Here is a 127,508-nt window from a genome sequence, read left to right as displayed (position 1 = left end):
GTTTTATTGTCAGGAGACCCGTATCTCCGGTACACAACTACAGAATTTTCAAGTCTGACACTACCATAGAACCTAAACTGAAGAATGCTAGTACAAAGTAAATAGAAATACATGTAAATAGAAATAAATATGAATGCATAAGCATCGCTTGTTGATTAAGAGAGTCATCAATTAGGAGATGCATTTGATTGCTGAGGAGTGTTCATAACACTCAGGTTAAAATTGATTTAACCTTTAAAATTTTTCTTACAGGTTATGTTAGAGTCCGGTTCTACAGAGTCATGAATGATCAAGATAGTGTATCAGACTAGAGCTACTTCAAGTACTCTAGGCGATGCACTTTATGAATACGTAGTCATAAAAACGAATGCGCGATTTTGCACGGTTTAAACAGTAGGCCTATTCATGTATCATCATTATAAAAATATTGAATAATATTGAATAGAGAATAACACACCAAAAAAAGTTAAAACAATATTGCAGTTGCCTTCATTGCTTAGACTGTGCCAGGAACTCTTGAATTAAGATAATTGTCACTAACTTCCATATTCAGAAATTAAAAAAGCAGAATGCTCAGGTTAGTATCTCAAACAATATTTGAAGTTTTTACCCTTGTATCCATATACTTTACAAACTTCAATAAAAGTACAAGATAGAGATGGTGAACATGAGGTATATGATAAAGATGGTGAACATGAGGTATATAATAAAAATGGTGAACATGAGGTATATGATAAAGATGGTGAACATGAGGTATATGATAGAGATGGTGAACATGAGGTATATGATAAAGATGGTGAACATGAGGTATATGATAAAGATGGTGAACATGAGGTATATGATAAAGATGGTGAACATGAGGTATATGATAGAGATGGTGAACATGAGGTATATGATAAAGATGGTGAACATGAGGTATATGATAGAGATGGTGAACATGAGGTATATAATAAAGATGGTGAACATGAGGTATATAATAAAGATGGTGAACATGAGGTATATAATAAAGATGGTGAACATGAGATGAATTTGGAAGGAAAAACAGGGGCTGATCATAATAACCAAATACAGAGATAAATGGTGTCAGGTGTAAACTGGCACCCAACATACTAGCCCAGGTAATGGGAAAGATTTAGCAAAAGGTTATAAGCTAGTAATTATGTTTCAATATGCTAGAAAGATATATGGATTGAGAGAAAAAGTTGCGCAGCCAAAAAACTGAGGTAGGCCTAAGCTAGAAAATGTTGCTTTACTTTTCGGGTTTTGCTTTTTCAAAGGTTTTTTCTGTTAGCAAAAGCAGAAAAGTCTAAAACATGCTACCTCTGTGTTTAACGTGTGACCTTTTGACCTTCTTGGCAGAAAGATGATTTTAAGCTTTCTTAAAACTTTAGCTTGCAAGAAAATAATTAATAAGAGTTATAATGACCAGATTATTTGATATATTATATATATTAATATATATAATTATATTATTTGTATATTTTACAAGTATTTGGCGTTTCCAAACTTTTAAATGAACTTTTAATAGAGATGCATATAGGTTGATCGTTTGCAAACTATTTCATGAAATTCTAGACTCCTAGAGACTATAAAAAGTAATATAGAACAGGCAGCAGTGCTAGTAGACATCAACAGACAGCAGTGCTAGTAGGCATCAACCCCTAAAAATCACAAACACTTCTGACTCGTAGCAACAAGTTAGAAGCAGCCTTCAAGTCCTATTTCCTTGAAATGCAAGGCCTACACTGTACCAACACAGGCCTACACTGTACTAACACAGGCCTACACTGTACCAACACAGGCCTACACTGTACCAACACAGGCCTACACTGTACTAACACAGGCTACTATTTATTACATAATTACTGCTTTAGAAACATAGGTTTTTAAAGGGTTTTTTAAATGTATTCAATCTTATAGTGGTTAAGGAAAACTATATTCATATAAGGGTATGAAAGCTCCACTTGTAAATAAAATGTCACATTATTAATTTATAAGCAGAGATAAGTTGTATTGTTATCTACTTTTTTCGGTTCAGTAGTAGTTACATTACTCATTATATGTCTATTAGTAGTAGTTACATTACTCATTATATGTCTATTAGTAGTAGTTACATTACTCATTATATGTCTATTAGTAGTAGTTACATTACTCATTATATGTCTATTAGTAGTAGTTACATTACTCATTATATGTCTATTTTTTTTAAATTCACAAAAGATTTTTGGAAACAAAAGATTACGTACTATGCTAGCAATAAGACTGTTAAAATAAATTACCTACATTTGCAGCCAAACTGTAGTTAGAAATCATCTGGTAAGTAATTCAAAGGTCAGTGACTTTTGCAATATTCCTCTGGTAATAACATGTCTGGCCGGATAAATTATAATTAAATTAATCACTTTTTTTCTTCTAGAAAGGAAGAGATGCAAAAAATATTGGTCTATTTTATAGCCAACCAGTGATTTATGGTACAGATTGATTGCGCAGAACATATGAGCTTCATGGGGTGCTTTATTGTGACTTGACTCTGAGCGTGTATACTAAGCCTGCCTTTCATTGGGTTGAATATAAAGACAACGGTTTGTCCCAACTGATTTTACGCAACAACGCGCTTTTTTATAATCAAGTGTTATTTTAAACACATGAAACCATATTCAATCTACATAATCATAAATTATACATGTATACACATTATTTTAGTAAGTTTGTTAATGTTTGTATTAACTGATTGACTTGTCTTCTTTGCTTACGAAAGACTAACGACTTAGCACTCGTTTTAAGAACTTCGCACTTTTTCTCACCACAAATCAACAGTTCTCCTTCCAAGTACAGACCTTCTCACTCTTTTTGCCACCAACTAATGATTCTCTTTCAAGTAAAGCACCTTAAAAGAAGGTAATTATGGGCCGCTCCACAAGGGCTTTAGAAGAGGAGCTGGCTGCACTACCTTGCGCAACATCTCACATAAATTTATTCCATTACAAGTTTGCTAGTTGTTATTATCAAGTAAAGATTTTTCACAACTCTTGTTTTTCTGATCCATTTAGTGTTTTAGTTATAACTATTATTACCGTTGCTATTATTCTTTTTATTATTATCATGAGAATGAGTTGATTCTCAGCTCTTCCGTGGTTTTCATTGGTGTCCAGTTAGAACTCCTCCCCTGAGGTGTTCTACACCTTTTTCAGTATTGTTGCTGATCCTAGTAGGACAGAGAACTGAACTTACTCTTCCTCCTTCTTGATGTCCAATATGCTTAAGTATTGTTCCAGTTTGAGTACAGCTCCCAGTGCTCCTACCGCCAAAGGTATCACCACTGCGGTTGTTCTTCACAGCTTTCTTACTTCTCTTGTGAGCTCTTGGTTTATCTCCATACTCTCTTTCTTTGTTTCTTTGGTTTTATTGTCACCAGTTATTTCACCGCTTATGATACATGTCTGGTTATTCCCATGTCTTACAACACTACGCCTGATCTGCAGGCATGAATCCAATGGTTCGTTTGAAATGACAATTCCAAAACCTTCTTTGCTGTATGCACATACTACCTGTTAGCATGTTCTAATTCGTGCATCTTGCATGAGTTCCAATAGACTAATGGGGTAGGTTTGTCATGCCGCTTTTTATACTCACTATTGTGCCAATTTTGGCAATCGCTGAGTATATGAAAAATTGCTGTCTCTGTGGTTGCACATCACGCATAGCAATGTTCCTCTTTTTCTTTCTATATGGGCCTTTCCTCATCATGTTAGTAATTATGTTAGTAGTACCTAGTTCTGTGCTGCTTTAACGAGTCCTTATTTTTTCTTTCTAATATATTCTTTCTTCAAGCCATACATCTCAGAGCAGGGCCTTGTATGTTCAGTGGTTTTCTTTACTCTCAATGTTTATGCCATTTTATTCCTTCTTCTATTGGTATTATTATAATTCTCATTACTATCCTTATTATCAATAATATTGTGACATACATGTATATGTAGCTCATTAAGACTATATCCCTAGTGTGCCACCAAACCTTGCTACCATCTACATATCTCCTTTGTGGGCTAGGATGATGATTGACAGCACCTCCTCACTCTCTACTCATTCAGTTTTCAGCATTTCTCTCCATGTCGTACCTACTTGCTGCTCATCAGCACTCAGTATTTTCTTCATCTGTTCCTTCAGCTTGAATGCTGCTACGGCCTCGCATCTTACGACCACTAGGATGATTTTTACCTTGAAGCCTAGCCTTCGTTCCTGAGTTTTGTAAGCCAGTAGCTAGTATTTCTGCTGTTTTGCTTTGATCTTTTCATCTTCTGTATGTTTTCTCACTAGGGCATTCCATGTCTATTATTCCATGTCTATTATCTGAATCAGCTTCTAGTTCTTGTCCTCGGTAGTCAAGTCTGGAGGTTGTTTCCTTTTTATCTGGTATTCAAAGTACCAACACAACTTTGCCTCTTTTCAGCCCAGTGTCTTTTACCCATTTCAACTTATACCAGCAATGGTCATGACACAGAAGATTATTCACTTTGACACAGGCATCAGAATTTTTTGCACATTGCGTCTTGTCACATACTCATATTTTGCAAGTGTCTGGCATGCTGATGTTAAATGCAACACTCTTTCAGACAATGTAAAACGCGGTCTATCTAGACCTGATTCAATGTCAAGGCCTCTATTCTGTTTTCATGCTCTCGTCTCAACCATCTCTTTTTAAATATTGATAATCGCTGTCACTTTCGTTGCACCTATATTGCATTTCATCCACTCGTGTCTCCCTTCTTTCAAATGTTCGTAGAAATTACTCCGCATTCTTTTCATCCTGCACCTTTTTACTTTACTCACTGCGCTTGTCTTTAGTTTAAACTTCAACCTCTGCCAGACATCATCAGACCTCTCTCCCGACAGCACTCCCGACAGCCAGACATCCCGACAGCCAGACATCCCGACAGCCAGACATCCCGACAGCCAGACATCCCGACAGCCAGACATCCCGACAGCATGTCCCAATTATTCTCTTACCATCCAAGTAAACTATTTATATAAAAAACAGCATTGATACCATAGACAGCAGGCGCCTACGTTACTGCTTTGCCTTAAGGATTTTCATTCTTTTGCCTCCATCTTCCAAGACACTATTATATAATGACCATCACCATGGTGTGCCATGTAACAAATGAGTGTCACCTTATTGTCTTCATACACATCTTTTATACTCTTTACTTTCCTTTTGTCATTCTCCCTTCTCAAGTATTCATTAACTGTTATTATTATTTGATGATTTAGTTTACACATTTGTTTGACTAGTTACATAGTGAGCCCAGGTCCTACCCAGGAACCAAAGGGTTGTCACATAATCGAATAATACTAGAGCTCTTTTCTGACAAGTTGTGCTGTCCCTAAGTTGGTGATTGGTTGGCTCAATGGGTTTCAAAGGATATGAGATATGTCAGCCCATATCTCAGTGAGGTATGAGGTCAGCCTGCAGTTTATGGCTCACGAGGCTCCTACAAGTACTGGTAGCACTTTTGGTCTTACACCCTAGTCTTTCCAGTTCAAATGCCAAATCTTTGTAATATATTTTTCATTATTATTATCATAATTATGATTAGGAGTTAGCACAGCATGATATTAAGCTAGTGTTTGTATATTTGAAACTCGGGTCAAAACAACTAACCCGAGAAATCAAAATAAAACCTTTCTTAGTATTCTAGCCGATCCCAGCAGTGCTAAAAATTGTAGGCCTACTTTTGGGATTTCCTTCTTGTCAACATTCAGTTTGATCAGCTCCCCATAAAGATTGTAGTCTGCATCTTCTAGTCTAGTCTTCAACCACAATAGGGGTGGGGCACCTAACGCTCCAACCACAATGAGACAATTATTACAGATGTCTTGCAGACCTTCTTCAACTCTCTTGCCAAACCCTGATACTTCTCAACCTTTTTCTGTTCTTTGTCTTTCACTCTCTCATCTCCTGCTACAGCATATCAATAAGTTATGTGTGATCTATTTCCTTGTCCCTCAATACTATATCTAGTTATCTAGCCTGTATCACATGACCTGTATACAGGCTAGAGAATAATGATAATAATGATACAAGCTCATAATAATATTGCTAATATTATCATTTTTATTCATTGACATATAGCTGTCTTAAAACTCCACAAATAGGAGTTTAGATGGTCAATAATCAATTAATAATCAATCAATACTAATCAATAATACTAGTTATCAATCAGAATCAAAGATGTTTAATGGCAGAAGCAAAACCATCAATTATTGATTATACTTATATGTATGTTTAAAGAAATCACCTTGCACATTCTGGTGTCTCCTAGAGAACAGCTACCCAGCCAACAGACTACAGGGTTAACTAATGTAAATTATTACATTCATGAATACAGATTTTTAATTAAATAATCCCACGCACAGCAGTTCAGGCCTCGAGAAAGTATATCTTGACCCAATCCCTGAATTCCTAGTCTCAGGAGCCAACTTAACCTGCTGATAAACTTAATCACTGTTTTTTTATAGGATAAGACCCTGGAGCACAGTTAAGACCCTAGAGCACAGTTAAGACCCTGGAGCACAGTTAAGACCCTAGAGCACAGTTAAGACCCTGGAGCACAGTTGAGACCCTGGAGCACAGTTAAGACCCTGGAGCACAGTTAAGAACCTGGAGCACAGTTAAGACCTTAGAGAACAGTTAAGACCCTGGAGCACAGTTAAGACCCTAGAGCACAGTTAAGACCCTGAAGCACAGTTAAAACCCTGGAGCACAGTTAAAACCCTGGAGCACAGTTAAGACCCTGGAGCACAGTTAAGACCCTGGAGCACAGTTAAGACCCTGGAGCACAGTTAAGACCTTAGAGCACAGTTAAGACCCTGGAGCACAGTTAAGACCCTGAAGCACAGTTGAAACCCTGGAGCACAGTTAAAACCCTGGAGCACAGTTAAGACCCTGGAGCACAGTTAAGATCAGGTAAACAATATTTTAACAAAACATTTTAAGTTGAATACAAGCTATCTAGAATTTTCCTAACATATTTGTTTTTCTAGAGTATTACGCTTCGAATAATGCTTGTAGTTAACATTTTCATCCTGGTTGGTTTAGAGACGATAGCTAAATTGCTAAAGCGCATCAATTATATCAGTACTGTTTCAGCTTATTCAGGTTCTCCAATATCTTGGCTTTCAAATGAGCCATTGTTTGACATGGTGAGACACACACTGGCTGGTGTTTATAGGATGTTCCCAGAGCTCTACCACAAAAATGTTCAATGGTATAGGCTCGCAAATTACGACGTCACAATTTTCATATTCAGTGTTGTGTGCTCTTACCGCTTATTTTTATCGCTTGCCGCTTATATTTATCAACTACGATAATGATGCTAGTGGCAGGCGAAGGTAGAACAACTCCAGAGAATCAATGAAGATGACAAAGAAATCAGTGTCATTAGCTCTTCATGCACAGATGATTTCTATGATAAATAGCTCAGATTCAAAGCACCATACTATATTTTCCTGATGATATCATGCACTAGCCCTCTTTTTTATTGTGATGTTGAGGGGTACGACTGAGGCTAATTAATTTCAAGCATTGTGTGATCTCGCGAGAGTGCAATTTACATATAGTCCTAGGGTCACACCACTGCAGGTCGCAATTTAATCGATGTGATTTCATTACCTTTATCAGCAACAGTATATTTATTGAAGCATAATCATATTTAGAGAGCGACGTGGAAAAAGATACGAATTCTTCAGATAATAATACTACTACAACTAAGGATGAAAAAGCAAACTCTAACAATCACCCGAAATCTATTAATCCAGAACATGTGTTTGTATTAGTCTGGCGTTAGCACGATCCCCGGGCATTGTTGATTATCTAGAATCCTAGTTTATTACTGGCACTCTCTAGGTTTAAGAGCACCGATTGTCACAGAAAAGCACAGCCTCAATTGCTACGAAAGGGATCGACGACCTAAGGCTAAATGCTAATTATGACATCACATTGTGGAAACCACGACCAAGTGTTTTTTATTGCAGGACATACTTTTGACACCCTGTTTTTCATAGTTCTATTATTCTTTGTGTATTGAATATAGGCTCATTTGAAAGCCACGACTCTGAAGTGTAAATGTACCGATATAATTGATGTGCTTTAAATATGATATGGCTTGTATCATCAACTGGCTTGATTTAACATATTTGCCACCATGTTAGAATCAGTTGGAAACATCATTTTGTTACAGGTAAAACCAGCCAAAACATTTAATTATTTGTTATGTAAAATTAAAATCAATTGCAATAAATATATAAACTCGTATTCATTATATAAACTATGTCAAAACAAATGAGTACATTAGCCTATCGTAGAAATCAAATTCTAATATATGTTTCTCATCAATCTATCCAACAAGATCCATCGCTTCACCATAGAACAGAACTAACTGGGGAAGATTTGTTGCAGTCTAAGCTGTTACCAAGTAGTCTCCAAGAGAGTAAAGAATGCCAAGCTTTTCAGAATTTGCTCCATTTTTCTATATCTTTAAATTAAAAAGAAGAAAGAAATATAATTCTTTCTTTTTAAGCTTTAGCCCCTTGATATTTCTAACGGAAGCGCTGCAAGATTTACACACTAATCCAAGGCTATAGCGAGTTATGAGAGTTATGACGTAATACCTTAATAAAGGCTAAGACTTAAGGCTAAGACTTAAGGCTAAGCTACCTGACAGCTCGTACTGCTTGGTGCAAGTTTTATAGTCTAATCATCTATAATTGACAGCATAAATTAATGAGCGCTTTTTATGTTTTGCCATGAGAGTTGGGATACCCCTCCCTACTTTATCACTCACCAATAAAGTTTTCACACTTAGGCTTCATATAAGGAGGGCTTCATATAAGGAGCTTACAATGTCGTTCCGGTATAAAAAGGAACAGCTTTAGGGTTTTAATATGATAAAAAAATTTGTGTTTGGGACAGAAACCTGGGACAGAAACCTGTGACAGAAACCTGTGACAGAAACCTGTGACAGAAACCTGGGATAGAAACCTGGGACAGAAACCTGGAACAGAAACCTGGTACAGAAACCTGGAACAGAAACCTGGAACAGAAACCTGGGACAGAAACCGGGGACAGAACCTGGGACAGAAACTTGGGACAGAAACCTGGGACAGAAACCTGGGACAGAAACCTGGGACAGAAACCTGTCATTGCTGTGTGTTCATGTAGGTAATAACAGTTTGAGGTGCTGCCACAGTAATTATCGAAACAGGTATTATATACATATTGTTTTATTGATAATAGATAATTTTATTTTAATCAGAAATGTTTTCCAAATCATGCCTTCCAAAAATCACAAAACAAAAAACAAACAGGTGACAGCCAATAAAATGAAATAAATGGCTTGAAACAGATGCATTGGACTCGTCGAGAAACAATTACACTTGATTGACTCATCTAAAAGCACCATCTAAAAATGGAAAAATTTGCAGATGCCATAAACTTCTAATTCTCCAAAACAATATTTACGATTACAAGCTAAATTGCTAGATCTGTAAAACACAAATTTCTTTCCTGAATGGTGCTTCCAGTATATGGAAGACTATTTTTACAAATTTGCTAGTTCCTTTCTAAGCTGGTATTACCTACTGCTGCAGTATCAGATCTCAGATATATGTTGCCAGAGCTGACTCATTGTGACTAATGAACCGACAACAGCACATTCAATGACGGTTTAACTTTGTCTCTTCAGATACAGTTGAAATGACGGGAAGATACTTGCATCATTCTCCATACTTTGGTACCCAACAATTTGTTGGCTAATGTCAACCCATTCACAGAAGACATGATACTGATGTCGACTCAATCACAGAAGACGTGATACTGATGTCGACTCAATCACAGAAGACATGATACTAATGTCGACTCACTCACAGAAGACATGATACTGATGTCAACCCATTCACAGAAGACATGATACTGATGTCGACTCACTCACAGAAGACATGATACTGATGTCGACTCAATCACAGAAGACATGATACTAATGTCGACCCATTCACAGAAGACATGATACTGATGTCAACCCATTCACAGAAGACATGATACTGATGTCGACTCACTCACAGAAGACATGATACTGATGTCGACTCAATCACAGAAGACATGATACTGATGTCAACTCACTCACAGAAGACATGATACTGATGTCGACTCACTCACAGAAGACATGATACTGATGTCGACTCACTCACAGAAGACATGATACTGATGTCAATGCACAGAAGATGATATAAACTGGCCCAATAAGTCACTCTTCACATCATAGCCCTCTGTCAGCCTTTTATGCTCTGCAGTCTTAGTGTCATCTATGCCTCATTGCATATTTTATTTCATGGCATTATCAATGCCTCCTAGTATTACTTACACTCTGGTACTTACTCTACTTATAGTCTAATACTTACTCAGACATGCAGTTTAGCTCATGCAAGAAACATTGTTTCATATTACATTATCAACTAGTCTAGTTGAAGGTTTATCATTTTTTACGGTTCTAGATACGTAAAATATTTAGATACATGACTATCTTAAATCCTTCTAGAATGTCTTGACTATGTACCAGCTAATATTTGCCTACCAGAAACAGTTAAAAGCAAGTAGCTCTACTTCGCCTTTAAAATGTAAAGCCATTTTGTTGGTGCATGTTAGCTAGTTTCTACTTATCCATATTATTATCACTAAGTTTACTGGTCTAAAAACATAAATACTACTTTGTTAATAAATACACTACTTTGTTGACGACATGGAAAGAGCTACCATAACTTACTGCGTGTAATTTTCCCAAGTAGTCGCTCAGCCTGCAACCTGCTCCTCCCTTCTCACAGACAAAGTTTCAGCTGCAATGACTTCGCATTAACTCTAGCTATGGCAGGTTCTAAAAGAAGCTTCCTTTACAGATTTAAACTAGTTGTGAGTGTTTTACCAAGTTGGACTCAAAGCAAACCAAAAATATGGGCTTTGAAAAATTTTTTTCTTTCCATTAATAACAAATGGTAAAGAACTTGAAAACTTAAATGAAGATATAAAAATATTATTATGCTAGTCAGAGATGGTGGGGAGGATTTCATCTAATTAAATCAATATTGATGATTGACGAACACAAAGCTGTGTATTAGGTATGCCTAAACGGGTGATCATGATAATTTGCGCAAGTCATACTTGTAGACAAAGACATGAGCAAGCATTTTCCATGTATCCAATAAACAAAAACTATTTATAGTTGAAGAGGTAAAAACTCATATTTAAAAGCGTATGCTTGTGCATCACAAGTGTTAGGCAGTTGTATATTATTTTTACCACATACCTATTCAACCATAAAAATTAGTTCATCAATGTTTGTGATGTCATCATCTTGTGCAATTCAATGTCATTCGAAAATTTTATTGTTAGAGTAATGGAACACAGGCTAGGCCTTCTTCAAGTAGATCCTGCTTGTGAAGGATTCATTTACCTTTATATTAGTTTATAGCCGTGAAAGCTTTCAGGCAATTGGCTGGTTTTGTAACCTTGTTGAAAAAAAACAATGTCTGCAGGAAAAAGTAACCTTTTGTCTCTTTGCAGAGATGATGAATAATAATTGAACATTGTAGTAATAACGACACAGATCATACATACATGCATGTGTCAAAAAAAGAAAATTTTTGCCTCCACATTGGTGGCCATTAACAGTTGACCAATTAAAAACTTTGGATATTTTCAAATGACTGAATTCGTTCAGCAAATCTACTAAAACTCTCTAAACTTCAAGCAATAATCTAAAGTATTTCTGTAAGCTTACCCTTTGGCTACGTTTGAGGAAATATGACTCAAACACAAGTATATTTGTCAAACTCCCTTTTATCAGCGTGGGCACGTTATTTACTAAGGACAGAAATAGATTTATTGGCTCCAGTCACTACAAAGGTAACCGCTACTGCGGAGAGGGGCTTATTGCAGACTGACAGATCAGAACACTGAGCGGTGTAAAAGTCCCTGAAGGCCTGAGTCTTGCAGCTGCTCTACTGAAGTAGTGATGGTATATGCATATGTCTTGTCTTTTTAATGTTCTTCGAGCTATTTTGAAGTCAGGTCTATATAGTAAAAACAACCTTTGTGTACCTACTTGAGAGCTCACAATCTAGGACTATGTTAGGGTGCAGCGAAGCCTGATCGGAATAACTGGAAACTAAAATAAGACAAACAAAATTGGTAAGACACAGTGATGGTCATTTTATTATCCTAACAACAAAATGGAGGCCAACGAAGGCCAATGAGAAGCTTCCAATTAATTACCTACAAACGATGGTGGGAGAAGTTAGTCGTTTACGTTTGCTTTATTTGTTTGATAAGCAAATGTATTAAGAGTGATAGTAGTAGTGAAGATAACTCCACGGCTTCAATAAGATATATATGTAGCCTATTACCTTTTACTTCTGAACAAGCCATAACTATTTAACCAAATGCCATATCTTCTGAAGAGAATGCATGACATACATAACTTTGAGGGAGACAGTTGCCAGTTTTCTCTTTCATATCACACAGCTGTTAGGCTTGCGTAAGCTATTATTGTGAGGTTGCCATACAAAACTGCGTCTGCTAATACACTCTACCTAACAATGCGTTACGCAGGCTTCTATTATTCACCTTGTGGCTCTCGTCAGCCCTATACAAATGTATGTATTAGATTAACCATGCTGCCAGCATACGTGCTGCTACCATACGAGCTGCCACCATACGTGCTGCTACCATACGTGCTGCTATCATACGAGCTGCCACCATACATGCTGCTACCATACGAGCTGCCACCATACGAGCTGCTATCATACGTGCTGCATCGTTGTGTGACAATGAGACGAGGCTTCTGACTGGTCAGATCTGTTTTGAACATGCTCAATTTTGATTAGTCACTCTGAATTTTGGGTTACGAACAACTCGATGTTAGCTAACATAAGAATTACTATATTTCGATTACTCTTCTGTCATCGAAATAGAATCACAAAAAAAGAAAACACAAAATGCATTTCTTTAAATGGCAACACTTCGATGAATATGATTGAACGATTTATTGTCAAATGCAAAATTTCCTTTGCTTTCCGCCATATTGGAGTATTCCTATAGCGGATGCCATTATGTTTCACGCTAAGATTGTGATCAAGGATGTGATGCATCAAGGAAAATTATGTTCAGAGACGAAAAACTTAAAAAATTGGAGGCACTAACAATTATTTTGGTGAAGTTTTATGCTGCATTTCAAAGCGCATGGAGAACAGCACTACGAGCAATGGAAATATATTTAAACAATAAATATAACAATAAAAACAAGAGACCGTCATCAAATGGTTTTATGATTAGACTCGAACGAGCAATAAATACATTTACATGTACGTATAAAATAAAAGCCTGAGGGAAATGGTGTATGATTGTTGGGACGGATGGATGACTAGCCTTCCTATAGTTAATAATAATAATAAGAGGTTTAAGAATGCAAAGTAATGTAATATTCTATGAATGCTACTCTTTAGCTGCTCTATTAATGTTGGACTGCATATGCTGAGCTCAGACTACCCATGCTTGGCTACAACTGTTGAGCTAAGGCTAGTGTGATAAACTACAACGTTTGAACAGAGGCTGCGTGTAACTGGGTTGTCTATCTGCGACTGCCCCTCTTCAGCGCCGTAGGTTTAGCCTTAATATCTTTGCATTTAGGAATATGTCTCTCCGCTGCCGTCTCATTGAACCTTCTACTACAATGGGGGCACTGCACGTAGTCTGGATTTTCTGCCTTAGGAGGAGGTGGTAGCAGTTCAGCGACATTGCCTCCTTGAGCCTCAATAGCCGCTGCCTTCTTAGCATATCTGATGGCACTAATGAACTCTTCCCTCTGAGCTCTCCAGTCTTTTTTAGGGATCTGCAGATAGAAAGCAGTTAGCTTGGAGTCTTCAACGCCAATAAAGACAATTGATCCATTTAAAAAGTTTCCCATTCTTTAACCTCATTGAACATTACGATATGCGTAACTGAAATGTAGGCTAATTTGCTGTCGGTGCTTTTAGAATGCCTATAATAGTATCTATAGCTGAATGGGGGTATTTGATGGGTAACAGTAGAGATGAACACATATTCTTAGACTGAGAGTTGCCATCTGCATACCACCTTCAATGAACTGAGGTGGATGAAAGGGTAACCATGAACTAATCCAATAAAAACTTTCAGTATTCACCGAGCACATTTTTTGTATGTTGCGGGGTGGTTGTCATAATCTACTACCAACATTACAAAACCCATGCCAATATTTTAATAATGCTTACCAAAGTTTATGACTCAGCTAATTTGTAGCTTCCAGTAAAATCACAAAAAAATGATACAAATCTAATCACAATAACAAACAACGGTTTTCCAATAGGATCTATAATTTTCCGTGTAATACAGAGGCTACAGCGGCGACATGATGGGCGGTCCTACGATGTGATGCTGCAAAGACAGTTCTATGCAATCACTAAGAGACAGCCTACGTACTTGTAAAAGAGTTGAAGTGAATATATCAGAGGATTTATGTACTTACTATCCAAAACTTATGTTATGATGTAAAGCAGAGGTTATCTTGTTTTCAATTGTAAAATTACCAAATGGCCTTCTATATCTCTTTAGAGCTGTAATCATCTTCGTTCAGTGAAAAAAGTAAAATTTTTCTACAACCTATCAACTCTCTGCGATGGTGCAGCATCTCCTAAGATGGTGCAGCCTCTCTAAGGTGGTGCAGCCTCCCCTAAGATGGTGCGGCATCCCCTAAGATGGTGTGACATCCCCTAAGATGGTGCAGCACCCCCTAAGATGGTGTGACATCCCCTAAGATGGTGCGGGATTTCCTAAGATGGTTCAGCCTTCCCTAAAATGATGCAGCCTCCTCTAAGATGGTGCAGCATCCCCTAAGATGGTGCAGCATCCCCTAAGATGATGCATCATCCCCTAAGATGGTGCAGCTTCCCCTAAGATAGTGTGGCATCCCATGAGATGGTACAGCCTCCCTTAAGATGGTGCAGTCTCCCCTAAGATAGTGCCGCCTCTCCTAAGATGGTGCAGCATCCCCTAAGACTGTGCAGCATCCCCTAAGATGGTGCAGCCTCCCCTAAGACGGTGTCGGCATCCCCCCAAGATGGTTTAGTATTCCCTAAGATGGTGCAGCCTTTCCTAAGATGGTTTGATACCCCCTAAGATGGAACAGCCTCTCCTAAGATGGTGTCAGCATCCCGTAAGATGGTTTGGTATCCCCTAAGACGGTGCAGCCTCTCTGAAGATGGTGCGGCATCCCTTAAGATGGTGTCAGCATCCCCCTAAGATGGTTTGGTATCCCCTAAGATGGTGCAGCATCCCCTAAGATGGTGTGGCATCCCCTATATGGTTTGGCATCAAGAAAACTGCTGTGCTAACAAGAAACCGAGGGAACATGAAAAGGCATTTATGGCCATAAAAAATTGAGAGGAGGCCTTAAAGAGTAAACTACCAACTGATTTATGAGATGAAGTGGCAAACACATAGACTACGCATGTCAGTTAACGCTCAAGATAATTTTGTTATAAGTAGCAATAAGAGCACATGTCCATGGAAATAAAACATATTCCAGGCAATGGATGGACAAATCAGTATTGGCCTAGGGTTTGAGAAGGGCATAACAAGTAGTGTTCCAATACAGTGGACCCTCGTCATACAGCTATAGTTCATTTCAGTGTTGGCATTGTATAGAGGGTATAGAACATAAAAACTTTCTATACCCTCTAAACGACATTTTCGTTCCATGGGAAATGTCGTGTAGAGTGGTATAGAACCTCATAGTAATTATCTAATGCAAACACCCCTTTAGTGTATTTAGTGGTTATGATCTGTTTACGATTATAGTTATAATTCTTACTTCTTCCTTTAATGTTACCTGACTAATAAATTAAAGTTTATATGTATTTATATATGTAGTTAATGAATTAAAGTTATATATGTATTTATATATGTAGTTAATGAATTAAAGTTTCTAATAAATATTATATTAAACAATACAATGCACAATAAATTTCTGCTTACTTTTCACAAATTTTCATTTCACTCAATATCAAGCATTTACGAAACGCGAAGAATGCTGAACTAAAAGGGAGAGAGAGGGAAAGAGAGAGGGAGAGAAAGAGAGCGAGCATCGTATCTCTTTTAGGCATTGTGGGAGAAACTCCAGCAAATAGCATATCGACATCTTCATTATTTCTGCGTATTCAGCTTACCGACCGTCAAATTTGAATTTCGAGGGACATTTTTGTTGATGCCGTATAACGAAAAAATGCCGTATCTAGTGGATGGAAAACATCGTGTTCCACATCGTGAGGCAAAAAAACTGTACAACAGAGACGTCGTAACTCGGGGTGCACTGTACTGTTCTTGATGTATCGTCAGCATATTTATATACCAATGAAAAACAACTTGTGTCAGCAATAATAACAATAATAATAACACTCAGCTATTATCTTTACTATAGTTTGGTCTAAAGAAAAGTATTACAAGCAAACAGTGTAAACAATGTAAACAAGTAAACAGTGTAAACAAGTAAACAGTGTAAACAAGTAAGCAGTGTAAACAAGTAAACAGTGTAAACAAGTAAACAGTGTAAACAAGTAAACAATGTAAACAAGTAAACAGTGTAAACAAGTAAACAGTGTAAACAAGTAAACAGTGTAAACAAGTAAGCAGTGTAAACAAGTAAACAGTGTAAACAAGTAAACAGTGTAAACAAGTAAACAGTGTAAACAAGTAAACAGTGTAAACAAGTAAACAATGTAAACAAGTAAACAGTGTAAACAAGTAAACAGTGTAAACAAGTAAACAGTGTAAACAAGTAAGCAGTGTAAACAAGTAAACAGTGTAAACAATGTAAACAAGTAAACAGTGTAAACAAGTAAACAGTGTAAACAAGTAAACAGTGTAAACAAGTAAACAATGTAAACAAGTAAACAGTGTAAACAAGTAAACAGTGTAAACAAGTAAACAGTGTAAACAAGTAAGCAGTGTAAACAAGTAAACAGTGTAAACAAGTAAACAGTGTAAACAAGTAAACAGTGTAAACAAGTAAACAGTGTAAACAAGTAAACAATGTAAACAAGTAAACAGTGTAAACAAGTAAACAGTGTAAACAAGTAAACAGTGTAAACAAGTAAGCAGTGTAAACAAGTAAACAGTGTAAACAATGTAAACAAGTAAACAGTGTAAACAAGTAAACAATGTAAACAAGTAAACAGTGTAAACAAGTAAACAATGTAAACAAGTAAACAATGTAAACAAGTAAACAGTGTAAACAAGTAAACAGTGTAAACAAGTAAACAGTTTAAAAGCTTTCAATTAAAAGCGAATTTCAGATGAAATGAGATGATGTTGAAAATAATGAAAATGAAATTGAGATTATATTTATTATAATAAAAGTTTTCAGCCAATCGTAGGCGTATCAGTTTTATTTCTACCGATGAATACCGATATTTGATAAATTATATACAATTATAATAATAATAATATAATTATTATTATATATTTGATAAAATATATAAATTTGATGCAACACATTAAATTTTGACGCACTACCAGGGCTACGCAAAAGACACAATTTGTTGGTCTGAGTAGACAGGCCCATGTAGCCACCAAAGAATTGGCACGACACCCTTTAACAAACTTTTATGCCGTGAAGGCCTGAGTAAGTTTGTTGACAATGTTTAATAGTGGAAGACAGAGACCAGGTGATAAGAGCAAAAGACAGCTGACCTATTTATAACCATCAGAAATGTGCTACCGACTATTTATTATTCAACTAGTCTTGAGCACTTTCCTTTCCTCATGTTTCTAGAAACTTCCATAGCAAGGCGGCCACAAACAAAAGTCGACTCCTTTGTGAGAAAGCATGTTTAGTGGTCAAAGAAACCATGAGCTCTTTATCATGACTTAGACTGTTACATCATTAGGTCAAAGGGATCATTGGGTGTTCGAAAAGGGAAACAACCACCATAATCTTTGTTAAAATTAAACAGGCTTATAGTAAAACTGAGTGTTTAAAATGAGAAAAGTGTATTCGTTTTAACAGACTTTACCGATGACATAAGTGATTTGAAAGCGTTCCCAACACACAGCATGTTGAGACTCTGTTGAAACTGATGCTATCTGATGATTATCTACACTGTGTAGCTGAGCCTGCTTCACAGACCCAACAAAACTTATTACACTAACTGACCATCAATCATCTCTGTTTATTGATTATATGACTCGACTCAGTTAGTATCTTACGTGTACCCTAAGACACTTATATTTCGCTAGTATTTAGTTTCGTGAGTAGCTCACAGAGTAAAATTTCGCAGCAACTTAATTTCGCAGCTCTGATGAGTGTGAAAATATAGTGATGTGAAAATAAATGCAGTGGAACAAACATAATTAGATTCCTCAGGTTCAGTTCACCGATAAAAATCTTTTTCAATTTGCGACTAGTTTGTAATCGTGAACCGCAGGTAGAATGGTGTGGGCAAGGTCGATAATGCAATTTGATCGCTTGCTGCCATTTGTTTCTTGGACTATCAACAGGCCCGTTTTCACTGGGGCGGCTGGCCGGCCCTAACTTTTTGGGAATTTTTTACGGTAAGTACAGTCCAACTCGGATAACTCGCCCTCAGATAAAATGTAACATTTCATCTCAAACACAAGGTTAACTCAAACGGATTTGTTTGGTCAGTTCCAACGCAATGATAAATTGCTTCAGATAACTCGACCTCAACATCATTTATTCGAAAAGTTATTTGCCCAACGGCCATGGACGCGGTTTTTATCGCTGTAGAATATCACTTCATTCCAAGCCATAGAGACAAACATCAACTTCTAGTAGTTCTTAGGCATCATTATTATCATCATCAGAGGCAAAATATTTTTGTTAACGACTTTTATAAAGGTTTGCAAACGATTATCAAGCGTATCAAGGGGCCGGGTCTTTATATGAACACCCGAACTTAATTTACAGTATGGGCTACCTCCGGAACCCGTGAGAGACATTTTGGTGTATTCTAGACACCCTGGTTATTCTTGGCCAAAAACCGCAGGCAGGCATATTTCCAGAGAAAAAGTGGGTATTAACTATTATTTAACTTGGTTGGCTTATTTTATATGAGGTATTCGGATACATTAATAGGTTGCTCATCTATAGTAGGTTGTGTTTGGCCAATAGAATTGACATCTGTTAGTATTTTTGAATATTCGTGCGGAAGACCGCGAGAAGTGTGTCTACCCTGTTGTTTTTATTTTGTATGTGCGTGGCGAAAATCCTTGAGTGCGTGACCCGGCTAGCCCGTGCTCCGAATGAACTTAAAATAAAATCGGCAAAATTGATCTTTGTTAAAACGCTCAAAAGAAAAAGATGTCTTTTTTCTGAGCGTTTTAACTGCGGTCAAGTTTTGCCTATTTTAATTTAAAAACGTCTCATCAGTCACATCACTTAAAACAAAACAAATCTCAAAAAATTACAAGTTATTGAAGAGGTGTCAGTGGTGAATCCAAACCTTTCCAGAGCCATGCTGCTTGTGTAGTACTGCGAGTGTCAGTGTGTCTTATTTTCTTTCAACACACGGTTCTCACTGCATTGATTGATGTCCCCAACAAACCATAACGCTACTAATGTGTGTGCATTGACATCAAATTCCTATCATTATAAATCATTCTTAATGGGAAAATAATCATAATTAATTGCAAAATAATAACATAATAAATTTTGACAGTCAAATTATTTTGTTGGTTTATATTTTAATGATGCTATCTATAGTGGTCGTTAAAAGCGTTAAAATAAATGTCGTTATAAAATTCCATTCTACAGTATCAATGAACAAAGCTATTTAGTTTCGCTTTTTCGCTCGTTTGTTATGATAGTTTAGTTTCGCACATGAAACTTTCGCGAGAGGATGACACCGCGAAAACGCGAAAGTTAGATGCCGCGAATACATAAGTGTCCTAGGGTAATTTAATTTTCAACTTGATTTTTACACAAGTTTATAGAATGCATTTGTTTTAATGTTGTGCGTAACTATTACCCTGGCAGTCCGGTGCACCGCGAGAGATCACCAGAAGTAATAACTATGTGCACATTTAATCCCAACTACAACAAGGTGGTCAAATGCAACAAGGTAGTAGAGTATTCATCTATCTAGTCGATATTTGCGGGTTTGAATCCCGCTGAAAGCAATCTTTTTTCCTCTTATTATGGCTTCAGACAGCTCTATAGATCGAGGTTAGACTGTAACAATATTCCTACCTTTTTAGTCTCAGCCCGTTTCCTCTTGTACTGAAACTGCTCGGCACCGGAGCCAGCAATTCTGTGAGCAGCAGCGTTGAACTGTTTCCTTGTCTTGTGCGACTTTTTACACGCTTTTTGATGCGTAGTTAGCCTGTCCTCTGCGAACCTTCTTCCACACACAGAGCACTCGGCGAGAACGACATCCAACCCTACACACAAAATCTACTCCTTTAATATTTACAGTGATTCCTTATTTCAAAACCACTTCTTCCCTCAAAGGATGCTAGTTGGACCAAAATCACTTGAACCAAATTATGTTACGATTTACAAATTAAATTTGAAAATATAAAAACATGTTTTATGAAAAAAGACAAGCTCCACAGCCACAACCTAATAGTTCCCATTTAAGTATTTAAAAGGTTACCCAAGTTACTCACGCAAGTTTTAAAGATTTTATCGCCAAGCATATTTTTTGTAACAAAGAAGATTTTTTTGTCTCGGGTGATCTGGCTGCAAGAAAATTTCAAGATTAAAATCAATGAAATTCGATCGCAGTTACAGTTACAATGCTCAGAAAGAACATACTTCCCATAAATGATGTCAATAGTCATGTTTTAGTTTGTGCCTCTCGTTATTGACATCCACTTTTGCGTTCAAGTTACAGTGTTACACGTTTCTATTAACATATATTTTATTTTGTATTTGCTCATGATTGTTGGAATAAAAATTCAAATATAGCCTCAGGTACATGTATATCGCTATAGCTGTTTCGAATGATTTAAAGATAGATTGGTTAAAATTTATCCCATTGTTTTTCTCTAAATTCTGTAGAAAACATATGAGTACCGCATGCTGATGAAACCGTGTATTTATTACTTATAAACAGTATGAACTGAAATTGACGTCATTTTTGGGGATATCTAAGATTGGCTTTCTTTTCTGTGTGTTTTTTACCTCAACCATTTTTTGTTGATTTAATCTTGAAATGCCTGGCAGTCACATCGCCTAAAAACATCTCTCTAAAAACAAAATCTCAAATGATAAAAAAATATCTATACTTTTTGATAAAATATTTTCAAATATGATGAGAGTGATCTCATAACAAGACTTATGTTTGTCCAGTTATAAGTATAATCACTTAACTTGACTTGTCTAACAAGTCTCTTGTTCTTGCATCACAGGCTAAGGTATACCTCAGACTAGTCGCACGCAGGTAAATAACTCCTCATGGTATACCTCAGACTAGTCGCATGAAGGTAAATAACTCCTCAAGGTATACCTCAGACTAGTCACACGAAGGTAAATAACTCCTCAAGGTATACCTCAGACTAGTCACACGCAGGTAAATAACTCCTCAAGGTATACCTCAGACCAGTCACACGCAGGCAAATAACTCCTCAAGGTATACCTCAGACTAGTCACACACAGGTAAATAACTCCTCTTAGTATACCTCAGACCAGTCACACGCAGGTAAATAACTCCTCAAGGTATACCTCAAACTAGTCACACGCAGGTAAATAACTCCTCAAGGTATACCTCAGACTAGTCACACGCAGGTAAATAACTCCTCTCATAGCACCAACACATGTTGTAAAGATTATCCCTTAGATCAAGTACACTCTAATTTTGTACATCAGCTCTCTAGATTTGAGTGAAATAAAAAAATGTAGCTTCTAATTTGGAACTAACACCGAACTATCTAATATATCAAAGCTACAGCTTTAGTTATGCTGTCTTCTAACGCCTCTAAGGAAGACCCTCACAAGGACTCCTGCAGCCCAATATATTCTTACACTGTGTGTTATAATCTGCAGTACTTGGATAATAACATTTCATTTGTAGCTTTCATTACTTTTCACCTGTAGATTATATAATAACTAATACATTGACATTAAACGAACAAGAACTATAAGTGTAATGCTATACATTTACGCTTAATAATATAATACATAGTAATGCATATTATAAAGTAGTATAGCATCCCTTTAAAACAATATAATTATAAGAAGTTACGTACAAACAAAAACTCAAAGGATTCACAGACTGTGCCTACATGACCTGATTTAGTCTAAAGCCGCAAGACCCAAGGCTAAGTATAGTTCGAATTACTTGAAAAAGATTTCAACACCTGAAGGTATAGGAGAAGTCAGAATCTACCCACAGGCTATGGAAACTAGCAACCCTGTAGTAACTAGTGACTGTAATAACTAGCAACCCTGTAGTAACTAGTGACTGTAATAACTAGTGACCCTGTAGTAACTAGTGACCCTGTAATAACTAGTGACTCTGTAATAACTAGTGACTCTGTAATAACTAGTGACTCTGTAATAACTTGTGACCCTGTAATAACTAGTGACTCTGTAATAACTAGTGACTCTGTAATAACTAGTGACTCTGTAATAACTAGTGACCCTGTAATAACTAGTGACTCTGTAATAACTAGTGACTCTGTAATAACTAGTGACTCTGTAATAACTAGTGACTCTGTAATAACTAGTGACCCTGTAATAACTAGTGACTCTGTAATCCCACGACCAAACAAGAGCGAAGCGATTGGTTGGGAGATTTATGATAAATGCACATGTGCACACAACTCCCGAAAATTATTCATCAACAATGAGACGAACCCTTGTATCAAAATTTCATCAACAAATTTAACCATCGTTTTGTAGAGTCGTTAAAGTATAATAACGATACAAAACACATACAAACCTATTTAAATATGTTACCAAGTCTTTGTAAACTGTCGGCATTATCTTAAAACTTACCCATCTGATCGGATTATACACAAATAGACAGATTTATTTGGACGAAAATCGTTATTAAAACTTGCTAAGCCTCACTTTTATCAAAGTTAAGACCCGAAATTGAAACGCTGAGCGACAGGGAATAGAACGATTAAGTCGTGTGCATTTCACGAAAAAAACGTGCACATTTCACCAGTCTATAGCATTGTCGAATTGCCGAAGGTTTCTGTAATTAATGTAGGAGTACTGAAATCGTTTCATTTTTGCCGATTTCAAAGTATGACATTTTAGACACATTTGAGTACTTTGGTATTCTAACTGATGTCCAACGCAGTGTAAGTAAAGGAAATGACAATGATATTTTTTTCTAACGATTCTTATGAGATTACGATAGTTAATTATAAGTTTGGATATTCTTCTTGATATTGTTAGCTATGATGTTTTGAAATGTTAACAAAATTGTGCATTGGTTTTATATTATTACTATATTAATAATATTGGTTATTCTAATAATATCAGTGCATTTTACTTCTAATATTGGCCAATATTGCATTTCTCCTGTTGCAGGGGGAGAGATAAACATATAATCTTTTCCTTTCATTATTGCTGTTTGTTGTATATAATAACACCCACACCCAGTACATTACAGCTACCATTGCAGTTATCCTATTGCACTGCAGTGCCATTTGACTGCTAATATTGCATTTCTCAACCATCAGTACCCTTTCTTTTTTCCAATATCACTTTGGTCGTGGGCTGCATGACAGTGGAATTCCTAGTAACTAGTGACTCTGTAATAACTAGTGACTGTAATAACTAGCGACTCTGTAATAACTAGTGACTCTGTAATAACTAGTGACTCTGTAATAACTAGTGACTCTGTAATAACTAGTGACTCTGTAATAACTAGTGACTCTGTAATAACTAGTGACTCTGTAATAACTAGTGACTCTGTAATAACTAGTGACTCTGTAATAACTAGTGACTCTGTAATAACTAGTGACTCTGTAATAACTAGTGACTCTGTAATAACTAGTGACTCTGTAATAACTAGTGACTCTGTAATAACTAGTGACTCTGTAATAACTAGTGATTTTATAGAAATTTCCATGCAGACTGAAGACCTCTCATACCATCACTATTCTCAATTATTTGAAACCTTAACAATTTTAATATATTATGAACATATTATGAATAATATTTTTCTTACAAATTAAGCAGTCAGTATAGTATACTGTACAGAAATGAATGTATGTTATCAGTATTATAGTTATATGTGTACAAATGAACTGATTTAAAATAGCCATTGTGATGTCACAGAACTAATTGATGGGGTTCAGTGAGTACACGAGACAAGGTGAGCTTTAGCTCATGCATCAACTGAAATGATGAAGGAAGCCTCTAGAGAACTGCCTGCAATGCCTACAGAAATGGAATCATAAATGCCTGCAAATACAATTGCTACACAAAATGTGACATTCACATTAATTTCCATGCAACTATAAACTTTTGAAAAAGCAAAACATGAAAAATCGAAGCAAATCCTTAATACAATAAAATATATAGAATATATTGCTCTGAAACTTCCACAATTAGTCTAACTGCCTACCAGCTACTATAGTCATGCTGGAGCAACCAGCAAAACAATAAGTAATATAAATCAATCAATTTAATCAATCATTCATCAATCAAATTAATCATTTAAATGACTGGTCACAATAGCCGCATAGCATAACGGGACGTCACGTTACCATCAAATGACCCCCTTAACTACTATAATAGATGAGATATCAAACTTTTCCATTCACAGATATACTGTGTAACACCTTCTCACCATAATCTATGTAACTATGTTTTAATAAGGAATCACATAAACGTGTTTATGCTTGATCCCTGACCGCTGAATAATCAAAAAACGGTGTTGGCTCTCACCTTCTCCATCAACTACGAAAGGAGGCAACTCCTCAGTCTGCGCTGCTATGGGAATGCTCTTTTCCCTTGACACTCTATAAGTGCTGTTAAGTTCATGCTGTTTAACCTTAGCTCCCAACTTATGGGGTAAGTTCTGGACTTGAGTGGGCTGAGAGGAAACATCAACCGCAGGCTGAGTTGATCTTGACTTGCCATCTTTTCTCGTTACCTAAACAAAACAACACGTGTTAATGACTTTGAAACAAACATATTATATATAACACTATTCATAGTGAGAGAGACTCAAAATAAATTTAAAACTTAATTTGCGAAATATCTTAACCATTACTACCAAATACATAGAAATATCCAACCAAATAATAAAATGAACTACAACATATTAGATAGTATATTAGATAGTATTTGAAAAGGCTTGTAAATCTATAAAACTTTTTGTCTGAACGGCAACTAGCTTAAAAGTAAATGGAACATTTTGTTTGACCAAAAGTAGAAAACGTGCTATCTTTTCTCTCAACACAATCAAAGCTTGTAAAATACAGAAAAAAACGACTGAATCAGATAATATAACATAACATACATAAATTAATGATTCTGAGGTGGCTCTATAGCGAGATAGCGCATTAGAAAAAACATTCAGATGACAAACAAGGAACGGTTGCTGGCATCCCTTGGAGCATACGATCCACTTCCGAAGTGAATAAATAAAGGTACTTGTAGATTAACAAGTCCCATCAAATACATTTTCATGTTCACAAGAAAAAAGTCCAGTTTTATTATGGAATTAGAGCCTTAAGTAGCCATCATACTGTGAGTACACCACATTTATTATGCAGTAGGTACTGGCCTAAAGTAAATTAGCTAATCACAGATTTTGCACCACAAAATAATTACTTATTAACAATTTAATACGAAGATTATCTAATGCTTAAAGAGCTGGGAAACCGAGTCTTTTATTGAACAATCTTCAAGAAAGATGCTTATTGGACCTGAAGTTTGCAAGGAAAAGCGTCTTAAACCTTCCGTCAGGCTTTTCAACCGTTAAAGAAGTAAAAGGTCAGTTTTAATAGCTAAATCTCCTGAGAAAACTTTTAAGAATAGAGAAAGCATAATATTATTATGCTTTATTAGTTATCTTGAGGTGTTGACTGATGTTGTAAAAAAAGAATCAAGGAGATTGAGCCACTAGAAGCTGAGATATAGCCAGCCAAACACAGGTCTACCTAATAAAGAATCAGATGAAAACCCTTCGATAATCCCGAAAACTGTGACGTATAAAATCGACTTAATGTTCATGTGCTGGAGTTGTCCACCCTTACCGCCGTTACGTATAATGATTGTTTTGGCTACGAGATGTGAAAAGCTTCTCGCGATAGTAAATAATTTACAGACTAGCTCTGGTTTCTCAGGAAAATCAAGCAAACATTGTGTGGTAAAGGCATTTGCCCACAACCCCTCGCCGTGATTTGTCAAAACAGAAGAGCATATTTTGACTATTGTGCTTCAAATTTTAACTCGATCTCCACGGATATGCTCCGAAGATCCTCTGTTCAACGAACGGCGCGTGTATAGTCTATATGCGACATCCGCGATTGCAAGTCATTTAGAATAAGAAATGAGAATGTGAATTTTTGTTCATTCATCATTTTTCTATTGTGTATCTACTGCAGCATTTAGTTGATTTTCATGATTATCGTCATTATTAACAGACTGTAAGTTCACTACAGCCATAATCTTAAAAAGAATAACTTGACCGTGCTGCTCTTGCTGTAAAAAAAGAAAACGATAACTTTTGATTTGATTTTTCTATTGATCTATTATCTTATCTATGATTATTTTTTATGATTAATATTATAATCATAATGCATATTATACAAAATAATAATATAACTGCGTATAGAATAAATGATGTAACTAATATAATTTGTAGAAAGTGATAGCAGAATGTTGCGAAATAATAGATGCGTGTAATTATTTTATTCTAAAACTAATCTACACGTCAGAGGGACTGGTTCGGAATTCTCAGAGCAATGATTGTTAGGCCTAATTTGATTGTTCTATACTTCTAGGGATTAAACCAATTAAAACGCCGTGATTGTTATAGGAGAGCGCATTAGTTGGCTTAATTGACCAATGGCACACAAGTCGATTTCATACGTCATATATTGATGACTACCAAAACACTTGTTTTTTTGGTAGACCTGTGTTTGGCTGGCTATATCTCAGCTTCTGGTTGGTCAATCTCCTTGATTCTTTTTTTAGAACATCAGTCAATACCTCAAGATAAATAATAAAGCATAAAAATATTATGCTTTCTCTATTCTTTAATGAAAGTTTGTCTGTGACTCACCATTTTATACACAAATCTTCTGCGATACGGATTCATTCCAAGATTTTAATAACTATAACTGGACATACCGAACTACACACGTACGCACACTCACACTTTGAGATTTATATATATACTAGCTGCATTACCCGTCTACGGGAATAGATTCAAGTACACCAATAAGTTTATTGAAAGTTGTGTCTCATACTGTAAAACAACTCCAAATATGCCGTCTACTGAAATTGTTGCACTGATCAGACTGCATACACATATGCGGTCATACATATCAATGATGATCGGGAGAACAATGGAAATCTGCAATGTGTTTGACAGCTAGTCCTACAATGCATCAGACTCGAACCACTCAAATCGGAGTTGTCCTATTTTTGTACAGAGAGCTGACAATAAAATTGACATTGCTAGGCAAACTGAGGTTCTTAAAACTGGATGTACAGTATATGGTATGAGCAATGGGAATGATAAGAACAGCTTAGCCTTGTAGTTACACACGCTTGTTAGTAGACTTGTGATTTGAATGTCACAAATTCAAATCCAGTACGAAGGTGATTTTTCGTTGCTATAGCTGAACAGATGACCGACAGACAAATGCTGAGATCTATAGATAATAGATCTATAGATCGCTGAGATCTATAAATTATTCAACTTTTCTCTGGTAAATTTGATAGCTGAAAACATTTTGGTGGTTTTGCCAAAAAAGACACCTTGCCAATTCAAATCCAAAACTATTAATGAGTTTGTGAAATCATACGCAGAATCTCAGAAAGCATACAACCCTTCCAACCATACAAAAATATAAATATGTAAGCAGAAGTGTTACATTTAGTTGACACGATGTAAATTGACACCTGTGTATCACTCTTAGTAGGTTTGTGTTTAGAGGGATCTATTAACAATTCATTGCACAATATGTTGGCTGAAACAGCCTTTCATAACATTTAGTTACCCTCTTTGGTCTTGTTGGTGGAACATAAACATCATCATCGCTGTTGGAATGCTCACTATAGTTGTTATCCAACCTTGCATTCCTCTGAATCACACCGGTGCCTTGAGTAGCTTTTCTGTTTCTTTGGGCATGTTTGTTATTTGTGTGGTCTTGCCTACTAACTCTGTGATCTAGTCTACTAGCTCTGTGCTCTAGTTGGCTACCTGTGTGGTCTTGTCTGCTATTTGCGTAGTCCTGCCTACTTGTGTCATAGTGCTCAGAGTCTTGATGTGAGCTATAGTCTAGGATGTCTCGGGGCTTTCTTCGCTGAATTTCAGACAAGTCTCTCTGTTTTTCTTGTAGCTTTTCCTCTAACTGTTTAATCATTTCAGCCTGTGCCTGTTGAATATAGTAACACAGTTTATACTGGCAACAGTATGTTAAGTTTTATAGTGACACAGTTTATACTGGCCACAGTATGTTAAGTTTTATAGTGACACAGTTTAGACTGGCCACAGTATGTTAAGTTTTATAGTGACACAGTTTATACTGGCCACAGTATGTTAAGTTTTATAGTGACACAGTTTAGACTGGCCACAGTATGTTAAGTTTTATAGTGACACAGTTTAGACTGGCCACAGTATGTTAAGTTTTATAGTGACACAGTATAGACTGGCCACAGTATGTTAAGTTTTATAGTGACACAGTTTAGACTGGCCACAGTATGCTGAGTTTTATAGTAACACAGTTTATACTGACCACCAGATGAAACTCCTCTTGAAGTAAAGCAGTCATGATTAAGGCAATATGCACCCTCAAGCTCTCTGAAGTGTTAACTGGTTAACATTATAGTAACACAAAGATATCACTTTAAAAATCCTTGGAGGTTAAAAACTTGAATCATAACGATGGTTCAATTAATGTGATGCAAAGGTATAGTCACTCTTCATATAATGTATGATTAGCTGTGCTTCCCGGCGTTGCCCGGGTATTAAAAATCAGCTTATAAACAACAAAAAGTAATGAGAGTTGCCTCCCACTTGCTATTAGCCTGGCACATTGCCAATGGAAAATTTGAGTAAGCTTACTAATGGGAACTATTCGCCGCAGTAGCAGTAGTATTTGCGTAGTACGCACAGCTGTTGGGTATTTGCTCCCATATAGCGACATACATCGGCAAGCGAACAAATCAATCTCTGTTTATATCAATCTCTGTCAATATGGCGTCGGACTGGCGAACGGGAAGGTCCAAGATCAAATCTTCTTCGGTACGGATTCTTTATTCCAAGATTTTAATAACTATAGCTGAAGGGACACACATATCCACACACAAACTTTCAGAAATATGTATAGACTAGCTGTACAACCCCGGCGTTACCCGGGTAATAAAAAAAGTCTTTGAACAGAAAATTGACTTGTATTTAACATATAAAAACATTTGCTATTCTAACTTTCAAACTAAATATCATGAGAAAAGTGTTTTGTGTAATTGAAATAAATTAAGAGAGAAAATAAAAACAACTGTAAAGGTTTTCATACATTGTTAAACAACTTTTAAACTTCATATCATGAAGAAAATATTTCGTGCAGGTCAAATAAATTAAAAAAAAAAAACGACTATAAAAAGGTTGATGTAAAAGTGAAATAATTAGCAAGTAATAGCTAAAATAAGTCAGTTTGCTACAATTATAATAAAAGATGATTCGGTAATGATACAATTAGTACGAACTGAGAAAACAAAATAAAAATTCTAAATACATAGAATTAATAATAATAATCCTTGCATAGAAGTGTGTGTGTATAAAAAAGGTTACTGTTCCTCCAGACGCTATCCATCAAAACTTTGAATACGATGATACTGGTACCTCTCGATACCGGTACAAATGTAAAAATGAGATAACGTACTGGCTTTGTCTGACCGAACGGAGAGATCATGTTGAGGCTCTTCCACGGAAGCAATATAATTGTCCGCGTAAGAAGAATTGGCCTTGACCCCAGATCTAGCAATTGAACCTTACGCAAAATAGTTCCTAACAGGGGTGTCGTAACGCATGGGCGCATAGGTAAAATATTCAGTATGCGCTATAGCTAGAGGGACTAGTGCTGCATGATACCTTTGCATGTAAATTTGATTATTTGGTTTCTAAATATATCGAAATTCGAAAAATATCGAACATTGGAGTTATCTTCTTTCGACATATAATGTTAGGCTTAAACATGAATGATATAAGAGGATTTTGGTTAATATTGGATGAAAAAACAGGAGCTGTCCCCTCTTTACAATAAAGAGAATGAACAACTCCGGTTTTGCAAAATAACATAAGGCGATATTCTGATAAAATATCGGCTTCGATATTCATATCGATTTGAAAACTGACCAAATATAAAATCATCCACTGAAATATATCGTCACATCGAATTATATCATTTTATCGTGCAGCACTAAGAGGGACACATATATCCACCCACAAACTTTGAGAAATATATATACATGTATATATAGATAAGAAACATTGTCAACATGCAAGCTAGGGTGTGATGTAATTGCCTGTGTAACCTAACCTTAAGGAGGGTGTGATGTAATTGTCTGTGTATCCTAACCTTAAGGACTGTGTGATGTAATTGCCTGTGTAACCTAACCTTAAGGAGGGTGTGATGTAATTGTCTGTGTATCCTAACCTTAAGGACTGTGTGATGTAATTGCCTGTGTAACCTAATCTTAAGAAGGGTGTGATGTAATTGCCTGTGTAACCTAACCTTAAGGAAGGTGTGATGTAATTGCCTGTGTAACCTAACCTTAACGAGGGTGTGATGTAATTGCCTGTGTAACCTAACCTTAAAGAGGGTGTGATGTAATTGCCTGTGTAACCTAACCTTAAAGAGGGTGTGATGTAATTGCCTGTGTAACCTAACCTTAAAGAGGGTGCGATGTAATTGCCTGTGTAACCTAACCTAGAAGAGGGTGTGATGTAATTGCCTGTGTAAACTAACCTTACGGAGGGTGTGATATAATTGCCTGTGTAACCTAACCTTAAAGAGGGTGTGATGTAATTGTTTGTGTAACCTAACCTTAAAGAGGGTGTGATGTAATTGCCTGTGTAAACTAACCTTACGGAGGGTGTGATGTAATTGCCTGTGTAACCTAACCTTAAGGAGGGTGTGATGTAATTGCATGTGTAACCTAACCTTAAAAAGGGTGTGATGTAATTGCCTGTGTAAACTAACCTTAAGGAAGGTGTGATGTAATTGCCTGTGTAACCTAACCTTAAGGAGGGTGTGATGTAATTGTCTGTGTAACCTAACCTTAAAGGTTGACTTGCAACAAAATTCACATTACAGTTATTTGGTATCAAAAGATTCGCCATGTTTTACTCTGTTGTGTGGTATGTGCCAAATATGTGGAAATGTGATTAAAAGCTCTTAAAAGCTCAAAAACAAAAAGCCGCCGTAGATTGGAATCTCTTGATTTCCATGACGTATCCGCGCTGTATGGTTATTGTCTTGTCACGTGATGTTCTCGCGTGAATTGAAAGGCCAATGAAAAGCTCAATATCAAACTTATCGTAGCAATAGTTTATGATAATCACTTCGGGTTTTACCTAAGACCCCGTATCAAATATAGATGCTCGCTACTTTACAGTTTCGGCTTGGCCATTCCGTTCGACTATTCATGTCTGAGTTGCGATCATAAAAAATGTCAAATTCTGCCTGACGCAAAAACGCAAATTCTGCCTGACGTTTCGAGCCTGACGCTCTATCTGAAGAAGATCCTCAACAGAATCAAACCTCCCAGCAAGTAAGCACCGCCACTAGCCAGCTCTTATGTGCCAAGCTAGCTAGTAGTAATAGTTTTAGCTTGAGAGTGATAGAACGAATATTATTATACATGATTTTAATGATGATAATTATCGCTTCAATATTGCGAAAAAATAATTACAGATTTTTCTCGAATGACAACATTAACAATTTTAATATTTAAATCTAGTGCTGCACTGATATACTGTTGGATCACATCGACCTGATGTATTAGCTATGGTTGCATAGACATATCTGTTCATTTCTTTAGGAGCTAATACCACCGGCTACAGAGTGGTGTGCCTGCGAGCGTTGTCAAGACATGCCATCTCTTCCTGAATGTTTGTGCTGCCATTATGCTGAGTTTGCGCATTGTCTCCTTGACCGAGGGGAGCATGAATGCCTGCGTATGCATCCTGGTGTAAACGAATTTGTGGCGTCTGCACCCCTTGAGTTGAGGTGGAATAATTACCTGCGATATCATAGTGAGTTGGATATTCATTTAATGCCAACAACACCAAGGCTATGCTAATGTGTCAAGCATTATCTACAATTCTTGTGTTACACATTTAATGCATCAGTTGAACACACATATTCTGAACTCGTGGAACACAAGGAGAACTGGTATATTTGGCTTGTACACTTACTACAGTAGAGAGTGTATTAGTTTTATGATTTTATTATATAAAGATCGAGATTATTTTGATGATCAGCAATTATTGTTTTTCAATAGTTGTTTTGGTAGATAATCTATTCCCATTTGGAGAGCCATCGCCAAATGCTCGGAAAAGGTTGTGTGCATACCGCAATCTTGTGTTTTGGTTTATGCCGCAAATCTTGTTTGCAAGTCTGCAAACTCTTCTTCATCATCCGTTGGTGGGAAAAGAGCCCGAATCTTAGACACCAAGCATGCAGGTAGAGGCCGTCGCTCACGGTGACAAATTTGCGGCATAAGCCAAAACACAAGCTTGCAGTATGCACACAACCTTTGTAACAACATCCGTTGTAATGGACCTCACTCTCAGGCCGTGGGAAATTAGATCGGACTGGCATCGCTTGAAGCCTTTCAGCTCCATGGTGTTAGAGCTGATGGTCTCTGTTGACTGCAAAGTAAAGAAAGTTACGACCAACAATTACTTTCACATTATTTGAATGAACTATTTAGCTAGATGAGCAACTTCATGTTTATGTATTGATAACTACTAAAAAATTTGGGTTTTTGTCAGGCTGTGAAGTAAAAACTGTCAAAGTTTTACCTTGACAAGATGGCTGCTGACTATTAAACCGCAGCTCCGATCCATCATAGTGTAGGCTCTGTATAGTGCGCAATGCCCCGGACTATCGCATCTACCGTCACCTGCCAAATCAAGCTCCCAATCGATTGCTGCCATCAATCCCTCGTTATGCAGGGTGTACTGCTCAGCAATACACTGTAAAATATTGTAAAACTTCATTATACAAGATTAATTTGTATCATTATCATTAGTCTAAGAATGTAGAATTCTCTTCCCCCTTTTTGTGCTATATTATGATGAAGAATCAGAATTTTGAATTATAATATATTTTGCTTGAAGGATGACATATTTTCATTTAAAAAAAAAATTGTTTCTAAATGTTGTTATTCAATTAGTGTGCCAAGCTTTTACTCACATTTTCCAAGTTTATGAGTAAATATTAACACTCATACCATGTAAGTGTTCTCTTTGTTGGTAGGGGCAAACGCTGTGGCTTGGTATTGCGATGTTCAGGAGCGACAGAAAACAGAGGTTCTGCGTAAGGCATCCGCCAGAAAAGAGTGATGCAGCTGCCAGCAGGGGATTGATGGCGTGAGCTCTGTTCACTCTGGCAGTTGTTTCCCAAGTGTACGATCGGTGACAGGAGGCATATGTAACCTTGAACTCTACCCATCCGCCTTCTCGCACCATCGTGAATGAGCAGGGGAGGGCGCAGGTGTGACAGTGAAATAGTCGCTGGAGTGCTGTCACACTTACTATTATTTTCTCCTCTTTGAAGGAGGATTCGGTTCTGAAATCACAACACAATAGTTGACTTGCAATAAGATTTGTACAACATCATTTCCTGTTATTATATCATATTTGCTTGATCAGAAAAAGAATAAATATATAGCCATGCAATCATGACACAGATTTTACAAAACCCTATCAGAATCCATGATATTGTAAAGATAAAATGTGAGTAATAACTCTATGGATATTTTTTATATTTTGTCAAGTTTGGTTTAGTTCAGCTCTATCTTACATGTAATTGGAGAGCGTTTGACGCTGGCCAACATAGCGCTCAAACTCTTCCCAGTCTTCAGTGATTGGCACAAACTCTTCATCTAATACTAATAATAATCAACTAATAATATTAATATGCTATTAACATGATACCAGAAAATGACAATAACTATTTTATATAACATATCTATAAGTGAGTGGGGTTAAGAAATTTGGCGAAATTAATCGTGAAACAACATTATTTTATCAATTATATATTAATATATTACGTTTTACAGATAGATATGCAGTATGAATTAGTTTTGTTATTATAATAAGAATAATACACGTAATTAAAAAGATAAAATACTAATAATATAATATTACAATTAAATGACATTAATATTGTTATATTAAATATAGATTAATACAGTACTATTAGGAGAATACTAGATAATAACCCGAGTTACAACTACTAATACAAGTAGTTCATAAAATAAATTACTCACGTGCTTTGGTGATATGTGGAGTATGCAAACAGGTTAGAAAACATGTCGTCTTTGAACTGGCGAAAACAAAGGTAAGAGTAAGCAGGCGAATAAATAAAGTTTGTCACATCCAGCTTCACCCAGTTGCTCCACGCCCGGTGAAGGTCTGGTCTTTTCTCAGCTCTTGGCCAAAAAAAGGTGCTTCTCAGCTGCACAAACACTATGTGGCGCGTTAGACATGACGAATTGAAATAAACAAGTTTAATATGAGAAAGCGTGTTTGCTATTTGCGATAGATCAAACTTGAACTGAAACTAACATTATCTGATCATGTGACTTACACTTCCCGCTATATGGCGCGAAAAATTTCTACAGCATTTTTCAACCATCATAGCGGACCAAAAGGCTCATCATTTTTATCAGAGAATGATATGCAATCGTTCAAGCTAAGCTTAAAAAACTAAACATATTTTTATGCTATGTTTTGAGATATCAGTGCTCAAAGTTGCAGCATTACGATGCCGATAAAATAGACGCGTAAGAACAATAGACATGGTTTTTATTGCAAGCGTGAAGTATATTTGTGAAAATAGTTCGACGAATAAGGATGCATGAAAGTGTAAACATAAACTATCTCGCACACATTTTAGCCGTTTTAGCACACATACGTCACATTTTAGCCGTTTTGGAAAACGAATCCAAACTAGGGCGGTCTCGTGTGGCTGCGATTTTCTGTTCGTTTTTTAGCTTTTACGAGCTTTTAATCACATTCCCACATATTTGGCACTTACAACACAATAGAGTAAGACATGGCGAATCTTTTGATACCAAATAACTGTAATGTGAATTTTGTTGCAAGTCAACCTTTAAGGAGGGTGTGATGTAATTGTCTGTGTAACCTAACCTTAAAGAGGGTGTGATGTGATTGCCTGTGTAACCTAACCTTAAAAAGGGTGTGATGTAATTGCTTGTGTAACCTAATTTGAAGGAGGGTATGATGTAAATGCCTGTGTAACCTAGCCTTAAGGGGGATGTGATGTAATTGCCTGTGTAACCTAACCTTAAGGAGGGTGTGATGTAATTGCATGTGTAACCTAACCTTAAAAAGGGTGTGATGTAATTGCCTGTGTAAACTAACCTTAAGGAAGGTGTGATGTAATTGCCTGTGTAACCTAACCTTAAGGAGGGTGTGATGTAATTGCCTGTGTAACCTAACCTTAAGGAGGGTGTGATGTAATTGTCTGTGTAACCTAACCTTAAAGAGGGTGTGATGTGATTGCCTGTGTAACCTAACCTTAAAAAGGGTGTGATGTAATTGCTTGTGTAACCTAATTTGAAGGAGGGTATGATGTAAATGCCTGTGTAACCTAGCCTTAAGGGGGATGTGATGTAATTGCCTGTGTAACCTAACTTGAAGGCTGGTGTAATGTAATTGCCTGTGTAACCTAACCTTAAAGAAGGTGTGATGTAATCGCCTGTGTAACCTAACCTTAAGGAGGGTGTGATGTAATTGTCTGAGTATCCTAACCTTAAGAAGGATGTGATATAATTGCCTGTGTATCCTAACTTTAAGGACTGTGTGATGTAATTGCCTGTGTATCCTAACCTTAAGGACTGTGTGATGTAATTGCTTGTGTAACCTAACCTTAAGGAGGGTGTGATGTAATTGTCTGTGTATCCTAACATTAAGGAGGGTGTGGTGTAATAGCCTGCGTAACCTAACCTTAAAGGATAGAGAAAGCATAATATTATTATGCTTTATTAGTTATCTTGAGGTGTTGACTGATGTTCTAAAAAAAGAATCAAGGAGATTGACCAACTAGAAGCTGAGATGTAGCCAGCCAAACACAGGTCTACCTAATAAAGAATCAGAGGAAAACCCTTCGAAAATCCTGAAAACTGTGACATATGAAATCGACTTAATGTTCATGTGCCGGAGTTGCACACCCTTACGGCCGTTACGTATAATGATTGTTTTGGCTACGAGATGTGAAACGCTTCTCGCGATAGTGAATAATTTACAGACTAGCTCTGGTTTCTCAGGAAAATCAAGCAAACATTGTGTGGTAAAGGCATTTGCCCACAACCCCTCGCCGTGATTTTTCAAAACAGAAGAGCAGATTTTGACTATTGCGCTTCAACTTTTAAACCATAACTGCCACGAACAACTTTTATCGTATTTGCTAAGTAAATCAGACATGCTGATTCCGATTTTGTAATTAAAATAAAGATTAGGCCACTAACTTTCAGAGTAATAAAGGATTTTTTATAGCGTTTTAATATCGGTCTCGAAAACAACACGATCGGCATAACAAGCTCCGCCCATAAATACTTGACGTAACCTAGCTTTTTAGGAACAGAAATTACGTAGATATGTTTAGACCGATTTAGAATAATAGAGATGGGTGTTTTAAAATCTATTAATATCTAAATCCAGCTTTAAAAATAATATCAGTCTTTTCTGAAAGGTAGATGAGCTATTTAGCATTGCATATTTAAAAAGCGCGATAACAACGCTAGCTTGTGATAAAACCGCGCTTTTTGAGCTCGTTTTTCTCGGCGTCCAGCCCATTTAAACGTCATGTAACAAGCTGCGAGCAATTTTAAATAGTTTATATCCCTTTCATAAAAAACTGAAACTATTTTACAGGCTGGATTTAGATAATAATGGGTTTTAAGACACCCATCTCTATTATTCTAAATCGGACTAAACTTTCCTAACTTCCGTTTCTGAAAAAGCTAGGTTTCGTCACATATTTATGGGCGGAGCTTGTAATGCCGATTGTGTTGTTTTCGAAACGGATATTGAAACGCTTTAAAAAAGCCTAAATGACTTTGAAGGTTAGTGGACTAATCTTTATTTTGAGTACAAAATCGGAATCAGCGTGTCTGATTTACCTAGTAAATACAATAAAAGTTGTTCGTGACAGTTATGGTTTAAATCAATCTCCACGGATATGTTCCGAAGATCCTCTGTTCAACGAACGGCGCGTGTATAGTCTATATGCGACATCCGCGATCGCAGTTCGTTTAGAATAAGAAATGGAAATGTGAATTTTTGTTCATTCGTCATTTTTCTACTGTGTATCTACTGCAGCATTTAATTGATTTTCATGATTATCGTCACTATTAAAAGACTGTAAGTTCACTACAGCCATACTCTTAAAAAGAATAACTTGACCGTGCTGCTCTTGCTGTAAGAAAAGAAAACGATAACTTTTGATTTGATTTTTCTATTGATCTATTATCTTATCTATGATTATTTTTATGATTAATATAATAATCATAATGCATATTATACAAAATAATAATATAACTGCGTATAGAATAAATGATGTAACCAATATAATTTGTAGAAAGTGATAGCAGAATGTTGCGAAATAATAGATGCGTGTAATTATTTTATTCTAAAACTAATCTACACGTCAGAGGGACTGGTTCGGAATTCTCAGAGCAATGATTGTTAGGCCCAATTTGATTGTTCTATACTTCTAGGGATTAAACCAACTAAAACGCCGTGATTGTTATAGGAGAGCGCATTAGTTGGCTTAATTGACCAATGGCACACAAGTCGATTTCATACGTCATATATTGATGATTACCAAAACACTTATGTTTTTGGTAGACCTGTGTTTAGCTGGCTATATCTCAGCTTCTGGTTGGTCAATCTCCTTGATTCTTTTTTTAGAACATCAGTCAACACCTCAAGATAAATAATAACGCATAAAAATATTATGCTTTCTCTATTCTTCAAAGAGGGTGTGATGTAATTGCCTGTGTAACCTAACTTGAATGAGTGTGTGGTGTAATTGCCTGTGTAACCTAACCTTAAGGAGGGTGTGATGTAATTGCCTGTGTAACCTAACTTGAATGAGTGTGTGGTGTAATTGCCTGTGTAACCTAACCTTAAGGAGGGTGTGATGTAATTGCCTGTGTAACCTAACTTGAATGAGTGTGTGGTGTAATTGCCTGTGTAACCTAACCTTAAGGAGGGTGTGATGTAATTGCCTGTGTAACCTAACTTGAATGAGTGTGTGGTGTAATTGCCTGTGTAACCTAACCTTAAGGAGGGTGTGATGTAATTGCCTGTGTAACCTAACTTGAATGAGTGTGTGGTGTAATTGCCTGTGTAACCTAACCTTAAGGAGGGTGTGATGTAATTGCCTGTGTAACCTAACCTTAAGGAGGGTGTGATACTTACATCTTCTTCCACTTGATCTGCCTCTTTTTGTCTCTGTAACTCGAAGGCTAATTCTCTTTGGCGTCTCTCCGACTCTTCCTTGCGCCTGCGACCCTTTTCAGCCTGTTCTTGCCTGCATAGAAATTTATCACTTTTATTTCCTTATGTTTGAAGGATTATTATCACTAACGATTGCAAAAGGTGAATTATCTACAAAGAATTTAACCTGATCCGTTTGAAAAATTGCCTTGTTTGTCATTAAATTGTAATCGTAAACTGGCCCATTAGCCCCGAAACCATGGGGCGCCCTTATGGATTTTATGTTCCAATCACATGCTCCTCACAAGGGTTAATGAATTGCAGTATTTTCGCGATGGCTGAAATAGATGAGACAACACAAGAGGCACACAACAGGTTGAAGAATTGTCATTGACAGAGGGTAAGGGTAAACCCTTTGTCAATAGGTTGTAAGTTAATGGTTGTAAAATGAGATTATCAGCCCCTTGCCATCTAACCGACATGGTCAGTAAATGATGTCAATGTTTCACTAAAAAGACATTGATGAAAACAGTGTAGAGAGGATAATTTAAGCTCAGGGTATCTAAGCCAAACTCAGGACTTCTTGAAATGTCGACCCACATTTCAAGTTTTTTACAAGTGAAAAAATGTGCCTAGGAAACCGTAACACATTCTTAATGGAACAGTAGAAATGCAATACAATGTATGTAACTTGTCGTCTTACAACAAACTGATCAAGGGAGGTAATTTTTAAATTAGGTCTAATATCAAGCAACGGGAAAAATTAGCTGTTTATTTGAGTGTCTCAAATTGATCTTTGCACTTCCTGTAGCTGATCACAAACTACAATAGTGATACAGCGCTGAATTTCAACTTGTTTATTAATTAACTATGGTTACGCCCCACTATTCCGACGATAGACAAGCCAAGCTATAGTGACTATTGTCAAGTATTTGTAAGAAAGATAACTACCGGTATATGATTCACACAGCAAGTCTTGGTTTACTAGTGGCTTGTGCTATACAAGATCTTAATAACTAGTAACCTACAATCTGCTAGGACATCCCTTGTAAACATGTAAAAGTGGGTCTATGATCAGAGCAATACATCTGTAGTCTGACTACGAGCGGGCAACCAACCTATAATACATTTGATTAGTTTTTACTGGTAAAAATCTAATCAAATCAAACTAATCAAATACCAGTAACTAATCAAATACCAGCTTGATAAATCAAATCAAAATCAAACTACCAGTAAAAACTGAAATAAATGGTGTTTCAACAAACTGAAGCTCATTGAAGTGCAAACAAAATCGCAATCAGATTGTTTTTTTAAATATGACATACGGTATCTATTTTATTAATGTTATATTATACACTAGTACCCTGGCAGTATGTATATATATATTATACACTAGTACCCTGGCAGTATGTATATATATTATACACTAGTACCCTGGCAGTATATATATATATATATATTATACACTAGTACCCTGGCAGTATGTATATATATTATACACTAGTACCCTGGCAGTATGTATATATATTATACACTAGTACTCTGACAGTATATATATATATATATATATATATATTATACACTAGTACCCTGGCAGTATGTATATAAATATATTTTACACCAGCACCCTGGCAGTATATATATATATTATACACTAGTACCCTGGCAGTATGTATATATATTATACACTAGTACCCTGGCAGTATATATATATATTATACACTAGTACCCAGGCAGTATATATATAATATAATATATATATATATATAATATATATGTATAATACATATATATATATATGTATTATACACTAGTACCTTGGCAGTATATATATATATTATACACTAGTACCCTGGCAGTATGTATATATATTATACACTAGTACCCTGGCAGTATATATATATATATATACAGTCAAACATGGATAACTCGTCCACGGATAGCTCGAACACATGGTTAATTCGAACATTTCCTTTGGTCCGTTCCCACGTAATGATAAATTGCTATAGATAACTCGAACTCAACACTGTTAATTCGAACTGTTTTTTGCCCAACAGCTACTGAAACGGTTGTTATCGCTTTAGAAAATCACTTTATTCAAAGCCATAGAGGTAAACTTCATCTTTTCGTAATTCATAAGCGTCGTTATTACCACCATCGGCAAAATATTTTTGTCAACGACTTTTCTAAAAGTTTGATGAAATTTGATTTATACTGCGATACGATGAATAGCATGGGCTAGCCGGGTCACGCGCGCAAGGATTTTCGCCACGCACATACAAAACAAAAATCGCATGTTGTTTTGTATGTGCGTGGCGAAAATCCTTGAATGCGTGACCCGGCTAGCCCGTGATGAATAGTTTTCCGACGTTGATTCCGTGTTGAATCAACGTCGGAATGTTGAATGTTTAAAACGTCTTAAAAAATATTGTAATTAAACGTATACGTTGTTTGAGCTACAAAAAACTATTCATCGTTTGACTTAAACACAGAATACGTGTGTACATTCAATAAGTATCTATTAAAAAAGCGTGAGTGATATAGAATGTACCGTAAAACCTCGTAAAACTTCTAATTGAACTGCCTCGGAGTGTTGCTCTTAATGAATCCCAGGTAAAGTAAGGTAATCTGCATAAACTTCAAGAAAAAACGGCAAAATTGATCGTTGGTAAAACCCCAAAAGAAAAAAATGTCTTTTCTTTTGAGCATTTCAACAACGATCAAGTTTTGCCAATGTCAATCTGAAAAACGTCCTGGCAATAACATCACCTCAAACAACAAACCAATCTCAAGTGATAGAAAAATCTCTATACTTTTTCATGAAAACGTTTTAAACTTTACATTAGAAGCATTTAATTTGAAACAAGCCATTTGTGCTTTTGATTTATATTATAGTTTGTATATGTACATAGTTTGTATATGTACATGTATCTACTAATAAATAAATAAATATATGGACTTGTGACAGTGCTCTGATAACTTGAACGCTCTGATAATTCGAACACTTTTGCTCGGTCCCTTGAAGTTCGAGTTATCCATGTTTGACTGTATATATATATATATATACAGTCAAACATGGATAACTCGCCCACGGATAGCTCGAACACATGGTTAACTCGAACGGTTTCTTTGGTCCGTTCCCACGTAATGATAAATTGCTATAGATAACTCGAACTCAACACTGTTAACTCGAACTGTTTTTTGCCCAATGGCTAACGAAACGGTTGTTATCGCTTTAGAAAATCACTTTATTCCAAGCCATAGAGGTAAACCTCAACTTTTCGTAATTCATAAGCGTCGTTATTACCACCATCGGCAAAATATTTTTGTCAACGACTTTTCTAAAGGTTTGGTGAAATTTGATTTATACCAAACATCCGCTTAGCGATCGCCCTTCGGAAGCAAGGTAAAGTGAGGTAATCTTTGCATAAACTTCAAGAAAAATTGGCAAAATTGATCGTGGGTAAAACGCTCAAAAGAAAAAGACGTCTTTTCTTTTGAGCATTTCAACAATGATCAAGTTTTGCCAATGTCAATCTAAAAAACGTCCGGGCAATAACATCACCTCAAACAACGAACCAATCTCAAGTGATAGAAAAATCTTTATACTTTTTGATAAAAACGTTTTAAACTTTACATTAGAAGCATTTAATTTGAAACAAGCCATTTGTGCTTTTGATTTATATTATAGTTTGTATATGTACATGTATTTACTAATAAATAAGTAAATACATGGACTTATGACAGTGCTCTGATAACTTGGACGCTCTGATAATTCGAACACTTTCGCTCGGTCCCGTGAAGTTCGAGTTAACCATGTTTGACTGTATATATATATACAGTATATATATATATATATACATACATATATATACTTTCATACTATGTTTTATATACGTATATTATACACTAGTACCCTGGCAGTATATATACCTATTATATACTAGTACCCTGGCAGTTCAGCGTGCTGTGAGCAATTGTCCAGTATAATAATCAACTGTACAACTGTGCGAAAGACAGTGATTGGCACAGGTGGTCAAGTGTCGGTCTACCAAAGTGAAAGTCGTTAGATAAAATCCCTTTGAAAGCAATCTTTTCTTAATAATTTAAAGTGGCTTTGGATGGACGGATGGACAAACACAGCTCTTATTATAGTAAAGACTGCAAGTTTAGTACTACAGACTACTAGTACTAACAGTAGTTCATGCCTGATGGCCTCAGAATTGCATCTCAAAATCTGAATGCAAATACATAATTGTCTTGTTTATTATATTGATATAGTATTCATTGATAAATCAGTTCATTCCACAAAATGCTGCGGGGCAGGTCAAATAGCCTCCAGTGCGTCGATAGATCAGGTCAGAGTATGTATGGAGAGAACATCTCATCACATACAGCCTACTCTCCATGAGTTTACAGGTAGAGCTTGGGCGGAAAGAACCGTATATTGTAATCAGACTGGAGATCCCTACTTGTGTCGGCATCTTAGCATCTGTCCACCATGGCATTCTGGTGCCACAACTATGCATTGGCGGACATTCATTCAGCATCATTCTTCCTATAACAAATTAATAGTTAGTTAACAAGAGCGGATGAATACTGAAATATGGAAACAAATGAGTGAGAGCGATCTGAATACTAGCAGAGCAACTAAAAGAATCCTAATAGAGAACAACTTAACAATATCTGCTCACCATCCAATGTTTATCAACTTTTGTTTGCCAAATTAATTGTGTAATGTTTGCTACTATATGGAGAATTGTGTAATGTTTGCTACCATATGGAGGACTGTGTAATGTTTGCTACCATATGGAGGATTGTGTAATGTTTGCTACCATATGGAGGATTGTGTAATGTTTGCTACCATATGGAGGATTGTGTAATGTTTGCTACCATATGGAGAATTGTGAGACTTGATAACTCTTTTCATCTATCACGCAGAGAAAAAAACCTTGTGGGAAGAAACATCTCATACGCAAGCTCATAATTACTACGCCTCTTTGCTTTATAAATTGGAGCTATGCGAAGGGTGAAATGATCTGTTGAAGGAAGCTGGTTCTATAAAAACGGCGTAAAGGTTTAACTACTCAGTGAATTTAGAGCTGACACAGAAACAGCAGAGAGAAAACTAGATAGAGTCAGCAAGTAACTAACCTGCAGGAAAGAGAGAAAACTAGAGAGTTAGTAAGTAGCTAACCTGCAGGAAAGAGAGAAAACTAGAGAGTTAGTAAGTAACTAACCTGGAGGAAAGAGAGAAAACTAGAGTGTTAGTAAGTAACTAACCTGCAGGAAAGAGAGAAAACTAGAGAGTTAGTAAGTAGCTAACCTGCAGGAAAGAGAGAAAACTAGAGTGTTAGTAAGTAACTAACCTGCAGGAAAGAGAGAAAACTAGAGAGTTAGCAAGTAACTAACTTGCAGGAAAGAGAGAAAACTAGAGAGTTAGTAAGTAACTAACCTGCAGGAAAGAGAGAAAACTAGAGAGTGTTAGTAAGTAACTAACCTGCAGGAAAGAGAGAAAACTAGAGAGTTAGTAAGTAACTAACCTGCAGGAAAGAGAGAAAACTAGAGAGTTAGTAAGTAACTAACCTGCAGGAAAGAGAGAAAACTAGAGAGATTCAGTAACTAACCTGCAGCTCCTGAGAATCTAAACCAGTCCTTGTCACGGTAGGAATCGCACGCCCACTCAGTCATATTCTGCCCTGCTGGCCTGATGTCACTTCCGCTCTTGTCCATTCTCCAACTCTCTGTCAGATTCTTCGCTGTTAAACACTCCCTCGGTGTGAATGTTTGAGGTTTCATGGAAGTGGCGTATGTTGACAGAGAGGTTGTCGAGTTGAGAGCTGACGCATTACTAGCAGTTTGATTTTGTTTGCGACAGTCAATGAGGGCCTTTACTAACTTTTCATAAAGCTCTTTGGTCACTTCGAGATAAACACCAATTCTCTCTTCGCTCTCCAGACTTCGTTTAACACTCGGCAAGTTGCCGCATGATTCTATCAAATGCTGATACAGGATTTTAGTCTGTTCACGATAGACGAATAGCTCTTGCTCTGAACTATCGTAGCTAAAACCTGCTCGGTGTCCGCAAGGGAACAGGACTAACAGAGATAAGAGCAAATTCCACGACATGGAGGACATTGAGATCTGAGAAAAAATACTTTTGATAAAGAAAGCTCACACAACTTTCAAAGGCTTACGTACGACAGCTTATGTTTGTTCCCACACCTGCTAGACTGTTGAATCCAAGAGAAGACTATGTGAATATTGTAACCGACATAACTCTACACTAAAGGTCAAGGCTGTATGATCAAGCCTTTTAGGCTAGTGAGAACTAAGCTCCGAAGTAAGTGGCAGTGGCAAATAGCATATTGCCTTTAAAGTTTGACTTGCAACAAAATTCACATTACAGTTATTTGGTATCAGAAGATTCACCATGTTTTACTCTGTTGTGTTGTAGGTGCCAAATATGTGGAAATGTGATTACAAGCTCTTAAAAGCTCAAAAACGAAAAGCCGCCGTAGATTGGAATCTGTTTATTTATTTGACGTAGTGATTACAGTTTGGTTATTGTTTTGTCACATGATGTTCTCACGCGAACTGAAAGGCCAATAAAAAGCTCAATATAAAACTTATCGTAGCACTAGTTTATGACAAACACTTCGGGTTTTACCGAAGCCCCCGTATCAAATATAGATGCTCGCTACTTTACAGTTTTGTGTCGGCTTGATCGAAACGTCAAGTCACAATCTGATCACGTGACCCAATACTTCGCAAATAATTTTTGCAGCACTTTTGGATTATCACAGGTGACCAACAGGCTCGTCATGATTATCAGACAATGATATGTACTCCTTCGAGGTTAAGTTAAAAAATTAAATGAATTTTTACGGTAAGTTATAAGATATCATTGCTAAAAGTTACAGCGTTACAATGACGATAAAACAGACGCGTAAGAACAATAGACATGGTTTTATTGAATGCGTGAAGTATACTTGTGAAAATATTTCGACGAATAAGGTTGCATGAAAGTGTAAACAGAAACCATCTATCACAGCTATGTCATATTTAAGCCGTTTTGGAAAGAGAATTCAAACTACGGCGGTCTCGTGTGGCTGCGATTAACTGTTCGTTTTTTAGCTTTTAAGAGCTTGTAATCACATTCCCACATATTTTGCACCTACAACACAAACAGAGTAAGACATGGTGAATTTTTTGATATCAAATAACCGTAAAGTGAATTTTATTGCAAGTCAACCTTTAAAGATAGGTTTGACTGCGTAGCAATTGGTTGTGTAGTGGGGTGCCTGTGTATAGCAGAATGTCTAGGCATAGAGAGATAAGGTCATGTATAGCCATGTTTCAACCATTCAGTCCAGAGCCATTGAGAGCCATTACACTCAATGGCTCTGAATCAGTCAGCTAGCACACAGGCTATAAACTTTGTAAACACGCTATTTTGCAAGACAGCGCCGAGTTGGCTTACAGGCTTCCTCGCAGAGTAGTAAAAGTGTTGGAAGACTTTGTTCAGAGCAGAGTTATATCTACCGAGTCTTCCATTTCCCTTTGGCCAGTGCTAACCAGTTCTAACGAGTGAAGATAACAACCTCAATGCAATGTAAACTACCAGACATCAACAGCAATAAACTATCTTACAGAAACTTCCAGATAAGTTTTTACCACAAGAGAGTTTGTCACACTGAGTTCATGTAAGCTGTAGACACTCCAATAAAACTGCAAACACGTTACAAACACTATGAGACCTTCCAAAATAAATAAAAAATCCTAAAACTGTCATGAGAATCGGCAGAGTTCTCTATAATTAGTTGTTGATCACATAGAAATCGGTGCCAAAATGCAGATCACAGCCTGAAGGCATCTCGATTTGAATGGTTAAAACTGGCTCTCAATGGATACAAATACAACTATTCAGCTGATTGCATAATATCCACCCACTGGCGGGCCGTATCCACCCGTAAACAGTCATGGCGCGTTTACACCGGCCGACACCGACTCCGATTAGGTGCCAATACCCCGACTCAGACAGGTACCTCAGACATTTCACGTATGGGTGCCGACACCGACTCCCCCTTTACATTGCAACGATCAAACGATTTTTGTCGGTACCAACAGCCAATCACAGCGTTTCGCCGTTCTGACCTTTACCCGACCACGCGAAGACGAGTACACATAAAAATCAACGCGCTTGATGTGGAAAATTATATACTAGTACTACACTACTACTACTGCTCCTACTACTACCGCTAGAAGCAACTACTGAATGCCAAGCAATGAATGAATGATGAGGCAATGAGAATCCGAGCAAAGAACTGTACGTACAGTTCTTTCGTCCGAGTAATTATAATAAATAAAATGAATAATGAAGAAGATTGAATGGTGAATGTATATTTGTGGTAGTAGTAATGTGGTGGACGCCGGGCCAACACTTGACACTTCTTTTAATTATTTGTTTGTATATATTTTATTTGTCTGTAAATATTTTATTATATGGGTTGTCCTTTTTATTCCCTTTTTATTGTTGGCCTTGTTACTCGTTATGCTATCAATTGTCGTCGTTTATGTTGTCATATCAACGCACTAGCGGGCCTAATTATTGGCCATTTAAACATTGTAAGCCGGTGTTCTCACTCGGTCCCGTTAGCCGGAACGGGCAATTTTATTGTATATAAGGGAGCAACACTCACTTAGTAGACAGAGCAAATGGCCGTACGCTCCTCGGTTAGTGAATTTCCTTCGCTAATAAAACATTGAATGAAATCACACGCAATTTATTTCTGTATGACATAATCTAGATCGTGTCAAGTAAGGGCCGGCAAATTCCTTTACAGTAGTACTAGTAGTAGAACTAGTAGTAGTACTAGTAGTAGTCGTACAACTGGCTATTCACTTTTAATTAATTTAAATTAAAGAACTAACTTGATTTTTTGGTACTCTCGCGTTCACATCGTTGCTAGCCATGCTGGTTCACTATTAAAAAGAGAACGAGGGAAAGTTTAATGACAGTCTCCTAGCCTCTCATTAAACCTAGCCCTTTCGTTTCATAAACTTAGCACTGTCATTAAAGCCTAGGCTCATTCAACCAGAGGCTCCTAGCTTCTGATTGGCTGATGAGCGTCCGATTTGTCGGTGCAACCGGGCACTGCTGGGTTTCTCTGACACCGACTTTCAGATCGATGCCGACACCGATCTTTTTGTTCACACCTTCCGACACCAACTCATCAAATTTGTCTGTGCACGACAAAATCGGCCAGTGTAAACGCACCATAAGTTATTCCATCACATACATACAATTACACTAATCTTAAAATACCAGTAATAGATACAGCAGGTACAGTATCAGTGATAGATACAGCAGGTACAATACTAGTAATAGATACAACAGGTACAACACCAGTGATAGATACAGCAGGTACAATATCAGTGATAGATACAGCAGGTACAATACTAGTGATAGATACAGCAGGTACAATACCAGTGATAGATACAACAGGTACAATATCAGTGATAGATACAGCAGGTACAATACCAGTAATAAATACAGCAGGTACAATACTAGTGATAGATACAGCAGGTACAATACCAGTGATAGATACAGCAGGTACAATATCAGTGATAGATACAACAGGTACAATATCAGTGATAGATACAGCAGATAAAAATATATACACCTTATATATACAAATAATACAAATATATACAAAATAGCCTTCACAACCTTTTTTGTATTATATAGGTATATACTTAAATCAGAATTGCACCCCGTTGTCCATAAAAGTGCTCGAAGTTTCCTGAGCTGATATATAAAATAGATAATAAAAGAGCAGTGTAAAATTTGTAATTTTACACTGCTCTTTTATTACCTATTTTATATATATATATACGTATATATATGTATGTATAAAGTATATATATGTATATATATACATATATATATACACAAAAAGGGTGTGAAGGCCCAGTTATAAAAGGCATTAGGACCAATACAGGATTAGGACTATACACAATTAGGACCAATACAGGCCCAGTTGATAGAATACATTAAAATTCAGCACTTTATCACTATTGTAGATGTGATCAGCTAGCTACAGGAAGTGCAAAGAAAAGTTTAAGACAGTTTAATAAGCAGCAAGTTTTTACTCGTCGTGTTATATTAAACCTGATTTAAAAATTGCTTTCTTTGACCCACCCGCTACAAGATGATATGTTCAAATGTTACACAATATTTTATATACCGTAAGCAAAGAATAGACAAACTCGTATAGTGAGTGACCAATGAGAGCAACTGCATTGTTTATGCTAACGAAAACAAAATTTAAAATTGAAAACAACAAAAGTTTGCTAACTTTTAAGATATAACTTTAGCAAGATAATTAAATACTTAGTTTCCTCAGCAGTATATACCACGGAACACGGAGCGTTGATAAAGACACCCGAACTATATCAATCGCGGGGTGGGGTTTGCTTTTTTAGACTGATTTTATGTAACGTTAAACAGGGTTTTATAAAAGCATCAGACATGAGAAAGCTAGAATAATAAATGGTAAATTGCTATTTTGTGGCCAGCTTAGTTGACAGTTTACTCAGCAATACCACAATATTCAAGATTTATTCCTGACATCGCAATACGACCAAAACTATTTTATGAAAAAGTTCCTAGAGATAAATCCAAAAACTGGTAAAGCAAACCACCTGGTGAAAAATAGCGCAGAGGTTCGCACAATGAAATCTGACTTTATTTGTTGGAGAACTGCTAATAATGCCTGAACCACAGCAATGCTGACAGAAGCCTGGTGCAGCTCAGAACTTCAGAAACACTGACAGAAGCCTGGTGCGGCTCAGAACTTCAGAAACGCTGACAGAAGCCTGGTGCGGCTCAGAATAATACTGACAGATGATATAAAAGACCTTTTCTGGTCCTGTTGCTGCTTGAGAAGAAACTTTCTCTCTCGCTCCTCTTCCTTTCTTTGAACAGCGAGAGCTCGTCTCTCGATCTCTTCTTGCTCCTGTAATTGCTTTAGTTCAGCTGCTTCCTGTTCATACTCGGTGAGTCTAGTATTATAATCTGAAGAGGGCACAGCATTCCTGTGTAAAAAGTGAAAAGGTTTGGCATCAAACAAGAATGTAGATAAATCCCCTGAGTATATCTACTCAGGGGATTTATAGCATATCAGGGGATACTCAGGGGATACTCAGGGGATACTCAGGGGATACTCAGGGGATACAGTATATCTACTAGCTCTCCTCGATTGCTATGCCCTTGCTTCCTGTAGGCAGAGCATAAAAAATAACCACACAACATATCCACCGTTAGTAATTAGGATTTGTAATACAATCTGACTCACTAGCCACAAAAAAACCTGACTGACATTTTAAATTGACTACTTAATATCTGCTAAACAAAGACTGCATTTTATAAGTGCGTATGAATAACTACTGAAAAAGAGGACAACTCCGAACATATTATATGAGAGGCTTATTATGTACTGCATGCTCATATATACATGTATACCATAAATGACCATACATACTACACACTACACACTCATCTATACATATATTTCTCAAAGTTTGTCGTATGTAGGTTTGTAGGATTGATTGTCCGGCTATAGATCTTAAAATCTTGGAATAAATATTTCATACCGAAGAAGATTCGATCTCGGACCCTGCCTTTCACCAATCTGACACCTTACCCGCTAGACTACAGAAATCGAATCGCTAGCTTGCCAATATAAGTCATTATATGAGAGCAAATACCTAACTGCTTTGCGTATGACGCGGGTCATAGCATAACATCACGAGAAGCTGTTCGCTCACATTATTAAACTGGCTAATAGCGAGCAACTTTCACTACTTCTCATTGTTTATAAGACAAAACACTTTCCTCGTGATATGTAGTTTGAAAGTTAGAATGGCAAATGTAGTTATATGTTAAATACAAATCAATTTTCTGTCCAAAGACTTTTTTATTACCTGGGCAACGCCGGGTGGCACAGCTAGTTTATATATATACAAATGGCCATACATACTACAGTGGAACCTCAGTTTTTGAGCGCTTTGGCTCTCGATCAATTTGGTTTTCGACCAAAAAAATTGAGACTTGTTCGTCTCAGTTTCGGAGCATTAGAATTAAACGTTCGGAACAGTTCGGAACAGCAAGAGCTCCACTCCAAAAACAGCATGGAAACATTTGCTAACAAATGGAGGAGCGAGTTAAATTTATAAATCTTTTACGAAAATGAATAAACTGTCTGGGATGATGTCCCTCTACCAAAGAGATTTGCTAGGGAGACAACTCCTCTAGTCGAGTTACCCTAAATTGTTTTGGAGGAGAATTCTCCATCAAAGATATGAAGTGAATGTGCCATTGCTGTTTATATTTTCTTTTTCACACGATTTTCGATGTAACTATCTGTTGTATTTTTTGCTGTTTCATTATCAATTTCTGCAATTTTTGGTATTGCATCTTAACCTTTAATATTTTTGATGTTTTAAGAGCAAAACATACAAAATTTCTACTTCATGTTTTCTGTTTACATCATCATCGATAGAAAATATTTTATTAAAATTAAACACGATCTATATCTACCCATTTTTATTTATATTATGCAGTATACAGTACAGTTTATGGTGTTTGAGATTAAAAAATTACTTTACCGAAGTGTTATCTCGGCTTGGAACAAATTAAAATTAACATACATTAATTCTAATGAGAATAATTGTTTCGGATCTCAAACAACTCGGTTTTCGAACAACCTTCTGGAATGGATTATGTTTGACAACCGAAGTTCCACTGTACATGCCTATCTACATGTATATATAAATGGCAAATATATTTGTTCGTGCACCGACTCCGCCTAAAATAAGCCTCCAAGATCCTACTAGCCCTGTATGTTTTTGATCAGCAAGATCAGGGTAAGTTTTTAAGTTAACAAGAACTTTGTTTGCAGAAATTCAGCAAAAATTTCTTTCACTGCAGCAAAGCGTTATCTTTGGTTCCAAAACATTCAGAAGAATTTATGCCCAATGTGTTTTCAAATTTTTCAGTTAGATTTTCAGACCAAACATGGCGCGGTTAAATAGTCATTCTTGCTCAAAAAAGATGACGGTGTTAATTCAACCAAATTGTTTCAACCAAATGCCAAATTGTTTGACAAACTACCTGGTGAACGCAAAATCTATAAATTGGTTGATAAAATGGTTGATCCAGATGAAATAGTTAATTATCCAATAAAATCTATAAATGGCCTGCAACGTGTAGGGTGACCTGATAATCTTATTTTGAAAGGAGTCTCAGTTATTATTCTTAGAAACTTAAAACGACCGAAGCTTTGCAGTGGAACTCGATTAGTTACTGTACTGATGGTGGCCTATGTTTTAGAGGCTGCCATCTCAACGGGCAAATACAAAATTGAAAATTTGTTCATCCCAAGATTCTCCTCATCCTATCATATCTACCATTTGCATTCAAAAAACATCAGTTTTCAATCAAACGCAGCTTTGCAATGTTTGTGAATAGTAGTCAAGGACAAACACTTAAAAACATCGGACTGATCTTACAAAGCCTGTGTTCTCACGTTGTGGTGGTTTTTACATTGGATGCTCAAAGATTAGCAATCCTAAAAAATTGTACGTTTTGACACCAGATGAAAAAGCCAAAAATGTTGTCTATGAAAAGGCACTCCAGAAATAGTGTATTAAGATTGTGCGGAGATTATTCACAAGGTTATTTTAAAGATCACATTTCACTTATCTAACTATTATTACTATGTAGTTATATCATGGATCATAGTATACATTTCCTTTCAAGTTAAATAAAAACATTGTTATAACATATTTGCTTGATTATACTTAGTACCTGTGCAGACAGCTAGCCTGTGTACCTGGGCACTGTATAAAATGAACTGTTGAGAGCCAGAGCGATGAGTGTAATTAAAAAAGTTCAGAGAAAGCTTATCACTCAGCAAATTGAACTTGCAATGTTTTCTAGTGAAAGTTAATAATAACGCTAGCCTTTTCACACACTTAGTGATTGTGGCACATGTGGTTTAACAAAAGAAGACAACTCCAATTTGCAGAACCATTACTACCTATAACAAATCCATGATGCATATTTTAACTTAAGATCAGGTCATCTACACAAAGGCACCCAATACCCGAAGTACCTAGTAATACTAAAAATATTTGCATTCGTAGAGGCTTGTAAGGGTACAAAACCAAAAATGAAAAAATGTTAGAATTGAAAGGTTGACAGTTGAAATAAATATTCTGATACAATGAGCACCAACCAGCATCTTGCAAAAAACACCTGATAGGATATATGATAGGCCAATAATGAACCAACACAGATCTATCAGTTTAACCCTTTTAATAGCCCTAAATCAACTATACAATAGGAATTATCCCATGACCATACACGAGCGAAGCGATTGGTTTGGGAGATTTATGATAAATGCACATGTGCACACAAGTCCCGAAAAATTATCCGTTAACAGCCGTCACCAAACCCTTGTAATGGCCGTCACCAAACCCTTGTAACGGCCGTCACCAGACCCTTGTAACGGCCGTCACCAAACCCTTGTAACGGCCGTCACCAAACCCTTGTAACGGCCGTCACCAAACCCTTGTAACGGCCGTCACCAAACCCTTGTAACGGCAGTCACCAAACCCTTGTATCGGCCGTCACCAAACCCTTGTAACGGCCGTCACCAAACCCTTGTAATGGCCGTCACCAAACCCTTGTAACGAAATCTTATCAACAAATTTAACCATTTTACTGTAAAGTCGTTTAAGTATAATAATGATACAAAACGCACACAAACCTCTTTCGATATGTTACCAAGCCTTTGAAAGGTTACCGCGAATTCCTAAAACTAACCCATCTGATCGGATTATACACAAATAGACAGATTTATTTGGCCGAAAATCGTTATTAAAACTTGCTAAGCCTCACTTTTATCAAAGTTAAGACCGGAAATTAAAACGCCGAGCGACAGAGAATAGAACGATTAAGTCGTGCGCATTTTACGAAAAAAATAATGTGCACATTTCACCAGTCTATAGCACTGTCGAATTGCCGAAGGTTTCTGTAATTAACGTAAGAGTACTGAAATCGTTTCATCGTTGCCGATTTCAAAGTAACTGACATTTTTAGACACTTTTGAGTACTTCGGTATTCTAAATCTAACTGATGTCCAACGCAGTGTAAGTAAAGGAAATGACGATGATATTTTTTCTAACGGTTCTTATGAGATTATTACAATAATTAATTATAAGTTTGGATGACTACAGAACAATGACTACGTAGTACAGATTTTCTAAAAATCTATATAAATATCACAACTTCGTGATATTGCTAGCTATGACGTTTTGAAATGTAAACAAAATTGTGCATTGGTTTTATATTATTACTATATTAATAATATTGGTTAATCTAATAATATTAGTGCATTTTACTTCTAATATTGGCCAATATTGCATTTCTCCTATTGCAGGGGGAGAGATATAAACATATAATCTTTTCCTGTCATTATTGCTATTTGTTGTATATAATAACACCCACACCCAGTACATTACAGCTACCATTGCAGTTATCCTATTGCACTGCAGTGCCATTTGACTGCTAATATTGCATTTCTCAACTATCAGTACCCTTTCTTTTTTCCAATATCACTTGGGTCGTGGGCTGTATGACAGTGAAATTTCTAGTAACAAAATGTGGCCCCGAACCATATTTGTTCCAAAAATGTAAGCTAAATACAGAGTTCTTGTTGCCAATGCTCAATGATTATATACATAACATAATGTTCAATGCTTATGTACATAACATAATACTCAATGCTTATATACATAACATAATACTCAATGCTTATATACATAACATAATGCTCAATGCTTGTATACATAACATAATGCTCAATGCTTATATACATAACATAATGCTCAATGCTTGTATACATAACATAATGCTCAATGCTTATATACATAACATAATACTCAATGCTTATATACATAACATAATGCTCAATGCTTATGTACATAACATAATGCTCAATGCTTATGTACATAACATAATGCTCAATGCTTATATACATAACATAATACTCAATGCTTATATACATAACATAATGCTCAATGCTTATATACATAACATAATGCTCAATGCTTATATACATAACATAATACTCAATGCTTATATACATAACATAATGCTCAATGCTTATGTACATAACATAATGCTCAATGCTTATATACATAACATAATGCTCAATGCTTATATACATAACATAATACTCAATGCTTATATACATAACATAATGCTCAATGCTTATATACATAACATAATGCTCAATGCTTATGTACATAACATAATGCTCAATGCTTATATACATAACATAATGCTCAATGCTTATATACATAACATAATACTCAATGCTTATATACATAACATAATACTCATTGCTTATATACATAACATAATACTCAATGCTTATATACATAACATAATACTCAATGCTTATGTACATAACATAATACTCAATGCTTATATACATAACATAATACTCAATGCTTATATACATAACATAATACTCAATGCTTATATACATAACATAATGCTCAATGCTTATATACATAACATAATACTCAATGCTTATGTACATAACATAATGCCCATTGCTTATATACATAACATAATACTCAATGCTTATATACATAACATAATACTCAATGCTTATATACATAACATAATGCTCAATGCTTATATACATAACATAATGCTCATTGCTTATATACATAACATAATACTCAATGCTTATGTACATAACATAATACTCAATGCTTATGTACATAACATAATACTCAATGCTTATATACATAACATAATGCTCAATGCTTATATACATAACATAATACTCAATGCTTATGTACATAACATAATGCCCATTGCTTATATACATAACATAATACTCAATGCTTATATACATAACATAATGCTCAATGCTTATATACATAACATAATGCTCATTGCTTATATACATAACATAATGCTCAATGCTTATATACATAACATAATACTCAATGCTTATATACATAACATAATACTCAATGCTTATATACATAACATAATGCTCAATGCTTATATACATAACATAATACTCAATGGTTATGTACATAACATAATACTCAATGCTTATGTACATAACATAATGCCCAATGCTTATATACATAACATAATGCTCAATGCTTATATACATAACATAATACTCAATGCTTATATACATAACATAATACTCAATGCTTATGTACATAACATAATGCTCAATGCTTATATACATAACATAATGCTCAATGCTTATGTACATAACATAATGCTCAATGCTTATATACATAACATAATGCTCAATGCTTATGTACATAACATAATGCTCAATGCTTATGTACATAACATAATGCTCAATGCTTATATACATAACATAATGCTCAATGCTTATGTACATAACATAATGCTCAATGCTTATATACATAACATAATGCCCATTGCTTATATACATAACATAATGCTCAATGCTTATGTACATAACATAATACTCAATGCTTATATACATAACATAATACTCAATGCTTATGTACATAACATAATGCTCAATGCTTATATACATAACATAATACTCAATGCTTATATACATAACATAATACTCAATGCTTATGTACATAACATAATGCTCAATGCTTATGTACATAACATAATGCTCAATGCTTATATACATAACATAATACTCAATGCTTATATACATAACATAATACTCAATGCTTATGTACATAACATAATGCTCAATGGTTATGTACATAACATAATACTCAATGCTTATATACATAACATAATACTCAATGCTTATGTACATAACATAATACTCAATGCTTATATACATAACATAATGCTCAATGCTTATATACATAACATAATGCTCTATGCTTATGTACATAACATAATGCTCAATGGTTATGTACATAACATAATGCTCAATGCTTATGTACATAACATAATACTCAATGCTTATATACATAACATAATGCCCATTGCTTATATACATAACATAATGCTCAATGCTTATGTACATAACATAATACTCAATGCTTATATACATAACATAATACTCAATGCTTATATACATAACATAATGCTCAATGCTTATATACATAACATAATACTCAATGCTTATATACATAACATAATGCCCAATGCTTATATACATAACATAATGCTCAATGCTTATATACATAACATAATACTCAATGCTTATATACATAACATAATACTCAATGCTTATATACATAACATAATACTCAATGCTTATGTACATAACATAATGCTCAATGCTTATATACATAACATAATGCTCAATGCTTATATACATAACATAATACTCAATGCTTATATACATAACATAATGCCCAATGCTTATATACATAACATAATGCTCAATGCTTATGTACATAACATAATACTCAATGCTTATATACATAACATAATACTCAATGCTTATATACATAACATAATACTCAATGCTTATATACATAACATAATACTCAATGCTTATGTACATAACATAATACTCAATGCTTATATACATAACATAATACTCAATGCTTATGTACATAACATAATGCTCAATGCTTATGTACATAACATAATGCTCAATGGTTATGTACATAACATAATGCTCAATGCTTATATACATAACATAATGCTCAATGCTTATATACATAACATAATACTCAATGCTTATATACATAACATAATGCCCAATGCTTATGTACATAACATAATGCTCAATGCTTATATACATAACATAATGCTCAATGCTTATATACATAACATAATACTCAATGCTTATATACATAACATAATGCCCAATGCTTACCCTAGGACACTTATGTATTCGCGGCATCTAACTTTCGCGTTTTCGCGGTGAAATCCTCTCGCGAAAAATTAATGAGCGAAACTAAACTGTCATAACGAACGAACGAGCGAAAACGCAAAGTTAAATAGCTTTGTTCATTGATATCCACAATAAAATCGTAATATTAGGAATGCAGGCAACTTTCGTCTGTGGTTAGGATAAATGGGAAATTTCTGGTAAACTCATTATAGCTAATACACCAACTGAGCAGCATGGCAAAGCAATATCAGTTTAGTCACCGAATTTGTAACTGATGAGGATGAAAGTCTGGTAGGTGAAGTCGTAAAATTGAAGAATAATTATTGCAGTGACGAATTCTATTACCATCCAAAAACAATATCAACCCTCATCAGGTCCAACCACATTATCTCTTTCACTGCCAATCATGTACAAATTCGTTACCGGCCTAGTGCCAGCCATTTTACCGAAATTGCCGATATTGCTTCATGATATGTATACAGTACTTTTCAAGTTCTACTTTAATTATCTGTATAATCACGAAAATCTAAACTGGCTGTTATGTCATCAACAATTAATTACCTGTTTTATGACTCGCGCGGGGTAGTTAATGAACTCACAGAAAAATGTTCGTTTTTAGATTAGAAATTCTCAAACAAAAGTTTAAAATTGCTTCGTTGTTTTAGGCTGATTTTATAGAGAAATCTTCGGACAACACAGTCAATTTCATAAAACACTTAAAGACCGTGGGTTATGTGGTCAACAAATAATAAAATCAGGTTACCAGACAATTGCTGAGAAAGTCAGAAAATGCGTTTATGTCAGTGGCCCCTAGAAAACGCATAAATGCGTTTATGGCAGCGTAAGGGTTATACAGTTTTGGTTGTGAAGTTGGTTGTTACCTATCTATTTTCTTCTTCTTGGGATTCGAGTGTGAAAGTCACGGCGGGAGGGACCTAGACGTCATTGATAGTCTAAGAAACAAATGGCAGCAAGTGATCAAATTGAATTGTCGATCTCACCCACACATTTCAACCTGTGGTTTACAAATACGAACTATTCCCAAATTGAATTTTTTTCTAATTAGTGAACTGGACCTGAGGAATGTAATGTTTTTTCCACTGCATTTATTTTCACACCACTATATTTTCGCACTCATCAGAGCCACGAAATTAAGTTGCAGCGAAATTTTACTCTGTGTGCTACTCACGAAACTAAATACTAGCGAAATATAAGTGTCCTAGGGTATATACATAACATAATGCTCAATGCTTATGTACATAACATAATACTCAATGCTTATATACATAACATAATACTCAATGCTTATGTACATAACATAATGCTCAATGCTTATGTACATAACATAATGCTCAATGGTTATGTACATAACATAATGCTCAATGCTTATGTACATAACATAATACTCAATGCTTATGTACATAACATAATGCTCAATGCTTATATACATAACATAATACTCAATGCTTATGTACATAACATAATGCTCAATGCTTATATACATAACATAATACTCAATGCTTATATACATAACATAATGCCCAATGCTTATATACATAACATAATGCTCAATGCTTATGTACATAACATAATGCTCAATGCTTATATACATAACATAATACTCAATGCTTATATACATAACATAATACTCAATGCTTATATACATAACATAATACTCAATGCTTATGTACATAACATAATGCTCAATGCTTATGTACATAACATAATGCTCAATGGTTATGTACATAACATAATGCTCAATGCTTATGTACATAACATAATACTCAATGCTTATATACATAACATAATACTCAATGCTTATATACATAACATAATACTCAATGCTTATATACATAACATAATACTCAATGCTTATGTACATAACATAATGCTCAATGCTTATGTACATAACATAATGCTCAATGGTTATGTACATAACATAATGCTCAATGCTTATGTACATAACATAATACTCAATGCTTATATACATAACATAATGCTCAATGCTTATGTACATAACATAATACTCAATGCTTATATACATAACATAATACTCAATGCTTATGTACATAACATAATGCTCAATGCTTATGTACATAACATAATGCTCAATGCTTATGTACATAACATAATACTCAATGCTTATGTACATAACATAATGCTCAATGCTTATATACATAACATAATACTCAATGCTTATGTACATAACATAATGCTCAATGCTTATATACATAACATAATACTCAATGCTTATATACATAACATAATGCTCAATGCTTATATACATAACATAATACTCAATGCTTATGTACATAACATAATGCTCAATGCTTATGTACATAACATAATGCTCAATGGTTATGTACATAACATAATACTCAATGCTTATGTACATAACATAATACTCAATGCTTATATACATAACATAATGCTCAATGCTTATATACATAACATAATGCTCAATGCTTATATACATAACATAATACTCAATGGTTATGTACATAACATAATGCTCAATGCTTATGTACATAACATAATGCTCAATGCTTATATACATAACATAATGCTCATTGCTTATATACATAACATAATGCATGATGCTTACATACATAACATAATTCAGAATTAATGTTATCACAGGCTGAGAGGCAGATGGTGATGGGTGATTAACTAAAGGCGAGAAAGCCAGTAGCCGGTAAGACAAATCCTCAGAAACAGTAGTTGACTACCTTTTATTGAGAGCATTCAGTCTCCTCTGCCGGTCTGCGGCATCCTGATCCATCCTCCACTTTTGAAAATCTGTTGGTTTTTCTTGTCGCTGCTACAACACCAAATCTATATACATCCAAGTTACATAACACGGCTGAGTAAAGTACTAGGTCTGGTGTCTGAATCAAATCAACTCTACACATTTGCTAGATAGTATGAAGCGGATGAACTATTGTGCAGTAGACCAGGCTCATTGCGAATACAGTTGTTTAAAATGAACAACGTCGCAACAGCTGTAGAAACAACCATTGATAAGAATCACCTGCTAAAACTAACCGAGTAGGCCTAAAAATTGTAATACTAGCCATTAGGATGCTGGCAAGACACCTGCATCAGCGCATAGGTTTAGTGTACATATAATATATCATCTACTGTAAGATTGGTGCACACCAGAAGTATTAAGAGACGGGTTAGAACAAAATCACGCAGCAAACAGACACAACAGCAAATACTAACATTTGGTTAACATTAGAGAGCAAGAGGACCCAACTCCTACATGCAATATCAACTCATCAGATAAAAGTAAGAGAATAGTGAAGAAGATTGGCATGGCAAAATGTGTGAAAGGTAGTAATAGAATTACCAACTATTAGACAGCATTGGAGCCTGTAGAACATGATGAGACAACTCCAGTCAAACCCAAAAAATTTGCAACAGCGACTTAAACATGCTGCAGCAGTATTACTGTATTAGTATCAGAGACTGCCATTACAGTCCATAATTAGTATCAGAGACTACCATTACAGTCTATAATTAGTATCAGAGACTGCCATTACAGTCTATAATTAAAATCAGAGACTGCCATTACAGTCTATAATTAGTATCAGAGACTGCCATTACAGTCCATAATTAGTATCAGAGACTACCATTACAGTCCATAATTAGTATCAGAGACTGCCATTACAGTCTATAATTAAAATCAGAGACTGCCATTACAGTCCATAATTAGTATCAGAGACTGCCATTACAGTCTATAATTAGTATCAGAGACTGCCATTACAGTCTATAATTAGTATTAGAGACTGCTATTACAGTCTATAATTAGTATCAGAGACTGCCATTACAGTCTATAATTAGTATCAGAGACTGCCATTACAGTCTATAATTAAAATCAGAGACTGCCATTACAGTCCATAATTAGTATCAGAGACTGCCATTACAGTCTATAATTAAAATCAGAGACTGCCATTACAGTCCATAATTAGTATCAGAGACTGCCATTACAGTCTATAATTAGTATCAGAGACTGCCATTACAGTCTATAATTAGTATTAGAGACTGCTATTACAGTCTATAATTAGTATCAGAGACTGCCATTACAGTCTATAATTAGTATCAGAGACTGCCATTACAGTCTATAATTAAAATCAGAGACTGCCATTACAGTCCATAATTAGTATCAGAGACTGCCATTACAGTCTATAATTAGTATCAGAGACTGCCATTACAGTCTATAATTAGTATTAGAGACTGCTATTACAGTCTATAATTAGTATCAGAGACTGCCATTACAGTCTATAATTAGTATCGGAGACTGCCATTACAGTCTATAATTAGTATCAAAGGCTGCCATTACAGTCCATAATTAGTATCAGAGACTGCCATTACAGTCCATAATTAGTATCGGAGACTGCCATTATAGTCTATAATTAGTATCAGAGACTGCCATTACAGTCTATAATTAAAATCAGAGACTGCCATTACAGTCTATAATTAGTATCAGAGACTGCCATTACAGTCCATAATTAGTATCAGAGACTGCCATTACAGTCTATAATTAGTATCAGAGACTGCCATTACAGTCTATAATCTAAAGTGTGTCACCTCTGACAAAAATTGGAGGTTGGAGTGTGAACAAGGGTCACGACTACCTTTGGTAGTGAGAACATTGAACTCGAGTTACCAGTTTATCAATGAACTACTGAACTAAAAAGAAATGGCTTGCCATCCATTCAATCAATAAAAACTTCACGGTTGCCATTGCCTTTATTTGTATTAGCGGATGCAGCTAATACAAATAAAAGCGTCCCTTAAATTCACATATGAAATAATTGTGTATCAAAGGACAAATACTTAAAGCAATCCTTGGCCAGCCTATATACTGAACAGTAACAGAGAGGCTATACATCATCTATCATAACAGACAGCATCAAACTTACCAAACTTACATGTTTAACTTGTACAAAAAATTGGATCCAACACCGGGAGTACCATTCGAAGGATATGAAATTTAAGGAAAATGTCATTTTATTAATGTAATGGATTAGTAACAGAAAGTAAGTTTCAACAGCCTACATATATCGCTATTTCAGATAATATTCTTAGGACATATGCTGGTAGTGACAGGATATATGTTGATAACAACAAGACATATGTTGATAGTTACAAGACATATGTTGATAGTGACAGGACGTATGTTGATAGTGACAGGACATACAGTCAAACATGGATAACTCGCCCATGGATAGCTCGAACACATGGTTAACTCGAACGGTTTCTTTGGTCCGTTCCCACGTAATGATAAATTGCTATAGATAACTCGAACTCAACACTGTTAACTCGAACTGTTTTTTCCCAACGGCTACCAAAACGGTTGTTATCGCTTTAAAAAATCACTTTATTCCAAGCCATAGAAGTAAACCTCAACTTTTCGTAATTCATAAGCGTCGTTATTACCACCATCGTCAAAATATTTTTGTCAACGACTTTTATAAAGGTTTGGTGAAATTTGATTTATACCAAACATCCGCTTAGCGATCGCCCTTCGGAAGCAAGGTAAAGTGAGGTAATCTTTGCATAAACTTCAAGAAAAATCAGCAAAATTGATCGTGGGTAAAACGCTCAAAAGAACAAGATGTCTTTTCTTTTGAGCATTTCAACAACGATCAAGTTTTGCCAATGTCAATCTAAAAGATGTCCTGGCAATAACATCACCTCAAACAACAAACCAATCTCAAGTGATAGAATAATCTCTATACTTTTTGATAAAAACGTTTTAAACTTTACATTAGAAGCATTTAATTTGAAACAAGCCATTTGTGCTTTTGATTTATATTATAGTTTGTATATGTACAAGTATCTACTAATAAATAAGTAAATACATGGACTTGTGACAGTGCTCTGATAACTTGAACGCTCTGATAATTCGAACACTTTCGCTCGGTCCCGTGAAGTTCGAATTATCCATGTTTGACTGTATGTTGATAGTGACAGGACATATATGTTAATAGTGACAAGACATATGTTGATAGTGACAGGACATATACTGATAGTGACAGGACATATGTTGATAGTGACAGGACATATGTTGATAGTGACAGGACATATGTTGATAGTGACAGTACATATACTGATAGTGACAGGACATAAGTTGATAGTGACAGGACATATACTGATAGTGACAGGATATATGTTGATAGTGACAAGACATATGTCGATAGTGACAGGACATATGTTGATAGTGACAGGACATAGGCTGATAGTGACAGGACATATGCTGATAGTGACAGGACATATGTTGATAGTGACAGGACATATGCTGATAGTGACAGGATATATGTTGATAGTGATAGAACATATGTTAATAGTGACAGGGCATATGTTGATAGTGACAGGACATATGTTGATAGCAGGGTTGGAAAAAACAACGCTTTTTATGAAAAAACCAGGTTTTTTTGGTTTAAACCGGTTTTTATGGTTTAAATCGGTTTTTATGGTTTAAACCGGTTTTATAATTTTATCAAGGTTTTTGCAATTTTAAGTCTAATTAACATCACTTACTATAGCTGCATGATTGAGTATTGAACATACATATGTGGAATCATCTGTTAAAGATGGTACTGTGGGAGTTGTTAGGGGGAAAAAAGAGAGAAAAAATATGGAAATTTCAAAATGAGTCTTAAATCAAACATGATCGATGAAATACAGAGCAAAAATCTTATCACATTAAGTGAATATTTTACATACAGCTCTATGTATAAGTAGGAACTTTAATCCCAGTGATTAGTCATGTGGTAGTGTAGAGCAGAGCATAATGCAGATGCATTGCTAGTGTTAGGAGCAGTGGCAGATGACTCAACTTCTATCACCTGAATATTAGCATCACTGTCTAAATTGGTGTTTTCAGCTTGACATTTTGCTATGTGAGCTTTAAGCCTATCTGTGTGACCTCGCGTTACGACAGCACACCTATTACGTTTTTCCTTAAAACAATTGCCTTTCAAAACTTTTCAAACACAACAAACTTGATAAACTGAATTCGAACAATCCAACAACTTTGGCTTGTGCCCAATAAATGAAATATTAGTTTGCAAACTTAAAGCTTTTGCCCAAAAGGATTTTATTGTTTTAGTTTCTAATTATAAGTAATCCTTTCTCTCTGGCCAGACTTGAGAAAGTATTCATTCATTACTAGAAACGATGATTGGATTAGTATATTTCACATGGTTTTTTATATTTCATCAGTAAAGAGATCATCATATCACTTGATAAAACCAATTGAAAATGAAATTCACTAATTCATTGTTGTGCTAGGATTTCATGTAGTTTCAACTTGAGCTCTGCCATCAATTTACTACTGTGTCCTAAATAAACTTCCACAGCTGATAATTACATATAATTGCAGTTCTATAGCACATGGACCACTAGGAGCTTAAAATATTATGTTTTTCACAAAAAATAATGAAAAAACCGAAAAAAACCGGTTTTTTTCGGGCTGGTTTAAACCACTCGGTTTAAACCATTGGTTTAAACCAAGCCAACCCTGGTTGATAGTGACAGTACATATGCTGATAGTGACAGAACATATGTTGATAGCGACAGGACATATGCTGATAGTGACAGGACATATGTTGATAGTGACAGTACATATGCTGATAGTGACAGGACATATGTTGATAGCGACAGGACATATGTTAATAGTGACAGGACATATGCCGTGCTATTAATTACCAGCAGATTCAAGAAAACCTTTGAATAAACACAACATTTTCCTGGCATCAAATTCTCATGTGATTTGTGACTAGATACCTCTGAAAAACCAAGCTAAAGTTTATTTGTCCACTCAGAACATCTCATCTAATACTGCATCAACCCGTGTGGCCGATGAGTTTCAATTGTCCTGTATTGTTTCTTATTCAAGACACATGTGATGAATTCTATTACTTTCTACCTTGGACTTCAAGAATATGTAACCATCAGAAAAGGAAATCAACATGAATTAACAACCAATAATGCAATAACCTTAAAACGTAACCAAGGAATACATTCATTGTTATAACAAACAGCAAAAGCTGAAACAAGACCTGAGGTAAGAGCTGAGGCTAGAGCTAACGACGAGAGACTGAGTAACACAAACATGTGAATGTGAGTGATAGACTGAGAGCTAAACACAATGAGGCGTACCAAATGCTGAGATCTGCTTTCTCTTAGATACGCTGTTCTTTTCAGAGCGCAAAATATTGCTGTCTAAAATAAAGAGAGAGCCAAGACAAGAATATTGCTGTCTAGAATAAAGAGAGAGCCAAGACAAGAATATTGCTGTCTAGAATAAAGAGAGAGCCAAGAATAACGAATTCTGTCGATACGGTTGAAACTCTGTGCTACCTTTAAAAGCGAGTAGAAAAACTTGCTTGCACACTGATAGAGAAGGCAGCCTCTTATGTAGAAACATTAATCAGTTGTACCATTAACTCGAAGATCCCTGTTGTAAAACAACTAGGGATCTTCGAGGGGATGTCGAGTGTGCAGATGTTTAGTTACTTTGATTTAACCGGAGAGATTTGTACATGTATACATATGTCAATAAATAAATATATAATAAAGAATAAAATAAAAAATAAAAGTAAAAAATAAACAAAAAAGGTTCTTGTAACTGAGTTTTCACATCTTTTTGCCTTTAGAGGCTCTCAGTGAGAACAATCTGATCTGATCATTAGAGTCTCTTGACAAAACGGTTTTAATAATGCTTATAAATGTTATAAAAACTTACTATAGTAATAGTAAAATGAATTTCCAATACGAGGGGTGAGGGTCAAATTTCCGTCGCACCAGAGAATTAATAGAAGACACCGTGACAGCTTAAGTCTATGCTTAGAGCCATCTATACAGCATGTGAAAACGTGTGAGAAATTACACCGACAGCCTATATGTTAATTTACATAAATATATGACTATAATTTTAATAAGAACAGGAGGCAGGCTAATTGTATGTGAGCAGCCATGATGCGTAAAAACATGAATTTAGCTGGCTATGTGATGACCAAATCAGACATGAATTTAGCTAGCTATGTGATGACCAAATCAGACATGAATTTAGCTAGCTATGTGATGACCAAATCAGACACGAATTTAGCTAGATGCGTGATAACAAAATCCGACATGAATTTAGCTAGCCGTGTGATTACCAAGTGAGACATGAATTTAGCTGGCTATGTAATGACCAAATCAGACATGAATTTAGCTAGCTATGTGATGACCAAATCAGACACGAATTTAGCTAGATGCATGATAACCAAATCAGACATGAATTTAGCTAGCCGTGTGATTACCAAGTGAGACATGAACTTAGCTGGCTATGTAATGACCAAATCAGACATGAATTTAGCGAGCTATGTGATGACCAAATCAGACATGAAGTTAGCTGGCTGTGTGATGACTAAATCAGACATGAATTTAACCGGCTGTGTGATGACCAAATCAGACATGAATTTAGCAAGCTATGTGATGACCAAATCAGACATGAATTTAGCTGGCTATGTGATGACCAAATCAGACATGAATTTAGCTAGCTATGTGATGACCAAATCAGACATGAATTTAGCTAGATGTGTGATAACAAAATCAGACATGAATTTAGCTAGCTATGTGATGACCAAATCAGACACGAATTTAGCTAGATGCGTGATAACCAAATCAGACATGAATTTAGTGAGCTATGTGATGACCAAACCAGACATGAATTTAGTGAGCTATGTGATGACCAAATCAGACATGAATTTAGCAAGCTGTGTGATGACCAAATCAGACATGAATTTAGCGAGCTATGTGATGACCAAATCAGACATGAATTTAGCTAGCTATGTGATGACCAAATCAGACATGAATTTAGCTAGCTATGTGATGACCAAATCAGACACGAAGTTAGCTAGATGCGTGATAACCAAATCCGACATGAATTTAGCTCGCTATGTGATGACCAAATCAGACATGAATTTAACTGGCTAAGTGATAACCAAATCAGACATGATTTTAGCTCGCTATGTGATAACCAAACGAGAATTGAACAAAAACAGTGTTTAATCCGTTTAGCTTGCTGAAAACATGAGCTATTTTATTATAAAACCTCTTGTTGACATTTTTAGAGAATATTTTCACAAACTTCAAACAGAAATAACTTTTTCATAGTTGAATCGATCCAAAAACTAGAAGAAGAGTTGCATTTCTTACTTGTTCTTTCGTCAGATTGCAGTTCAAGCAGGGTTGATCGCGTACCTTCGCTACAATACTTGATATAAGCGTATACAATAATAAGAGTCGCCTGTTTACCTGCTTGCATATTTCTAATGCAACTAAATTAGAACATTTTACCCATTCATTTTTGTAATATTCAAGTTGACTTGATAAAAACCAAAAAGAAAAATTAAGAATTAAACTTTGCTGATTTTCTAACTTATTTCAGCAGCGCTTTTGTATGGTTCATGATGGTGGAAGGTGCGATATAACACTTACATACCCAAGCTAAGGGTACTTGAGAAACTAGGCCAGATAACCATATCAGTACCATTATATTATATTAATTGAAAATGTGTTCATATCTAGTATGAGATGGTTTTAAAAATGTTTACAAAAAACTTGCACAAAAAACTGTTCATGTAGCAATGCATTGTCAATAACGTAGTTTTCAGGTGGCTGCAGAACTAATGCTATTCACCCGCACCACAGCTGCAGGACTAATGCTATTCACTCGCACCACAGCTGCAGAACTAAGGCTATTCACTCGCACCACAGCTGCAGAACTAAGGCTATTCACCCGCACAACAGCTGCTGCACGAGCAATAATAAAATAGTCTCCCCTATAACCACTTTTAGCAAATAAGAATGAAAACCAAGAGCTTGCCCGCTACGCGAAGATCTCTGCAAGCACCAGTATTTCTCACTCAGCACTAGCATCACATTATACATCTTGGTTTTTGAAAACATGAGAAGGATAAAGAAGTTATAGCGACTGATTCAACATGCTGAGAAAACGTTCATGAACTCCATGCTTGCAGGATGACTAACAAATCTCTCTAAAAGCTGCCTGGTCACTCTCTCTATTTGTTAAGCTACATGTAGGAAAGAGATAACACAGCAAACACATCTTGGGAAGCGAGCTTACCTTACTAGATTGGAGGAGGGTGGGGTCTGAATAGCCCCGGTCCGGGAGGCCATTCACGTTATGAGTATTACGATTTATGGGCTCTAGAGGACGAGATTTATCATAGCCTTGTTTCTTCTTTGTGTGATAGCCCTGAACCTGCCCCGCTGAGTTGGGTGTGGCCATCTTGCTTTTACGCTCTTGAAAAAATGACCTAACTGCACCTAGAAATGTAAACAGACTGAATGCATGAAAGACTAGCAAGTGTAATAGCGCAACAGCTTATGGTGACATCAAAAACCGCCCAACCGCATCAGTAGTCTGAGACCATCTCATTGTTACCAATAGAAGAATAAGACAACTCCTAACAGGCTAACTGTTGTAGGTCTATAAACTTACCTGGCGCACTGAGAGAGTCGTGCTCTCGGATGTTGTTTGAATGCTTAGCTTGTCTAGAATTCTCATTATCCAACTTTTTCAACTTTTGTTCCTTTTCTTTCAGGATCTTACTCTATCGATGTACACATAAAATACTTACTCTATCGATGTACACATAAAATACTTACTCTATCGATGTACACATGAAATACTTACTCTATCGATGTACACATAAAATACTTACTCTATCGATGTACACATAAAATACTTACTCTATCGATGTACACATAAAATATATGTTGGCATGCAGCCAAGAATATCTTAAAACGGAGAAAAACGGTGTCCAGCTGCTACAGACTTGAAAACATTAGAAATTAAAGCTGTTTCATTAAGCTATATCAACATACTGATGACAAGAGCACTGTCTATGGAGTCTATGGAGCAACAAACTACAACTAACTTACACTTTCCAAGTAACAAGCTGTAAAGAGATTTGATCGATTATTGATAGGACAGTCCTACCTGATAGCAAATCGAAGAATTTTGTGCACAAATTAATCATAATGTTAAAGAATCATCAAATTCATTATGAACCACTTGTATGATGTGCATCGCTATCAGTTAGCTCAACTTACCGGGAACATCATGTCTGCTGCTGTTACACACCCCAAACACTCGGTACTTCATTGTTGCACATTGTGTAGGCAGCAATGTCATTTGATGCTGCCTAAACTTTATAAATCAACAGCTCATCAATCAGCAACTCTCAATCAGCAACTCTCAATAAGCAACTCCCAATCAGCAACTCTCAATCAGCAACTCTCATCAATCAGCAACTCTCAATCAGCAGCTCTCAATCAGCAACTCTTATCAATCAGCAACTCTCAATCAGCAACTTTCAATCAGCAACTCTCATCAATCAGCAACTCTCAATCAGCAGCTCTCAATCAGCAACTCTCAATCAGCAACTCTTATCAATCAGCAACTCTCAATCAGCAGCTCTCAATCAACAACTCTTATCAATCAGCAACTCTCAATAAGCAACTCTCAATCAGCAGCTCTCAATCAGCAACTCTCATCAATCAGCAACTCTCAATAAGCAACTCTCAATCAGCAACTCTCATCAATCAGCAACTCTCATCAATCAGCAACTCTCATCAATCAACAACTCTCAATCAGCAACTCTCAATCAACAACTCTCAATCAGCAACTCTTATCAATAAGCAACTCTCAATCAGCAGCTCTCAATCAGCAACTCTCATCAATCAGCAACTCTCAATAAGCAACTCTCAATCAGCAACTCTCATCAATCAGCAACTCTCAATCAGCAACTCTCATCAATCAACAACTCTCAATCAGCAACTCTCAATCAACAACTCTCAATCAGCAACTCTTATCAATCAGCAACTCTCAATCAGCAACTCTCAATCAGCAACTCTCATCAATCAGCAACTCTCAATCAGCAGCTCTCAATCAGCAACTCTCAATCAGCAACTCTTATCAATCAGCAACTCTCAATCAGCAGCTCTCAATCAACAACTCTTATCAATCAGCAACTCTCAATAAGCAACTCTCAATCAGCAGCTCTCAATCAGCAACTCTCATCAATCAGCAACTCTCAATAAGCAACTCTCAATCAGCAACTCTCATCAATCAGCAACTCTCATCAATCAGCAACTCTCATCAATCAACAACTCTCAATAAGCAACTCTCAATCAACAACTCTCAATCAGCAACTCTCAATCAGCAACTCTCAATCAGCAACTCTCAATCAACAACTCTCAATCAGCAACTCTTATCAATCAGCAACTCTCATCAATCAGCAACTCTCAATCAGCAACTCTCATCAATCAGCAACTCCCAATCAGCAACTCTCAATAAGCAACTCTCAATCAGCAACTCTCATCAATCAGCAACTCTCATCAATCAGCAACTCTCATCAATCAGCAACTCTCATCAATCAGCAACTCTCATCAATCAGCAACTCTCAATCAGCAACTCTCATCAATCAGCAACTCTCAATCAACAACTCTCAATCAGCAACTCTTATCAATCAGCAACTCTCAATAAGCAACTCTCAATCAGCAACTCTCATCAATCAGCAACTCTCATCAATCAGCAACTCTCATCAATCAGCAACTCTCATCAATCAGCAACTCTCAATCAGCAGCTCTCAATCAGCAACTCTTATCAATCAGCAACTCTCAATCAGCAGCTCTCAATCAACAACTCTCAATCAGCAACTCTCATCAATCAGCAACTCTCAATCAGCAGCTCTCAATCAGCAACTCTTATCAATCAGCAACTCTCAATAAGCAACTCTCAATCAGCAACTCTCATCAATCAGCAACTCTCATCAATCAGCAACTCTCATCAATCAACAACTCTCAATCAGCAACTCTCAATCAACAACTCTCAATCAGCAACTCTTATCAATCAGCAACTCTCAATCAACAACTCTCAATCAGCAACTCTTATCAATCAGCAACTCTCAATAAGCAACTCTCAATCAGCAACTCTCATCAATCAGCAACTCTCAATCAACAACTCTCAATCAGCAACTCTTATCAATCAGCAACTCTCAATAAGCAACTCTCAATCAGCAACTCTCATCAATCAGCAACTCTCATCAATCAGCAACTCTCATCAATCAGCAACTCTCATCAATCAGCAACTCTCAATCAGCAGCTCTCAATCAGCAACTCTTATCAATCAGCAACTCTCAATCAGCAGCTCTCAATCAACAACTCTCAATCAGCAACTCTCATCAATCAGCAACTCTCAATCAGCAGCTCTCAATCAGCAACTCTTATCAATCAGCAACTCTCAATAAGCAACTCTCAATCAGCAACTCTCATCAATCAGCAACTCTCATCAATCAGCAACTCTCATCAATCAGCAACTCTCATCAATCAGCAACTCTCATCAATCAGCAACTCTCAATCAGCAACTCTCATCAATCAGCAACTCTCAATCAACAACTCTCAATCAGCAACTCTTATCAATCAGCAACTCTCAATAAGCAACTCTCAATCAGCAACTCTCATCAATCAGCAACTCTCATCAATCAGCAACTCTCATCAATCAGCAACTCTCATCAATCAGCAACTCTCAATCAGCAGCTCTCAATCAGCAACTCTTATCAATCAGCAACTCTCAATCAGCAGCTCTCAATCAACAACTCTCAATCAGCAACTCTCATCAATCAGCAACTCTCAATCAGCAGCTCTCAATCAACAACTCTCAATCAGCAACTCTCATCAATCAGCAACTCTCATCAATCAACAACTCTCAATCAGCAACTCTCAATCAACAACTCTCAATCAGCAACTCTCATCAATCAGCAACTCTTATCAATCAGCAACTCTCATCAATCAGCAACTCTCAATCAGCAGCTCTCAATCAGCAACTCTTATCAATCAGCAACTCTCATCAATCAGCAACTCTCAATCAGCAGCTCTCAATCAGCAACTCTTATCAATCAGCAACTCTCAATCAGCAGCTCTCAATCAACAACTCTCAATCAGCAACTCTCATCAATCAGCAACTCTCAATCAGCAGCTCTCAATCAACAACTCTCAATCAGCAACTCTCATCAATCAGCAACTCTCATCAATCAACAACTCTCAATCAGCAACTCTCAATCAGCAGCTCTCAATCAACAACTCTCAATCAGCAACTCTCATCAATCAGCAACTCTCAATCAGCAGCTCTCAATCAACAACTCTCAATCAGCAACTCTCATCAATCAGCAACTCTCATCAATCAACAACTCTCAATCAGCAACTCTCAATCAACAACTCTCAATCAGCAACTCTTATCAATCAGCAACTCTCAATAAGCAACTCTCAATCAGCAACTCTCATCAATCAGCAACTCTCATCAATCAGCAACTCTCATCAATCAACAACTCCCAATCAGCAACTCTCAATCAACAACTCCCAATCAGCAACTCTCAATCAGCAACTCTCAATCAGCAACTCCTATCAATCAATGGCTTTTATTAATCGTGTAGTTCAGGTACCTGAAAATCAGCTTGAAGGGCTTCAAGTCTGCTTGGTTTGTGATGCTGATTGCTTGCAGCTCTCATCGGTACCAACCCTCTCTGCTCTCCAACTGATATCATCGTGTTTTAGTGCGGAATTTAGTGCGGAATGATAAATGCCTTTATCATTCCGTTGCTTCTGAAATGACAATCGATCAGTTGAAAACTTTCACGGAAAAGACATGTTTGACTCTCCAAAGATATCTCACATGTAATAGCATGCAATAGCATGTAATAGCGTGTAATAGCATGCAATAGCATGTAATAGCGTGTAATAGCGTGTAATAGCATGCAATAGCGTGTAATAGCGTGCAATAGCATGTAATAGCGTGTAATAGCGTGTAATAGCATGCAATAGCGTGTAATAGCGTGTAATAGCGTGCAATAGCGTGTAATAGCATGCAATAGCGTGTAATAGTGTGTAATAGCGTGTAATAGCATGCAATAGCATGTAATAGCGTGTAATAGCATGCAATAGCGTGTAATAGCGTGTAATAGCATGCAATAGCGTGTAATAGCGTGTAATAGCATGCAATAGCGTGTAATAGCGTGTAATAGCGTGTAATAGCATGCAATAGCATGTAATAGCGTGTAATAGCATGCAATAGCGTGTAATAGCGTGTAATAGCATGCAATAGCGTGTAATAGCGTGTAATAGCATGCAATAGCGTGTAATAGCGTGTAATAGCGTGTAATAGCATGCAATAGCATGTAATAGCATGTAAGCTATAAGATGAACCAGGCAATGAGCTGCACCAAAAAACGAAGGCATTCAGTGTTACTTTCAAAGTAAATGTTTCCAAACAACAAAACATCTAAACAAATTTATCAAACATTTTTCTCTGATAGCAAAAACTCAGTTGTGTGACACAGATAGGCCCTAACTATAAAGGGGATTTTCAATGGCGAATAACAAACTATAATACAATGATGAACAGTACAGCTATAGTTGATTTTCTACAAGCCAAGTAAAGACCTAAATCTATTTCATCGATGTCACATGAAATTCTTTGATATCTACCTTGGTATTAGCCGTATGGTTGAACTTAAGAGAGTAAGACCTCACTGAATCGCTAGATTGCCTACCTTAACATTCTAGGAAAAAATTCTTTTACATCGTTCAATTGGATTCCAAATACGCATTTACATTGTATGACCATTAATGATTTCTTGTACTTCATAGCTATAAAGCTTTAATAGATACAGAGCACCCTCGGGATACGATTACCCTGCAAGCCGATTTTTTCACCTTATGAAGTGGAACATGATGACTTTTTGACCTCACCATACAAATCTTTTTTTCACCATACGACTTCAACAAAATTTTCGCCTCAGTTCAAATTTGGCACAGTGCGCTTATAATGTACGTCAAAATAACAAAGACACCAAAATGCTGTTTGCCGAAAACATTTTCACAAGAGAAATGATGATCGATTTCTCTCAGTTCAGCGATTCTCGTGTGTAAAACGGTAACATTTTCCTTTAAAAATCAGTAGGAAAGTTGGAGCTGCAATCCCTTAAAACAGAAGGTTACTGGTCAGACAATTTCTCTTTACTTGCTAACACAAATCCATTTCATTACGAAAACAGCATTGTTCAGGCTTTCTTGCTGAATTAGGTTGAAAAAGGTTTTAATGAGAACAGCTAAAATTATATTGAAAATGAAGACAAAAACTAATAGATGATAAAACTTTAGTGATAAAATGTTGAAATTCAATAAAATAAGTTAAACATACTAAAGCTTAGCTTCAAGTGTGTGTTTAAAAAGCTAAACTTACTTAAAGTGAGTTCAAAGTTGATGTTATACCTACGTCTGTCTTGAAGGTAAGAACTCTTTATGGTATGTACTGCACATAGCGGATCATAACCAATAAATACATTAGATATACTAAAGTTACTGTAGGTTACTATAGTTGCTAAGATTAATACTCTATTTTGTTACTAGCTTTTCACATGTAAACAATGTATATTAAATTTTGAAGATTTTTACTAGGGGATGTTTGCATTATAAAATTACTATAGTTTCCATACTCCTCCATACGATTTTTTCACCATACGCTGCCAACCTTGGAACGGAATTAAACTATATCCTGAGGGTGCACTGTACTGCAACTGCTCTATTATCTAAAAACAAGAGAAAAATGGTTTTAGTACAACCATTCATCTCCAAGACCTTCACTTTGCTTGAGCACCTTTATGCAAAAATATAAAAATGATTTAATTGCTTTTGGTGACAGCTAGAAGTTCAGATGTACTTTCATTGATCAGTCATACATGCATTAAGACACCATGGAGGATTGCACCACGTTAATAATTGTCTTAGCACAGTTATGTAAGGGGACCTCACAAAAAACCCTGTTCATTCATCTGCTATCGAAGAGTCACCTTATTAGTTATCTGTGTAACAGGACTGAGATTTTGCCATCAGAGATAAATGTTTGATGAATTTATTTAGATGTTTTTATTTAATGATTTATTGTGAGAATAATAGACAACTTGTAACCAGAATCCATTTAGTAGTGATTGCAAGTGCCATAAGTCGCTATATTGGCGAGAGGCACGTGCAAAATTCACTACAGTATCACGGTTACCTGCTCTAGTAAGTCGATGTGAAAAAGGCATTTAATCTGCCAGGGCGTTGAGAACGCGCTTTAAGAAATCCAGAAGTGAGCAACAGTATAAACATGTGTAATTATTCGTTGAGAATAAAAACCCAAAGGTTCCCCCATTTGTTGCGAACTAAAAGTTAACGGAAAAACTGACGCTAAACTCATACTAAAAAAACGTTTACTAACGTAAAATTATAGTACAAATATAATTAATTGTTATTGCATAAAATGCAAAAAGTTTTATTTTTTTCAAATTCATAAAATTGTGTAATATGAAACACAATTAATCAGCTACAACAAATTATTGCGCAGTAATATATTTTATCTCTTGACAACGAAGTGTTTACATTTTAGGCCGAAATAAAAGGTTGCATATAAGGGCTATACGTCGTTCTCCGTTTGCTTAGACATCGGAATTCGCTAACGTCCACGGAGAAACATTGAGTTAAGAGGAGACGAGATAACAAAATATTTTTCAGTTGTCAGTTTACAAGAGACAACTTCCAAATCTGAGTATTTTCATTGGTGGTGACTACTTTAAAGTTAGAACGCAGAAGTTAGAAAGTGTAACGAACTGCCAATATGAGAATTGAAGAGACTTTAGGGCAAATAAATAAAATTATAATAAGTAGATAAAATGTTAGATAAAATATTCCATGTCATGGCAATCAAACCACCAGCTCTTAAAAGAATGTGCAATCATTACCAAAACGAGTTGTATGTAAAATAAGGATGTAGGCCTACTTGAACACCATATTTTGATAGTCTGATCAGTATAGGCTCGCATGAAAATTCTGCAAAATATTTTTGTTGTGTACATCACATAAACAACTGTGATGACAAGGGGCAAGTGTGGGAGATTCTTGGTCTCTTAAAAAAACAAATATGTAGTCGAGTGCTACATTCCAAAGGAAATTAACATATTAGCTCACACCATTAACTTTACTGCATCCCTGCCCTCAATAAGCTAGATAGTTTGGTAGCTGAAGATCGACGACAGCGAGGTGAAATGTTACACGGAAGAACTCTTTTGGATGCACTTGCTTGTGTCTTCATTTTTAGGCATTTAGCAATAATTAACTTTATCAGACTTCTTTTGCATCCAACTTTTACAACTTTACTCGAGTTTTCTATGTTGTTGTAATTTGGAATCTTTCGGAAGTTTAATATCACATCTGCTAGCAGAGGCTGAATTTAGGTATGAGCATTGCTATGGAAAGAATGATTCTGAGACCTTCGCAAGGCATATCTGGGTCCAGTGACAAGGGAACATCAATGATGAAGGACATAACCAGTTGCAGAGAGCAGTTTTAACTTTGATGCATTTTGTGTTTATTAGCAGCCATTTTAGAAATTGAATCTCAACATACTGCTTTAAACTCCTGCAAAAAGAACTAAATATTCAATAACATGTTAAAGCTGTTATTTGTACCTAATGACAAGTGTTAATCCTTTAACATGTGCTCATTCACAATATAAAACTTCTCTCTATCTCTTTCTCTCTCCTTCTCACTCACTCTCACAATGTAAAATTTCTCTCTCTCTCACGTTCTATCCCTCTCTCCCTCTCTCTCACTCCCTCTCTCTCACTCCCTCTCTCTCTCTCCCTCTCTATCTCTCTCTCCCTTCCTCTCTCTCTCTCTCCCTCTCTCTCCCTCCCTCCCTCCCTCTCTCCCTCCCTCTCTCCCTCCCTCTCTCCCTCCTTCTCCCTCTCTCCCTCTCTCTCCCTCTCTCTCCCTCTCTCTCCCTCTCTCACTCTCCCTCTCTCACTCTCTCCCTCTTTCCCTCTCTCTCTCCCTCTCTCTCCCTCTTTCCCTCTCTCCCTCCCTCTCTCTCCCTCTTTCCCTCTCTCTTCCTCTCCCTCTCTTTCCCCCTCTCTCTCACTGTCTCTCTCTATCTCTCCCTCTCTCACTCTCTCTCTATAAGCAAGTTATAAGACTTTTTACTTCAAAACATTCAAGCAAAAAGCAGCCAGAAGCATGTATATTTCAATGATAGCAAAATGAAGGTATATTTATTAAGTACTGCAAAACCAGAACATCATAAAGAAACTGCACACCATCTATAACAAACTAGTATGAAATGTGTAAACAAAGAAATGCGCAAATAGAAATGAAAGAGTTCATTCAAAATTAAAAATACACAAACAAATTCTTTTTTGTCAAACAAGCAATGCTGTAATGACAACATTTCAATTTCACTAATCATGTTAAATATCAAAACAAGGCTGAAGATCAATTTGTACATCATAATATACACAAAAGATCTGCAAAATAAGATTTTTAGAAATTGAGTAATAAGAAAAAATACATGTTAAAATCGCATAGAATTCTTCATTTAGAGAGGAAGGGCATTCTCCACATCGCAACAATTTAAGCCACATCTGAGGGAACAAGAGGGAGCACAACTACTTCAAGATTTATAGATTCTGTAGACAGATTTTTATCAGCTGACTCTTGCAAGGACATACCTGTTGAGCTTTCCCGCAAGGCTTTACTTTGTTTACATGAAAAAATTCTCAAACTCGGTGGCCTAATATTTTCCAATTTGAGTATTTTTACAAAAACCTCTCGAAACTGGGAGCTCATGCTGCAGTAAAGAAGAAAGTTTACAGAACAACTTATCATTGTCAACAAATCGAATAGGTTGCCTAGCAACCAGTACATCTTTTCCAAACTGTTGTCTAATCCGAAACTGCTTAGCCCAAAGCAGATGCCTTGCGGTAGTTCGGACAGGGTGAATACTATGGCTACAGCTATTAAAAGTTTTGTTGTTTGGTTCGTCTGGTCTTGACGCCTTCTATCAAGTATTGAGCCATTTCCTATGCTACCCTGTCTAATGTTATGATATCTATTTTGAGTTTTCATCAGGAATCTAATGAGAAGGGCTGAAACAATTATGAGCAGCAAACAAGGTCCAATTTTCGTGAGAAGCGCCGTCATCACGTATTGCGTCATTGCGATGCTTTTATTGTGCTTGGGCATGCCATCGGTGTCAAGAAAATACCAACTTTCTCCCGTGTTTGCATCAATCCATTTGTTGATTCTTAAAATCAACAATTGCGGCGAGTTGACTAACACACTTAAAACGACCACCACACTAATTGTGATGTGAACGCCTTTCAAGGAGCATAGGCGTTGTCCTAGTTTCGTTAGAAGAAACATATAACGAAAAACACCTACAGAGACTGTCAACCAGATGCTTGCTGTGTGGCTGATCATGGAGCTCAGGCCATGAAACTTTAAAAATGAGATGGCTGGATAGCTGTTCCTTACTGCGTTATCTTTCACTCCGTTCACTATGTAGAACAGTAGGGAGTACGGTATGTAGGTCAGCATGGTTACTAGGTCAGCGATAGCTACAAACCATGTGAAACTGTTATGCAGATAAACAATAAACAATGAAAATACTGAGTAATAATTAGAAATTAATTGTATAAAAATAAGCAATAGATTAATAATGGAAACGACTCCAATTATGTAAAATATCTTTTGAAATACATTATTGGTTATACTTTACTACTTTGGTAACAATAGACCTTGCTATCTTCTTTTAGCTGGAGACTTCTTTTAGCTGGAGACTTTTTTTAAAAGTTACTCCTTTTCCAGCTTCTAGGGTTTAGTCTGGTACAATTATTTTCATGTTTTTTTATAAGTTTGAACCCTTAAGATTTATATATCAAAACAAACTTTTTAATTAACAAAAAGTGAAATGGAAGTTGTTTTCTCACGCTGTTAATAAATTTTACAATATAGATATACAAATGAAGATAATATCAGCCATCATCTTCATCTGGGAAAGCTTATCAAAGCAAGCAGTTATTTTATTAAAAAGCTGTAGCTGCCAATCATCGTTTCTATTCCCACTGCTTCAACGTCAAGTATGACCCCCCTCTTCCAGGATTACAGGACATAGGCTTATGACCAGATCTAAGCCAGCTAAGTTCTTTACGGATCACGATATCTGTCATAGGCCTATTTATTTAGTTGTTTGCTCTTTGCTTTATTGTTGAGTCAATGATTCACAACAAACTATGTCCTAATTTCACATCAGGGTTATTCGACTCTGCAAAAATTATTATTTAAGAAATTCAATTTTCCTAAACATCTATTTTTGTAGACATCTATTTTCCTAGACATCTATTTTTGTAGACGTTTATTTTCCTAGGCATATATCTATAAAACATTCTCATGGAATGATATTGATGCGTAGAAAACTCCTATGGAAAGACCAGAGATAAACTGAATGCACCCTTCAGCCTACCTCTGTTGTGACTACCCATGTCAGCCTACCTCTGTTGTAACTACCCATCTCAGCCTACCTCTGTTGTGACTACCCATCTCAGCCTACCTCTGTTCTGACTACCCATCTCAGCCTACCTCTGTTGTGACTACCATCTCAGCTTACCTCTGTTGTGACTACCCATCTCAGCCTACCTCTGTTCTGATTACCCATCTCAGCCTATCTCTGTTGTGACTACCCATCTCAGCCTACCTCTGTTCTGACTACCCATCTCAGCCTATCTCTGTTGTGACTACCCATCTCAGCCTACCTCTGTTGTGACTACCCATCTCAGCCCACCTCTGTTGTGACTACCCATCTCAGCTAACTCTGCGAACACATGAATCAATATCAATGACATCCATATATGCAAATCAGGTCAGCATTGTCAGCATCTCATCTTACCAATCACCTTTGATTACATTTACCAAGAAACCTGATAGCCTAGGTCTCTATAAATATTGACACACGTTTAATTGCTTCTCCATGCCAGCATACATAATTGACCTCAGCGTTGCAATGGTTTATAAGTGTATAATGTTTGTTTTTATATTTGTATGACCAAGGACTCTATGGCGTGCTATGACAGCAATGAAATGCTGACAGGAGTAAAATATTGTAAAATTGTAGTTTACAGTAATGTAAATTACAATTGTAATGTAAATTGATTAACTGGTCGGCTTCCCACTATGCATCTTTTGCCAGTTTTCACCTGAGTTAACATTCTTTATGTATAGGCTATGCTCAGATACTAATGCTAACAGAAAGCTGATGTACATGTAGGTAAGATGACTCCAATCACTTGTACTTTCAAAGTACTTCCAAGAAATTTAAGATAAAATTTTGCGATGGGTCTTGAGCTGCCGAGATAACATTTCACGGCTCACTTAGTGTGATACTAAGTCACTCATGTGTGATATACACTCACTCAGATGTGATATACACTCACTCATGTGTGATAGACCCTCACTCAGGCGTGATATACACTTCCTCAGGTGTCATATACACTCATCAGATGTGATATACACTCACTCAGGTGTGATATACACTCACTCAGGTGTGATATACACTCACTCAGGTGTGATATACACTCACTCAAGTATTTAAAATAGCCCCTAAACTGTAAAAATGATTTTTCAAGATGATGAGTTCAAGCAAGATCTGTCAGATGTCAGAGTCTCGCTAGTTTTTAGTTTCTTTCAAGCAACTCAAAAGTGACAGAAGACAGTTTGTAGAAATAGCAGCTGGTCAGCCATTCAACACCAAGCAACCATATTTTACTTTGATCAAGCCATAATGTCTACCTTATTGATAAGTGACATCACATCTAATTGATTAAATTTTGGTACACTACTAATTACATTATTACTGCTTTTATTAAACATGTTAAAATATGCTGACTTTTGTTTAACAATATCCACAATTGTCCTTAAGTAATGTGTGGTTTCCATAAGATTAATATAGGTCAGATTTATATAGGAAAAGTGTGTATTCCCTAATACAAGCATGGCACAACTCCTGTGAAGGCCCTAATAATAGTCGTGTGATGTGAAGACTGTACGCTTGTTATTTATGCGTGTAAGTATTGTTTGCCAAGCACTTGCTATGGGGAAACAGCTATAGAGATACTTTTACTAAAAATGCCATAAATCTCATTAACTCTTCCTTGCTTTTTCTCTATAAAGCTAACATGTTCTCGACATTATTATAGATAATTACAGCGGGCTAAATATAGATTTGCAATTGATAATAAAAACCCCCGTAAAAGTATTATTGTTTATTCATTCTGAAAATGCCCTAAGAGATGTGCTCTTTGTATATGCACTAGTGTATCTAACCCATAGTCTACGGCAGCAAGAGCTTATGTAAATGTTAGCAATGATGTGCATAATTGTATAAATAATACTGTAAAAGTATATACAATAGATTTTATAAGCGCTTGTGTAAAACCTTCATATAGTACATGTATATGTTTAGAAAAGTACCTGCCTTAATACAACCATTTGTATAAGATCATACACAAATGTTTATACAAAAACTCATAACAACACTACAAATCTTTATGTAAAGACTTAAATAATCATTTGTATTTACAAGTACTTTACAAGTACTTTACGTTACAAGTATTTACATAAATAGTTTTAATTAATGAGCTATGGTCTTACTGCAAAGAAATCCTATGCAGCTGCCAATGAGAACCATTTTTGGATCTTCAAAATACTGTTTATACTGTTGTAATTTCAGTCGCTAAAGATAAAGACACAAGCACATAGTAGGTGGTTGCCTTCTTTGCTAAATAATGAAATGGTCTACTGAATACAAGAAGTGAGTGGGCAGAACAAGAATCCAAAACAGTGTTGATGTCTATGTGAGGCAGTCATATAGTGTTGATGTCTATGTGAGGCAGTCATATAGTGTTGATGTCTATGTGAGGCAGTCATATAATGTTGATGTCTATGTGAGGCAGTCATATAGTGTTGATGTCTATTTGAGGTTGCCATAGAGCCAAGCATGGTCCGTAGTTTTATGTACACTACTCTTGACCACACAATCTCTTTGACTTTCGAGTATAGTAAACAAAGAAAGAAAGTATAATTTTCTAATTAGATTTTTTTTAAATGAATAACTGTACTATCTAAAGATTTAAATATGATGATATGAAACGCACATAAATTCACACTTATCTATTCTACATAAGATAATTAATGCTGATTGCTCTTTTAAAGAGATAAAAAGCTTTAAAACTCTTGATTTACTCTAAAAAGGGTTACTCAAAACTTTTGTGCTAAAATGTGATAAAGTTATTGAAATGAAAAATCCACTTTGCTTTGGACTTCAACTGAGCACTTTTAAAACAAATTTGAAACCTCTGAGTATCCACACTGATATTCTATCCACTAAGCCACATGGCATGCTTGTGATACAATGGATTAAATGTGCACATAATCATTACAACGGTTAAATTACTCCCGCTTGAATGGGAGAGATAATTCAATTTTTACCAGCTGGCTTCACGGCTCTTCACGACAAGCTTCAGTTACAGTTACTCAAATCAGCCAATTTGTTAATTCTGCCATTGGCTAATTAGCCAACTTAGCCAATGGCAACTACATTATCTGCCTGTGTTAATAGGCAGTTTTTTTACCTGTGCAGCACCAAGCATTCAACTATTTTTTACTATAATAACAATGATAACGTAATACCAATCCGTCTGTCTAAAGCTACACTACGAGCATTGGTATAAAAAAGTCTTGCAGGGGAATCAAGCCTAGGCTTAAGATTAAAAGGCAAGCTGGTTATTGCTACACTACTCAGACACCTTGGTGCCACCAAATAATTATGAATATAACGATTACACATGATGATTATTCTTGGCACACGAACTGCTAGCGCACTAGTAACAATGATACTAACACTAGTAACAATAATACTAACACTAGTAACAATAATACTAACACTAGTAACGATAATACTAACACTAATAACGATACTACTAACACTAGTAACGATAATACTAACACTAGTAACAATAATACTAACACTAGTAACAATAATACTAACATTAGTCAACTAGTTACTAGCCAAGACTTGTGTAAGTCAGCCGATGAGAATAACTGCTGCTGTTGACATTTTATCCCAGCATGCCATATGCTACATTCAGTGAAAGAACTTCATCTGCTGACCTGGTTCTTGCTATACGTTCTTGTTCATGTGACCTGCTATAGAACTTAGATCCGTAGGATGCCTCATGTCGATTAGTAAGAGACCTAATATTGTATATCCTATATATGGAATAAATACTTGATTAAAATACTGAGTCACAGAACCTAACATAACAAGTTTACAATGTTTCTATGTAATCTGGTCTAATGCAGTATACACTGTCTCAGTGGGTTAATCTGTAAATATGATACGCATAGCGGTAAAACCCGAGCAGCATTAAATGGTAACACACAATCAAACATTGTGTATATAAAACATTAATGAGGTGTAATACAATGTGATACAATATAATATATTATAAATAACGCTATAAATTCCATAATATAGTACTATATACATGTAGTATATAATCATCACATTTAATATGATATACTCTAGTGAATAACTGAAGATGACTATGAAGAAGCCGCACACGCAATTATTCTCTGAGTGAGATTACTGTTTCCTCTTGGTTTCCTCTCAGCCGCTACTAACATCTTTGTTTGTGTTACAATTCTCATGGCTGCCTGATTATTGATGACCAGCAATTCAAAGCGCAGCTAACCAATAGAGCTAACCAATAGAGCTAACCAATAGAGCGTTATTATAAATGTTTACCAAATAAAAGTTCTTCTTTTATTAGTGTGATCACATGACTGATCACATGACTGATCTTGTTGGCTTGTTCATACTTTTTAGTTTGAAGTGTTAGTATATATTTCATAAAAAATCCAACAGTTTTATTAACAGAGCTATGCCAGAGTACTCTGCTGATAATGTATTTTAGCAGTTAGCTGTTTCTCTATTGTTCAATGTAGAAGTTAAAAGCTAGATGTATTGAAACCTTTCTTTTCTCATATTAAAACATATTCTGACACATTTAAGTATGACCAATTTCACATCTAAGCTAATCTCAATGTAATTTTACATCTAAGCTAATCTCAATGTAATTTTACATCTAAGCTAATCTCAATGTAATTTTACATCTAAGCTAATCTCAATGTAATTTTACATCTAAGCTAATCTCAATATAATTTTACAACAGGTAAGCCAGGTTACATCAGTTTATGTTAGTTTTTATTACAAACTAAGTAAGCTCTAAATTGCATCTCAATTGAATTGTTTGATGCTTTAGGTGACAAATCTAAATCTTCCACCAAAACTTTGTGCTGAATAGCAACTCACTTGAGTGATTTCATAATAGAAGTAACAAATTCTTTCGAGCTGATGCATTTTTGTTGCAGTCAGAGTAAAGACTTCCCAATCACAGCTGATAACAAGCGATTATCATGTAGAAGATATACATGTACGTGGTTGTTGAATGATGATGGAGGGCAACAGTACTTACAGTATAAATACTATATCCAATTAGTTATCTAGACGCTCCATGTCTGTTTATCTCTGGCTGTTAGTTTCACTTGACCTTTCATTATTGCTTTCTATGCCAATGCCAAAAGCTATAAATGAGCTGATATCTTCAAATGTATTTATATAATTAAATTGTTTTATGCTGGTCATTTTAATCTGCCAAGACAATTAACAGAAGCTACGGAACTGGCAGGAAGCTAAGACAATTAACAGAAGCCCCGAAACTGGCAGGCTCAATTTATCCGTTTACAATATATCTTCCTAGATCAACAGAGTTTTCCATATGGGTTATATAATGTTTCCTGATTTTGTTATTAGAAATTGATCACTTTTAGCATTAGGCGGACACATGGCAGCGGTGAGAGATAGACTTCCTTTGATAAGTATCTCAGCAGCTATCTAATAGTTGGCAATAAGTAATTATTATTACAACCTTGAAGCTAGCAGTAATTGCACGAGTGTCAGTGATTCGATAAGATATATTTATCAGGAAACCTATTTTCTTAGTCTTTTTCTGAAATTATGTTTTCAACTCGCTAACAACTAACTTAATCTTGTTCATGTTATGCTGGAAAATTGATAACTAGACAATGCCAGCAATATAACTATATTAAACTCAAATATTATTTGAGTTTTAATATAATTGTATTAACCTCAGTTCATAATCCGATTATGACTCACAGCTGCCAATAACAACTAATAATAGTCGACAGCCATTTTTAAATGTAAGTTCCTTTCTAGTCAAGGAATTGTTTGAAACGTTTTTGCATTTACTCCTACATGTAGGGTGATAAGTACTTACTCTGGTCAAGTTTACATGTAGGGTGATAAGTACTTACTCTGGTCAAGTTTACATGTAGGGTGATAAGTACTTTCTCTGGTCAAGTGAAAAAAAGACAAAATTTGCAAACCTTGCTATTCTTTAGTATGATGGATATTAAGTCTACCAAAGACAAATTACTGAGTATTAATATAGACTGACATTAAGTCTACTAAAGACAACTTACTGAGTATATACTTGACTGACATTGAGTCTACCAAAGACAACTTACTGAGTATATGCTTAACTGACATTGAGTCTACCAAAGACAACTTACTGAGTATATACGTGACTGACATTGAGTCTACCAAAGACAACTTACTGAGTATATGCTTAACTGACATTGAGTCTACCAAAGACAACTTACTGAGTATATACTTAACTGACATTGAGTCTACCAAAGACAACTTACTGAGTATATACTTGACTGACATTGAGTCTACCAAAGACAAATTACTGAGTATTAATATAGACTGACATTAAGTCTACTAAAGACAACTTACTGAGTATATACTTGACTGACATTGAGTCTACCAAAGACAACTTACTGAGTATATACTTAACTGACATTGAGTCTACCAAAGACAACTTACTGAGTATATACTTGACTGACATTGAGTCTACCAAAGACAACTTACTGAGTATATACTTGACTGACATTGAGTCTACCAAAGACAACTTACTGAGTATATGCTTGACTGACATTGAGTCTACCAAAGACAACTTACTGAGTATATACTTGACTGACATTGAGTCTACCAAAGACAACTTACTGAGTATATGCTTAACTGACATTGAGTCTACCAAAGACAACTTACTGAGTATATACTTGACTGACATTGAGTCTACCAAAGACAACTTACTGAGTATATACTTGACTGACATTGAGTCTACCAAAGACAACTTACTGAGTATATGCTTAACTGACATTGAGTCTACCAAAGACAACTTACTGAGCATATACTTGACTGACATTGAGTCTACCAAAGACAAATTACTGAGTATTAATATAGACTGACATTAAGTCTACTAAAGACAACTTACTGAGTATATGCTTAACTGACATTGAGTCTACCAAAGACAACTTACTGAGTATATACTTGACTGACATTGAGTCTACCAAAGACAACTTACTGAGTATATGCTTAACTGACATTGAGTCTACCAAAGACAACTTACTGAGCATATACTTGACTGACATTGAGTCTACCAAAGACAAATTACTGAGTATTAATATAGACTGACATTAAGTCTACTAAAGACAACTTACTGAGTATATACTTGACTGACATTGAGTCTACCAAAGACAACTTACTGAGCATATACTTGACTGACATTGAGTCTACCAAAGACAAATTACTGAGTATTAATATAGACTGACATTAAGTCTACTAAAGACAACTTACTGAGTATATACTTGACTGACATTGAGTCTACCAAAGACAACTTACTGAGTATATACTTGACTGACATTGAGTCTACCAAAGACAACTTACTGAGCATATACTTGACTGACATTGAGTCTACCAAAGACAAATTACTGAGTATGAACTTAACTGACATTGAGTCTACCAAAGACAACTTACTGAGTATATACTTGACTGACATTGAGTCTACCAAAGACAACTTACTGAGCATATACTTGACTGACATTGAGTCTACCAAAGACAAATTACTGAGTATGAACTTAACTGACATTGAGTCTACCAAAGACAACTTACTGAGTATATACTTGACTGACATTGAGTCTACCAAAGACAACTTACTGAGCATATACTTGACTGACATTGAGTCTACCAAAGACAACTTACTGAGTATATGCTTGACTGACATTGAGTCTACCAAAGACAACTTAGTAAGTATATACTTGACCGACATTAAGTCTACCAGAAAAAACTTACTGAGTATTTACTTGAATGACATTTTTCTCAAGTTTGTTCTTTAGTTAAAAATAGAACTGACAAGCTGAATTATAGCCACAGTAAATAATTAAAGATTTCCATTAACTTAACTAATGGTTGAACTAAAAAACCACTAGGTATAATTTAACGGAAACTAAAAAAATACTTTTTAGTTTAACAACTTAGACCTTACAAGGTCTAAGTGGAGCAAAAAAAGTGGTGAGCAAAAAAATTTAGAGCTAAATAATTATTTTCTGACAACCTTGTGCAAATTTTAGTACCTACTTTTGATATCTACTTTTGATATCTACTTTTGATATCTACTTTTGATATCTACTTATTGATATCTACTTTGATATCTACTTTTGTATATTGAGTCAACCATTCTACCTTTATGAAGTCATTGCTTTAATAACTCACCAATAGCTTGTAGAAGTCGGTTCACAGGTGACAGCATATCCTTATGAGAAAGAACCAGAATGTAAAGGATGTTTACCGCTACACCAATAATGCAGAGGGTCAAGGAGAGAGGCCCATGAATGTGTTCATATTTAGCCATAGCTGTTCTGAGGCCGTTCAGGTCTGCCAAGCTTGTTGCATTTGGGTAGATGGCTGATGAAGTCGAATTGTATGCTGATGCATTGGAAATACTAGAGAGTACATTTGTTGTTGCGGCTACAAGCCCATGGTTGTAAGTCATCGTAAATCCTTTACTTTATTTAGACTCTTTAGTTAGTCTAGACTAAATGTTGAAGTGGCTTGAGACTACAAGCAAAGAAAACATTTGTATTGTAGATTGATATATCGAGAGATAGCTAAATAGAGAAATAGTCCTCTCCCGCTACTAACTCAGAAGAAATGGTCCTCTAGACAAACTATAGACTCCTTATTAATAAACTAGCAAATTGAACGACTAAACAACTAACCATCCTTTTACAATACAGCACTAGTTACTAACTCTGACATACAGTACTGTAGAGTGACATTTATATACACTACTATATACTGATCATAGTACCAAGTGCTATTGACTGGCTATCATGTGCAATATTAGTGACAGACCATAACATAGAATAGTAGTGACTGGCCATAACAAAGAGTGCTAGTGACTGATCATATCCTAGAGTATTAGTGATTGACATAGCATAGATTACTATTGAGTCTACTAAGGTAGTAACTCTCAATCTAATAAATGCTTGTTTGGCAAGATCATATGTGAGGCGGTTAATAAGTCACCAGTTAGTCAAAGTGACTATATAACTATCAGTCTATAGTAATTTATTTCTAACAAACAGTGTCATTACTAGCTTTAGGTATGACAATTATGTCCTCTAGCTAATCAAAGTCAATACTTAATGTTAAAAATTTTCAATGTTAAGACAAAGGCAAAAGACAAAGGCGAAAGCGTAAGACGAAAGCAAAAGACGAAAGTGTAAGACAAAAGCGTAAGACGAAAGCGTCAGTACGAAAGCGTAAGACTAAAGCGTAAGACGAAAGCGTAAGACGAAAGCGTAAGATGAAAGCGTATGACGAAAGCAGCAAGGGACAATACGAATGCGCAAACACAGGCTATAAGTGATAGAGTTCATGAGAGGCAATCGCTTGCATAATGTCAAACACTTATTTGTCGTACTCGAGTTTGAGTATTTTTAGAGACTAGAGAAGCTGTGTGATACTGTCTAGTAATATGGCTGATTCACTGATAACTGTTTTTCATCCATTTATTGTTATTTTGAATGTTTTTGATATTAGCAGTTTTCAAAACAATTTTATTAACCAGCGTCAAAAATGCATATAGGTGCAGTGCATGCCAATTTGTTTTGAAAGTTCCGGTTAAAATATTGACTGCAAGTATCAAATAATCATGGGTTGATGTTCCTTGTATAACCACAATGTACTGTATAATCCGAGTGTATTGTATAACCACAGTGTATTGTATAACCACAGCGTATTGTATAACCACAGTGTATTATATAACCACAGTGTATTGTACAACCACAGTGTATTGTATAACCACAGTATATTGTATAACCACAGCGTATTGTATAACCACAGTGTATTGTATAACCACAGTGTGGTGTATAACCACCGTGTATTGTATAACCACAGTGTATTGTATAACCACAGTGTATTGTATAGGTACAGCCTGGTGTATAAACTACATTAGCATAAATTAAATGCCCAAAGTAGTACTACCTAAGGAAGTATGAGTATATAAGTGTTATATAATAATTTGTAGATTTGTCTAATTTAAGCAGATTATCTTTTAAAAGTTACTTGTATCGTTGATTTTAAGTTATTAAATGCAAAATATGAAAAATGTTGACAAAGACCATTTAAATAAAAGTAAAACAACTCCTTTGCATCTGCTCACAATATCTGCATCTTTAATTAGTAGCAATTGAAATAAATAACTTGCTATATATAGTTTATTATATTAAATCCTACTTCAACCAATCATTTATAACAATATGAATTTAACTAGGGCTCATCGCATATTATCTGAAGAATGTGATCACTTTGTATTCCAGACATGGCTGTAACAGACACAGTGTTATATTTAGAATGCAGGGTCACTCATATAATTCTAAATTGGTGTTCTCTATATATAGTTTTAGTAGAGTTTAGTCCTACTGTACTGTAAGTAGCTAACAACAACAATATACAAGTTTATTTCAAGTTACTCCATAATTTTTGTTATATATTGTATTTTAAATATTTGATATGTAAGTTAGAGTTTTAATAACATGAGTACTTACGTACCTCATGCATACATCATACATATGTACATCTTCCTACCAGCTGTTAAAATTGTTTGTTTTGTTCTGGTAACAATGGAATAAGTAGGACATATGTATAATAAACTATTACAAGATAATAATATATGGTAACTACAAATCTTTGACACCTATATATGTATATATGTAAAAAACACATTTGTGAAAAGCGCCAGAGTCATCATAAATATAAATATCTAGATTAAGTTTTTAGACTTTTAAATTACATATATTTAATTTTACTATGCCGGCAAAGTCACCTAAAATATAAAGCAATAGTCTCGTTCTAAACTTTACCTACTTCTAAGCATCCTAAATACATCTATGTAACCTGAATACATCTATGTACACTGAATACATCTATGTACCCTGAATACATCTACGTACCTTAAATACATCTGCGTACCCTGAATACGTCTACGTACCCTGAATACATCTATGTACCCTGAATACATCTACGTACCCTGAATACATCTATGTACCCTAAATACATCTACGTACCCTGAAGTCACCTACGTACCCTAAATACATCTACGTACCCTGAATACATCTACGTACCCTGAATACATCTACGTACCATGAATACATCTACATACCCTGAACACATTTATAAAAATGCTAAAAGTAATTGCTACCTTATCTTGAGTCGAGAGCAAGATTTAGTGAGATTCTGTAAAGGCAGCGTTGATTGATAAATGACAAATGTGGTATCAGTCAGCCCTTTTTCTCCATACAAGTGCTGGCAGTTCATCAGCAAGATAAGATATGACAGTCTAAACATATTTAAACGTATGGCTCCTGTTTCTAGCGGCATTGATTAACTTAAAGCTGTGTACTCAAGGGGCTGCTTGACTCACATGTATATAAGGCTATCAATTAGCCAATGAATGCATAAAGAGCTGAATGCCATTTTACAAGATAACAGACGATGCCCGATGCTATTCTAAAATAATGCTAACCTAAATTTGATGGACTCAATTATTAAATAGATCAGTCTGCTCTCAAAGTCTTTTAAGCTTGTAAAAGCTACTGAAATATTTGCCGATCAGCCATAGACATAGCCATTCTCGCTTATTCCACACAAGAGTTAAAGTAACGACCCCTTCTAGTAGTATGTCTCTTAGCGGCAAAACTCTTTTTTGAACGTCAGAATATGATGAACCAGTAGATGTTACAAATAGAATGAATTCAAATACTTTCACGTTATACTAGTAGAGTGATAAATACTAGTAGAGTGATAAATACTAGTAGAGTGATAAATACTAGTAGAGTGATAAATACTAGTAGAATGATAAATACTAGTAGAGTGATAAATACTAGTAGAGTGATAAATACTAGTAGAGTGATAAATACTAGTAGAGTGATAAATACTAGTAGAGTGATAAATACTAGTAGAGTGATAAATACTAGTAGAGTGATAAATACTAGTAGAGTGATAAATACTAGTAGAGTGATAAATACTAGTAGAGTGATAAATACTAGTAGAGTGATAAATACTAGTAGAGTGATAAATACTAGTAGAGTGATAAATACTAGTAGAGTGATAAATACTTTTGTAGAGTGATAAATACTAGTAGAGTGATAAATGAATAATCAAATAACTTTAAACACTTTTCATACTGCAGCATATAGAGCTACGGTATAAAAAATAAATTGTTCCACCACCCTGGTATCTCTTATATAATATATTATGTAATATATATATTATGCAGTATATGTTATATATATATAGTTATATATATAATTATATATATAATTATATATATAACTATATATATATAATTAATATTAATTATTAATATAATTATATATATAGATATATATAGATATATATACATATATATATATATATATATACTAGCTGTGCTACCCGGCGTTGCCCGAGTAATGAAAAGTCTTTGGAGAGAAAATTGATTTGTATCTAATGTATAACAACATTTGCCATTCTAACTTTCAAACTACATATCATGAGGAAAGTGTTTTGTCTTATAAACAATGAAAAGTAGTGAGAGCTGCTCGCTATTAACCAGTGCGTTTAAGAATGTGAGCAAACAGTTTCTCGTGACGTTATGCTATGACCCGCGTTTGAAAGCCGTTTGGTATTTGCTCTCATATAATGACTTATATTGGCAAGCTAGCACTTCAATCTCTAGTGAAGGCAAATGGCAGGGTCCGAGATCAAATCTTCTTTCATACGGAATCTTTATTTCAAGATTTTAAGATCTATAGCCGGACAATCAAACCTACGAATACACATACGGCGATCAACTTTGAGAAATATATATCTATATATAATTCTCAAAGTTGGTCCGTCGCATTGCGGTTACGCACGCTTGTTAGTAAACTTGCAATTTAAATGTCACGAGCTTATATCCAGTACGAAGGTGATTTTTCATTGCTAAAACTTTATTGTTTTAACTGGACAGACGAATGACAGATGACAGACAAACATTGACATTTGTATATATACTAGCTGTACTACCCGGCGTTACCCAAGTAATAAAAAAGTCTGGACAGAAAACTTATTTGTACAATGTATCTAACATATAACAACATTTGCCATTCTAACTTTCAAACTTCATATCATGAGGAAAGTGTTTTGTGCAGGTCAAATAAATTAAAGAAAATAAAATGACTATAAAAATGTTTAAATGTAAATATGAAACAATTAGCGAGTAATAGCTAAATAAAGTCTGTTTTGCCACGATTACAATAATAGATGTGTCGGTAATGATGTGATTAATAGGAACTGAGAAAACAAAATCCTGAATATGTTAAATTAATAATAACCATTTGTGCATAGAGGTGTGTGCGTGCGTGCATGTGTGCGTGTGTGTGCGTGTGTATGCGTGTGTGTAAAATCGGTTACTGTTCCAGCAGAAGCTATCCATCAAAACTTTGAATGCGACAATACTGGTACCTCTCGATATTGGTACAAAAGTAAAAACGAGATATTGTACGGTCTTTGTCTGACCAAACGGAAAGAGAATGTTGAGGCTATTCTTAAGATTCCTACTCGAGATAATACGATTGTCTGCGAAAAAGCCTTGATCGCGGGTTTAGCATTTGAGCTTTACGAAAATCTAGAAATATTATTGTAGCGGCACATTTGAAATTGAAATGGTACATTTAAAAATTACAAATAAAAAAAATAGTTAATGGCACCAAATAATTAGTTTTTAAAAATTTAAAAAACAACAAATGCAAAAGGTAATAATAGTTAATACTCTATTAATATCTGCTAATATATGATAAAAGCGATAGAATGCTAAGGACTGTATATAGTAGAGCAGGAGGGCATCAAAAAGCTGTCAAAAAAAGTGATTTATTCCTTTTGGAGGTGGGCTATGTGATAAGAGTGGCATCTAGATCAGAATTTTGAGCTGATTTCAAATATCTGGTTTCTACACCTCTCAGATTGTTCATTTTTGAGCAATTTAATTAATATATTATTTAAATTAAATAAATATCTGTAATGTTTCATGTGCTTCTACCAACAATGTAATAATGAAAATGGCATATAAATACTAAATAATTAGCATTAACCTAAGTTGGAATCAATTCTGATAACATTAAAATATTTATTCTTCAAATATTATAATATTAGAATTGTATTATATAATATTATGCGTTCTCAGTTTGGTTGATATTGTGGCAGCTTTACAGTTTGTCCTTGTTATTCCGCAACTCATATATCATTACAGATCTGCAAAACAAAATTAAAAGTATTTTTAAAGACTCAGACCATGTATATATAACATTTTAGTATACATATATTCATCATTAATGCTTATTATGTTGAACCGTTTACTTTATCATGCAAGTGAAATCGCAATAAGTCAGTCTTTTATACGGTGTGACACATATGTATTCTAATCAAACATGAAGCGCACCTTTGGTTACAATACCACTCAAATACTAACCTTCTAATTCACAGTCATCTGAGTCTTCTGCATCACTACTTTCATCTTCATCCTCTTTATTTCTATTGCTACAGCAGCTGCTTCTGCACATGTCCGTACACTTGAGATCTGTATTGTTGCACTGACAGCGACGAGACTGGCACCCAGTTTTGCACCGACAAAACATGCCCACGAGCACATCAGGAGGTGCTGGTTGTTGTGTTATCTATCTAGCTTTAAGCTCTCCATCTTCCATAAACCATCCATGTTGCTGGGGGATGGAACATTGATGATGATTTGCTTGGCTCTTCTCCATATCGCGGCCTGATAGGCAGCCTTAGATATATGGAGATTTAACTCATCTAGTGTGGGTGGTAGGTTTGGTTGTGATGTGCGAGACGGTGAGCAGAAGATCTTATACCTTGCTTCATTGATGGAATTTGTCTCTTCACCGTATAATCTGCATATGAATGTCTCAATAGATTATCTTATTGCACCATCAACTTCAGCATCTGTTCCCAATGATTTCAGTGTGTTACAGAATTCAGGATGGTTCTTTAGCAGCTTGAAGAAAGTTATCTTCCCGTTGAAATAGAATGCGCTTACACTGTCATATCCACTTAGAGCATGGAGCCTGAGCAGTGCTTTGCATCGTTCGGATGTGAGGACAGTAGACAGACAGCCTGTTTACATACATTATCTCAACTGCTTCTTACCACAGCAGTAAATGAGTTTTTGTGATGGCAGCACATTCACTAGAGATAGACAGCTTAGGAAAACATCTGTGTCCTGGCACTTGACTAGAACTTTTGAGCTGGGTTTGTCTTCCATTATCTTTGCAATATGTGATAACATGCGCGTATCTGCTTCCTCGTGGTTTGGTGTCAAACTATTTATTTGGTTTACAGCGATTGATCCATCAAGGTCATAGCTGATCATGTGCCATTCTTGAGAAAAAGCTGTTACAAGATCTAGTTTCTGCTTCACAGTTGACTTCCTCCATGTATCCTTTAAAAATTTCACTAAAGCAGTCTTGTTTGAGCCATCTGCTGAAAATTCAGAAGTTCGGACTAAACACAGCAACCTTCTGCCTTCCTTCCACACTTCTATGACTTCTCTCACCTCCTTTAATGCTGATATCAGGGTATGTGTCACAAACAAAATCCACACGACATGTGTGATATACGTTTGCAATACTAACTATCCGTTGCAAAAGCTGACTTGCAACCATGCCAAAAGTTGGAGGAGCTTTCAGGGTCTGAATTTCGGCCATAGCATCAACTACAACAGCGTCAAAGACTGGTAGCTGATCCTGGTTAACATAGATTGATGGTTGATCATCAGCATCTTCCTCAACAGCAGCCATCAGAGCCGACTTGGCAGTCTTCAATATAGAGCCATCAGAGTTAGCCAGGGACCAGCTGATGTTGCCAAGAGAGACTGATAACACTTTTCTCAAATCCAAGTTACGCTGTTGGCTGATCACTAACAAATTCTCAAACAGTCTGTGCGAACACGCTAGGACTTTTTCTTTTGATTTTTTCTTAGCTGATGGTAATGTGGGGAAGGTTTTGATCTTGTTTGGCTTGATGGATGCATTGAAATCAATCTCTTGGGTGCTTAACCTCCTCTAGACAAATTCTGAAAGCTGTTTCTCTCCTATCACATTTGTCATTTCAAGATCCTGCTTCACTTCAATGCAGACTTTTGCACCACTGGTAATATGTACTAGCTTGGTGGTTTGAAACGCAAACGGATTTATTCTTGCTGTTATGAGTCTTTCATGACTTCCCTCATTTCCTCATCAGCCTTCCATGCCTTTTCACGCATCTCATAACTTGCTGCTTCCGAATCACCAGGTACTAACATCTTCTTCATGTCTGTATGTACAGCTGTTCGTTCTGGGTGAGATAGAGTCCAGCATTGAGAGGCCGATGATTCTTGTTGAACCCTATGATTCTACCGTGAGACTTTGAGTCTCTTTTAACTGTTTGCTCAATAGATTGATCACAAGTGATAGAGCTGAACGGACAGTGATGTCGTGATTAATTAATAAGTAAAATACCCCTTTTTCATAAGAGCCTCATACACCTTGCTACGCCATACTTTCAGATTAGTCATCTCTGCATAGTACAGCATGCAATATCTAGCGTAGTTTGTGTGGTCATATGCAAAAAACCAAGAAAGGATCATACATGTAATTTATCTATAAATTTATGTCCAAATTGTAGACTATAACAAGTCATGTAAACTGCAAAGAGTTAGTTTTGCTGCTCACAAAATGTGCAGACAAAAATGAACATGTTTTCTTTTTCTCCCACCAAAGTACCATCATCATGGAGTAATCATCATGAATTTGTAAAGCTATAAATATCTGATCTCACCTCTTCTGCTGTATCACATTCTTTCTGTCTCTTCTCATGTCTTTTCTCAGCTCTTTCCATAACGAGTTTGTTACAATACTTTTTATAACAGGCATAATGACAAGAAGTCTAAACTCTCATCGAAGTTCTCAATGATTAGCAATTTTTGAGCAATTTCACATTGAATGCTCTCTTCTTCCAATATCAACCATCTGTTTGAATACTGTTTGGCTGTCTCATATTGAAGTTTAGTCACTCTGACTAGGGTTTCATTCACAGACTAATCAAGACAGTGAAACAAGCGGTCTTGCTGCATCCTTGGCATGGGTTAAGGAATGCTGAGAATTGACTCACTTAATCTCAAATAAAAGCATTTATTAATTTTTGAGATTATAAAATAGTTTTCTTTGTCTGATATGTAAGGTTTTCCAACCAAACTTGGAGTTGCCCCCTCCCATTTCGAAAATGCTCTCTAGCTCAGAAATGTGCAAACACATAGGTGTAGAAACATTATAATTGAATTCAGCATAAATTTCTGATTATAAAACATCTTAGTTTGAGTAGCCCACCCTCCGAAGGAAAAGGCTGAAAGATAAGTTTATGTTCCTGCTCTACTAATAGCTCAGTGGTTAAATGGGTGGTCTGAAACTTGCGGAGCAATCTCCGTGAGTTCAAATATAGTGTATGGTATAGTAAGTATAAGTAGTATATAGAGAGCAGATCTACACACAAAAGTGACGGATCCAGCGGGGGGATAGAAAAAGGGGGTTGTGAATTAAATTGGCTAGGGGTGTAGATTGAATCGTGTGGAGTTGAATGAGATGTTGGGGTTTGGGGGGAAATTGTGGTGTAGAGTAGGGGGTTGAATTCGAGGGGTTACGGATCCGCTCCTGGCGTAATCGGCGGATTATCTGTGGATGAGTCATCGGATTAGCGGGGGATGAGTCATCCGATTGAACGCGGATTATCGCGGGATTAGTCGGGGGAATCGTCGCGGATTAGTCGGGCGAATCGTCGCCGATTATCGGTGGAATAGTGGGGGTGAATATCTGGGACATCGAGGGCTGGATGGTTTTCCGGAGTGGATCTCGCGGATTATCGAGGAGAGCGAGAGATTACCTAGCGGATGAGTGAGGGGGTTAATATCTGGGACACCGAGGGGTTGATTTTCCGGAGATTGTTATATATTTGAAACATTGAATATATATGAGAAAGTGTTTATGTACAAAGTTATTTTTTGAAGATTTGATGATTTTGTAATGTTGAAGCTCTTGAATGGTTAAGAATTTTAAGGAATTTATTTTCGGTTTTTTTTTGTATTTTTTTTGTATGTAAGATTGAAATTTGTTGGAGAAATTAATATGTTGAATGAAAGATCAGTTTTATTACAAAATTATTCACTTTAAAAGATGTATTTATATGTATTATTCATTATTTCCATCATCATTTTGTTTCAATAAAAATAAAATAGTTTATGTTTAACTTGAAATATATGAAAATATTCAAGTAGATAGGACACAATAAAGATAATATAGTATAAATGAAACATTGAATATATACATAAGAAAATGTTCATGTACAATCTTTATCAGTACTTTATAATAATTGTACATATACTTATTCTCTGTACTTTATTAACACACCTGATGATCTCTTACAGCACTTTATAATAATTGTACAAATACTTATTCTCAGTACTTTATTAACACTCCTAATGATCTCTTACAGCACTTTATAATAATTATACATATACTTATTCTCTGTACTTTATTAACACACCTGATGATCTCTTACAGCACTTTATAATAATTGTACATATACTTATTCTCAGTACTTTATTAACACACCTGATGATCTCTTACTACACTTTATAATAATTGTACACATACTTATTATCTGTACTTTGTTAACACACCTGGTGATCTCTTACAGCACTTTATAATAATTGTACACATACTTATTCTCTGTACTTTATTAACACTCTTGATGATCTCTTACTACACTTTATAATAATTGTACACATACTTATTATCTGTACTTTGTTAACACACCTGGTGATCTCTTACAGCACTTTATAATAAATGTACATATACTTATTCTCTGTACTTTATTAACACCCCTAATGATCTCTTACAGCACTTTATAATAATTGTACATATACTTATTCTCTGTACTTTATTAACACTCTTGATGATCTCTTACAGCACTTTATAATAATTGTACATATACTTAATATCTGTACTTTATTAACACTCTTGATGAACTTTTACAGCACTTTATAATAATTGTACATATACTTATTATCTGTACTTTAATAACACTCTTGATGATCTCTTACTACACTTTATAATAATTGTACATATACTTATTCTCTGTACTTTATTAACACTCCTGATGATCTCTGACAGCCCTTTATAATAATTGTACATATACTTATTCTCTGTACTTTATTAACACTCTTGATGATCTTTTACAGCACTTTATAATAATTGTACATATACTTATTATCTGTACTTTATTAATACTCCTGATGATCTCTTACAGCACTTTATAATAATTGTACACATACTTATTCTCAGTACTTTATTAACACTCCTGATGATCTTTTACAGCACTTTAGAATAATTGTACACATACTTATTCTCTGTACTTTATTAACACTCTTGATGATCTCTTACTACACTTTATAATAATTGTACACATACTTATTCTCTGTATTTTATTAACACTCTTGATGGACTTTTACTACACTTTATAATAATTGTACACATACTTATTCTCTGTACTTTTTTACCACACCTGATGATCTCTTACAGCACTTTATAATAATTGTACATATACTTATTCTCAGTACTTTATTAACACTCTTGATGATCTCTTACAGCACTTTATAGTAATTGTACATATACTTATTCTCTGTACTTTATTAACACTCTTGATGATCTCTTACAGCACTTTATAATAATTGTACATATACTTATTCTGAGTACTTTATTAACACTCTTGATGTTCTCTTACAGCACTTTATAATAATTGTACATATACTTATTCTCAGTACTTTATTAACACTCCTGATGATCTCTTACAGCACTCTATAATAATTGTACATATACTTATTCTCTGTACTTTATTAACACTCTTGATGATCTCTTACAGCACTTTATAATAATTGTACATATACTTATTCTCAGTACTTTATTAACACTCTTGATGTTCTCTTACAGCACTTTATAATAATTGTACATATACTTATTCTCAGTACTTTATTAACACTCCTGATGATCTCTTACAGCACTCTATAATAATTGTACATATACTTATTCTCTGTACTTTATTAACACACCTGATGATCTCTTACAGCACTTTATAATAATTGTACATATACTTATTCTCAGTACTTTATTAACACTCCTGATGATCTCATACAGCAATTTAGAATAATTGTACACATACTTATTCTCTGTACTTTATTAACACTCTTGATGATCTCTTACTACACTTTATAATAATTGTACATATACTTATTATCTGTACTTTGTTAACACACCTGATGATCTCTTACAGCACTTTATAATAATTGTACATATACTTATTCTCTGTACTTTATTAACACCCCTAATGATCTCTTACAGCACTTTATAATAATTGTACATATACTTAATATCTGTACTTTATTAACACTCTTGATGAACTCTTACAGCACTTTATAATAATTGTACATATACTTATTATCTGTACTTTGTTAACACACCTGATGATCTCTTACAACACTTTATAATAATTGTACATATACTTATTCTCTGTACTTTATTAACACTCTTGATGATCTCTTACAGCACTTTATAATAATTGTACATATACTTAATATCTGTACTTTATTAACACTCTTGATGAACTCTTACAGAACTTTATAATAATTGTACATATACTTATTATCTGTACTTTAATAACACTCCTGATGATCTCTTACTACACTTTATAATAATTGTACATATACTTATTCTCTGTACTTTATTAACAATCCTGATGATCTCTGACAGCACTTTATAATAATTGTACATATACTTATTCTCTGTACTTTATTAACACTCTTGATGATCTCTTACAGCACTTTATAATAATTGTACATATACTTATTCTCTGTACTTTATTAATACTCCTGATGTTCTCTTACAACACTTTATAATAATTGTACACATACTTATTCTCAGTACTTTATTAACACTCCTGATGATCTTTTACAGCACTTTAGAATAATTGTACACATACTTATTCTCTGTACTTTATTAACACTCTTGATGATCTCTTACTACACTTTATAATAATTGTACACATACTTATTCTCTGTATTTTATTAACACTCTTGATGGTCTTTTACTACACTTTATAATAATTGTACACATACTTATTATCTGTACTTTTTTACCACACCTGATGATCTCTTACAGCACTTTATAATAATTGTACATATACTTATTCTCAGTACTTTATTAACACTCTTGATGATCTCTTACAGCACTTTATAATAATTGTACATATACTTATTCTCTGTATTTTATTAACACTCTTGATGGTCTTTTACTACACTTTATAATAATTGTACACATACTTATTATCTGTACTTTTTTACCACACCTGATGATCTCTTACAGCACTTTATAATAATTGTACATATACTTATTCTCAGTACTTTATTAACACTCTTGATGATCTCTTACAGCACTTTATAATAATTGTACATATACTTATTCTCTGTACTTTATTAACACTCTTGATGAACTCTTACAGAACTTTATAATAATTGTACATATACTTATTCTCTGTACTTTATTAACACCCTTGATGATCTCTTACAGCACTTTATAATAATTGTACATATACTTATTCTCTGTACTTTATTAAGACTCCTGATGTTCTCTTACAGCACTTTATAATAATTGTACACATACTTATTCTCAGTACTTTATTAACACTCCTGATGATCTTTTACAGCACTTTAGAATAATTGATAAAAGCTACTGAAGATACAATAAACAAAGCTAGGATTGTGCTAGTCCATGTTGATATACAAGTGAGCAGTGATTATAAATGTATATATAATATTAAAATGTGAGTAAGATAAAAACTACTAAAGATACAATAAGCAAAACTAGGATTGTGCTAGGCCATGTTGATATACAAGTGAGCAATGATTATAAATGTATATATAATAATAAAATGTGAGTATGATAAAAGCTAGGGTTGTGCTAGTCCATGTTAATGTACAAGTGAGCAGTGATTATAAATGTATATATAATAATAAAATGTGAGTAAGATAAAATCTACTAAAGATACAATAAGCAAAACTAGGATTGTGCTAGGCCATGCTGATATACAAGTGAGCAATGATTATAAATGTATATATAATAATAAAATGTGAGTAAGATAAAAGCTAGGGTTGTGCTAGTCCATGTTAATGTACAAGTGAGCAGTGATTGTAAATGTATATATAATAATAAAATGTGAGTAAGATAAAAGCTACTCAAGATAGAATAAACAAAGCTAGGATTGTGCTTGTCCGTGTTAATATACAAGTGAGCAGTGATTATAAATGTATATATAATAATAAAATGTGAGTAAGATAAAAGTTACTGAAGATACAATGAACAGAGCTAGGATTGTGCTAGTCTATGTTAATATACAAGTGAGCAGCGAATATAAATGAATATATAATAATAAAACGTGAGTAAGATAAAAGATACTGAAGATACAATAAAACAAAGCTAGGATTGTGCTAGACCCTGTTGATGTACAAGTGAGCAATGATTTTAAATGTATATATAATAAAATGTGAGTAAGATAAAAGCTACTGAAGATACAATAAACAAAGTTAGGATTGTGCTAGGCCATGTTAATATACAAGTGAGCAGTGATTATAAATGTATATATAATAATAAAATGTGAGTAAGATAAAATCTACTAAAGATACAATAAGCAAAACTAGGATTGTGCTAGGCCATGCTGATATACAAGTGAGCAATGATTATAAATGTATATATAATAATAAAATGTGAGTAAGATAAAAGCTACTGAAGATACAATCAAAGCTAGGATTGTACTAGTCCATGATGATATACAAGGGAGCAGTGATTATAAATATATATAATAATAAAATGTGAGTAAGATAAAAGCTACTGAAGATACAATAAACAAAAACTAGGATTGTACTAGTCTATGTTGGTGTACAAGTGAGCAATGATTATAAATGTATATATAATAATAAAATGTGAGTAAGATAAAAGCTACTGAAGATACAATAAACAAAGCTAGGACTGTGCTAGTCCATGTTAATATACAAGTGAGCAGTGATTATAATTATATATAATAATAAAATGTATTATTATATATACTCACATTACTCACTCTCATTTTATTATTATATATATATTTATAATCACTGCTCACTTGTATATTAACATGGACTAGTACAGTCCTAGCTTTGTTTATTGTATCTTCAGTAGCTTTTATCTTACTCTCATTTTATTATTATATATACATTTATAATCATTGCCCACTTGTACATCAACATAGACTAGTACAATTCTGCTTTGATTATTGTATCTTCAGTAGCTTTTATCTTACTCACGATTTATTATATATATATATTTATAATCACTGCTCCCTTGTATATCAACATGGACTAGCACAATCCTAGCTTTGTTTATTGTATCTTCAGTAGCTTTTATCTTACTCACATTTTATTATTATATATACATTTATAATCACTGCTCACTTGTATATTAACTCTTTCGCTACCACGTTAATTGTTGACCAAACGATTATTCTGCCCAAGTTAATTCAAACGGATTTTCTAAAAAATCCGATATACCGTTAGTATTTAAGCAATATCTCAAAAAATGAAAACATATATCGTTTTACTTTTAAATGTATCTTATTCAGAACAAAATTCTCCACAAGATAGGTGTAAAATTGTTTGGCAACTCTTACTCTCACAAAATTCCTGACGCTTTTCTTTGCGTTGAACAAACTCGGTGTGTTTCTTATTGTCATGACGATAACGGTCTGGTTTTACCGTTTTTGAAAAAATAATTAGAAATGGAATTGTTGAACCAAAAATTTAGTTGCACGTCATTGGCAACAAGGTTGTTTCATTGGAAACAATTATTTCAACAACATGTGGAGATTACTGTCTTCTCTTTGCAATATTTTGGAGCAGAGGATGTTCAATAGAAGATTTTCTATCAGTTATGCTAAAAATTTCTGAAACAGATACACGAGATCATGTAGTTCGAAAAACTATACTAGATAGATATGATTGGAATGAAAAAAAAATTAGTAAAAGTCTTAATAACGAAGAAAATGAAGGTGTTGACAATGTACATATTCAAGGAACTTCCCAAATTGTTAAATTACTAGAAGATCTGACATAAATTTTTTTTCTATATTTTACAATTGAATATACATATATACTTTATATCGAAATAAAGTTGGTAACAAATACAACCGAATATTATTTACTTTTTGATATAAGTTTTATATATTGATATACTCACACTGAGTTGGAGCTATCCTCAAAATAATCCACATATTAATCCATGTATGCCCCTTTACTAGTTCATCATCTTCATCTATTTACTGGTCGAGAAACTGTTATGGAATGGTTAAGCCAAACCAAACAGGAGAATTCCATAGGTAAACCTAGGAAAACAATCAAGTCGAATGCCAAGGCGCTTGTCCACACAACAGCCCCTGAAAACAGCGACACTCAACGAACTTAATCGCGAGTAGCCGGCTAACAGAATTCTAGCTGAAGCATACAAGCCTTATGGTATCAACACTCGATCGACCCAAATTCTCAAATATAAGTAGGTATCAAGAGATGGTTAATGAGGCAGAATATTCCATCAGATTATGCAACGCTTATATAGTGAATTGAAGAATGATGGGTGTGTCCAAAGGAATTAATGAAGCGAAAATAGTAAACAGATTTTCGCGAAATTGAATTTCGCGAAAGTGAATTTCGCGAAATTGAATTTCGCGAAATTACACATTATATATATTATATAGTCAACTTTCGCGAAAGTGAATTTCGCGAAATTGGATTTCGCGAAATTACACATATATATTATATAGTCACCTTTCGCGAAATTGAATTTCGCGAAAGTGAATTTCGCGAAAACTGTTTAGCTGATTTTACAATTTCGTGAACATAAATTACACAAATTTAATGAACCATAACATTGCTTCTACTTACTATATAAGCAACGAGAAAGATTAAGTTTTTCATCTCATTTTATTTATAATAGTTTACAATGTGTGCTCGAGACAAAAACGTGGATAGACTCCTAACTCAGACAAATTGCATCGACACGTGTGTGGAGATATGGGGCTACTGCCCTTGGGGTAGAGAGGTAGATCCTGAAAAACAGAAGGCTTTTCGAAACAAGATCAAGCTTCAAAAAAAAGTAAGTATTACATTATAATATTTTACTAAATTATATTTTTGATTAACCCTTTCACTGCCGTAGACGCATTAATGCGACTTTCCCAGCCATTGCGTAGTTACCTCATTTTATTATTCGTTGACAGCATAACCCACGGTCTTTCAGACTTTTATGAAATTGACAGTGTTGTCTGAAGATTTGTCTATAAAATTAACCTAAAGTAACGAATCAATTTCAAACTTTTGTTAGAGAACTTCTAATTTTATAACGAACATTTTTTGTGTGAGTTCATTAATTACCGCGCGCGAGTCAGAAAACAGGTAATTAGTAATGTTGATGGCATTATAGCCATTTCAGATTTAGATTTTCGTGATTATACAGATAGTTAAAGCAGCAGCACTGTCTCTGAGAGTAGTGAAAGTAATAATTTTGTGAGAGTAAGAAACACGGAAGATCGTTTTAGCTTCGCATCGATCATAGCATCACACAGCTTTATCATCGCACAAAGTATAGATTCGTTGAATTTTTGCATAGCAATGATGGCTACAATGTTAGCAAATTAAAATATGTAACAAAATTGTTCTGAATAGAGATTGAAATTGGAAAAAATACTGTTTACATACCATGAAGCAATATCGGCAATTTTCGGTAAAATGGCTGGTACTTGGCAAATACCCAAATTTGTACATGCTCGGCAGTGAAAGGGTTAAAGGAAACTTGAGAATATAAACTACATATTAAATATATTTCGAATTATAGGGTTTGCTTAAATGAAACAATTAAATTATACAAAGTAATTTGGAAATTATTGTAGAAATCATTGGTCATGCAGCAGCAAAGAGAGGAGTTCTTTCGTAACTTCGATGTTACATTGACTTTAAAAGTAAGTATTACATTATATTTATTTCGTCTAATATCGTTGTATAATGATAAAACATGTAACTAAAGATCAAATACATTCAACAAAATTCACTCCAATTGGTATGTAGGAATGTTAAAATGAGTATCAATCTGTGAAAACAGTAATTAATATTTTGTATAACTCCACTTTAAAACAAAAGGAGTTGGAATTGAAATTCAAAGTAAGACCTGACTGTGTTTTAATTTGTCTGCATGTTCTACTCTGACTATAATCAATGCAATTGTAGGATCCTGGGCATCACCGAACTAAATATAGTCCTTTTCGGAGAAGGCTTTATGAATTTGAATCTTCAGTAAGTAGTACATTATATTTATTTCTTTATTTTAACTGAATATCCTCCTCTGTCTGTGTGTCCTAGTCTGACTATGTGATGTAACATATTTGTTTTTCTTATTGTCTGTATGTCCTACTCTAGCTGATTGCATATCCTATTCTGTTTGCATTACATCTTGCATATCATTCTATGATTCGATGACTAATGCAATTGAAATTTACAATTTAAGTTGGAGTCCATTGTGAATGTAGAGTCTACTATCTCAGCAAGGTTATAGTAATCCATCCTGACTGTAATCATTGCAATTGCAGGCTCCCGTATCTCAACAGGAAGATTCCATTCAGAAAAAGGATGGATCTTCTTCTTCTTCAGTAAGTATTACATTATATTTGATTTTTAGTTTGAATGAATGATCTAATCTGATTGTATGTCTTACTTTTACTATATCTCACTAAAAATAATGTATGTTTTGATTGTAGACAGTTCATTCTCATTCGACAATGAAAGAAGAAGAAGAAAATTGGGATTGAATGAAATTCAAGAAAGATGTATTCCAAAACTTTCCTTTTTAAAACGAATGACAGAATGATTTTGAATTTTTTGTAACATTTATAGTTTATATTTTATAATAAAAACTTATCTCTCATTCAACCAAATATATAACAATCTCCGGAAAATCAACCCCTCGGTGTCCCAGATATTAACCCCCTCACTCATCCGCTAGGTAATCTCTCGCTCTCCTCGATAATCCGCGAGATCCACTCCGGAAAACCATCCAGCCCTCGATGTCCCAGATATTCACCCCCACTATTCCACCGATAATCGGCGACGATTCGCCCGACTAATCCGCGACGATTCCCCCGACTAATCCCGCGATAATCCGCGTTCAATCGGATGACTCATCCCCCGCTAATCCGATGACTCATCCACAGATAATCCGCCGATTACGCCAGGAGCGGATCCGTAACCCCTCGAATTCAACCCCCTACTCTACACCACAATTTCCCCCCAAACCCCAACATCTCATTCAACTCCACACGATTCAATCTACACCCCTAGCCAATTTAATTCACAACCCCCTTTTTCTATCCCCCCGCTGGATCCGTCACTTTTGTGTGTAGATCTGCTCTCTATATACTACTAGTATAGCTAAGTGTGTAGTAAGTATAGCTATGTGTATAGCGATGCTGTTTGTGTGATTGTAAAATGTTGAGAACTTTCATGATGGAATGTATAGATGCGCTTGGTATGAAGGTCTATTAGAACGCAAGTCATAGGAAGAATGCATGCAAATGGATGGAGTTTGGAATGAAATGATGATCATACCTCACAGAACAATAAAGAACAATAAAGAACAACATAGTTGATATTATTAGGATAGGTTATTATTAGGATAAGACTTGCACTGATAAACCGGCAGATTGCACATCACACAGTGTAGTGGTTAAATAGCATCTCTGATATCTGAAAATATCTGAAGATTTACAGATTCACAGTTAATCAAACTACTATCTTTGTACTATTATGTCTTGTCACATTGTCAATATAATCTGCATCAGACTACTAACTTTGTACTATTATGTCTTGTCACAATGTCAATATAATCTGCATCAGACTACTAACTTTGTACTATTATGTCTTGTCACAATGTCAATATAATCTGCATCAGACTACTAACTTTGTACTATTATGTCTTGTCACATTGTCAATATAATCTGCATCAGACTACTAACTTTGTACTATTATGTCTTGTCAGAATGTCAATATAATCTGCATCAGACTACTAACTTTGTACTATTATGTCTTGTCACATTGTCAATATAATCTGCATCAGACTACTAACTTTGTACTATTATGTCTTGTCAGAATGTCAATATAATCTGCATCAGACTACTAACTTTGTACTATTATGTCTTGTCACATTGTCAATATAATCTGCATCAGACTACTAACTTTGTACTATTATGTCTTGTCACATTGTCAATATAATCTGAATCAGACTACTAACTTTGTACTATTATGTCTTGTCACAATGTCAATATAATCTGCATCAGACTACTAACTTTGTACTATTATGTCTTGTCAGAATGTCAATATAATCTGCATCAGACTACTAACTTTGTACTATTATGTCTTGTCACAATGTCAATATAATCTGCATCAGACTACTAACTTTGTACTATTATGTCTTGTCACATTGTCAATATAATCTGCATCAGACTACTAACTTTGTACTATTATGTCTTGTCACAATGTCAATATAATCTGCATCAGACTACTAACTTTGTACTATTATGTCTTGTCACATTGTCAATATAATCTGCATCAGACTACTAACTTTGTACTATTATGTCTTGTCACAATGTCAATATAATCTGCATCAGACTACTAACTTTGTACTATTATGTCTTGTCAGAATGTCAATATAATCTGCATCAGACTACTAACTTTGTACTATTATGTCTTGTCACATTGTCAATATAATCTGCATCAGACTACTAACTTTGTACTATTATGTCTTGTCACATTGTCAATATAATCTGAATCAGACTACTAACTTTGTACTATTATGTCTTGTCACAATGTCAATATAATCTGCATCAGACTACTAACTTTGTACTATTATGTCTTGTCAGAATGTCAATATAATCTGCATCAGACTACTAACTTTGTACTATTATGTCTTGTCACATTGTCAATATAATCTGCATCAGACTACTAACTTTGTACTATTATGTCTTGTCACAATGTCAATATAATCTGCATCAGACTACTAACTTTGTACTATTATGTCTTGTCACATTGTCAATATAATCTGCATCAGACTACTAACTTTGTACTATTATGTCTTGTCACATTGTCAATATAATCTGAATCAGACTACTAACTTTGTACTATTATGTCTTGTCACAATGTCAATATAATCTGCATCAGACTACTAACTTTGTACTATTATGTCTTGTCAGAATGTCAATATAATCTGCATCAGACTACTAACTTTGTACTATTATGTCTTGTCACATTGTCAATATAATCTGCATCAGACTACTAACTTTGTACTATTATGTCTTGTCACAATGTCAATATAATCTGCATCAAACTACTAACTTTGTACTATTATGTCTTGTCACAATGTCAATATAATCTGCATCAGACTACTAACTTTGTACTATTATGTCTTGTCAGAATGTCAATATAATCTGCATCAGACTACTAACTTTGTACTATTATATCTTGTCACAATGTCAATATAATCTGCATCAGACTACTAACTTTGTACTATTATGTCTTGTCACAATGTCAATATAATCTTCATCAGACTACTAACTATGTACTATTATGTCTTGTCACATTGTCAATATAATCTGCATCAGACTGCTAACTTTGTACTATTATCTTTTGTCACAATATCAATATAATCTGCATCAGACTACTAACTTTGTACTATTATGTCTTGTCACAATGTCAATATAGTCCGCATCAAACTACCAACTTTGTACTATTATGTCTTGTCACAATGTCAATATAATCTGCATCAGACTACTAACTTTGTACTATTATGCCTTGTCACAATGTCAATATAATCGGCATCAGACTGCTAGCTTTGTACTATTATGTCTTGTCACATTTTCAATATAATCTGCATCAAATTACTAACTTTGTACTATTATGTTTTGTCACAATGTCAATATAATCTGCATCAGACTACTAACTATGTACTATTATGTCTTGTCACATTTTCAATATAATCTGCATCAAACTACTAACTTTGTACTATTATGTCTTGTCACATTGTCAATATAATCTGCATCAAACTACTAACTTTGTACTATTATGTCAATATAATACACTATGTTTCCATGATGCACAGTGCTTCGGAGTTGCGCCCTCTCCGAATCATGGAAACGGCGTCTTCGCACTGAAATCATCGCACACTGGTCAGTGCGAAGTCAGTGCAAACTCGCAGCAAGGAAATGGCAGTTGCGTAGTGGCTGCGCATAGCTCTCATGCCGTGGAAACAGATTCTTCGAGCCCCGTAGACTAGTACAAAAGTTACCCTGCTTATCTTTGTTTTTGCTATTCTTCCGATATTTTTTCACTTAAATTTAATTATGGTCTGCTCCTACGAAGATGGTGAAGTGATTACTTTCCTGGACTTTGTTATCGATACCAACACTTTTCGAAAAATAGGTGGCAAGCCTTAAAGTAATGTTTCAATAATCTATTACTTATATAAATATTTATTAAAAATATGGTATTTGTAAAAATTGTGTTAAGGTTTGTAAAACCTTTGACAGAAGCATAAAAAGACTGTTTCTGACGTTCGGTATCCATGATCGATTCCATGTCTCCATCCAGCGATTCGATTTATACAATTTCTCTTCTCTGGCTAATTTGCTGAAAACCACTGCGCACCATGGAAACGTACAATCCCCTCGACTTCAGAGGGGGCTGCTTCGCAGTACTTCGCACCATGGAAACATAGTGTATAATCTGCATCAGGCTGCTAATTTTGTACATGCAAGTTGCGCAATAGTTAAATGGCTGATGTAGTATTGCGCAATCCATGGTTGACTCATACTATTTCTTTATTACACAGTTCACTTACTCAGTTATTACGCAATATTCTATTTTTAGCAACTGACTAATAATGCTGTTTTTTTGGAAGTTTCTGGAATAATGTTTTTAGTACCGTATATAAGGACTGACATGCTGCTGGCTTCATGCATTCGTTATTCACTTGCAATAAAGACAACATCTAATGAAAAGTTTGAATCTTGTCTTGACAGACCCGCACAAGGGGTCGTATATAAGAACTCTGGGTGTCACCACATATACTGTGTTACACACAACCCCTCTAGTTCTATCAAACAGTGCCCCTTTTACCAATGGTGACTAACAATTCTGCATAAAAATTAATTTACATAAACGCAATCAACATTAACATAAATTAACTTTAAATACTAGAAGGAAAACATTTTAGGGGTCATATTTTAAAACTCGGGCCAGCTGTTCTAGAATACATACTACTTGAGTTTCATACATACTACAATTGTCCTCCCTTTGTAGCCACAAAGGGAGGACAATTATAGCAACGCTTAAATATCCTATAACTAGTATCATTTTTCACAAAAGAATTTATATTTGTTCAGTCTTTAATCATTAAATGACTATTACAGTGGCTCAAAACTTCGAATGTATTCGGAGTTGCCCTCTGCCAACAAATTCACATCCTGTTTCAATGATTTGGTGTTGCACTATATAGATCATTTCAAGATTTGCAAATTTGAATAGTACTTTCACAGTGAGCACCTTAACAGACATTTAACAAAACAGAATGATGTTAGATGCGTTTGGATATTACCATATCTAAGATTCAAAGTGGAAGCAACTCCGAACTCATTTAAAGCCTGGAAACACGGTATACAGCTGCTGTTATAGACAGTCTGGTCTAAGCCCTGGCTCAGAACTGTATATCTGCAACTGCCAATGATGGCTCACTAAATGCAAATTCTTCTTGCTTATATATATATATCAGTCTGTGTACATTTAATTAATCTCATTATACATAAAGTATAATTAAACCTTAATAATTTTTTTTAGTTTATAGACCATTAATTGAAACCTTTATTTTAATTACTGAAGGTCAGTCGGAATCTTGTAAACTTTTCTAGAATGTTCTCAGACAGATCAGTACATAAGTCTTTATATGAATTTCATTAAAGATTTAAACAAATGATAAAAAGTGAAATAATAATAATAACATACGAATGAAAGATTCCTTTGTTTATTTACCGTTCAAAACAATCATGTTCTGATTATCAGAATGTTGCAGGAAAACTGAACACTTTAATGATTTTCAGTTGTTTTATTCTAAGTGACTGTCACACTGACTAATGATCACATTAGTAACTTTTAAGCAACACACATGTGTTAAATGAGTAAAAATGATGCCACAATGAAAGTAATGCAGATCAAATAGAAATTGTCTGCTCTGTACCATTTTTAACAAATACTCAGAATTAGCCTCCATTCCACTTCCTTCATGAGAACCGTGAACATTTCGAACACGTTGAAAGAACGGTTTCTATATTGCGAGTTATTGAGCTTAAAAGGAGTTGGAGAAAAAGTTATATCAATTGTCTTTATTAACTCATTATTAAAACTAGAGAACAGCTAATTAAGATATGTCTGTAACAAGAGCTTAGCGAGTTCAAGTCATTGTGGCAGTTAGGAGCTGTGCTAACTCTGCTAGATCAATGCTTGCAGTCAGTCCTAATAGCCCTTGATACGGATATTTATTCTGCGTGCACAATTTGTAATATTGCATGTAAAAAACATCTTGCAACTTTTTCTCAAAGAAAAGCAGTTGGACTAATTTGGTGTACAAAAAAACACATTTATTTTTTCTCTTTCTTAGAAATGACAGTTTGCTATTTTCTTCTCAATCTTCTTTATAGTATATTCTGGCTAATATATTAAAAATATATTATAATATATTTATAATAAATTATAATATCTTTTTATAATATATATTTTATATATTATAAATAATATATTTATATATATTATTTATAATATATATAAATAAACTATATATAATATATTTATATAAAAAATATACATATTTATATATTATATATATATAATTTTTTTTCCTAATATATATATATATTAATGAAAATAATATATTATAAAATATATAATATATATTTTATAATATATTATATATTTAAAAACATATAAGATATTATATATTGTTAAAATATATATAATATATTATATATTTTTAAAATATATAATATATTATAAAATATATATTATATATTTTATAATATATTATTTTTATTAATATATTATTATATATTAATATAATAATATATATTATATTAATACAATATATATTATTTATTAATATGTTATATATAATACATTGTATATATAATATATTATATATATGATATATTATATATATTACATATATAATATATATATTACATATATTATATATATGTTATATATATATAACAGAGTTATATATATAATATATATATATATATATATAACTCTGTTATTTCTGTTGTAGGTATTTTATTTTAAAAGTAAAAGTAAAACAACACTTGATCTTTACTGTTCTTACAGAAATACCTGCTATATCAGCTGTGATCAGAACCACAAATGACATGTGGGCGCTGAAAAAAACTAACTGCAAAAATAAAAAAGTCACGCGCAAATTTTTTTTCCCTACACAAATTACATAAAAATCGTCATTTAAGAAACATAAACGCAATTAAAGATTTTAGAGTATGCTCAGCTTACTGAATCGTAGTAGATCTTATACTGCAGACTGTTGGGACATGTACTATATAACTAGAGGAAAATATAACTATAGTTATGTAATATATATATTGTATATAAGATATAGGATGTAGCTATAAAATATAACTTTAAGAAGATTACGATGGTTTAACGATTTAAAATTGATTGGAAATTTTAAAGCTTATTTCTAACAAAAATACAGACGGCTTAGAAACAGTAAGAACAATTACTAAAGAAATTAAACATGATGACATCTTTTACAGGTTTGTATGATATTTGACAATTTTCAAGGACATCCATAGAAGCTCAAATGATTGTAATATTTTCTTAATGAAATAATTGATGCCAGGCTGACTGACAGAAATGTCTGAGTTGTAACGTTAAACTGTATGAGATGAAAAAACTTAACATGAACTCACCTACATGTACGTACTGGTTAGCTGACCTACATGTACGTACCGGTTAGCTTACCTACATGAACATACCAGTTAGCAAAGGAGTAAGAAACAGTTAGCTCGTCTATGTAAATAAACCTATCACTTAGTATCAGAACTAAGTTTATGCGTATGACAGGCTTACAGCAGCTTTAATTGAACCTAAGCTTCACTCATCAAAAAAATATCCTTTTTATCTTTGTCTATTTTTAATATGACAGCAGGTTAACTAACAGCTACAAACGTCAATAATGTTGCGCTAGTCGACAAGTTCTCCTTATGCTATAACTACTGTGCATAATTCTTTCAAAGTGTCAGGGTTCTAGCAATAAATGGGCCAAGTGCTAGTAATAGATAAGTCAGGTACTGGTAATAGATAATTCAGGTACTAGTAATAGATAAGTCAGGTACTAGTAATAAATAAGTCAGGTACTAGTAATAGATAAGTCAGGTGCTAGTAATAGATAAGCCAGGTACTATTAATAGATAAGTCAGGTACTAGTAATAGATAAGTCAGGTACTAGTAATAGATAAGTCAGGTACTAGTAATAGATAAGTTAGGTACTAGTAATAGATAAGTTAAATACTAGTAATAGATAAGTCAGGTACTAGTAATAGATAAGTCAGGTACTAGTAATAGATAAGTTAAATACTAGTAATAGATAAGTCAGGTACTAGTAGTAGATAAGTCAGGTACTAGTAATAGATAAGTCAGGTACTAGTAATAGATAAGTCAGGTACTAGTAATAGATAAGTTAGGTACTAGTAATAGATAAGTTAAATACTAGTAATAGATAAGTCAGGTACTAGTAATAGATAAGTCAGGTACTAGTAATAGATAAGTTAAATACTAGTAATAGATAAGTCAGGTACTAGTAGTAGATAAGTCAGGTACTAGTAATAGATAAGTCAGGTACTAGTAATAGATAAGTCAGGTACTAGTAATAGATAAGTCAGGTACTAGTAATAGATAAGTTAAATACTAGTAATAGATAAGTCAGGTACTAGTAATAGATAAGTCAGGTACTAGTAATAGATAAGTTAGGTACTAGTAATAGATAAGTCAGATACTAGTAATAGATAAGTCAGGTACTAGTAATAAATAAGTCAGGTGCTCGTAATAAATAATTCAAGTAGTAGCAAGTCAGCAGAGCTGTCATGATCAAAAGTAATTCTATTACTGCTTGTCATGACGAGTCACTTATCAATGAGAAACTAGCATACTGGTCCTCTATATTAAAATGCAGCACTCTAACAAATTATTGCAAAGAATTCCATTTTATTGCTTCTTATTGTGATATTGACAGGGATAAGATGATATTACAATGCAAACATCATAACGAACTGATACAAATAGAAAACTATCCCTGGTGACCTTGTTTCAACCTTGACCTCTTGCTTTTTTCACTGTAGTATAACCGCTAGCCAATAACTGCCACATGAAGTTTAGTTCCAACAATAAAAACAAGGGTTTTACTATTTAATAAAAATTTCCAAAGTGGAATAACAAACGATTCTGTAATTTGCTAGTTATAGTACTTTCCAGTTATGTTTATATATGGTGGCAATCATGCGTGGCTATTTCTACAAGAGTAGCATATTCACTGTTACATGTGTCAGCTGCACACCAATATATGCCACAGTTTGGGCATTGTAGGCATCTTACATAATCCTTTGAAGTTTTCTCTATTTGATTACAGTTTCTACACTTTCCTTTGTCATTCATTTCACCAGAAGAACCAGCAGCAGAACCAGAAGTACCAGCGGCAGAACCAAAACTACCCGCAGCTGTACCAGAAGAGCCAGCAGCTGCACCAGAAGTAGTTTGTAGTTGCTGTTCATCCTCTATGCTCACTAACTTGTTTTCAAGAGTCAGTGCATCTTTGGCTGCCTTTTCAATTATTTCTGACGAATAATTATACAGTTTATAAGTTCTTTTAATAGATTCTTTCTTATTCGCTGATGATGGGATTCTCAACCAATGTACTTGAACTCCTGGCATATATGGGAAATTGTTCTGGTACTGAAACAGGTTTCTAACGACACTGTCCTGTAACAGGATGAACAATTGTGAGTAGATGCTCAACCGTAAAATATATTGAGCATAACTAACGTTCCTAAACTTATAAATTAAATTGAAGGTAGTCGAGGTTCCGAAACTTGTGGACTACATCGAGCGTAGCCAAGGTTCTTAAACTGTAAGGTACATATAGCGTATACAGGTTTCTTGAATTGGTAAATGTTTCTTGCGAGTCAATGCCAAACAAAGGTAAATCAACCACTAGTCCGAGTGCAAACATTTCTATTATAACATAAAGCATGAGAAGAATAAAAGCATATCTATTATATTACTTCTTAGAATCTGTTGCTAAATTTGGTACATGGAAGGTAACAATTAAACTAGACTAATACACAACAAAATGTAAATACAATGTAAAACACAATGGTCAGAAATCAAAGGTGAAAAATTGAAAAATGTTTACGCTAAGCTATAATTATTATTTTATCTTGAATAGAAGACAAAATAGAGTTGCTTCCACATCTTTATCTAATTAATGTGGAGAGGATAACTTCTTTACTACTGATACAATAAGTTTAGCTTTATTCACAATTTGTTTTGCATCATTGATCGACCAACTTTTATCTGAGCGTCGACCCAAATATTGGAGATCTCATTGTGCTGAGAACCTTGGCAGCTGCTATCAGGTGAAGTAACCTACTGGTCAGTTTTACAGATTTATTCATTAAAAAATTTAGGTTGAAGTACCATAGAGTTTTCTGCAAAAAATTATTTCATTAATTATATGAAAATATTTATTTTGTTAACTTACATTACACTTTGTAAAATTTAGATAACTTGCAGAAATTCAAATATATTGACAAAAATCTTTACATAAAAACTTTTTTGTACTGTAACTGTTGAATTTGTTTGAGTGTGATTTGTTCATGAAGAAAAGCAGAAAGTAGTTTTTAGGCAAGTTACCCATCCACCAATTCTCACTATAGTGTCAATAATCGTCTCCTTGTTATCTCCCCTTGTAAAAAGCTCTTCGTCGAGCATTTTAATGAAGATATCGATGAGAGGCAAATGTTTAAAGTCACTTCCCACCAGGCAAGCCATTGATTCCAAAGCCTAGACATCAGTAAAGTTAAATGTCTCGCTATTTACTTACACAATATTCTCATAATTGAAAAAGACATATGTATTGCTAGTAACAAGATAGGCCCTACACACTTGAAAGCTAAAAAAAACAATAATATCCAACAATTCAAAACCCAGTCAATAATTGTAATTGTATTGAATGGGCAGAACCGTCATGTAAAAGGCACAAATGTGACTTGCCAAGTCTCCTATAGCAAATGGTGATATTGTAAAAGTCTCAGAGTGAGTTTTTAATAAAATACATGTGTAATTACATAGACATAGACATAATAAGAACTGCTAATACAATACTGAGTAAATGTTATCAATACTTTTACAGGGCTTTTCAAAAAAGTTTACTTTTAATTTTAAAAATTTCAGACTCATTTTGTGATAACAAATGAGATTTCACTTCACTCATACTTCTGTGATTCCAACAACACTTTGAATGATTCTTATGCATTGAAACAAAATAATGTACTCTTTCTAACCCTAAAGAATATTTTGAAGAAACACATTGCAACAATTGCAAAAAACATTTTGTAAAAAGTTGATTCTACATGTATGAAAAGCAAAGTGCTAAAGCTTCAGTAATTTGGTCAAAAGGATTGTTAACTTTTGTTCATCTAGTAGTTTTCTTCTCATGTCAATAATTTCACAAGCCCTTTCAGTGTTTTTCATGAAAAATACATTACGATCTTTAATAACTTTATATCTGGAGCATATTTCATACCGATTCAAACAGTTACAATTTGAATGGTTGGTGAAAAGTTTTGTCTCAAGTATCAGCAGCAATTATTTTCTGTGTAAAAATAGATTGAGATGTTTTTAATTAATATATTCAAAATACTTACAGTTATAATGAGTTCCCACTCATTGTAATTGTTTCTTAAATGACTTTTTAGTTTTGTAATGATTTCTCGTTTAGCGTCTGTGTAGTTGCCTCCAAAGTAAGTCTCTACGTTAGTGATGAATAGTTTTTCAGTGGCATACGCATATACAGCTGTGATAAAGTACAATACATCAACTGAAAAAGCCTCATCAATCTATCAACAATAGACAGGTAAATAGTTTTAACTATCTTATACATTGAAAATGAGTTAAGAAGAGGGAGAAAGAGTATATATTTTATATGTACCCATGTTGACCAGAGAATTTATGTACATCTCAAATCTTTGAGGATCCAACACGCTAGGAGCATTGGCAAGGAAATCGTCATAATACTTTTTCTTATGCAGATAAATCCATGAGGAAAATGCGTAATCCGTCTGTAACCTGCCACAAAAAAACAATTGCATAATTTTGAGTTTTTAAATTTCTTTTAAGCTGTAAGAATATTATAAAATAATTTATTTTGCCACCTTTACTAGCCCAGTAGGCTCTCAGAAAAATGGCTCGGTGTATTTGAGTTTCATACATACTACTTGAGTTTCATACATACTACTCGAGTTTCATACATACTACTTGAGTTTCATACATTACTTGCGTTTCATACATACTACTTGAGTTTCATACATACTACTTGAGTTTCATACATACTACTTGAGTTTTATACATTACTTGAGTTTCATACATACTACTTAAGTGTCATACACACTACTTGAGTTTCATACATACTACTTGAGTTTCATACATACTACTTGAGTTTCATACACACTACTTGAGTTTTATACACACTACTTGAGTTTTATACATTACTTGAGTTTCACACATACTACTTAAGTGTCATACACACTACTTGAGTTTCATACATACTACTTGAGTTTCATACATACTACTTGAGTTTTATACATACTACTTGAGTTTCATACACACTACTTGAGTTTTATACACACTACTTGAGTTTTATACATTACTTGAGTTTCATACATACTACTTAAGTGTCATACACACTACTTGAGCTTCATACTTACTACTTGCGTTTCATACATACTACTTGAGTTTCATACATACTACTTGAGTGTCATACACACTACTTGAGTTTCATACATACTACTTGAGTTTCATACATTACTTGAGTTTCATACATACTACTTGAGTTTCGTACACAATACTTGAGTTTCATACGTACTACTTGAGTTTCTTACATACTGCTTGAGTTTCATACATACTACTTGAGCTTTATACATATTACTTGAGTTTCATACACACTACTTGAGTTTTATACACACTACTTGAGTTTTATACATTACTTGAGTTTCACACATACTACTTAAGTGTCATACACACTACTTGAGTTTCATACATACTACTTGAGTTTCATACATACTACTTGAGTTTTATACATACTACTTGAGTTTCATACACACTACTTGAGTTTTATACACACTACTTGAGTTTTATACATTACTTGAGTTTCATACATACTACTTGAGTGTCATACACACTACTTGAGTTTCATACATACTACTTGAGTTTCATACATACTACTTGAGTGTCATACACACTACTTGAGTTTCATACATACTACTTGAGTTTCATACACACTACTTGAGTTTCATACATACTACTTGAGTTTTATACATACTACTTGAGTGTCATACACACTACTTGAGTTTCATACATACTACTTGAGTTTCATACACACTACTTGAGTTTCATACATACTACTTGAGTTTTATACATACTACTTGAGTGTCATACACACTACTTGAGTTTCATACATACTACTTAAGTTTCATACGTACTACTTGAGTTTCATACATACTACTTGAGTTTCATACACACTACTTGAGTTTCATACATACTACTTGAGTTTTATACATACTACTTGAGTGTCATACACACTACTTGAGTTTCATACATACTACTTAAGTTTCATACGTACTACTTGAGTTTCATACATACTGCTTGAGTGTCATACAGACTACTTGAGTTTCATACATACTACTTGAGTTTCATACATACTACTTGAGTTTCATACACACTACTTGAGTTTCATACATACTACTTGAGTTTTATACATACTACTTGAGTGTCATACACACTACTTGAGTTTCATACATTACTTGCGTTTCATACATACTACTTGAGTTTCATACATACTACTTGAGTGTCATACACACTACTTGAGTTTCATACATACTACTTGAGTTTCATACATACTACTTGAGTGTCATACACACTACTTGAGTTTCATACATACTACTTGAGTTTCATACACACTACTTGAGTTTCATACATACTACTTGAGTTTTATACATACTACTTGAGTGTCATACACACTACTTGAGTTTCATACATACTACTTGAGTTTCATACAAAATACTTGAGTTTCATGCATAGGTTTGATTAGTTTATCATATGTGTACAGTGAGCAACAATATATAAGCAGGCAAAAATGGACTTTAAGTCACCAAATATCTCTTAGAGCCTTTTATAGGCGGCTGACTCTGCCTCTTTTTGCATGTCTGTGCCAAGCCGATCGGTCAGACTAGTTTGAGAGCCCAGTAAGACCTAGGTCTAGATCAGGTCAGAGCCCGGCCAATCAGAACTGGGTGAAGTTGGTCTTGTCTGCCTCGGTGTGGGTTAGTCTCTGCCCTTTACACACTCTTTCCCATTGACGACCGATGTCTCCAATTCTTGTAACGAAAGACAGCCAACTGTGACCAGGCTGGGTGCTGACGGGCTCCGTGCTGTAGGAGAGGGCTCTCGTCATCGATGAGTTGTCCTTCTTTCGAATCTAATTTATTTTCCTCCAAGAATCCAAGAGGCCTGCACAGCCTCAGTGGCCTTATCCCAATCGTCTGCGTCCTGGGCCAGCTGGACGGGCTCTGTGATGCTGTTGCTTTTTTAGCAATTGGCTAGCTGACCGGCTTGCACCTCACAACTTCGTCAAAGTTTCGAGAACCTGAATGGTTTGTGGGGTCTTGTGGAATGGGCGAGAGTGCAGGCTTCCCATCACCGTTTGCCGCCATTTTAGTACAGGTCGGGCGGGCCGGTATTCCGGTTTCTTGCATCACAGATGATCCTCAGTAGTGAGAGTCGGAGAGCAGGGACCATTGGCAGCTGGGTGTCCAAATCCTGTTTTCGTTGGAGATGTTTCCATTCTTTTTGGTCAACCAAATGCTCCACCGGCCCAACTTCGCCAAACCAATGAGTGGCCTGATTCTACAGCACCTGGTCCTGGAAAACATGCTGCCAGGTGCAGAGGTAGATGAAGAGGGCATAACGCTGAAGCGTGTGATAACTGGCAAATTCTACTGTTTTCTCCTGTTGTTGGATTTGACGTGTGCTTGAAGGTCTGTGATGACAAATATCTGATTGTTTTTACAACTTGCTTACGGGTTGATGTGCGCCGCTCCTGTCAGTACATGTCTTAGGGTGGAGATGCTGCCTCACTTATCTTGGCAAGTAGTGAGTTTGTCTGTGCTGGTGAGGGTGGCTCGATCTTCTTCTACTTTGTACTTACAGTGGTCACCCAGCAGGCTTCTTCTTGTGGTCACCCAGCAGGCTTCTTCTTGTGGTCACCCAGCAGGCTTCTTCTTGTGGTCACCCAGCAGGCTTCTTCTTGTGGTCACTCAGCAGGCTTCTTCTTGTGGTCACCCAGCAGGCTTCTTCTTGTGGTCACCCAGCAGGCTTCTTCTTGTGGTCACCCAGCAGGCTTCTTCTTGTGGTCACCCAGCAGGCTTCTTCTTGTGGTCACCCAGCAGGCTTCTTCTTGTGGTCACCCAGCAGGCTTCTTCTTGCTCCATCTGCATTTTCTCTGCCAATTTTAAAGCAGGAACAACTTCCTAGTTATCTTCACTCCACTCAAGGTTGTCATGGAGCTCGAGTGAATCAGCTTTCTTGATTACTATATCGATAATGTCCTTACCAAATTAGCTTCCCTTATAAGCCACTATTTAGACTGGTCGAAGTTGGTGGAGTATTATTCACTCCTTTCGGTTCTGATAGAACTTCTAGATTTTTCATGAAGTACTGTAATTGTGAGAGTGAATCTTGAAGATACATTTTAGATCTTGCATCCATATGGGAGAGTATATTAATGGAGTTCTGTGTGGTAAAATGTTCCAACAGAAATGACCTTGCAGGTGCAGTCAGGGCAGCATTACCGCTCTATTTTTCCTTTGGTGTACTACTCCGCTGTAATTCTTCCTTGATCATGTGGCATACCCAATCTCTGTATCGATCTGGTTTCCTTGTGGATCAAACCAGCCTAGAATCAGGTGGGATCAGTTCAGGTGTAAGAGTCTCGAGCAGAGTTCTCTCCTGTTTTATTGGCTCGTCTGGAGGAGTCACCCCCTGATCACTTTTTTGCATTTTCTCGGCTGGCTCTTCTAGATCTGGCAGTGGTACTAATGGCTGGGAGATATATGCATTAGTGAAAGTTCTAAAGGGCTTTTGCTGATCGACCTGACCTGTCCCCATTTATGTTATGCCTCTCCTACGCTCCAGGGTGGCTGGAGCCTACTTCAGATTTTCCGGCCTAACGTAGTAGGGTTTTAGCCAAGCCTCACCCTGTATGGAAAACTGTCCCTGCTTATCTACCAAGTCTGTGTGGTTGGCCAAAACTTTAAGGTTCTGGTAAAACCCTACGAACTTGGCTTGTAGCTTGGGGTTGTCTCCTTTTTGCCTGCATTTGATTGTGAGCTAGACCGAGTTGTCTGGTGCTTACAGAAGTGGCTCCTCCCTGTCGTTTTGTCAAATGTTTATCTGGCTTTGCAAGAAAACCTCATGCACAGGTTGTGAGTCTTTTCTAGACTCTTACAGCGTGCTCACTGGTAAGGGAAAACTCAGTCGGTAGAGGTAATTCTCTTGCTGGACAACCTCAGCTCTTGCCTCAGTATAACCATATTTGCTGTTTTGCCAGTTACGAAATGGAGGGTGCCTTAGTAAGTATGACCTCATCAGCTAAGTAAGAAATGTGTCTCACTCATCTTGTGAGTGAGACAAACAATAGTTTTTATTGGTGTAGCAGCGATGTAGCGCCATCTCGGTCTGGGCTGACCGGCACCACTAAGCCTCTTAGCACCTGTACCTTGCTTTGCAGCAATCGTTCGTGCCGATCCACCCAGATCAGTGGCTTACCATCTACTTAGACTATGAGTTGCTCAAATTCCAAGAAGCATCGGTGAGCCGCCAGGAAAAGGCATGCCTATTATGGCCTCTTTGCTCAGGTAGCTCACCCAATTAGATGGGAAGTCTGATATATCTGTGGAACGACTGTTTCGTCTCATCCACCAACAGCTCATGGCTGTCGCACTTCTCGAGCTAGCCTATCTCACTGTAGTCACCAATGTAAAATAATTTATTTTGCCACTTTTACTACCTCCACGTAACTCAAAAACATGATTCATTGAACTTGAGTTTCATACATATATCTGCTTCGCTTATGATGTGTGTACAGTGAACAATAATATAAAAGCAGGCGCAAATGAACTTTGAGTTGCTAGATCTCTAGCAGAGCTTTTCATAGGCGGCTGGCTCTGCCTCTCTTTGCTAGTCTGTGTCGAGCCGAACTGGTCAGAGTTTGGTCAAGTCAGTTTGGTATACCTCGGTGTGAGTTGGTCTCTGCCTGTCACAATTATATTACTCAATTACTTGAGAATTGACCGCAGCTACTAAATATTACATTGGTTTAACCTAACTGAAATGTTCCATCTAATGCTCAAAGTAACATTTGCCAACTAACTTTACCAACTAAATTTTGCATATTGACATGTGCCATTTAATATTTGCCAACCAATATTTGTCACCTAACATTTGCCGATTAAGGTTTACCATTTTACTGTTAGAAACGCAAAGGTTTGACATTATGGTACCAGATACATATCTATATTAGTTGTTACTGCTACCCGTAGACCTATTAACTATACAGTACAGGTAATAGGTCTTTGCTGCTACCCAAGTAAAAATTGGTTCCTAACTGGTGACTGCTTGATATAGGTAAGCTGATAAGGTGAGGGATATATGCCACAATATATAATTGAGAGGTGTTGTTATTTGTTAGCGCACTAAATATACTGTGCGGTTTGCACTCGCGGAGTTTTCTGACCTTGTTCACTTCACATCAACTAACTGCTTCTGAGACTATTGATACTTTTGGACTATTGAGTAGAACTTGATCTAAACTAGTTAATGTATTCAAGTTTCAGCTTTGGTGTGAATCACTTCCAATCTGACATCATCTGTTCATCTGTTAGTAAATTCTGTTAGTAGAACCTTAAAAGTTAGTCTCTCAAATCAGCGCTTGGCTAATCTCTTTGGGGTTAAACAAATGTGGAGAAACAAAAGCTGGTCTTTTTACATATTTGATTAAAATGATAAATTGATAGCTAAAAATGGGAATTATTGATGGTGGATTTACGCTTGATAGTAAAACCTGTTATTTTAATTCTATCAAGCTATATAACCTCTCTTTTCATGAGTATAATGTTTCTAGTTTTTAAGCAAATCTAATCGTTCAAACGATTCATTCTGGCGATGCATTCCTTCATACCAAGTTATTGTAAATCCAAATTTTTCCAAGATGTCTTCATTTGTGCAGAAAACTGCAATTTAAATGGGGGAAGCTAGTGTTAAAATTCATTACTGGCCAGCTGAATGCGCCAGAAGAAGTTGTTGCTCAGCTAGAACAAAAGAATGTTTAACGCTGTCCTAGAACCCCCAAGCATTAGCAACAGCTTGTGGATAAATTTATTTTATTTTACGTGAATTTATTTTAGTTATTTTTTGTTTTTATGAATTACTACAATTAATCAATATCTGACAGATAGTAGGTTTATATTAAAATATATGATGTAACTAGCATCATCTAAAAGTAAGAACATTAAAGAATTTCTACCAACTTACCAAAATATAATTTTTTTTATGACTTAGCAACCCATTATATTGATAAAAGTTACCAAATCATGAATTGTTATAATTATAATCTGTAGCACTGCCAATCTTTAAATTACAGATTACGACAGTATGTATTGCACTCTCTTTACGCTGTAAATATAAGCTAGAGTCTCTATGATAAGCAAAAATAAATTGCTTGAGTGTAGAGATTTGAAAGGTGGATGCTGATTGGTCTTTCACAACACTGAGTATCATACTGACCGGTGCAAGACGTAACCATATACTAGTTCCTTTGTTTCAGCCTTTATCAAGTCTTTCGTGTTGGCACTTGAGGCCATTTCTGCTGCCGTAAACGAATGAAATAAGTGTGTTACTCTTACTTGACTGAGTCTTTATTGTCTAGTTATGTCAGATCCGCTATAAGAAAGCTGCTTGTGAAGCCATAAGCTATAAATAATTCAAATGTTTTTTAATATGAACATGTCTTCATTTCTATTTCTAGGTAAAATACCATTTATGACCATTTTAAGAAGCGCAGCGCAGTAACTGTTGTTATTACTTTATTTTATCCATATAGATGAGCTCAACGCCAATTATGATAAAACTGAAAAATCTATTTTGCACCTTTTTTTATCTGAAGCCTGGCGAGTTGTTCAATTTGTTGTTTATAAAACTCATGTACACTCTGTATACAATGATGGACTCTCTGTATACAGTCTGTATACAATGATGGACTCTCTGTATACAGTCTGTATACAATGATGGACTCTCTGTATACACTCTGTATACAATGATGGACTCTCTGTATACAGTCTGTATACAATGATGGACTCTCTGTATACAGTCTGTATACAATGATGGACTCTCTGTATGCAATCCATACAGTATGCAATTAAAAGTGGTCACTGGGCAAGAAGTTCCCTCAAAAGTAAATAATCCAATTACAGCTAAAGAAATATCTGTCTATTTACGTGCTTTACAGATAAATGAATTATTCACATACTATGACGGTAAAGATTTTTTTCTGGCAAAAAATAATAAAATAATTTGTAAAATAATATTTGCTTTATGATTGTTCACATATTTCAGCAATCAAGTTTATGGTATATTTTAAAGGTACATTGATATTTGTAAAATTGATTTAATGTATGTATTTCTTTGCTTAAGGTACGGTCGAAACTTTAATAAAACAAAAACTGAAATTCTAATGATAAGGAAGCAAAGAGTTTATTTTTATGTGCCACTGGTGAGAGAACACAACTCTGAATATTAACTTTGTTAGTAAAATAATATCCACAACGATTACAACTTTCTCCTTAAAGCTGATTCCTATAGTAGCCATTAAACTAAATTTTAGTACAAATACTATTTTGCATCAGAAAAGTTTTACATAATTAAATTTAGTTAAACTTTAGGAATGTAGTTTTAACAAGCCTCCATACCATTTCATAGTTTTTAATACAATGTAAAATGATTTTCTGCTGAAATAAAATATATTGCATTTTATCTCGTCTGTTGAAAGTACAAAGAGATGATAGTGTGTTAAAAGGCAGGTACAACTAAATCTTTGCAGATCTTTATTCAGATATATAAACATATTAACACTGTAGCTGCTAATATTATTCAAATATATAAACATATTAACACTGTAGCTGCTAATATTATTCAAATATATAAACATATTAACACTGTAGCTGCTAATAATATTCAAATATATAAACATATCAACAATGTAGCTGCTAATATTATTCAGATATATAAACATATTAACAATGTAGCTGCTAATATTATTCAGATATATAAACATGTTAACACTGTAGCTGCTAATATTATTCAGATATATAAACATGTTAACATTGTAGCTGCTAATAATAAGTCAACTAAGCAGTCATCAATCTGCTAAATAAATCAGCAAATACCATACAACGAATATGAAAGGGTGAAAAGAAAGGTAAATTAACCATAAGACTTGGTCAAG

General features: G+C 35.1%; 3 protein-coding genes across 6 annotated transcripts in view; all 3 read right to left on the bottom strand.

The window, feature by feature from the left end:
* Positions 1–13,310: 13,310 nt before the first annotated feature.
* On the bottom strand, positions 13,311–76,203 carry LOC137396471 (zinc finger C2HC domain-containing protein 1C-like). 4 transcript variants are annotated; one of them, XM_068082759.1, is made up of 12 exons: positions 76,078–76,203; positions 73,466–73,625; positions 69,463–69,574; positions 69,085–69,287; positions 66,111–66,173; positions 60,668–60,759; positions 49,906–50,082; positions 38,965–39,076; positions 28,283–28,660; positions 24,993–25,200; positions 20,331–20,521; positions 13,311–13,937 (listed from the first exon to the last, which is right to left on the bottom strand). In XM_068082759.1, exons 2-12 carry the CDS (start codon positions 73,565–73,567, stop codon positions 13,677–13,679), a joined length of 1,899 nt encoding a protein of 632 aa, XP_067938860.1. In that variant the 5' UTR covers positions 73,568–73,625; positions 76,078–76,203; the 3' UTR covers positions 13,311–13,676. The 4 variants fall into 4 exon arrangements, with proteins under 4 accessions (XP_067938860.1, XP_067938861.1, XP_067938863.1 ...); XM_068082760.1 differs by having other exon boundaries at positions 69,085–69,263; XM_068082762.1 differs by lacking the exon at positions 66,111–66,173.
* A 2,264-nt stretch (positions 76,204–78,467) lies between these two features.
* On the bottom strand, positions 78,468–88,867 carry LOC137397295 (G-protein coupled receptor dmsr-1-like). The gene is made up of 2 exons (XM_068083584.1): positions 88,588–88,867; positions 78,468–79,453 (listed from the first exon to the last, which is right to left on the bottom strand). The coding sequence occupies exons 1-2, from the start codon at positions 88,865–88,867 to the stop codon at positions 78,468–78,470; spliced, it is 1,266 nt and encodes a 421-aa protein (XP_067939685.1).
* Positions 88,868–127,090: 38,223 nt separating this feature from the next.
* Positions 127,091–127,508, bottom strand: part of LOC137396481 (uncharacterized) — a 2,731-nt gene continuing 2,313 nt past the window's right edge. The window contains exon 6 of the mRNA XM_068082777.1: positions 127,091–127,508. This exon is cut by the window's right edge and continues 220 nt beyond it. The gene's annotated coding sequence lies outside the window, so the exon portion shown is untranslated.

The sequence above is a fragment of the Watersipora subatra genome, chromosome 5 (assembly GCF_963576615.1).
Source record: "Watersipora subatra chromosome 5, tzWatSuba1.1, whole genome shotgun sequence".
NCBI classification, from domain to species: domain Eukaryota; kingdom Metazoa; phylum Bryozoa; class Gymnolaemata; order Cheilostomatida; family Watersiporidae; genus Watersipora; species Watersipora subatra.
The sequence above is the reverse complement of the archived record's forward strand: the minus strand, read 5'-3'. Positions and strand labels throughout refer to the sequence as shown.

Excerpts from the sequence above, each read along its gene's own strand:
- LOC137397295 (XM_068083584.1), bottom strand. The coding sequence starts at position 88,867 with ATGACTTACAACCATGGGCTTGTAGCCGCAACAACAAATGTACTCTCT. Across the intron at positions 79,454-88,587 it reads CCGACTTCTACAAGCTATTG|CTATCGCTGACCTAGTAACC; the intron begins GTGAGTTATTAA and ends CATGGTTTGTAG.
- LOC137396471 (XM_068082759.1), bottom strand. The coding sequence starts at position 73,567 with ATGATATCAGTTGGAGAGCAGAGAGGGTTGGTACCGATGAGAGCTGCA. Across the intron at positions 66,174-69,084 it reads CCCTCCTCCAATCTAGTAAG|ACAGCAATATTTTGCGCTCT; the intron begins GTAAGCTCGCTT and ends TCTTTATTTTAG. Across the intron at positions 13,938-20,330 it reads AACGGGCTGAGACTAAAAAG|ATCCCTAAAAAAGACTGGAG; the intron begins GTAGGAATATTG and ends TTCTATCTGCAG.